The sequence below is a fragment of the Podarcis gaigeae genome (assembly GCF_964106915.1).
Source record: "Podarcis gaigeae genome assembly, chromosome: 5".
Taxonomy (NCBI): Eukaryota; Metazoa; Chordata; class Lepidosauria; order Squamata; family Lacertidae; genus Podarcis; species Podarcis gaigeae.
The window spans coordinates 10,690,818-10,834,996 of NC_139681.1; the positions used below are offsets into that span (position 1 = coordinate 10,690,818).

At 45.8% G+C, this 144,179-nt stretch overlaps 1 protein-coding gene across 4 annotated transcripts; it reads right to left on the reverse strand.

Moving 5' to 3' along the window:
- Window positions 1-3,218: 3,218 nt before the first annotated feature.
- On the reverse strand, window positions 3,219-66,701 carry FGFR3 (fibroblast growth factor receptor 3). Of its 4 annotated transcripts, none has more exons than XM_083738318.1 (18): window positions 66,582-66,701; window positions 65,995-66,259; window positions 38,947-39,210; window positions 35,338-35,400; window positions 33,812-33,981; window positions 32,104-32,227; window positions 29,280-29,470; window positions 22,879-23,023; window positions 19,989-20,176; window positions 18,567-18,715; window positions 18,332-18,453; window positions 14,546-14,656; window positions 13,472-13,662; window positions 11,462-11,584; window positions 9,703-9,773; window positions 9,161-9,298; window positions 7,997-8,102; window positions 3,219-6,029 (listed from the first exon to the last, which is right to left on the reverse strand). In XM_083738318.1, exons 2-18 carry the CDS (start codon window positions 66,182-66,184, stop codon window positions 5,868-5,870), a joined length of 2,508 nt encoding a protein of 835 aa, XP_083594444.1. In that variant the 5' UTR covers window positions 66,185-66,259; window positions 66,582-66,701; the 3' UTR covers window positions 3,219-5,867. The 4 variants fall into 4 exon arrangements, with proteins under 4 accessions (XP_083594444.1, XP_083594443.1, XP_083594442.1 ...); XM_083738317.1 differs by lacking the exon at window positions 22,879-23,023 and adding an exon at window positions 24,019-24,169 and having other exon boundaries at window positions 19,989-20,173; XM_083738316.1 differs by lacking the exon at window positions 22,879-23,023 and adding an exon at window positions 24,019-24,169 and having other exon boundaries at window positions 18,567-18,712.
- Between the last annotated feature and the right edge of the window lie 77,478 nt (window positions 66,702-144,179).

The following is a 144,179-nucleotide window of genomic DNA, read 5'->3' on the forward strand; positions in this document are numbered from 1 at the left end:
TACCACTGTATGACTGTACATGCAAAGGCATAGGAAGGGGGGTGCAGAGGGCGCGGTGTACCCTGGGTGTCACCCTGATGGGGGGTGACAAAATGGCGGGCGGCACTCATCACCACGAGGCCTGCAGTGTGCATGAGCCACGTGTCTTCGGGCCTGCAGGCTCCACTGTCTACCCGCTGCCTCACCCCCAGCTATAGGGTGTCTGAGGCCCCGCTGCATGCCCCATCTCCTCCCTATGGGCGCTATGCGCCCCGTGGCACCCATAGGGACAGCACAGGATGACACAGCACTGGGTGCGCAGTGTCCATAGGGACGGGGTGCGCCGCGGCGCCCATGGGGACAGCATTGGATGCCGAGCGCCTCGTTCCGTCCCTATGGACACAGTGCCCCACCCCTATGGGTGGTTCATCCCACCCCTGGGGCTTCCTCTGCCACTGCTGCAGTCTCATATTGTGCTGCCCTACAACTTTTATGTCAGATCCACACCATATATTTAAAACACATCCAAAGCACGTTTAAAGCACAATGGTGCTGGAGGAGACTCTTGAGAGTCCCATGGACTGCAAGAAGATCAAACCTCTCCATTCTGAAGGAAATCAGCCCTGAGTGCTCACTGGAAGGACAGACCCTGAAGCTGAGACTCCAATACTTTGGCCACCTCGTGAGAAGAGAAGACTCCCTGGAAAAGACCCTGATGCTGGGAAAGATGGAGGGCACAAGGAGAAGGGGACGACAGAGGACGAGATGGTTGGACAGTGTTCTCGAGGCTATAAACATGAGTCTGACCAAACTGCGGGGGCAGTGGAATACAGGAGTGCCTGGCGTGCTCTGGTCCATGGGGTCACGAAGAGTCGGACACGACTAAACGACTCAACAACAACAACACTTCCCCCGAAGTTTCCCCCTCACAGATTGCTAGCATTCTTAACAAACTACAATTCCCAGGACTCGGTGTGTGTGTGCGCGTGCGCGCGCGCCATGTTTTATGTGTATGGTGTGGACCTGCCTCCATTTAGCCTCACTGTCTTCTCATCCTTGCAGGGCTAGGGAGCAGAGTAGGTAAGTCAAACCAGAGCAGGGGTCAGCAACCTTTTTCAGCTGTGGGCTGGTCCACTGTCCCTCAGACCTTGTGGGGGGCCGGACTATATTCTGAAAAAATATATATGAACAAATTCTTATGCCCCACAAATAACCCAGAGGTGCATTTTAAATAAAAGGGCACATTCTACTCATGTAAAAACACACTGATTCCTGGACCGTCTGCAGGCTGGATTGAGAAGGCGATTGGGCCGGATCCAACCCCCGGGCCTTAGTTTGCCTACCCATGTATTGGAAGGTATATGCTTGAGGGTTTCCTATAGGCCACTTTGAGAACAGAACTGGCCACTGTGAGAACAGGATTCTGTTCTAGATGGGATTCAGCAGGGCTCTTCTCAGTGGTGTAGTTAGCCGCTCGGGTGCTGGGTGCGGAATGTGTGGCCTGCAGCCGGGGTTGGGGCGAGCTGCCCATGGCGGCGGGGCATGCTGCGTGGAGCCTCTCCACCACCTCCCCTCAGCTGTAGGGTGGCGGAGGGCAGGTGCAAGTCCCACGCTGCCATTTCAGGCAGCACGGAGCATGCAGGCCCCCAAGCCACCACGTCACTCCCAGGAGAGACACATGGCTCGGGCACGCTACAGGCCCCACGGTAAGTGTCGGCGCTTCAGTGTGGCGCCCAGTGCATAGCTGTCAACCGTCCCTTATTTGGCGGGAAACTCCCTTATCCCAGTGCCGTGTCCCGCTGCTGTCCCTTAGTGATGATGTCCCTTAAATTTCCTGGGTTTCATGCTCGCCCGGCTCGGGAGGGAAGCAGCGGCTCGGGGTCCCCCGCCTCGAGAGAGAGAGTGCACAAGCTGCCACATCTCCATCTCTCCCTTTTTCCCCTCAGGGGCGCGTTGTGAGGAGACGGGTGGCGGCGGGCAGGCAGGCAGCCTCTCTCTTGCGAGACTTCTGCCGCGCTGCCAGGGAAAGCCGGAGGCGGCTGAGGAGGCGGCCTGAGGGAGGAGGAAGAGGAGGGGATGGGGAGGGACGCAGAAGGGTGGTGTTTCAGCGGCCACAACCGCCTCATGCCGGGCTCGCGGGCGGCGTGGGTGAGAGTCTCTCTCCCTCTCTCTTGGGCGGGGAAGGGCCGATGGAACTCCTTGCGCCAGGACGACGGCAGCCCCGACGTGCTGATTAGCATACTCTCCAACCAGTGCAGCATCTTAATCTAGTGATTTCCCCCTCTGCATCCCTTTCATAACTCTATTTTTATAAATCATTTGTCCATCCATAGTTCAAATTTTTACTACAAGTTTTCTGTCAACCCTACCAATGTATGTAACTCTTTACAATAGCTTTTCAAATAAATTATAAACTTTCCCCATTCTTTATTAAAGAGGTCCTCTTCCTGGTTTCTAATTCTGCCTGTAAGCTTTGCCATCTGGACGTCGTTCATCAGTTTTGTCTGCCAATCTTCTTTGGTCGGAGTTGTAGACCCTTAGGATCATCTAGTCCAACCCCCTGCAAAACAGTCGCAGCCAAAGCAGCATGGCTCCATCAGTGCGGGATTTCTGCATAAGCGAAGCAAAATCCCTTATTTTGGCTGTTGATCCCTTATTTTCAAATCTGTAAGTTGACAGCTATGGCCCAGTTCCAGCCGCATTTTGTAACGTTTGTTGACTGAACTCCAAAGTTTTGTGAGCCCATTAAAAAAAAAACAACCCTCATATTTTTGTCATTTTGTTACCCCCCCTCAATGATGACACTCGGGGCGGCCCCCCCTTCCTCCGCCACTGGCTCCTCTTGTATTCTAGGTCAGCTCTTTTAAGAGTGGGGGCATATCCACACTGGTGTTTGTTTTTTGCAGTTGTACTCACACAGCACCTCAGCTGCCTGTAGCCCACATCAGCAGTAGGCTGCAAAATGGCGAAATTAAGTAAAAAAAAATCATCCACAAGAAATTCCCATCGTGAAAAAAAGATTTTAAGTGCTTATGCTCACAATGTTAAGTAAATAAACCTTGCAATTGTAAGTATCTTATTTTTCCTTCTTTTAACAATTTCAATGTGGGGGGTGACAAGAAATTTTCCCCACTGGGTACCACCTGACCTTTCCACGCCACTGGATACATGAAATACTATGCAAAAGCGAAGGTTTGCTCTTGAAAAGACTCTTTAGAGAAATAAAATGAGAGGCGAAATTACATTCAACTTTCCTTTTTTTATTTTGAGGCCAGGCAAAGCGGTGTTGGTTTGTTTCACATCTTTTAACAGCCGCAGCTGCCAAGCAAACGTAATAATACAGAAACTAGAAGATAAAGAAGCTTTTCCTCAAAATATCAAATCATGTAAACGTATAGCTTGTGAAATCAGCAGGAATAATAGCAATCATAAAAAAGATTTAAAGAAAAGTTTAAGCTTTTAAAATCCTGGCTATAAAATTGCATAAGAGCTGAATGTTAAAAGACTGGGCAAGTTTACAACAATACATCTTTGTAAAAACTCAATAAATTATATATACTTATATAGAACGCTTATATATTTATCATATCTAAATGAACTCAGGCACACATTTGTACATTGTTCTGGATTGAACAGCAACTTTTCAGATTCTTGGAATGTACAAAACTAGCATACACTGTAGGAAAATACAATAATTCTTTATTGCAAAAAGTAGTTATCTATATAAATCTATATATATATATATATATATATTTAAAAAAAAAACCTCTTTGAAACTTCACTATAAATTAGCTATTTTGATAAAATCCTTATTATAGAATGAGTACCAAACTGGAATGGGGACTATCTTGTTACTTCAGTGAAATTTACGATCTGGAGATGGAAGAGAGAAACATCTCAGGATCACTATAGACATCTTTCTCTGTGGTGGGAAGAGTTAAAAGGTCCTAGCATTTACAATTCTATTGGTCTTATTCCATTTTGTATGTCTCCTGGTTATCGAAAGTGCTTTGACAGAGTCGTCTAGCACACATAGTTTCTCAATGTACAAAACTGGGCGCTATTGCCATTTTCCCCCTTCCAAACAAAATGTTAGGCTCAAAGACTACAATCAAACTTTCCCTACTTATAATTTAAATATTATTTTATCCCCATTTCTCCAGCAGGAAAATATAAATGAGACTGGTAAGAGGGGGGGGGGAAACCCTCAAACACACACATCATTTGCAGTCAACTTTCAGCTTTGCTGCATACCTGTCATCAAGTCCACCACAAAGAACACCTTCATTCAAAAAATATAAAAAATGCACTCACTCCCACCCCCTCCCTTAATGCACAGTGGTAAAAGCGATGAAAGATTTCTTGGTTCTTACACAGAAGTAAAAATAATCTCTGCTGCCATCTGTTTGGATTTAACACTAATGTATTACAGAATGCATATATACTTACTGCAACCTAGGGAAAACTTGTTTGTTTTATTTGAAAAGAAAAATCTAGTATTAACAGTGATTTGTTATACGACTGTACAACTATACATTCTTTTAATATTTCCCACAAACTCAGAAGAAAAATATTGATTAATTTATCTTCCCATACTTTCAATAAGTTAAAACCTCAGATTTTGTGAAAAAATTAATGTATACATTAACACTAAACAATGTAAACTGAGGAACAGAATATGTTAATATCTATAAATAATTTTACAAATATACATGATGTTAAAATATATATTTTTTAAAACACAAGAAAGCAGGCGAGATAAAAAAACAAAACACCACCCTCTTAAATCAGTATGTTCTAGATAGAAAGGTTTCAGACTTGGAGAAGTTCTTTTTCCGTCTGGCTAGCGGCTGCATTAATGGTTTCAACACACACACATAAAAACAACGCTAGCGAATAGGAACTTTTTGTGATACGTTAAAAGGAGCTTTGTTTACAGGTACCCGTAATTACGTTTTCCAAGTATCTGCTGGTAGAGGAAAAGAACCTTTGGGGGAAAAGGTTGTGGGAATTCGTTGCGAGAAATTTTACGCCCCACTGTAGAATTTCTAAACACCCTGGAAAGTCGGAAAATAAATAGAGCACGTAGCAAGATTTGGGTCCAACACTGCTTACATTATATAAGCAACCCGCTGGGAAAATATAGAACAAGTTAACCACAATGCACACATACACAAAAAGTGACACCCCCCCCCCGTTTTTTCAAAATTACACCTTGCAACACCTCCAGTCAAGTTCTTTCCTGCCTGCAATATATTATTTTAATCTGTTCCTGACGTTAGTGCAAGAGACAGCTAATTCTTCACCGTGGCCAATCCAAGGCAACTTTTTAAGTGGACAAATACTTTTTAAGAGCGACGAACTCTTCAGAATGGCTTTCAAATTCCTCCAAAGCGGATGGTGAATATATATCTATATATTCCAAAAGATATTTACATAAATGTATGAATCCCTGCAGGCAAAGGGGCTTTTGAGCTCCACCCAAAAGATTAATGTGATGATTGCATTCTGAAAAGACATTCCTACATTCTTTACATGCTTTTCTCTTTAAAAGATGAGGAAAAAACCCCCACTTCCCACCCTGGTACTGTAGGCACAGAAAAATCACAGTGGAAATCTGATTGGAGGCTGCGGGTTCGGCACCCTCTAGGTGAGGCATTGTCTGCCTGGATGCTGCTAACCTGCCCAAAATTCGTTCCTTCAGACCAAACAGTGCTGGCGCTGGTTCCTTTTTTCAAATAACAAAACGGGGGGAATTTGTACGGCTTCGCGGCAAGACAAATCTTCTGCGCCACGGAGCAGAGCAATGAAATCCTCCCTCAGGTTTTTCTCCCGGGCCTTCCCCCAAAACGTACATTCACGAGTCTCTTCCTTGCGGCTGTCTGCCATCATGTCCTGACGATGCCGTTTCCTTGCTGTTTGGGAAGACAGGGCTCATCGGAGAGAAGGTCGTGTGCAAATACAGAGTCGTCTCCTGAAGAGCAGGCACTCTGGGTATCCTGGTCCGCAGGCGAATATTGCTCAAAAGGCACTGACAGGTCAATGTACTCCTGCAAGAAGAACAATGGCACGGATAATAAGAGAGGGAGAAATTGGTCACTCTTTCGTAGCGATACCTCATGCCTTAGGTTAGGTTAAGATGGCGGCTAACAGATTGAGGTTGAATCCTGACAAGACAGAAGTACTGTTTTTTGGGGACAGGAGGTGGGTAGGTTTGGAGGATTCCCTAGTCCTGAATGGGGTAACTGTGCCTCTGAAGGACCAGGTGCGCCGCATGGGAGTCGTTTTGGACTCACAGCTGTCCATGGAGGCACAGGTCAAATCTGTGTCCAGGGCAGCTGTTTACCAGCTCCATCTGGTACGCAGGCTGAGACCCTACCTGCCCGCGGACTGTCTCGTCAGAGTGGTGCATGCTCTGGTTACCTCTCGCTTGGACTACTGCAATGCGCTCTACGTGGGGCTACCTTTGAAGGTGACCCGGAAACTACAACTAATTCAGAATACGGCAGCTAGACTGGTGACTGGGAGTGGCTGCTGAGACCATATAACACCAGTCTTGAAAGATGTATATTGGCTCCCAGTACGTTTCCAAGCACAATTTAAAGTGTTGGTGATAACCTTTCAAACCCTAAACAGCCTCGGTCCAGTAGACCTGAAGGAACGTCTCCACCCCCATCATTCTCCCAGGACACTGAGGTCCAGCACCGAGGGCCTTCTGGAGGTTCCCTCACTGCGAGAAGCCAAGTTACAGGGAAGCAGGCAGAGGGCCTTCTCGGTAGTGGCACCTGCCCTGTGAGAACCCTGTGAGAAGCCAAGTTACAGGGAACCAGGCAGAGGGCCTTCTCAGTAGTGGCACCCGCCCTGTGGAACGCCCTCCCACCAGATGTCAAAGAGAACAACAACTACCAGACTTTTAGAAGACATCTGGAGGCAGCCCTGTTTAGGGAAGCTTTTAATGTTTGATGTATTACAGTATTTTAATATTTTTTCGGAAGCCGCCCAGAGTGGCTGGGGAAGCGGGGTATAAATAACAAATTATTATTATTATTATTATTATTATTATTATTATTATTATTATTATTATTATTATGTTAGAACTGGGAGTTCCACATCTTGGTTGCAAAATACCCTGGTCTCTGCCCATGAAGATCTGTGGTGAGGGCTACTGGGAGCCAGTGTGGTGTAGTGGTTAAGAGCGGTAGTCTCCTAATCTGGGGAACCGGGTTCGCGTCTCCGCTCCTCCACATGCAGCTGCTGGGTGACCTTGGGCTAGTCCCACTTCTCTGAAGTCTCTCAGCCCCACTCACCTCACAGAGTGTTTGTTGTGGGGGAGGAAGGGAAAGGAGAATGTTAGCCGCTTTGAGACTCCTGAAGGGGAGTGAAAGGCGGGATATCAAATCCAAACCCTTCTTCTTCTTCTTCTTCTTCTACTATGATCCCAAGCACTGGTAGTGATTGCATTGCTGACCTCATTTCCCACAATGCCACATGCCATTGCAGTTTACTGAGATGGGGCAGGGGCAAAGCAGAAGGGAGCAGTGTTTGCTGCCGGCAGGGCCAGATTTAGGTTTGATGAGACCCTAAGCTACTGAAGGTAATGGAGCCCTTTATAGGTCCAGCTGTCCTTTGTCAACAACAAATTGTCTCTTTTTGTGTGCTGAATATATGCTATATGGTAACATATGGACCTAATAGGTATCTAAAGCCATTTGCACATGTTGCCAAGCAACCAGTCTATGCAGAATAGGCCCCCAATATATAGAAATGAGCAAACCAGCGATATTTTAGGGAGCAGGCTAGCAGGCGGGACCCATGACTTACATAATAGGAGCCTACACTACCCAAAACACTGTTGCTGTATGTAGGTTTTATTTTATTTGTTTTTTATCTTATATTTTGGAAATGTACATCCAGGTTTTATTTCTTTAAGACTCGTGTATGTTTGAATAAAGCATCTAAACTTTGAGAGGCAGGTGCAAATTAGCCCCAGCGTGCCAGAAAGTAAGGCAATACTCACATCAGTTGAGGTCACGATCAGGACTCTATCCAGGTCTTCAACTAGCTGCTTAAAGGTTGGTCGCTGGGAAGGTACAGCATGCCAGCACTCCCTCATAATCATGTACCTGGGGAAAGGGAGAATATAGGGCAAATGTTTAGGCAGGACATGGGCTTTCGCCAGTGGCTGGGGTTGCGCTTGCTGCAGATGGGATTCCAAAATCTTACACTCAAAAAGAAATGGAAGGCCGTGAAACCGAAGCTTGAGCCAAACACTATCCTACAAAACAGCAGCGAGAGATATAAAACGGACAAAAGGACTGGAAACGGTTCCTTGTTTTTATGGATGCATGTGCACACACACGGCCAGACTTTCTAATGATTCACCAAAGAGCGGTCGGCTTAAAATGAAAGGAAATAAAAGAGTTTCAATCACTCATTGCTACTCATCACTGTGAAGCTGAAGGGAGGCACACCGTGGCCAGAGTCCAAGAGCCCCTGAGAGAGCCTTTCTCCCGGGAAGATCGACCTGTCAAGAAGGAGACCAGCCTGGTCCCTTCCACTGATTGGAGAAGGAGTAGCTGCACCAATGTTTTCTTTCCTCCTCCCTCCCCACTTTTTTCATTTCTATTGTGTGCTTTGGTTTGTTCTCACGGCTCACAAACATTTCATGTGCAAAGCAGCATTCAAAATCCAACTAAGCCTGGTGGAAAATAGGTTTGTGTTGCTCACTATGCCATGACTGAGAGTTGGGCTGGACTCAAAGTGGAATCAAGACAACCAGCCAACTATAGAAACTGCAGTTGCGAGTAAGTCTGCCTTATAGTATTTTATTGAAGGCATCAGCTGCAGTTTCTATGGTTGGTTGGATGGTTGGTTGACTTCACCCTACTTTTGAGTCTAGCCCAACTCTCAATCATGGCATAGCAATAGCCTTACGTGGCTATCAAAACATCAAGAAACCTTTACTGTGTGTGTGTGTGTGTGTGTGTGCACATGAAAGCAGGAGGAAGGTCCTTCATAGCAGGGATTGATGAACAGCGTTTGGTAGAGATGGCACCAAGACACACACACACAAAAAGAGAGAATGTGAGACTGAAGCAGTTGAATTAAAGACACCCCCTTCTCCTCAGACTCAGAAACACGTCTTACAAAAGTGGAAGTTCTTTCCAGACTGACAACTTACAAATCATGGGTGCAGTTTGCTGGCTTATCCATGCGATGGCCTTCCTTCAGGAGTTTGAAGAGTTCCTCAACTGGAATTCCTGGGTACGGGGACCCACCCAAAGTGAAGATCTCCCATAGCAGCACTCCGAAGGACCATCTGGGAACCAAAGGTTTTAGAATTCAATGAGACTTTTGGGAAAGGAGATGAAGGCGGGGGCTTCTCTTTTGTTTCTGGGCAGCCATGAACAGCTAACAAGTCATCAATAGAATGACTAATTGCCTGAGCCATTATTATTTTTTTACTAGGCACTTGCAGATCTCTGTTGAGGCAGCTCAATAGAAATCCCAGACACCTAGTCTGAAATTAAGATGAGCATTTAATCAGGTAGCTGACAGGCTGTCTATTACTCTTTGTTAAGTTTTCCACTACATCGGTGAATTCAAAATTATTCATGCACATATTGACAAGATCCCGTCTCAGCTTGGCATTACAATTGTTCCCATGACTTTTGTGTTTTGCTTTTTTTGCTTTTGCTGTTTAAAATCATGGGCAATGCTTACACATCACTCTGGTGCGTATACACACGGTCAAACAATGCTTCTGGAGCCATCCATTTCACAGGCAGTCGACCCTGTAATTTAGGGAGATGAAAAGGAAAGATCCATCAGCAATTTCACCCAGCCATTCTGGCGCCAACTGAACATTCAACTATAATCCAGTCTGAAACATTTTCCTTAGTGACCAGGCCAAACAAATAATGAACATGGGTGAACTGATCAAGCTATTTGACCCCCCCCCCCCACAGTCCACAATTACTTTCTCTTCATACTAATTGCATCCTTCAGTGCAAGGTGTTTAGTGCCCTGAAGTCATACGACATCTCTCACCTCAAGGGGTCATGGGAGAAGGCTTTAGCCACTACACTGTCTCTGCCGCCCTTCTCTCTAACCCTCCGACCACACTCTTTCCCTCCTCCCTGACACAGGCAGTGTAGAGGCAAAAGCTTCACAGCCACAAACACAACACAGTATGAGATGGTGCAATGGTACCTTGGTTTTCAAACAGAATGCGTTCCAGGAGTCCCTTTGAAAACCAAAACGCGGCTTCTGATTGGCTGCAGGAACGTCCTGCAGCCAATCGGAAGCTGCACCGGACATTCAGCTTCCGAAAATCATTCAAAAACTGGAACACTCTTCCGGGTTTCGATCGTTCGGGAGCCGATTTGTTCAGGAACCAAGGTGTTTGGCTTCCAAAATATGACTGTATTTGAGTACAGTGAAGTTAGGAACGCAGATATATAAGCTAGGCACCAAATGCCTCCTAAAACCAAGATTACAGTCTCGAAAACAGAATGCCTAGTTGTCATTTTAAGGTAAGACGCCTCTAAAGTCTTATTTTTCAAATGATGGGCTGACTGTGATTGATTCTCAATTAAATGTCCGGCTATTTCAGATTACTACCTTGAGCTAGGTTAAGAACTTCGAGAACTTGAAGAAAAGTCACTTGGTCCGGGGACAGTCCACATATATATTGACCTATTCCTACCTCTTTTTCTTAATGGTGACACAGACCATTCATAGTGTAGGAATATTCTTCACAACTGTGAGCAGGGTGGGGTAAGTGAAGACAAGCTACAAGAATCAACTATAATCTCATCCACTGCTCCTGCTCAGGCTGCACTGAAAAAAGCATTTTGGTTCCTGAAATTCATTCCAATTGTGCCACACTTTTAACATTTGAAAACAAGGTACCAGTACTGTGCAACCTTGAGTACGCCCAGAAAAAAAGACTGAGTATTTGCCCAGTACAGCTATACATATTGCCAGATGCAGCCGAGACTGCAAATATTTCTCAGTTAAAATGAATAAATCACATGGCTGAAGAAGTTTGACTTTTGAATAATTCCTTTGTTAGATCTCTTTTCTGTTTGTAGTATATATATATATTAATTCTCAGCTTTTGTCAGAAATGTTTTTCTGAAAGTTGGGATAGTTTTTAATGTTAGTTTAAGAATAAATGTGTTATTTCTAGCCTATCCTGTTCAAAACACTGAACAAAATTAGATTGGGTTTTGTATGTGGACTTGAAACTGAAAGGTGTCCAGAATGTGTGTAACAAGTTGTATTAATTTCTCTCTCAGAAACCAACTGAGTTATTGACTTACAAAACAGAAAACAGTGAACATTCAAGTAAAACCCAGGGCCTCACTTTCACCTGAATTGCTAAAAGAGAATGCAAGGCAAAGCTATTTAATGCCCACAAGATGTCCAGCTCTTTAAGTAGCCAGAATAGCTTCATGTCTGAGAGCTTTTCACTCACATTGGTTGTCTTCTTGTAATAATCAATGTTGTGAACATCTCTGGCAAGGCCAAAGTCAGCTATCTTCATCACATTGTCTTCTGTGACCAAAACATTTCTAGCTGCCAAGTCCCTATGGATACACTGAAAAAGAATGGGGGGGGGGACCCAAGAAACGTGCATTAATTAAGATGTGAGGTCACAATAACACCACATTACTGACATGTGGATTTTCCTTAGCTGTCAACTTACAGATTTGAAAATAAGGGACCAGCAACCTCGAAAATAAGGGATCAGCAGCTAAAATAAGGGAGTTTCCAAGCACAGGTAGGTTCAACTTCTGAGCCCCTCCGAGCCAAAGGCAGAAAGCCCAGCCAGCAGCCAAACAAAGCCTCAAGCGGTGGTTCCCACAGCGCAGCAACCCGGCAAAGGGGATGCAGCAAGGAAAACCACTGTCACCACTCTGCTGGGAAGCGCTGAGCAAAGGCGAGACTCCAGGCAACACGGCCGATTTGATCGGCACAAGGCATGCAAGCTCCACCCCTCAGTCGTTCTTAGATTCCTTATTGGGTGAGGAACGCAGCCAAGCAACACAGTTGGAGCCTCCCTCCTCCCTGGCTGGCAGGGAGGGAGGGAGAGGAGCTGTTTCCTTTGAAACCCGGGAAATTTAAGGGACATCATCAAAAAGGGACAGCAGTGGGAAACGCCGCTGGGATAAGGGACTTTCCCGCCAAATAAGGGACGGTTGACAGCTATGGGATTGCCCCACCCACCCATCTGTTGATGTTGACCTATGAGGAGAGAGTCAAAAGGGTTCCTGGGCTGGGTTCAGAAAGTGGTGGTGGGGGTATGAGTGTTCAGACCCCATGGCTCTCACTTGTGGGTGCCTCAGGGGTCTGCCCTCTCCCCCATGCTTTTCAACATCTACATGCAGCCGCTGGGAGAGATCATCAGGGGGTTTGGGCTGGGTGTCCATCAGTATGTGGATGATACCCAGCTCTACCTCTCTTTCAAATCAGAACAAGTGAAGGCGGTGAAGGTCCTGTGTGAGTGCCTGGAGGTGGTTGGAGGATGGATGGCGGCTAACAGATTGAGGTTGAATCCTGACAAGACAGAAGTACTGTCTTGGGGGGACAGGAGGCGGGCAGGAGTGGAGGACACCGTGGTCCTGAATGGGGTAACTGCCCCTTGCAGCTGTCCATGGAGGTGCAGGTCAATTCTGTGTCCAGGGCAGCTGTTTATCAGCTCCATCTGGTATGCAGGCTGAGACCCTACCTGCCCGTGGACTGTCTCGCCAGAGTGGTGCATGCTCTAGTTATCTCTCGCTTGGACTACTGCAATGTGCTCTATGTGGGGCTACCTTTGAAGGTGACCAGGAAACTACAACTAATCCAGAATGCGGCAGCTAGGCTGGTGACTGGGAGCAGTCGCCGAGACCACATAACACTGGTCTTGAAAGATGTACATTGGCTCCCAGTACATTTCCAAGCACAATTCAAAGTGTTGGTGGTGACCTTTAAAGCCCTAGACGACTTTGGTCCAGTATACCTGAAGGAGCGTCTCCACCCCCATCATTCTGCCCGGACACTGAGGTCCAGTGCCGAGGGGCTTCTGGCGGTTCCCTTGCTGCGAGAAGCCAAGATACAGGGAACCAGGCAGAGGGCCTTCTCAGTAGTGGGGCACCCACCCTGTGGAACGCCCTCCCACCAGATGTCAAAGAGAAAAACAACTACCAGTCTTTTAGAAGACATCTGAAGGCAGCCCTGTTCAGGGAGGCTTTTAACGTTTGATGGACAATTGTATTTTAATATTTTGTTGGAAGCCGCCCAGAGTGGCTGGGGAATAAATAATAAATTATTATTATTATTATTATTATTATTATTATTATTATTATTATTATTCCTTGCACCTGGTCCAAGGGATTCGTGTTGGGATTTTTTCCTCCACAAGGTCTAGGGAGATGGAGAGCTGGGTGGAGTTGGCAAACAGGGGGACAACCCCTAGTTTCTTATAAAGCTGCATGCTACTTACTTTCTGAGATGCCAGGTACTCCATCCCTCGTGCCACCTGGTAGGCGCAGGAGACTAAGTCTTTAAACGTTAACTGTTCCTCAGGCAGCTTGCAGGTATCGAAAGAGTAATCCATGCCAGGTGGCCGGCGGGCTCTAAGGTATTCTCTCAAGTTCCCCTTTGATGCATATTCCACCAGGACATAGAGAGGACCTGGAGTAAAAACAATATATTTTTATCCGAAATGAACTCTTTCCTACTGACAAGCTACCGTTCCGATGAGTGGCAAGAAGATATTTCTGTATGTTTCCAGGCTTGTTCCTCGCCCTCTGAGTCTAGAAGGCAGGCACTTCTTCAGAAGAGTGCTCCACCACCATCAGATGAGACAAACACACACAAAACCCAGCAACAACGGTGCCAAAGTAGAGGGTGACAGTGTGGAGGTGGTCGGAAACTCTGGGGGCCTTTCAAATATGCCAGAAGCTCTGTATAGTTTGATAGGTCCTGCCCACCTACCGAATTTGGTCCACCAAGGGATGGGGACCTGGCAGCCAGAAAAAGCCCCCTGCTCTTGGTCTACAGCAGAGGACTCAAAGCATCCATGAAACTCATTTAAACAGAAGCCCGTTTAGACTGTGGTAATCTGGCACGTCTCTTCCAGAACGAAGAAGACTTTCGGCTTCTCGCAGAGTTTGCAGCAAAGAGGCATGAGGGAGAGCTATAAGGTAAAGGTAAAGGGACCCCTGACCATTAGGTCCAGTCGTGGCCGACTCTGGGGTTGCGGTGCTCATCTCGCTTTATTGGCCGAGGGAGCCGGCGTACAGCTGGTCATGTGTCCAGCATGACGAAACACCTTCTGGCGAACCAGAGCAGCGCACGGAAACGCTGTTTACCTTCCCGCCGGAGTGGTACCTATTTATCTACTTGCACTTGGATGTGCTTTCGAACTGCTAGGTTGGCAGGAGCAGGGACCGAGCAACGGGAGCTCACCCCATCACAGGGATTCGAACCGCCGACCTTCTGATCGGCAAGTCCTAGGTATGTATAATATGACTACCTTCATCAACCGCCACAACCATGAGCCCTGGGAACATACCATCCTGTGTGCAGGCCCCCAAGAGATTAATGATGTTCTTGTGCTTCCCAATCATCTTCATCATTTCCATTTCTGAGACTAAGTCAGAAAGATCTTTGTCCGTGGCATCATCTATACAGGAAAGGGAAAAGAAGGAATCAGGAAAAACAGCGTTTTATTATGTGCCATGGATGGAATTCACTCAGTGCCATACAGCCCATGTCTACTCATACTTTGGCGCATATACCGTATTTTTCGCTCCATAGGACGCACCTTTTTCCTCCTATAAAGTAAGGGGAAATATGAGTGCATCTTATGGAGTGAATGGCGCTGCGCAGAGAGGGAGAACTGCGCAGCGCCCCTTCAGCAATGCGCCTGCCGTGGCTTCTGCCTCTTTGGGCAGGGGGAGCCTTCATCCCGCTGCCCTGAAGAGGCTTGGTGCGGTTATCCCAGAAGCCAGAACAGCCACACGGTATCCCTGTTGCTGTTCTGGCTTCTGGGATTCAAAATATTTTTTCTTGTTTTCCTCCCCCCCAAACTAGGTGTGTCTTATCATCTGGTGCATCCTAGAGAGCAAAAAATACAGTACTTCAAGAACACCCCAAGTTCTTCGTTGGCTGCTTTGCACCGGAACTGGCTGCACATATGATCAGTAACCTCTGTCCCCATGAGGTGCCTCTCATCCAAGCCAGGTACACCAACTTGGTGCAATAAAGGATGCTTCCAGATCTGGTCCTGCCAGCTAGGGATGATGGGGATTGTAGTTCAAAAACAGATGGAGTCCCAAGTTTGGGGAACTCTGGATTACACCATACAGTGGCCTCAGGTGCCTGGTAAGGCCTTCCAATAATTAAATAAAATTATTTTGATTATGCCAAATGTATATGATTTTATATAAAACGTATATCCCTTCATTTACAAAGATGGGAGTTCTGGAGAAAAATGGTGAGGGAACCTCACTTTTCAGTGACGTGCTTAAGCAGGATTAGGAGCGGGATGAACACAGCCATGTAGAGCTGCTCTTCTGCTTAAACACTGACAACGTTTCAAAACTGTCACAACAGAAATAATATTAATAATGTTAATATAAGACTTCTGGTTGAAGGATGAGGAGAGCCACCAATATGAATTAAATTACCGTATTTTTCGCCCCATAGGACGCACCGGCCCATAGGACGCACCTAGTTTTTTGGGAGGGAAATAAAGGGGAAAAAAATTTTCCCCCCAGGTGCCCTGCGCTAAGCCCGAAGCTTAGGGCGCGCTGAGCTCAGTGCGCCCCAAGCTTCTGGGTGCTGGCAAGGTCTCCGCTAGCTCTGGGAGAGCCGCGCAGCTCTCCCAAGGCTAGCGGAGCGCTGTGCTAATCCCGAAGCTTGGGGCGTGCGGAGCTCAGCGCGCCCCAAGCTTCTGGGTGCTGGCAAGGTCTCCGCTAGCCCTGGGAGAGCTGCGCGGCTCTCCCAAGGCTAGCAGAGCGCTGCGCTAATCCCGAAGCTTGGGGCGAGCGGAGCTCAGCGCACCCCAAGCTTCAGGGTGCTGGCAAGGTCTCCGCTAGCCGTGGGAGAGCTGCGCGGCTCTCCCAGGGCTAGCGGAGCGCTGCGCTAATCCCAAAGCTTGGGGTGCACGGAGCTCAGCGCGCCCCAAGCTTCTGGGTGCCGGCAAGGTCTCCGCTAGCCTTGGGAGAGCTGGGTCTCCCACGGCTAGTGGATAGCTTCCTGAAGCCTGGAGAGCGAGAACGGTCGGTGCGCACCGACCCCCCTCGCTCTCCAGGCTTCAGGGAAAGCCTGCATTCGGCCCATAGGACGCACACACATTTCCCCTTCATTTTTGGAGGGGAAAAAGTGCGTCTTATAGGGCGAAAAATACGGTATTCCTGCAGCCTATACACTCATAGCTGTCAACCATCCCTTATTTGGCAGGAAACTCCCTTATCCCAGCACCGTGTCCTGCTGCTGTCCCTTATTGATGATGTCCCTTAAATTTCCCGGGTTTCATGCTCGCCTGGCTCCGGAGGGAAGCAGCGAATCGGGGTCCCCCGCCTCGAGAGAGAGCGTGCACGAGCTGCCGCGTCTCCATCTCCTTTTTCCCCCTTGGGCGCGTCGTGAGGAGACGGGTGGCAGGGGCGGGAGGGCAGGCAGCCCCTCTCTTGCGAGACTTCCACCACGACGTGCTGCTTAGCATACCCTCCAACCAGAGCAGCATCTTAATGTAGTGATTTCCCCCTCTGCATCCCTTTCCTAACTCTATTTTTATAAATCATTTGTCCATCCATAGTTTTCTGTCAATCCTACCAATGTATGTAACTCTTTACAATAGCTTTCCAAATAAATTATAAACTTTCTCCATTCTTTATTAAAGAGGTTCTCTGCCTGGTTTCTAATTCTGCCTGTAAGCTTTGCCATCTGGACATCGTTCACCAGTTTTGTCTGCCCCTCTTCTTTGGTCGGAGTTGTAGACCCTTAGGCTCATGTAGTCCAGTGTTTCCCAACCTTGGGTCTCCAGCTGTTTTTCGACTACAACTCCCATCATCCCTTGCTAGCAAGACCAATGGTAAGGGATGATGGGAACTGTAGTCCAACAGCAGCTGGAGACCCAAGGTTGGGAAACACTGATGTAGTCCAACCCCCTGCAAAACACAGTCAGTGGCAGCCAAAGCAGCATGGCTCCATGAGTGCCGGATTTATGTATAATAATAATAATTTATTATTTATACTCCGCCCATCTGGCTGAGTTTCCCCAGCCACTCTGGGCGGTTCCCAATCAAGTGTTAAAAACAACACAGCATTAAATATTAAAAACTTCCCTAAACAGGGCTGCCTTCAGATGTCTTTTAAAAAGAAGATAGCTGCTTATCTTAAATAAACACTTATCCCTTATTTTGGCTGCTGGTCCCTTATTTTCAAATCTGTAAATTGACAGCTATGCATACACTGCTTACTATTTCCTCTCTATCTTGTTTCCTTCCTTTCAGCAGCTTGAAGATAAATACAGACATAAACAAACGGGGCAAGAAGCAGCCATAGGGGCTTCTTTTCTTTTAAGACCACTTGTGAGGTGAAACTAGAGGAAGTGTCGCATATGGTGTAGCCTGACATAAGGTTATAATGAGCTAGGACAGCTTGGCAAGGAGGGTGGACAAGCTAAGCCGGGCCCCGGAAGTCTGAGAGATGGCACAACAGGTGGGAAACATAGCTGTCAACTTACAGATTTGAAAATAAGGGAACAGCAGCCTCGAAAATAAAGGATCAATGTGGAGCCAAATAAAGGATCAGCAGCCAAAATAAGGGATTTTCTGGGCACAGGTATGTTCAACTTCTGAGCCCCTCCGAGCCAAAGGCAGAAAGCCCAGCCAGCAGCCAAATGAAGCCTCAAGCGGTGGTTCCCACAGCGCAGCAACCCGGCAAAGGGGATGCAGCAAGGAAAACCACCGTCACCTCTCCGCTGGGAAGTGCTGAGCAAAGGCGAGTCCCCAGGCAACGCGGCCGATTTGATCGGCACAAGGCATGCAAGCTACACGCAGCCAAGCAACACAGTTGGAGCCTCCCTCCTCCCTGGCCGGCAGGGAGGGAGGGAGAGGAGCTGCTTCCTTTGAAACCCGGGGAATTTAAGGGACATCATCAATAAGGGACAGCAGCGGGACACGGCTCTGGGATAAGGGACTTTCCCGCCAAATAAAGGACGGTTGACAGCTATGGGCGGGAAACCTGGGAGAAACCAATGCGGAGGAACCCAGGGGAGGGCTGAAAATCAGGAGAAATATGGAGAGCAGGGGCACGTGGGTGTCTAGTTCTTGCCATTCTCTGTTCTCAGTACCTTTCAGCATCTTGACAGCGACAGTGATAGGCTTGTTCGGTTTCTCTTTATCGATCCCCATTGCTTCTGCCATTACTACTTGACCAAAGCAGCCTTCGCCCAATGGCTTTCCTAGAGTCAGGCTGAAGCAAAACACGCAAGCATGTAACTTGAGATGCTGTATGAAAGGTGGTATATTAAAGACCTAAATAAGAGCAGCAAAGAGCTAACCAGCTCAAAACTACATTTTCCTCACCGAGATCTTGCCAGTTCCCACTTCGGGTCAGCAGGCAGCTCAAGCTCTGAGACGTTTGCCAGCATTGGTCCATCACTGGAGGAAAGGCGGGTGATCCTGACCAGAGGAGTATTAGAATTCATGGAGGAGTTGGACTCCAAAGATACCTGCTTGAATACAGCAAATGAGGTGTTATTGCCAACAGCTTCTATTAGCAAGCATATAAGGTCATAGAAAGAGAATAGCAAAAGGGCATTAGCTGAAGAGTCTTTGCTTCATTCAATAATCTGCAATGTGGACACACGGTAAAGGTAAAGGGACCCCTGACCATTAGGTCCACTCGTGACCGACTCTGGGGTTGCGGCGCTCATCTCGCTTTACTGGCTGAGGGAGCCGGTGTACAGTTGGCCAGCATGACTAAGCCCCTTCTGGCGAACCAGAGCAGCACACGGAAACGCTGTTTACCTCTCTGCCGGAGTGGTACCTATTTATCTATTTGCACTTTGACGTGCTTTCGAACTGCTAGGTTGGCAGGAGCTGGGACCAAGCAACAGGAGCTCACCCCGTTGTGGGGATTCGAACTGCCGACCTTCTGATCGGCAAGTCCTAGGCTCTGTGGTTTAACCCACAGCGCCACCCGCGTCCCTCATACTTTGTTTTAAATCAGCACAGCTCCCAAATTCCGCAACGGTGTTTAGCTATCTGACAGGGGAAATAGCTGCAACATGCAGACACGCAACATAATTTGTCTCATCTAACTGGAGTGAGTCTGCTAACTCTTGGACATTATCAGCCTGCCAGAACCTCGGTCTGCTCCTCAAGCCATCTACCTCTGCTAGATGCTTCCCATCAAAGATCTCCCCACCTGAGAAAACATTTCCAGTGTATAAGAAAAACACATAGCCCAAGAGTGAGACTCCACACTTCCGCTTCCCCAAGACTTCATTGTTAGAGAAGTCCCCACTTTTGACTCAGCTAATGCAGCAATGACTGAAACAAAGGAGAAATCTTCCCTACCAGGTGAGTCCTGCACCACCGGTACTTGACCTTCCCTGTGCCTCCAGTTTCTCTTGCTAGCACAGAACTATGCCAACATGAAAGGTCTACGCCTTTTTCTCAGCCAGTAGGTCTGTTTAACACACTATGTAAATGTCAGACCTTAGCAGAACCAGATAAAGAAAACCTGGATCTATAAACCAGAACATTTTAAATCACCACCAGATTTTCAGGCCATATTTTATACACTTGTTTTGTTTTTAAATCATGAAAACAAAGATAAAATAGGTGGATGAAACCATTTTCTGCTAACAGTGTTCAAAGATCTCACTTACAGCTTCCAGAGACATAAATCACCCAGGGCAATTTCTGATCTAGACAGAAGATTGCAAAGGGGAAGGAAAGATATAAGGAAGGAATAGGAACCTTGTATCTACTTTCTGTTACCTGTCTCTTGAGTGGGAACTTGGAGACTTTCTGAACAGTAGTGGTGCTAATCGGTTTTTTGGAGGGCCTTTTAATTCTATAGATAACCACCACCACGGCCACCAAGATGAAAAGAACAAAGCCAGTCCCATAGCTGAGGATGCCTGCATAAAGGGAACTGGAATCGTCCACGGCAACTCGCTTTTCTGCTGCAGAGTAATAGAGATATGTTAGGAATCTGAATGGGAGACAGGCAATTCAATTCAGACAATACCTAGCAAATCTGGACCACACACCCCAAAAACCCAGCAAAGTGTATGTTCTCCAGCACCATGCGTTGTGTGGTACAGTAGGTATCTTAGAGGCCACGTGCAAACACCTAATATTCTACAGAATGCCTGTGACATCCCAAAAGATAAAGAGTTGTCCTTCAAAGCTCTATATGGCCTAGGACCCTCGTACCAATGGGACCTCCTCTCCTGGTATGCCCCACGGAGGACCTTACAGTCTTCAAATAAAAACATCTTGGAGATCCCAGGCCACAGAGAGGTTAGGCTGGCCTCAACCAGAGCGAGGGCTTTTTCGGCTGTGGCTCCAATCTGGTGGAACGCTCTGTCACAAGAGACTAGGGGCCTGCGGGACTTGACATCTTTCTGCAGGGCTTGCAAGACAGAGCTGTTCCACCAGGCCTTTGGCCAGGGCACAGTCTGACTCCCTCCTTTGGTAATCCTCACAGAACTTCTAGCCCAATGGTTGCCATTAATTTGATTGGAATTAATTTTATAATGAAATGGTTTTAGAATGTTTTATCATTTTATTGTTGTTAGCCGCTCTGATCCCGGCTTTGGCTGGGGAGGGTGGGATATAAATAATTTATTATTATTATTATTATTATTCCAATCAGTTGTCACAAAACAATTGAGCGGAACTAGGTAAGTGTGGCAAAATCAAATATGTTTTTGTGCTTGAAGGAATGTTCTGAATCTAAGTGCCACAAAGGTTTGTCACGTTGTTAAGAGGGGTGAACAGATCAACCAATTAAATTTCTGTGTCAGTTTTGCAGCAATTTGTTCTATCCCCCCCCCCAGATTTTTTTTTAAAAATCATGGGGGAAAATATGTTTTACATGCATTATTTCCCTGAAATATGTATTTTTAGTTAGCCATATTGTATGCCTGAAGAATCTTGAATAGATAGTTTGGGTTTCCTAAAGGCACTGTAAGTCGTGCATTAGTATTTGGTTCGGTTGCAATAATACATAAGTAAAACAGAAGGGCTTAAAGTTGGCTGGTTGGCTGTTTTTTTCCCCAAACAAACTCCGGTTTCTTCAGTCTTGCTTGGAAATCTATAGAGTTTCTAGGTCTTAAACACCAAGCATAGGCTGATCGTGTAAGACAATTTTCATTTAGCCTTGTTCTTTGTTTCACACCGTTTGTTAATGAAAGTTTACCCCATGGAATACCTGGTTTTTGTACGTGGCCCGTAAGATATGTAACTCAGCCTGTTATATGCAGAGTGCACATTGAAATGCATCTACCTTCTCCACAACTCCCTCCCTATTAACACACAAACAAAACTTCTATTACTGATACACTTAAAACTCCCATACGCTCTGGATCATTGGACTATCCAAGTCTGTTTAAGCAAAAATAAAGGATTGTGTCCTGGGACATTGAAAAGCACTCTACTGCTCGTGGGACTGAGTTAATGTGTGGCTGTGCTGCCAGGGGCTGATGGGAACTGTAGTCCCAAACATCTGGAGGAAACCAGGTTGGGGGAATGCTGTCATGGATCCTGTTTCATTACTCAGTAATAAAATGCGTAGAATACTGAGCCTGATTCTGAGGTAATCATCACCACCAGAATTTAATAAAATTGTCTATAAAAAGTTTCTGATAAGGTTTTTGTAGAAAATGCTTTTCAAGGTAAGAGACACAAAGCATTATTTACTAATAAAAGTATTCATACAACGCCAATTCGTACAATACAATACGGCAGTGTACAGCAATATAACTTAGAACACCATGAAAATAGTAAAAAATAATAATTGAAATGACTGGCTGATTAAAAATAATAATGTAGAGTTACACAGGCCTATCTACATAGAAAGGTCTTCAAAAGATTTATTTGTGCCTGCCGAATCTCTACTGGAGAAATCATATACTGCTCCAGGCGGGGAAAATGGTACCCAATAAACTCTATGGAGCCAGCACAGATAAAGGTATTTAATGAAAATGAATTTACAGAGCACATGTTCTCAATTGTTGTCATGATGTGGCATTAATTCGTAACAGAGCTTCAACATTCCCACCCAACAGAAGCCTACAGGTATTAGAAAGACTGGTGATTGTGCAGTGGAAGCATGAGAGATTTTGTTCAGCAACAGTTAGCCTCCACCAAGAACATTATGGGAAATTAGCTGTCAATGCTATAGGCCGTACCGTGTAGGATATATGACATAGAAGGGCCTTGGTGTTCTCCAAAACTAAATATGTACCCAATCTAGCCAAAGAAGCACTTTTAATTAGATTCAACGATATTAAAAGCCACCCGATTCATAAAGTCAAGATACAGAAATGTCAAATGCTTGAGCGGCACATAGTCTGAAACAAACTGGTGGTACTATGGAGGTAAAATTGTGCATCACATCTCAGTAGATGACGGCCATTTTGAGACTGAGTCATGAGCATTGCACCTGCCCACTTAGATGCAACTTACTCTGGAGTGAGAAATCGAAGCATTGGCTGCCAACTTGGTTAACAAGTTACATATCGCAGAAAAGGTGAAGTGTGCTTCAACGCAAGCTGGCTATGAGAGTAACACTCATCTACCGCTCAAGAATTTGGCATTTCGGAAGTGGGCGCCGAGGCCCTTAAGAAAGGAAAGGGAAAAAGTGACAGAGCCGAAGTACCTGGTAATACCGTCAGCCAAGCAGTATGGTGTGTAAACCCAATAGAATTCCCAGCAAGACAAGTATATGCCCCAGCGTCCTCAAAAGTAACATTGCGTAAGTACAGAATTTCTAGCTCCTTATCTGTTTTGTTAACACCTGCTGTCTACGGAGGGAGAAAAAAAAATACACAAGATAAAGAAGGAAGGGGGGAGGGGGAAACCCAAAGCCAAATTTCCAGAGAAGGCAACATGGATGCTCAGGCAAATTTCAAAAGCAGATTTACAATATCTGAGAGGCCAGTAGCTTGTCCTCATGCCCTACCACAACCAGTTGTTTAAAAAGCAAGGAGGTCCCTTCACCAGGCTCTTACTCTGTCCCACTAATAATGCATGCAAGCAAAAGCGTAAGAATGAAAAAATTTCCTCCACATATATATGACTGTCTTTTGGTTAGTATGGCTGGGCAGGGAGACAGGGAAAGAGAGTAAGTAAGGGCGAGGAGCAAGGATAAAATGCAGTTAATGTGAGTAATGAGTTAAGCATGGGGGAAAGAGAGCTTAACTTTTAAAAATGTAAAATTGATCAGGATTTCCCCCCAGCCCACCCAAACATCAAATCTGAAACCAGCGACTTGTAACTCGTTCCCCACTTCTGGTGATTTTCATCACACTTACATGCCAAATTACTGAAAGATTCCTGATGTAAGCTGGAGAAGGAATTGTCTGCGTCTTTCTCAGTTTCCGTCAGAGATCTTTCAGTTATTGGCCTGTACATTGTTTTAACTGCAGAGAAGTTTTCTCTTCCTCCCTGATACCTGAATTTGATGTGCAGGAGATTTTTAGAGTTCAACGAACAATGAAATCGGTAAAGCCTATCTATAAATTATAATAAGGTTATGAGAGTTCAGGTCGTTAACATGCAACTCAAAGCGATAAAGATGTAATGAGCAAAGTCAGACAGTCATCAATGTGGGAATTTTTCCTTTGCAACTGATTTGTTTTTTTAAAGAAGCATTTTATTATCTTAATATATAAGTAGTGACATCATGACATACACAGGAAAGACTACAAAATATTAATTTTTAAAAGGACTAGCATCTTCAAGCGTTACAGCTCATTCTTGCAGTTGCTAAGCCTTTGGGACAGAGTCGAGGGTTTACCTGGTTTTGATTTGTCAATGTGGAGCCAAAATGATTTTTCGGCTCTGCCTACGAAATTGTTGGCTCTACATAGATATTCGCCTTCATCTTGTTCTGTCACTTTAGACAAATTTAGGTAAGCATCGGCTTCAGGGTTTGCACTGATCAGATACTGCAGAATAGACAGAAACCTCAACTTCAGTAAACCAAACAATATCTCTGCATCACACATTAGACAGACAGGACTGAATTTCTGCTTCTTGGCTCTTTTTTAAACATGTACACATAACTTGACCAAAAGGGACTCTCTGATTTTGCTAGGGAGACACATTCCGCGTCCTGTTCCCACCCCACCCCCCAAACTGGAGTTTCTTTCTTTCATTTTTTAAGCAGCTTGTGAAGCTGCTCATTTGAAAATTTTCTTCGGCTGAAGGTTCTCTTTTTTAAAAATGAGCTCCCTTCAATTTGCTGCAGTTTTCAGTTTACTTGCACCTGACAAGCCAGTAAGTGTTGCAGCTACTAACGGAGATTTCCTTTCACGTTCACCTGGGGGACCAGGGTTATAGTGGTTAAAACAGGGATAGCCAATACAGTGGTACCTCGGGTTAAGTACTTAATTCGTTCCGGAGGTCTGTTCTTAACCTGAAACTGTTCTTAACCTGAAGCACCACTTTAGCTAATGGGGCCTCCTGCTGCCGCCGCCCGATTTCTGTTCTCATCCTGAAGCAAAGTTCTTAACCTGAAGCACCACTTTAGCTAATGGGGCCTCCTGCTGCCGCCGCCCGATTTCTGTTCTCATCCTGAAGCAAAATTCTTAACCTGAAGCACTATTTCTGGGCTAGCGGAGTCTGTAACCTGAAGCGTATGTAACCTGAAGCATATGTAACCTGAGGTACCACTGTACTGATGAGTCTCCAGCTCCCATTACTGAATGTTGGCTACCCCTCCCTGAAGGATCATCTTCATGCTGATTTGCTCGTTATTTGCAAATAGCCTTAGCTGGCCAAATCTAGCCAAGACACGGGTTGTGTCAGACAGACTAAAGCGAAGAATGAAAAGGAATCCATCTTGGTCAGACTTCACGAACCTGGAGGGCCTCGAGATGGACTCCCAAAAGACCTAATTCAGCTCTGTGATGGCTGGGGCTTATGGGAGTTGTAGTCCAAAATATTTAGAGAGGTTGCCAGGTTGGTTAAGGCTGTGCTAGAAGCCCGTGGCCGTGATCGTGTTTTAGGCGGGGGGGGGGGGGGGACTCAGCAAGTGCCTGGGATTCACTGTGGGTCTGGGGAATGGTTCAATTTGCCTGTTTCACTTGCACCCAGGCTGCTGAGTGATCTGCCAAGGTCCTGATGTTCGGCTTGCTTAACAATCATGAGATCTTCACGATCTTCCAAGAGCACAGTGCTTGGATGACTCGAAGGTATGTCAGAAATGTACATTTGCTAGAGCTGGACACGAAGAGCTGAGAAAGCTAAATGCAAGCTCACAAACATAAGCAGATGGAGCTATGGCCAGCTATAAAAACTGCACCCAGTCCTCATGCATACCGTACTTTTCGCTCTATAGGACACACTTTTTCCCCTTCAAAAATGACGGGGAAATGTGTGTGCATCCTATGGAGCGAAGGCGCCATAGCCCCCAACCCTCTCCGGGCTGGAGAGGTGACGTGCGGCTATGGCAGGAGCCTCTCTGCTGCGCCTTTCCGCTGCTCCCTGACCTGCTCTTTGGGGCTGGTGGTGGGCTTCCCCCCGCCAGCCCCAAAGAGCAGGTCGAAAGGAACCTGAACCCTGGAGAGCGAGAGGGGTCGATGCGCACCGACCCCTCTAGCTCTCCAGGCTTCCAAGGTAGCCGCCTGAACGCACCTTAAAGGGCACCTTGTTTTAGAGCAGGAAAACAAGAGGGGGAAAATTCTCCCACTCTCTGAGCAGCGCCTCCTACGGCTTCGCTGAAGGGGCGCTGGGCAGAGAGGGGGAGATTTTTTTTCTTTGTTCTCCACCCTCTAAAACAAGGTGCGTCCTATTGTCCAGTGCGTCCTATGGTGCGAAAAATATGGTATTTTTGGGAGCACAGTTTCCCTGTCATTTTTAAAGAGGGGTCTCAGGATCAGTTGGCAGACTGCTGCCCCACCCCGTGGATACTTGCCTATGGGGTGTTTTAAGGATCCATATTATCTCGCCTTTTATCATTTATCTGCTGAAGTATTACCGTATTTTTCGCTCCATAAGATGCACCTGACCATAAGATGCACCTAGTCTTTAGAGGGGGAATGCAAGAAAAAAATATTCTTTAAAGGGAGTGCTGAGCAGAGCCTGCATGCATCCCAGGCTCTGCTCAGCGCTCCCTTTAAAGAGCAGCGTGGAGCGTGTATGCGGCGCTTGCAGGCTTTTCCCTGAGGAGGGTGAAGGGCGGCCCGTCACTGATGGGCTGCCTTTCTCCCTCCTCGGGGAAAAGCCCCCAAGAGCCACACACACGCTCTGCGCGGCTCTTTAAAGGGAGCGCGGCTCTTGGGGGCTTTTCCGGGAGGTGGGGGAAGGGACAGAGCACGGCTAAGCCAGAAGCTAGAACAGCGAGAGGGAGCGCTGCACAGCGTTCCCTCTCGCTGTTCTGGCTTCTGGGATAGCTGCGCAGCCTGCATTCACTCCATAAGATGCACACACATTTCGCCTTACTTTTTAGGAGGGGAAAAAGTGCGTCTTACAGAGTGAAAAATACGGTAATAGTTCGCACTTACATAGAACTATATCAAGGCCATTTATAAGATCATGGTTAGGTCTGTCTCAATACAAACATCAGTAAATGCTGGTTGGTTAAGGAAGGAGGGGGAATGATGTTCTAAAGGCCTGTGTAAACAGCACAGTTTTCGGAAGATGAAAGATGGCACTAATGATTCCTCCTAAGCCCTGCCTCATTGAAGGCTAGTAACGGCCAACATTTGTGGGGAGCCACCAAAAGTGCCCCATCAGTGATGCTTGTTAGATGAAGAAGTTTAGTTTAGAGCCCTTTCCTAGCTCCCAGTTACATAGGGACTGGTGTTCCTCTCTGTAGGTCCACAAGTCTATGCTCAGTCCACATAATTCTGGAATCCTGGACTGGATCAAGGAATGGATCTGCCATAGACATCAATTCAAAGCTGGGGATTCCAATCTGGAATCAGGTTTTGGATGGATTTGCACTCCCCCTTAAAAAGAAAATTTCCAGCTTGGGGGGTTCCACTTGACATTGGAAGGCGGGTGGTGGTTTTGGCTGGTAAGGCAGCTGCACTCTGTCCTACAGACCTGGCTTCCATCATCCATGCCCTACTCACAGCTAGATTGGATTACCATGATGTGCACTGTGAGGGGCTGTTTCTGAAGAACAGCTTCCAAACTTCAACTGGACCAAAGTATATACAATTTTAACAGCCTGTTATGAATTCTGTTATTTCTCCCTACCTTTTATGTTGAAATAGAGTGGTGCTTTTACATTCCTTCACTCTCCATACAAACATAAAGATAAAGGTACAGGGACCCCTGACCATTAGGTCCAGTCGTGACCGACTATGGGGTTGCGGCACTCATCTTGCTTTATTGGCCGAGGGAGCCAGCGTACAGCTTTCGGGTCATGTGGCCAGCATGACTAAGCCGCTTCTGGTGAACCAGAGCAGCACACGGAAACGCCGTTTACCTTCCCGCCGGAGTGGTACCTATTTATCTACTTGCACTTCGAACTGCTAGGTTGGCAGGAGCAGGGACCGAGCAACGCGGGGATTCGAACCCCTGACTTTCTGATCGGCAAGTCCTAGGCTCTGTGGTTTAATCCACAGCGCCACCCGCGTCCCTCCATACAAACATAGGTAAAGGGTAAAGGTACCCCTGCCCGTACGGGCCAGTCTTGACAGACTCTGGGGTTGGTGCGCCCATCTCACTCAAGAGGCCAGGGGCCAGCGCTGTCCGGAGACACTTCCGGGTCACGTGGCCAGCGTGACATCGCTGCTCTGGCGAGCCAGAGCCGCACACGGAAACGCCGTTTACCTTCCCGCTGGTAAGCGGTCCCTATTTATCTACTTGCACCCGGAGGTGCTTTCGAACTGCTAGGTTGGCAGGCGCTGGGACCGAGCAGCGGGAGCGCACCCCGCCGCAGGGATTCGAACCGCCGACCTTTCGATCGGCAAGTCCTAGGCGCTGAGGCTTTAACCCACAGCGCCACCTGCGTCCCTCCCCATACAAACATACCACGTCCCTAATATGACAAGCACCGTAATGCACTTTTCCTGTATATTATTTGGCAAAGGAATTAATCATGTAGGAGAGGAAATAGGGTGCGTCTCTTGTTTGCTGGATCAGATGCTAAATCTGAAATCCTGTTACCTAATAATGGTCCTTTAAAGTAATAATACTTATCCTTTTTCATTTCTACGGTGTTTTCAAGTGATTCCTACCATTGTAGGGGTTTGGACTAGATGACTGCTGGTGTCCCTCCCAAACATACAATTTTATGGTTCTATGATTCAAGCTTTCAACGTGTGTTATCCAGCTGCAATACTTACAATGACCCTGTAAGGCAAGTTAGTATAAACCTCTCTGTTGCATGACAGTGAATGCTGGGATTTGAGGCTAAGAAGGGGTGACTTGCCTAAGACCACCTAACGAGATCGTGGCAGGAGCGAGGCTCAACCAGAGATTTCCTGACTGATGCAATCCTAACCATATCTTCTCAGAAAGTTCTATTAAAGTCATTGCAGCCAACTTCTAGGTAAATGAAGAAGAAGAAGAGTTTGGATTTGATATCCCGCCTTTCACTCCCTTTAAGGAGTCTCAAAGCGGCTAACAATCTCCTTTCCCTTCCTCCCCCACAACAAACACTCTGTGAGGTGAGTGGGGCTGAGAGACTTCAGAGAAGTGTGACTGGCCCAAGGTCACCCAGCAGCTGCATGTGGAGGAGCGGGGAAGCGAACCCGGTTCCCCAGATTACGAGACTACTGCTCTTAACCACTACACCACACTGGCTCTCAAATGGGATTAGGATTGCAGCTGCAGTCTCTTAACCATTATGCTATACAAGCTTGTCACAAGTCTGGTAGTAGCCCTACCATATTTTGGATTGTGCAGAAGATATCCCCCCCAAATGTACCTGCAAATTTGGATGGAAATGAGAGTGATACATGGCTTTCTGCCTGCTTTTAATGTATGTACCTTTAGCGTCAACAATGCCCAAATCAAGAGGTTTCAGAAGTATTCACTGCCTCAAGAGGTCAAACTCAGGCATGCAATGGCCATAGAGGGGATGTGTAGTTGTGTACCAACCTTTAGGACGGTGACATATGGAGTCCCATCTGGTCCATATTTGCTTCCATTGACCTCCACGTGTTTCAGCCACTGGATGTGAGGCTGGGCATCGCTGTACACTTTGCACAGGAATTTAACATCACTCCCAATCACCACAGTCTGGTTAGCAGGCAAGCCTGCCTGGAGAATAGGACGGTGGGGTGATCTTTCTGCAGAAGAAAGGAAAGGAGGAATGAGCTGGCTCTTTTCCAGTCGTTCATCGGGAACCTGATTTCTGGAAAGCCTTTGAATGCTGCTGTGTGAATTCAATCAGAGGAAGGATTCGCTGTAAACAACTGCAGTGCAACTGATTTATGGCAAGATGATGTTGGTGCTTTGACTTGTTATTCTGTACAGTGCAGAATCTCAGATTAAGCATCAGCGGTGGAGCTGTGGGTTAAACCACAGAGCCTAGGGCTTGCCGATCAGAAGGTTGGTGGTTCGAATCCCCGCGACGGGGTGAGCTCCCGTTGCTCGGTCCCTGCTCCTGCCAACCTAGCAGTTCGAAAGCACGTCAAAGTGCAAGTAGATAAATAGGTACCGCTCCGGCAGGAATGTAAACGGCGTTTCCGTAAACTGTTCTGGTTCGCCAGAAGCGGCTTAGTCATGCTGGCCACATGACCCAGAAGCTGTAAGCCGGCTCCCTCAGCTAATAAAGCGAGATGAGCGCCATAACCCCAGAGTCGGTCACGACTGGACCTAATGGTCAGGGGTCCCTTTACTTTTACATAAATAGCTAAATATTTATTAATAAAAATAAATAAATAAATAAATAAATAAATATTATTCTTTATTAATAAATGAATAGCTAAATATTTATTAATAGATAAATAGATACCACTCTGGCAGGATGGTAAACGGCATTTCCGTGCGCTGCTCTGGTTTCACCAGAAGCGGCTTAGTCCTGCTGGCCACATGACCCAGAAAAACTGTCTGCGGACAATCGCCAGCTCCCTTGGCCTGTAAAGCGAGATGAGCGCCTCAACCCCAGAGTTGTTCGCGACTGGACTTAACTGTCAGGGGTCCTTTACCTTTACCTTTCTACGTCAGCATGGCAGCATACAGTCTTGGTCTAAGCTCCGACCATAAGACAGACAGGTATATGCTCAGCAGAATCACACAAGGAAGGTAAATTAAAATAATACTGGGCAGTGGAGGCTTTTCTCAAAGCAAAATAATTATCTCCAGGGCCAGCATCCCTGGGAGCCAGAGACAGGTGATGGCACTGAACCCAACATCTGACAGAGAAGCACTGACAGAAGGGACTGGAGTCACTTCGTTTTACACTTCTCTGATGAATTCTGGGCTAAAAGAAAAAAGTTAAGAAGGGGATGGTGGCTTAACCACCAAATGTTGCTCTGAGCACCCCGGGCCCTAACATTTGCTGCATGTTCTCTTGGCCACATCTAGCTATACCCTAATAGCCAGAAAGAGAGAAATAACAAAAGACAGGGCTCTGCAGAGGCAGCATCAACAAATACCCATTCAGCCCCAAGGGAATCCAAATTCTGCAGTCAGAGTACGTTGCATAAGCCATATGCAAGCACCAGTCCCTTTGGACGACTGTAATGCACTGTATGGAATTAAAGAACCTCTTAAGGAATTAAAGAACCTCTTAATGAGGGTGAAAGAGGAGAGCGCAAAATATGGTCTGAAGCTCAACGTCAAAAAAACTAAATGTAATGATTAAGTAAATTGGAGGGAAAAAAGAAAGAAAGGTTGAAAATTAAATGAAAATCAATGGTGAGGATTTGCTGAATTAATAATTAGAATTGGAATACAAAAAGGGGAGGTATGAGGAGGGAAGTAAGTTATAAGAAAATAAGGGAATGAAATTTTATTTGTTTTTAAATTGTTTTCAGTTTTATATTTTTCTATTTTTGTTATTTTTTCTGTTTGTGTTTTGTTTTTATTATTGTTTTTTGTATAACCCTTGAAATGTTAATAAATATCTTAAAAAAAAACACTAAGATCACGGCTACTGGTCATATCATCTCCTGGCAAATAGAAGGGGAAGAAATGGAGATTTTACTTTCTTGGGCTCCATGATCACTGCAGATGGTGACAGCAGTCACGAAATTAAAAGATGACTGCTTCTTGGGAGAAAAGCAATGACAAACCTAGACAGCATCTTAAAAAGCAGAGACATCACCTTGCCGACAAACGTCCGTATAGCGAAAGCTATGGTTTCCCCAGAAGCGCTGTATGGAAGTGAGAGCTGGACCATAAAGAAGGCTGGTCGCCAAAGAATTGATGCTTTTGAATTATGGTGCTGGAGGAGACTCTTGAGAGTCCCATGGACTGCAAGAAGATCAAACCTCTCCATTCTGAAGGAAATCAGCCCTGAGTGCTCACTGGAAGGACAGATCGTGAAGCTGAGGCTCCAGTACTTTGGCCACCTCATGAGAAGAGAAGACTCCCTGGGAAAGACCCTGATGTTGGGAAAGATGGAGGGCACAAGGAGAAGGACGAGATGCAGAGGACGAGATGGTTGGACAGTGTTCTCGAAGCTACCAGCATGAGTTTGACCAAACTGTGGGAGGCAGTGGAGGACAGGAGTGCCTGGCGTGCTCTCTGGTCCAGGGGGTCAAGAAGAGTCGGACACGACTAAACAACAACAACAACAATTCACTGTATGTGAGGCTGCCCTTGAATTCCGGAGGCTGCAGTTGTGCAGGCTCGTGACTACTAGGCCAGTAAGTGGAAAGCCCAGCGGGAAGGAACTAAATCACGTCCACCCTCAGCCCCAAGCCACTTGAGTAACACTGTCCACCTGTTGCAAACAGGCAGTAAAAACACTTACCAAGAACATCAAGCTGGTAGGTATGCCAAATGATGCCATATTTATTCCGCACCACACAGGTGTAGTTGCCTCGATCTGATGGAACCACACTTTCCATGACGAGGCTCCATTGCTGATGTCGCAACTGCAGAGGGGCAAATGAAGAATAACCACAAATCAGCCTCCTTTGCAGGATCTATCTCAGAAGAGAGTGAAGTGAAATACGGCAAAAGGAAATCAGATTGGGAACCTGGTTGTTAAAAGTACTAAAGCAACAAGGAAGCCGAGTCAATCTCAGCTCTGATCCCATTTTAAAGACTTTCTATCAAAAGTTTAATATCCTGACGGAAACCTATTCCTATGTTGTTAAATACCGTATTTTTCGCTCTATAAGACTCAATTTTTCCCTCCTCAAAATTTAGGGGAAATGTGTGTGCGTCTTATGGAGTGAATGCAGGCTGCGCAGCTATTCCAGAAGCCAGAACAGCAAGAGGGATTACTGTTTTGACTGCGCAGCGATCCCTCTTGCTGTTCTGGCTTCTGAGATTCAGAATATTTTTTTTCTTGTTTTCCTCCTCCAAAAACTAGGTGCGTCTTGTGGTCTGGTGCGTCTTATAGAGCGAAAAATATGGTATGTAGTCTGCAGCCAGTTAATGTGAGAATTAATCTCAAACAAAACTTCAGTAATTTCCTACATCAGAATGGTCAGGAAGAAGTATTTGATCACAACCAAAACAACTCTTGAAACCCCCCCCCCCCAAAAAAACCCCACTCTCCTTTTATAGGGCCCAATAAATGGGATTGTGGATTATTCACATGAACCAAGCAAACTTTTGAGGAATGAGCATTCATTTAATTCCGCAGGATGTTAATCACGGCAAATGGTTTAAAGCTAAAAGTATTACTTTGCTTTGTCGAAGTGGCAGACATGCTTCCTGGTATTTTTTGTACATACACTAGATTCAGCAACATAGGAAAATTCTCACGAAATTTGTAAATGGGCTGCAACTAGGGGTTGGGGAACATAATAATAATAATAATAATAATAATAATAATAATAATAATTAATAATAATAATAATTTATTTATACCCTGCCCATCTGGCTGGGTTTCCCCAGCCACTTTGAGCAGCTCCAACAGAATATTAAAAGCACAATAAAACATCAAACATTAAAAACTCCTCTAAACAGGGCTGCCTTCAGATGTCTTCTAAAAGTCAGATAGTTGTTTATTTCCTTGACATCTGATGGGAGGGTGTCACTACCGAGAAGGCCCTCTGCCTGGTTCTCTGTAACCTCACTTCTCGCAGTGAGGGAACCGCGAGAAGGCCCTTGGAGCTGGACCTCAGTGTCCTGGCTGAATGATTCAAGAACAACCTGAATCTAATAATTCATCCAAATACATTGGGGTGTGTGTGTGGGGAATACCTACAACGTTGTGCATGTGCTTCAACTGTCTCACCAATATATTCAATTTATGACAGTATCCACGTCACATTTTGCATTCTAAAAATTATACCCAAGGAGAGAATCTGCAAACCAGTTTGGCTATCAAGAAGCACAGACTGGAAAGGGAATAATCTATGGTGTGAAAGTGGTGGATCCCATATCCAATTGCCCTTTCAAAATTGTTCAGTGAGCAAAACTTCAGGTGCAACAATTCCAGGAGGTTTTCAGAGATGGAGGTTAAGGAATGGATGAAATCGATATTTAGACCGCTGACGTCTTACTTTGATGCCCCCAATACGGTGCTCTCCTTTGAATTCTTTGCCATTTTTCAGCCAGTGTATAGAAGGAGAGGGATTCCCAGCAGCCGGGCAGCGAAAGCGAACAGTGTTTGCAGCAGGAACAGCCAGAAGCTTTCGATCCATTATCTCGAGACGGGTCCAGTAAGGAGCAACTGTAGACACAAAGCAGAGCGACTGAAGAAGCACACCATGTCCGTTGGCGATCCTGTGATGCGATCTATTATCTGGAACAGCGGCTAAACTGCTACAGCTAGATTCATTGTTGTGATTCGAGGACCCGATCCCCTCTTGGGGAATAAAGACACGAGGACACAGTATGTAAGGTTAATGGGTAAGGAAAAGGCCACAACTTTATTGATTACAGCATGTGAGAAGGTATTGGCTTAGGCATTGGACCACGGAACTTTAGACTCCACCCACTCGTAGTGGGGTGAGCCCAAAGGGGGTTTATTCACCAGAAGGTGGAGCCTGTTGATGCTAATACAACTATAAGCTCCCCCCTGATGTCACCGAGGGTGGCCCCCCCCGCCACACAGGCATCGGACAGGATCCACGACCGCCGGATTCCTTTAGCGGAATACCCAAAATTATTGGGGTAGGCGATGGCCACACCTAGCCCCCTGAAACACCAACAACACATTCCAATGCCTAACCGCCAAATACCACGAAAGTTGTGACGGTTGCTACGAGGTAGGCGAAAAAAACCAAGAGGCTGGGCCAATTTAGCCAATTGGAAAAAACTCCTACCAGGCCCCCTGGTTAAATAGGGCGGCCAACCAGAGGTCCATAGCAAAGTCTCAGTAAAGCTAACTCTAAAAGGGAGTGGAGGGTGGGTGACTCAAAGAAAATGTGTGTGCAGTGGCGGGGATGGCTGGCGCGGCCGCATTTGAGCGGCAAGCCATGCTCCCGCCAAGCTTCCCTACTGGATGCCCAACCGGGGAGGGGCGTGGCGCGCCAGCCCTGGAATTGAGTTGAAGCAGGGGGCGAATGCCCCCTGCATGACGCGGGAATCGTCTCCCGCTCACAACCCCTCCCCTCCTGGAGGAGGAGAGGCTTTTTCATAGGTTGGGAAAGAGCAAGGTAGTTGTTATTTGAGCCTTAGAGAAGCTTGCTGATGAGACCCGATTCTTGAAAGAACTGAAACGGCTCCAAAGTGACCTCAGTGAAATGAAAAACAAACGCTATGCCAACTTAGCATCGGATTAAGGTCCTAGTGAAGAATGGATTGCTGCCCTTAGAAAACAATTGAGGAAATTGAGGTCTTTGGTGGAGTAGCATAACCACTCAAAAAGATAACAGTAAAAACATTGAAACACTGAAAAGTTTTGATTCAGTGTTAGATATTGTAAAACAAAGGTTGAAATCACTGGAGCCTACGTGCCAATCTCCCCCCCCCCCATCTGCACCAATGATTCCAACAGTTCCAACCCCAATTGATGCCAATAGTTTAGCTAGTATAAGCATTCTTGAGAATTACTTTGCCTGTGTCCCAAAGCCCAGATATTTACCTCCATCTTCAGAGTCATCTTCATCTTCATCTTCTTCTTCATCATCACCTGACGATGGAGAATCTTGAAAGAGACGCAAGGGAGGGGTGGAAATTACATTTTTGTGGAGGCAAAATTTTCAATTCCTTCCTGCAATGATTTTCCATTATCAAAACATATTAATTGGCACATCCCAATGTTATCCCAATAAAGCTGTGATCTTCTGAACTCAACTTTTACTTCTGAACTTACTAACACAAAAATCCACTCATCCACAAACACAGGGATACAGTACGGCTAAGCCCAGAATAACAATAATGATCTTCAGAACAAAGGGGATTAAAAACCGCAGGTGGTTCAGTTCTATCAATGTCCTTCTTAAAGCAGGGCATTCTGAACTAGAGGCAGTACAGTGGTACCTCGGTTGAAGAACAGCCCTGTTTACGAACTATTTGGTTTATAAACTCCGCAAAACCAGAAGTAGGTGTCCTGGTTTGTGAACTTTACCTCGATCTACAAACAGAAGCTGAACGGTGGAAGGGCACCAGCGGCGGGAGGCCTCATTAGGGGAAGCGCGCCTCAGTTTAAGAATGGATTTGGTTTAAGAATGGACTTCTGGAATGGATTAAGTTAATAAACCAAGGTACCACTGTACTCAAAATACAGCAAGACCAGTAAAGGACAGTGGAATTATTATTTCTTGCTATCTGGACACAGCTTCTGTTTATGCAGCCTAAGCCTGCAATTGCTTTTTTAGGAGTTAAATCAACTGTTGGCTCACATTTAGTCTGCGATCAGCTAAAACAGACCTCTTCACCCAACCAGTAAGAAATAGTGACGCAATTGCTGGGAAGTTGGGATAGTTGTTCCGCTCTACCTAGAGAGCGACTTCTCTTAAAAGGCGCTAATGAAAACCAACCAAAATCTCAATTCCACCATAAAAAGAACAATGTCCCCGTTTGTTTGCACTTTTCTACAAAATGAGGATGGTCAGAAAACCTTTATATATAAACAGTTTGAGCAAAGATGTGCCCAAAGAAATTGTCCCGGAGGAAATCTGGTGAAATGACAAGCACCCACATGAGGAAAAGAATGGAAAAACTGAAAGGAAGGCGTTTCATCCAGATCGCTTGGGTGGCTGCTACACATGATATAACTACAAGGCAACCTATTGACTGAGGTTTTTGTAGTCTGCTTTTAAAAACTCAAATAAAAAGAATGAAAATGTATCGTCTTTGATATTTATAAAAAAACCTATTTCATGTCAACTCTCATCCAAAATAAACAGGGGCAACGCACAGGTACCCTTTCATAAGAACTCTCTCGTTTAGTGTGGAAGCACCTACTTTGGAACCCTCAGCCTATTGAGATCAAGCATGTGCCTTTACTGTACTCTTTTCAGTACCTGTTTAAGACATACCGTATTTTTCGCTCTATAAGACACACCAGACCACAAGACGCACCTAGTTTTTGAAGGAGGAAATCAAGAAAAAAATATATTCTGAATCTCAGAAGCCAGAACAGCAAGAGGGATCACTGTGCAGCGAAAGCAGCAATCCCTCTTGCTGTTCTGGCTTCTGGGATAGCTGCGCAGCCTGCATTCGCTCCATAAGACGCACACACATTTCCCCTTACTTTTTAAGAGGGAAAAAGTGAGTCTTATAGAGCAAAAAATACGGTACTTGTATAGACAAGCCTACGCAGATGCTTAGAAAGTTGAGGTAATTTTAATCTGTTTTAGTATTTTAACTTTTGTACGCCTTAAAGCGGGGCTGTGAATTTTTCTTGATTTTACCATCTATATTTTGTAAACCAATTGGAGGTTGTTGGGTTTTTGTTTTTGTTTAACAATCATTGCTCCTCAATAAGTTCAATTGGCACATTCTAATCATTTCCGTTTTCACAGTTTTGAAAGGCTCCCAAGCTGGTTTTAAGTTGGCGGCTTGTCGATGACCAATATAAAAGTGGTTTTGCTGAGGAAATCAGCTTGACAAAATCATGTTCGTATTAGAATTCCCCACTGCCAAGAGCCCAGCACTGCTAATGAAAACAACAACAACAAGCAAGATCATGTTATTGCCCCTGTGCAGCTACACGGACTCTATATTTACAGTCTGTTGTCGTAACATGAAAATATCTCTAGGTCCTTTTTGCTCTTCCACGTTTGCTGTGAATGTTCTCTTCTGCTCTTTGGAAGTTCTTGAAATTCAAAATTTCCTTGGAAACCACAACCTGAATGTAACATTCCAGCTGAGGGTGTGGCAATAAAGATATATAACATGCAGCAATATATTGGTTTTTTCAGTACTCTTTCATTTACGTTGCATAATGTAAAACTGCCCCTGTACCAAGAGAATATGCTTCCACTGTTGTTGTTTAGTCGTTTAGTCGTGCCTGACTCTTCGTGACCCCCTGGACCAGAGCACGCCAGGCACTTCTGTCTTCCACTGCCTCCCGCAGTTTAGTTGGCACCATCCAACAGTCTTAGGGACACCACTCCTTACTGGTGTAGGGTTCACTCCTTAGCCTTCTCCTCCTCCCAAAGATATTCCACAAGGCAGTGGAGGTTTGGACCAGAGCCTTCCTTCTCCTAGATGGGCTACCTTTGGTTGACGAGCCCCATCTGCCCCTCTACAGCAGGTGTAGAAACTGGCCTCGTCTGCTCAATCCGCCAGAACCTGTCTTCACATGCAGGGGAAATCCAAGGGTTTGAGACCCAAGGGCTACCCTTGCCCAGTTTAGCTAGCCATTCAAAGCCATTCCCAAGAAGTGGCTGCTGCTGCATGCACAACTTCTAGGGGCCACAGGTGAGACCAAAGGTAGACAAACAACAATAGTGGAAAAATCATTCACATCCATGTCCAAACTCCTGGGGTCCTTCTGTTATTCCACAGAGAGCATTCCAGAACCTGAGTTAGCAGTCTTTAGCTTCTTTGTTAACCTAACACTTTTCAAGTCAGGAAGCTGCAACCTAGGCAGACTGAACAGTATCACAAACTTTGTTGGATAATGCGATGGAAACAACATTGGTCAAAAATGGAAGCAAGAAGAATTACCGACGATTGAAGAATGGAGGATGAAGTTAATGGACTATGCAGAACTAGATAAACTAACAGGAAGGATTCGAAACCGGCGGGACCAGAAATTCACGGAAGACTGGAGTAAATTTAGGGACTATTTGAAAAGTATTTGTGAAGATCAGACGACGTTTGTAGGTTTGCAGGAAGTTTTGTGAGGAGTATTTTTGGAAGTATTGCAAAAATGGAGACGGGGAAGGATGATTTGTTAAGAGATGTAAAGGCAATATAAAGTTAAGAAATGCATAAGAAGTGGTTAAAACGGTGGATCATCAGAGGTGCTGATGGAAGTCTAAAAAGGTTGTATAAGTGATATGTTTTGTGGTACATTTTATAATTTATATGTTAAAATCAATAAAAATTATATATATAAAAAAGGAAACAACATTGGTCAAACAACATTGGTCAAAGCAATTTGATTTTCATATCAGATTAGAACCAGATGCAAAACTCTTTAAAATGCATTTTTCATTTGGGGATGTAAGCATGGATCCAGGTGATCGGCAGAAAAGCAGAGAGAAAGTGGGGGGTGAGGGGACTTCACTGAACTCACCTGTCACTCGTACTGTGAAGTTCCTGAGCATTTCAGTGGAGTGCCTTGGCTTACAGCTGTACAGTCCAGAGTCATCGTAAGATACATTGATAATCCTTAACAACTTCTGGACAAGATGAGTTCGGTTAGTAGGTGAAATCCCAATGCCATCTTTATACCAGAAGACAGACATAGAAGAGACCGGAGAGTTACACAGGAGTTCGATGTTCTCGCCGCTGCCAACCACCAGTTCCTCAAGGAATGTTGTGTCGGTCCTTAAATAATCTGCAAGGAAAGAAAATGGAAAAGATGCCATACAATTCTAGTTCACTCAGAATATCTAAACACGTTCATAACCATATTCTAGGTATAAAGGTAAAGGACCCCTGGACAGTTAAGTCCAGTCAAAGGAGACTATGGGGTTGTGGTGCTCATCTCGCTTTCAGACAAAGGGAGCTGGCGTTTGTCCACAGACCACTTTCTGGGTCATGTGGCCAGCAGGATTAAATTGCTTCCGGCGCAACAGAACACCGTGATGGAAACCAGAGAGCATGGAAACGACATTTACCTTCCCGCTGCAGTGGTACCTATTTATCTACTTGCACTGGTGTGCTTTCGAACTGCTAGGTAGGCAGGAGCAGGGACAGAGCAACGGGAGCTTACCCCTTTGCAGGGATTCGAACCATGACCTTCTGATCAGCAAGCCCAAGAGGTTCAGTGGTTTAGACCTGTAGGAGAGTCTCTCTCTCGTTTATTTGTCCTTGCTTTTCACAAGTCACAAGCTTCCTCTCCTCTGGTCCTGGGTCATCCATCTCTCCTCTCCTTCCCATGCCTTCATCTACTAACTCATCTGCCCTCTGGCTCCTGCGGCCACCACCAGCCACTTCCCCTTTATCTCCTGCTTCTCCACCCTTTCACAGGCACCAGTGTTTCTTCTATGTGCTTCCTTCCGACAAGTAAGGTAAAGGTACCCCTGCCCGTACAGGCCAGTCGTGACCGACTCTGGGGTTGGGTGCTCATCTCGCTTAAGAGGCTGGGAGCCAGCGCTGTCTGAAGACACTTCCGGGTCACATGGCCAGCGTGACGAAGCTGCTCTGGCGAGGCAGCACCAGCGCACGGAAACACCGTTTACCTTCCCGCTATAAAGCGGTACCTATTTATCTACTTGCACTTAGGGGTGCCTTCGAACTGCTAGGTGGGCAGGAGCTGGGACCGAAAGACGGGAGCTCACCCCGCCGCGGGGATTCAAACCGCCGACCATGCGATCGGCAAGTCCTAGGCACTGAGGTTTTACCCAAAGCGCCACCCGCGTCCCTCTCCAACAAGTAGATTTCCTATTTTATCTGTATCTCTCACCCTCTCGTTTTCCTGCATATATTTCTTGCCTTCTCTGCCAAGAATCTTTTCCATTCCGGAGCTGATTTGTGGAATAAAAGGTAAAGGTAAAGGTACCCCTGCCCATACGGGCCAGTCGTGTCCGACTCTAGGGTTGTGCGCCCATCTCACTTAAGAGGCCGGGGGCCAGCGCTGTCCGGAGACACTTCCGGGTCACGTGGCCAGCGTGACAAGCTGCATCTGGCGAGCCAGCGCAGTACACGGAAACACCGTTTACCTTCCCGCTAGTAAGCGGTCCCTATTTATCTACTTGCACCCGGGGGTGCTTTCGAACTGCTAGGTTGGCAGGTGCTGGGACTGAACGACTGGAGCGCACCCCGCCACGGGGATTCGAACCGCCGACCATGCGATCGGCAAGTCCTAGGCACTGAGGTTTTACCCACAGCGCCACCCGTGTCCCGATTTGTGGAATACATCAATTAAATATGTTGATGCCTCTAGGCACGCAGAGACTGCTTTTCCTCTCATTTTTAGGAAACTGGAGAACTGAAGAGCACTTGGTGATAGGTTGCCTAGCTCCCAAGCAAGCTTGAGACCCAGTACCACTTTGTTTATACACACGACAGTTGCTGAACCAAAGGCAGTGAAAGACTGTTCCCTTGCTGCGTGGCTGTGAAATGAGCTTTCTTCAGGGCTGCCATATGTCCGGATTAACCTGGACGCAGCTGGGAAACAAGCTTTCAAATGGCATCCGGACAGATTTTCTCTGAATCAGTGAAAACCGCTTGTATGGCAAGTGGGGTATTTTTTAAAATTTAAAAATTCTTTTACAATTGTTGTAGCTCAATAACTTTGACAAGAAAGAAAGAAAGAAAGAAATGCTCAAGAACTTTGTCCAGATGTTCACTTTTGGGAATATGGCAACTCTACTTTCTTCATGGGAATAGAAGACTCCCTGGAAAAGACCCTGATGTTGGGAAAGATGGAGGGCACAAGGAGAAGGGGACGACAGAGGACGAGATGGTTGGGCAGTGTTCTCGAAGGTACCAGCATGAGTTTGACCAAGCTGCGGGAGGCAGTGGAAGACAGGAGTGCCTGGCGTGCTCTGGTCCATGGGGTCATGAAGAGAAGGACACAACTAAACAACAACAACAACAACTTTATTCAGAACTTGCTTCTGATGAGACCTGCTCCAACTCCTGTTGGGAATTTAGGGAAGGAAGTAGCTAGAGAAAAGAAAGTTTCCTGGAAAGTTCAACTGCCACTCAACACACACACACAACAATTGTGTAAAGTATAACTGCTGACTCTGGTAGTCACACAATCTGTGCCTGACCCACTTTCTGTCTCAGTCTACCGCTGCTGCGACAAGCATTTGGTTGCGGGCAAAAATCCCTCACTCCCCTTTCTTTTCTGGTGGCCAGGAAAGCTTCCAATATAGGGTTGGTGTTCTGGAATAGCCCGAGGAAACCTTTGAGGAAACTTATACAGTGGTACCTTGGGTTACATACGCTTCAGGTTACATACGCTTCAGGTTACAGACTCCGTGAACCCAGAAATAGTGCTTCAGGTTAAGAACTTTGCTTCAGGATAAGAACAGAAATTGTGCAGCGGCGGCGCAGTGGCAGCAGGAGGCCCCATTAGCGAAAGTGGTGCTTCAGGTTAAGAACAGTTTCAGGTTAAGTACGGACCTCCGGAACGAATTAAGTACTTAACCAGAGGTACCACTGTAGATTGCAAGAAACAGGCACCGCCTTGGACATGCTTTCTACAAGACAGAATCACAATGCCAGAATGAAGCTAGCTTTGGTTTTTCATTTCTTCCATTAAATTAAAGAACATGTCTCAGAGGTAGAGCATATGCACTCTGGGGCATCTCCAGCTGAAATGCTCTCAGGTTGCAGGGCTGGGAAAGACCAGAGACCTGGAGAACTGTTACCAGCCAGAGGAGACCATCTTAGGCTAGATGAAACCATGGTCTCAGTCAGAATAGCTACAGTTGTCCTCTTCTACCCCTCCTTCCCATGAGTAGACATGGTCAGGGTAGAGGACAATTCGCTGTCTGTGTCTGCACTAAGTGAGCTCTAGTTGGGATTGACTGATTTCAATCAAGTTTCCCATTCTGTAACCCATGTGTTTCCTGAACAAGATAATTTCCATAAAAGATAATTTATTTGAAGGGTAGGGCTCCAATCCAATACACAGCTACTTCCAAAAAATCCTATTGAACAACGCGGGACCCAAATCAGATTAAACATTCATAGGATCATGCTATAACAAGCATTCCTAGAAGCAAGGTATACATTCTCTGTGTTACGAAAAAGGAGCAATGCAGCAGCGAGCTGCAGCTGCAGCTGGCTGGAAAGCCAAATAGGATGTTGATGTTTGTGACTGTACCATGGGAAGAAAGGGGCAGTCCATTCACTGTACTGAGCACCGGATGTTAGCTCAGTGTGTCATCTGACCTGTACTGGAAGTACAGGGGTGGAGCCTATCTCTCTCTCTGCTGTTGGTGTTAAGAGAGTGCAGACATGTTTCTCTGTACTGCTGCAAAAGACAGAAATAAAGGCATGTACATACATTTCTGTCTGTCTCTTTCCCCTCCCTGGGGATGGCAGGGAGGAGAGGGAAGGAGTGGTGTGTTCTTCTCACGTTTGAGGAGGATCGCCGATAGAGACCTCGCCTGTATCCTGCCGGGAGTCGCAGACGGGGAGGTCAACAAGGAAATCAGCCGGGTGCCTGGAGAGTGGCACATTCCTCTGACAAGGCTTGATTTCGACACTCTGTTCCTCTGGATTTCCCTGCCCCTTTTTAGATTAAATTTCTCTTAGATCAAATCTTCAGTTAAGGCAGACAGCTGGCACCCAATAATACCTCAAAAGCAAAATGCTGGACCCCGGATCGCCAAATCCCAGGCTGCTCTATAACGGGAGGTGGGGGGGAGGGAGAGAACAGTTTCACGATAATTAACTGAAGGGACACAATGAACTAAATTTTGCCCAGCTGGCTAATTAAAAATGGAAGCCACCACACTCAACAGCCAATATAGGGCCAAATCACGAAAGAGGAGGGGAGAACCGGTAGAAAGAGCCAGAGTTCTTGTTCTATTCAGACACCGGCTTCCAGCAGGGATTTTGCCCACACGGCATTAATTGACATTCCAGCTACAACCGTCCTACTTTCAGAGCGAAATTCGCTTTCCAACACAGCTAGTTAAAACCAACAGTTCCAATGCCTGTATTGGCTGATTTTCCCCAACCACTAAAACTTCTTTTTTAATGTCAAAAATCTTAAAATCCAGGACCAATTTCTCCCTTCCTTAGAAAGGTGCAGAGCTTCATGCTAACGTGTGTCCATGAGATTATCAAAGGTGCATTCTGCTAAAGAGAATTACAGGCCTGTTTTGCATGCAGTCATTTCGTTTCAAGGGAAAGTGCCCTTTCTCCCTTTCCTTCACTGGCATAGTTGCAAGGCGGAGATCAGAAGCTCCACCTGTTTTAAATTAACTAGAGATTAGTATGACATCTGAACCCTAAACTGTGGCTAATTTTAACTATGGTTAGTGAAAGCAACCCAATTCCATACATTATGGTTTGAGGTTGGCTGGTTTCCCCAAACCATAGTTAAGACTGAGCAGGTCTAGATGACATGACAAGCTGCAGCCGGTCTAAATATGGACGAGAATGTTTTTGAACTCCTCCCTGCAGCCATGCCGAATGAGGAAAGGGCAATGCATGAGCCCAAAGCTTTCTGTGATTCATCCTTGCAGCATGGAGAGGTAGAGGCTCTTACCTGACCCTCTGTCATTGGAAGAAGAAGAGAGAAGAGTTTAGATTTTGATATCCCGCTTTATCACTACCCGAAGGAGTCTCAAAGCGGCTCACATTCTCCTTTCCCTTCCTCCCCCACAACAAACACTCTGTGAGGTGAGTGGGGCTGAGAGACTTCAGAGAAGTGGGACTGGCCCAAGGTCACCCAGCAGCTGCATCTGGAGGAACGGGGAAGCGAACCCGGTTCACCAGATTACGAGTCCACCGCTCTTAACCACTACACCACACTGGCTCACAGGTAACTGTTGCACCTTACATAGGTGGGGAGGGGGAATGTGATGGGGAAGTCAGTGTAGTGCAAATATACCAGTGGCACAAATCCAGCTCACCCTGCTGGTGTGTTTGCACTGTACCAAAATCCTAGTCACATCACCCAGTAAGTTGCAGAAACACCAGTGGCGGGAGGTCACAATAGCCAGCTGCTATTGTGCCATAATTTAGTGCAGCGGTCAGCAAACTTTTCCAGCAGGGGGCGAGTCCACTGTCCCTCAGACCTTGTGGGGAGCCGGACTATATTTTGAAAAAAAATTAAATAATGAATGAATTCCTATGCCCCACAAATAACCCAGAGATGCATTTTAAATAAAAACACACATCCTGCTGAGAGAGGCTGCGCGCAGCTATGGCAGAAGCCAAGACAGAGAGCGGGATGGATCGCGCTCTCTGTCTTGGCTTCTTTGCTCTTTGGGGTGGGTGGGGGGAACCAGGCTTTCCCCGGCAGCCCCAAGAAGCTCTCTGGGGCGGGGGGGGAATTATATATATATATATATATATGCTTTCGTAGATTTTCACGGGTACAGGAATGCAGGTTTTGGTGTCCTCGGGTGTCTTCCCGTGTAAAAGTTGGGGTGTCTAGGCGACGTTTCGACGAGGTCTCACTCGTCATCTTCAGGCTGGTGCTTTCGGCTTCTTGTTACTGGAACAGAGCGGGATCTCAATGTTTGAGTTCCTATAAATACTGTAGAGGGGGTGTGGTGTCTAGCCTCCAATGTTCTGGGCAGAGAGGAAGTTCCCAGGCTAGTGTGCCTTTTCTTCTTTTGTTCCTTAATTACTTGAGAGATACCTTGAGTGATTTCTTGAGTGATATCCTGAGTACCACTTAGGTGGGTCATTAGGTGTGGATTAGTTGCTAAAGTCTTTGTGTCTTGACCTCTTGAACTTTGTGAAGAGTTTTCCTGAGAAGATGGCTGTATTGCACTTAGTTGTGCTTTGGCTTGGCTTCGTGTATAGGGGCGAGCTGTGGTTTTGTGGCTTGTGTCAGCCAGATCTGTGTAGGGATTGCAGGGGGGTGCAGCATCCGGAGGTGCCACCATGGATTGGCTACTGGATGGTGTCAGTAATTCATCTGTGGAGAGGGTCTGGGTTTGGGTCTGGTGTGGTTGATTGGTGTTGGCGTTCTGTGTGCCTCTGGATCTGGTGTCAGTTTTTGTGGGGAGGGCTAATTTCCAGATGTCTGGCAAGCGGGATGTGTCGTCACGCTTGTTCATGTTGTGAGGGTGTTTCTCTATCTCGATGGCTTCCATGATTATTCTCTTGTGGTGATGTTCCGTGTTAAAGAGCAATTTGGAATCTGCAAAATTAATTTCGTGTCCTGTTTCTTTCATGTGTTGGAAAAGAGAGGAAGTTTTTTCTTCTTTTTTGACGGCATTCTTGTGTTCTGCGATACGTGCATTTATTCGTCTGTTTGTTTGTCCAATGTACGTGGCTGGGCAGACTTTGCAGGGTATTTCATAGATCCCTTGGTTTTCCAGTTGGAAAACTTCCTCTCTTTTCCAACACATGAAAGAAACAGGACACGAAATTAATTTTGCAGATTCCAAATTGCTCTTTAACACGGAACATCACCACAAGAGAATAATCATGGAAGCCATCGAGATAGAGAAACACCCTCACAACATGAACAAGCGTGACGACACATCCCGCTTGCCAGACATCTGGAAATTAGCCCTCCCCACAAAAACTGACACCAGATCCAGAGGCACACAGAACGCCAACACCAATCAACCACACCAGACCCAAACCCAGACCCTCTCCACAGATGAATTACTGACACCATCCAGTAGCCAATCCATGGTGGCACCTCCGGATGCTGCACCCCCCTGCAATCCCTACACAGATCTGGCTGACACAAGCCACAAAACCACAGCTCGCCCCTATACACGAAGCCAAGCCAAAGCACAACTAAGTGCAATACAGCCATCTTCTCAGGAAAACTCTTCACAAAGTTCAAGAGGTCAAGACACAAAGACTTTAGCAACTAATCCACACCTAATGACCCACCTAAGTGGTACTCAGGATATCACTCAAGAAATCACTCAAGGTATCTCTCAAGTAATTAAGGAACAAAAGAAGAAAAGGCACACTAGCCTGGGAACTTCCTCTCTGCCCAGAACATTGGAGGCTAGACACCACACCCCCTCTACAGTATTTATAGGAACTCAAACATTGAGATCCCGCTCTGTTCCAGTAACAAGAAGCCGAAAGCACCAGCCTGAAGATGACGAGTGAGACCTCGTCGAAACGTCGCCTAGACACCCCAACTTTTACACGGGAAGACACCCGAGGACACCAAAACCTGCATTCCTGTACCCGTGAAAATCTACGAAAGCAAATATATATATATATATATATATAGGTAAAGGTACCCCTGCCCTGCCCCTGGGGTTGTGCGCCCATCTCACTCAAGAGCCCAGGGGCCAGCGCTGTCCGGAGACACTTCCGGGTCACGTGGCCAGCGTGACATCGCTGTTCTGGCGAGCCAGAGCCGCACACGGAAACGCCGTTTACCTTCCCGCTGGTAAGCGGTCCCTATTTATCTACTTGCACCTGGAGGTGCTTTCGAACTGCTAGGTTGGCAGGCGCTGGGACCGAGCAACGGGAGCGCACCCCGCCGCAGGGATTCGAACCGCCGACCTTTCGATTGGCAAGTCCTAGGCGCTGTGGTTTTAACCCACAGCGCCACCTGCATCCCATATATATATATATCCCCCTCTAAAAACTAGGTGCGCCTTATGGTCCGGTGCGCCTTATGGAGTGAAAAATACGGTAGTACATCTAGAGCAGGCACCAAACTCAGCCCTCCAGATGTTTTGGGACTACAACTCCCACCATTCCTAGCTAACAGGACCAGTGGTCAGGGATGATGGGAGTTGCAGTCCCAAAACATCTAGAGGGCCGAGTTTGGGGATGCCTGATAGTTGTGCTGTTGGCCAACATTTGTAATACTGAGTGAAAACATTTGCTTTCCAATGTCAAGCAAGGCACTGGTTATTTTTGTATAAACAAAGAGAGAAAACTTTATTCTTAACAAAGCAATCAGAGATCCACGCTCTAATCTTTTGGTGAAGACGAGCATGCGTTATAAGAGTGTGCTGAAAGTTATTTGAACACAAAGACCCGGAACATAACCCTTGAATTATCAACGTAAAGTCTATTCACATGCTAAAAGAGAGAGTGGTGCAGAAGAAATCCATCCAAATTTGACAGTTTTTGTTTTGTTTCCAGTAAACCGATAATATCAAGTTGAGTTCAGTTCATGTCTGGATCACAGTTGCCTTTCTGCTGCCTAATCTCAGAAAAACTTGCAATTTAGTAGATTTTAGGACTGGGAAGTGCTGTAGCTATTCATAGTTTATTATGTTGGGATTTTTAAAAATATAATAATAATAATACTGCTAGAATTCTGTTTTCAACCGGTTTATTACTGTTCAGTACTGAGCAGTTTCCCATGATGGCTGAAATTCATCAGCAAATATTATAATATGTTAATATAATGTTCACCTTTCTTGTCTGTTTTTAACCCTGTTCGGTTACTGAGTGCCTTCCTCACTGAATTCACTGTGAAACAAGAATAACTGAACTGAGCAAATGTGTGTGGTCAAGCAGGCCTGGCTCAAAACATCTTGGCCCCTGAGGCAAACCACAAAATGGTGCTACCTTCTTCTGCCAGGGAAGGAAGGGTGAGTGAAGATCTACATCAGGAAGAAGTGGGAAAGAAAGATCCGAATCAGAATTTGCTCCTTCTGTGGATCCTCATCGGCTGCCTCATTTTGCCTCTTGGGTGGGCCTGAATAAAGATCTGCATCAGTATCTGCTGCTTCCGTGGATTCTGCCACCTGAGGCAGTCACCTCCCATCGCCTCATGGGTGGGCCGGCCCCATAGCCAAGAGACGGCAGAATCCAACTCCTGTTAACTACCAATCATTACTAATTCAGGGTAATAGCCTGCTACCCCTAATCCAACACACCTTTAATCACGACTTTTTTCACACATCACTTCCTCTCATCCTCAAAAACCCTGTCCTTTTGGATTGGCAGACAATACTTCACAAATGGTATTATTCAATAAAGTTTGACCATTTCCCATGCCATTGAAATATAGTTCACTTGTGACAAGATATAAGGTTTAACAGCAAAACAAGCTAAAACCTAAAAAAGAAATTGTTCAATGGAAGAGTCCAACACTATGGTCCCTGTATCTGCCAATGCTCTCGATAAAGACAGTTACATATTTAACTTTAGCAACATTGCTTTTTCTAACAATGCTAAGATACTGCCTTGGCTGCTCCCTCCCCAAATGCAACCAATGAACAACTTTGCTGTAGCCACCATATGCTGACCCCCCTTTATCTCAACCCACACTCTGCTGTATCACCAGAAAGGGACTAATATCAAAAGCCTTTTTATTGAGATTTTCCCACTTGGGCATTCGTAGGGCATCTCTGTGCAAAATGACTATTTCTACCAGGCTGGCTCAGGACAATTTAGCAAAGACAACTCTACAGCCTCCTCCCCACCATTCAAACGCTTCATTTTAATTGTGCTATCTGTTCAGTGTACTGGAAGGGACACGATTCTCCAGTCCTCCTTTCCCTTTTCCTCACTGCTTTCCCTTTCAATGCAACTAAACCCCATCAGGAAATCAGCCCTGAGTGCTCACTGGAAGGACAGATCATGAAGCTGAGGCTCCATTACTTTGGCCACTTCATGAGAAGAGAAGACGCCCTGGAAAAGATGTTGGGAAAGATGGAGGGCACAAGGAGAAGGAGACGACAGAGGACGAGATGGTTGGACAGTGTTCTCGAAGCTACCAGCATAAGTTTGACCAAACTGTGGGAGGCAGTGGAATACAGGAGTGCCTAGCGTGCTCTGGTCCAGGGGGTCACGAAGAGTCGGACACGACTAAACGACTCAACAACAACAACAAACCCCATCCACCCGGCACACCAAGATGCACAAGGCTGTGATCTAGGAGCGCACTAACTATTACAGGGTCTGTGGGAGAACAGCAAAGCTCCATTCTAATTCTCTTGAGATTCAAGTACGCAAACTAGCTACAGGGTCTTCCCAGTTGTTTGTTTCCCTCTCAACTCCCTTGCACTTTGCAAGATTAAAGTGCAAATCTGCCAAAGGCAGCAATGCCACGCTAGTAATCATTTGCCAGAAATATTGAAAACATTTAAATCAGTGTTTTTTCAAGACATATGAGGCTCAGAAATAAAACGCACAGTTGGACAGTCTGCTTAAAAACAAACTTTGCTTGAGGCAAAGACGAAAGGCGGGGGGGAGGGAGGACTCACAACAACTTTTACCTCCATCCTAATAGCTCTGCTTGCTTCCTGCAGAAGTTTTCTTGTCTGAAAGTACAGCGTGTACCAAGACATCTGCTTTGTATGTTAGCTGAGGCACAGAGTGCTAACTACATTCATCAGATTGTCACAACCTTTTATTACTATGCAAATTGAGACAGTATTTTCAAACTCCAAGTTATGGCAGTACTGTCTTCTTTTCTTCAAGAATGGAGATCGCCAATGAAGAGACTCAGCCTAGACCTGCTGAAGTGGAATAGCAACACTATCACCATTGTATTGTTCCGTCTGCAAGCTGCAGTACTAAATACTAATCCTGTGCAACATCGGCAGAACAAAATGCCTAACATGAAGAAATGGCTAATAAGACAGTGGACAACACACTGGGCAGAACCCCTTTGGAGTTGGTTTTTTTGTTTTTTAGGGGGCAAAGCTGTTGAGCTTTTTTATTTTGGCCCCAAGTTTTTGAGCTTTTTTTGGGTACAAAATTGTAAAGAAATTTGACATTTTAAAGCTGTTTCTGAGAGAAATTGGCAAAAACAACAATGCCGGCGATTTCCCCAGACATTTCACCAGTCTCCACCTGGACATTGTTTGCGGCTGCAGTACGGCAACTCTATCATGTGTCATCTACACTTAAATTAAGAGTAAGATAAGAGCAAATGACCAATCTTCTCCTTCCCCCCAATATTTTATGAGGAAATCCACTATGAAAATTTAAAATGAAAGGACAACGTTTGTCTTAGTTGTTTAACACACTTGGGGCTGTGGATTTTTCCAAAGGGTAACCAGTTACAGTACTTGCTACTGCCAGCTATTGCCGCCTCAAAAGAAACCCGTGGTTTCTGATGCCAACTGGAAATTGCGTTCTGAGCACAGCAGGACTAGGAGCCGTCGGTGAGTAAAGCTTTGAAAAGGAGGCAAATGGTATGTTTGAGAGGCTTCACATTTTCAACACTACTTGGTATTCAAAAGGAGATCGAACAGAAATCTGTTTATGGAGAGCCAGCCCGTGGCACGCTTCCTAGGAACTTGTTGATCTTAGGAAGGGTACCCAGGGGCATTGTACTCATTTCTCCATGTTTCCTCCAGTGGAGAGAACATGGCTCAAAGCGGAACTCCAGGCACTCTGTCGGGGACTTATACTAACATTTGTCAGTTGCCCCCTGTTGCCCCCTTCCTTACTTCAGAAAATAACTAACCACCAAGCTTAGAATGTCTTGCCCTGGAAGTTAAACCGAGACCACCTGGACTGCATGAATATAAGCCCAAATATCTGGATGAGGAGGAGGGGGCAGACCTCTCCTTCTATGGAAAAAAACAACCCTGTTTTCTCTGCTTTGTAATTCTCTCCCCCAGTGCTTTCTGCAAGCTAAAACAGTCCCACACTACCACCTATTACCTGATTCTCCAGGAAAGAAGTATAGGATCAGATCACTATTTGTACTTTCTATAAATTCGCTGATCTTATGCTGCAACAGCCTCTGCCCCCCAACTTTTTAGAACATTTATTTCAGGCATTTACTGAAGCTGGAGGCAGAATACTGTTGCTTTCAGTATAACGAGACTGGAAGCTTTTCATCAGTGTCAAAATGGGATTATTATTTTTAATTCATACAGCTGCCCATTTCTAGTAAAAAACCCTAAAATCATGCTATTGTTGTTGTTGTTTCAATTTATATACTGCCATTTATCAAAAGATCTCAGGGCGATGTATTTTAGAAACACATTCCAAAAAATCAATGATAAAAACATAGTAAAAAGCATAGTGACAGGCAGCCTGATAGTAAAATAATCATAATAATAACAGTCTTCTCCAATCAGCAAACATCTCCAACCAGATGCTGTCCAGATGTTTCAGACCACAACTCCCATCAGCCCCAGTCCCAACTTAATCCAGTATCCAAATTCTGCAGGTTCTTTGGTCTCCCTTCACTCAGAGGGGATGGGGAATGAAATTTAAACCCTTATCACGCACTGCCTCTGATGTTCTCAGGTGTTGTGTGGAGCAAGATTGGTGGTGTTCTTCATGAAGACCTTGGGGCCCAGCTAAATGCCCAACCTTGTCACCCACTGGAGACAACCACCAGTTCATCTTTTAAAGGTGGGGGGGGGGGAGAGGAGAGCCAGTCCTCTCTTTCTATAGGAAAGCATCTTATTGAAGATCCAATAATGTGGGAGTTCATACAACGGGGATCTTTCTTTACCTAGAAGATTATCACATATCCTCCTGGAATGTTCTGCTGCTGCTGCTCTCCAGAGATAATGTTTGCAAAGAGGGGAATATTCACTGCTCCCACTCATGCTGCCCTGTTCAGGGAAGTTTTTAATGTGTGACATCTTAGTCTATTTTTGGTCTTTGTGGAAGCAGCCCAGAGCGGCTGGGGAAACCCAGCCAGATGGGCCAGGTATAAATAAATAAATAAATAAATAAATAAAGTAATAATAATAGTAATAATAATAATAATCATGTACTGTGTTACAAACCTTCAGTTGGTTGCAGACTGGCTGGCTCAGTTTCAAATCACAAGTTTGAGCTACTGGTTTTCAGATCTACTGGTGAGACCTGGATCTGAGGTCTCTAAGATCTATGTAAGGAGGTAGTTCCTGATCGTTGTTCTATAGCCATGTCTTCACCCGCCCCACACTTGGAATGCAGGAAGTGAAAAGGATGGTGTTTGGGGAAGAAAGCCTTGTGGGTCAAATCAGGAATCCTGCCAGGCCTAATGGGACCTGCTGGCCAGAGGCTGTCCACTGCTGGGCTAGAACCTTTCCCAAGTAGTTTGTACACCTCAGCAAAGCATTGGTGATTTTAAAGAAAGATTTCTAAAGTACAATCGTACCTTGGTTTTCTTAGTTCTCAAATGTTTTGGCTCCCAAATGCCGCAAACCTGGAAATGACCGTTCCGGTTTGTGAACTAATTTGGGGGGCTTCCATGGCTTCCGATTGGCTGCAGGAGTTTCCTGCAGCCAATCAGAGACCACGCTTTGGTTTCCGAATGTTTTGGAAGCCGAACGGACTTCCGAAACGGATTCTGCTCAACTTCCCAGGTATGACTGTACTGTGAACGTAAAACTGGTGGAACTGAGGGAGCAGGGAGGGAAAGACTAGAGAACTGAGAAGAACTTTGCAGAGGAAGCCAGACGTGTGACAAGAAGAACAGGGGTAGAGTTCTCAAGCACCCGCTTTTTTGCAGGCCATCAAATGGCATCATAGGGACGCGGGTGGCGCTGTGGGTTAAACCACGGAACCTAGGACTAGCCGATCAGAAGGTCGGCGGTTCAAATCCCCGCGACGGGGTGAGCTCCCGTTGCTCGGTCCCTGCTCCTGCCAACCTAGCAGTTCAAAAGCACAAAGTGCAAGTAGATAAATAGGAAACGGTCAAGCGAGAAGCTAAACGGCATTTCCGTGTGCTGCTCTGGTTCGCCAGAAGCGGCTTAGTCATGCTGGCATCACAGAGATGGATTGGAGATATTCCTACCTGTGGACCTACTCATGAGCAATCTTCATATGAGAGCCCTCCTCAGCTAGCCAATCTGCAGCTCCAGATCAGCTGGCTCCTGAGCGCTTACCCAGCAGATCCACTGTTCCTGAGATGCCAGCTCAAACAGTGTGGAAGCATTCCTCCCTTCCCAACCCCAAACCCAGAAGTGGAGCACTAGCGGCTTCATTTGGAATTGGATGAGAATGGCACCAGACTTCCTAGGAATATATATCCCAGTAAAATATGCACACCCTTATTTTTCATATCGATGCAAATGATGTTCTTCCAAGCACCAGCACAGTTTCAAGACAAGAAGGCAGAACTAAACAGGCTTTTACTCTTGATTCTGGAGGGGGCACATTACACAACACAGCAAGACACGGTGTGTTCCCTACCCGCCCCCAAAGAAGAACGACAGGGTAAGTTTAATCGGATTACTTTTCACATTTAACTACCAAGTTTACCTAAGGCTTTGCTCTTCTCGTATCTCAGGCTCCTTGTTTGCTTTTGATATCGCAAAGCCTTCCTGCTAACTAAAGACAAAGGTTATGAGGGTAATGAATATCAAATTCGCTGTATAAAGGTTCCCTTGTCTCACCCAGCTGACAGTCTCCATAGCATCACAAACAGGAGGGTGTGTCATACACAAAGCGGGGAAATAAAGCACAACTCAAACAACATTATATTTTTAAAAGCGCTAGGTGTATACAGTCACAGATGGGTACAATAGCGGTACGGCTGTTAAAAGAGACGCAACATGCCAAAGGTCTTGACCTGCTACTCTTCCTCAAAGAGAAATCTCACAAGCAGACGACGCTGGTATTCTTTAAAGGTAAAGGTAAAGGGACCCCTGACCATTAGGTCCAGTCGTGACCGACTCTGGGGTTGCAGCGCTCACCTCGCTTTATTGGCCAAGGGAGCCGGCGTACAGCTTCCGGGTCATGTGGCCAGCATGACTAAGCCGCTTCTGGCAAACCAGAGCAGCGCACGGAAACGTCGTTTACCTTCCCGCCGAAGTGGTACCTATTTGCCCTTTGACGTGATTTCGAACTGCTAGGTTGGCAGGAGCAGGAACCGAGCAACGGGAGCTCACCCCGTCGCAGGGATTTGAACCGCTGACCTTCTGATCGACAAGTCCTAGGCTCTGTGGTTTAGCCCACAGTGCCACCCGCGTCCCACAGCACCACCCGCGTTCTTTAGCCACTAGCTATATTGGAACGGCAGAGTTTTTAATGCTGTATTCAAGGCTTGGCCACAATGAGGTCCATGTTTATACTGATCAAAGTTACGTGACCACGCAAAACTCTTCGCCCCAAAATTGCACATTCCTCTTGATTTGCATCATTTATGCTGCTGTCGTTACTCATGGGAAGGGGGCAAAGACTTTGCAGGAAAGGAAACATCACCCGGCCCACCCAAAGGAAAACTTTTCCCAGTACCCCTCTGGTTCCTCAGATACTATTGCCCCATTGTTTCAGATATAGCCTCTCAGCGATGAGGACTAGATCCTTAGTGGTTTTTAAAAATGAAAGTCAGGAAATTGAACTATGCATGCCTGTTCTACATATTTCCACCCACTGCATTTAGATTTGAAAAACAGCAAAAATGTAATAATAGCAAACACTAAGTAGCCTTGTCTATAACAAATATGGTTAGTTTTTCCATAAAATAAAACTCGTTCTTTTCTGTTTGAACATTTGTACTTCCCAGACAAATCAAAGCTCATATCTCTGAGGAGGCAGGTTTGCCTGTGGTCAGTGCGGTAGACATTTCTAGCTGTGATCTGAACTTTTTTTTGAAGGGAGATGGGGGGGGGGCATATTTTCTCTAACACCATGGTGGGCAGGAAAAAAGAGAGTCAAAAGCCACAGTCCAGTTTTGGGGGATGGGGCTTGCTCTGGGACCAGTTTCACTCTTTCTCTCTCCCTCTCTTTTTAATTGTTGCCAGTAGATTTCAGAAGAGCTTTCACCCTGATTTTCGTTTGGTTGGCTACCTCGTTTTTGATTATTATTATTGAATACAACCAGTATTTTATTTGTTATTAAGGAATTTCTATCTTGTAAATCAGATAAAACTTCTCAGAACAGGTAGCTTAACAAAATCTGCAGTAAATGACAACACACACACACACATACACACCCGACTGTATTTTTCCATGTATAAAACTAGTTTTTTTTAAACCAAAAAATTAGGTTTAAAATTGGGGCTCGTCTTATACACAGGTAGTGCTAAGGAGTATTTTCTTAATTTGGAGTCCCCCAAAATAGGGGCCGCCTTATACACGGGGGCGTCTTATAGGCGGAAAAATACGGGATAGATTATCTCATTGTAACCCACTGTGAACTATGGAAAGGGATCCAGCATGTATTTATTAGCAATATTTATATGGCACCAAATAAGAGAGATCTCTAGGCGGCTTACAATAATATAAATGTTTTAAAGCAAGCAAATAAAATAAGAGCAGCCTGGCTGAATAACCCATTGAGCATCCCCTTTCCAGCCATGGCCACCAGATGCTCCCAGGAAACCTCCTGGGAGAGAATGAGGAAAGCAACCTTCCCTTTTCTTGATTGCCCCCAGCCCCACCCTACACAATTGACACATAGCTGTCAACCGTCCCTTATTTGGCGGGAAAGTCCCTTATCCCAGAGCCGTGTCCCGCTGCTGTCCCTTATTGATGATGTCCCTTAAATTTCCCGGGTTTCAAAGGGAGCAGCTCCTCTCCCTCCCTCCCTCCCTGCCGGCCAGGGAGGAGGGAGGCTCCAACTGTGTTGCTTGGCTGCATTGCTCACCCAATAAGGAGCCTAAGAATGACTGGGGGGGGGGTGGAGCTTGCATGCCTTGTGCCAATCAAATTGGCCGCGTTGCCTGGGGACTCGCCTTTGCTCAGCGCTTCCCAGCGGAGAGGTGACGGTGGTTTTCCTTGCTGCATCCCCTTTGCCGGGTTGCTGCGCTGTGGGAACCACCGCTTGAGGCTTTGTTTGGCTGCAGGCTGGGCTTTCTGCCTTTGGCTCGGAGGGGCTCAGAAGTTGAACGTACCTGTGTTTGGAAAATCCCTTATTTTGGCTGCTGATCCCTTATTTTCCAGGCTGCTGGTCCCTTATTTTCAAATCTGTGACAGCTATGAATTGACACACGGAGGGTCCATTTAATTATTGTGTCTAATTCCTTTCCATAGGCCTGTCTTCTGGAACTGAAGGCAAGCGAGGACAAGCAAAACGAGATGGGCCCTTTTTTTATTCATTCTTACCACACAGAGACTGAACGTGCAGAGGGCAAGCGGCAGCCATGCATTCAACCAGAAATACACTTAGGATTCCTCCAAACAATCAGGAATCCCAGCCATGCAGGAATTCTCCCGATCACCTTTGCTGAACATGCAAGCACTTGCAATCCTGCTCCCTGCTTTGCATGTGGCAAAGAGAAGAAGGAAACAGATATCTGAAATATCATCTCAAACGAGAGTGGCCTTCAGTAGCTTACAATAGCAACCAACAACCTCCTGCCTTGTTCACAACATTCAGAAAACACCTCTTGTTTAGGATGGCTTTGCCAACACAGGCAGACTAAAAAGTGTAGCACCTTCACCCCTCCAAGACTAAATTTATTTATTTATATTTATTTAAGGCATGGTTGTTGTTGTTTTTCACAGAAATTGTGTCCTCCTTAAAAGAGGGAATGTGTTGCGGTGAGACCTGGAGACTGACTTCCTGGTTGTAGGTGGGTCTACTGGATAGCCACAATGCCCGATTGGTAGGTCCCTTGCTGCTGGGTGTACTCTGGCCAATGGGGTGCAGTCTAAACGGTTTGAGGGACCTATTTAACCCCTTGCATTTGACCCAGAGATTCTCTTTCGGCTCGTGCAAACAGTACACCTGCCCACTTCCCCCTATATTTAGGATATTTTGCGACTGACCTTGCTATGCCGTTGTGTGTCGTCTGTCCTTGGGACAGGGGCACAGCAGGGATTTTCCCCACTTGGCTTATTGGCTGTTGCCATTTGGGTTTCGCCTGCTGTGTAGCAAATCGTCACAACTTGTAAGGCTGCGGATAGGCTCTGGTTCAGGTGATAGGGATGGGAGAACGCTCTCGCCATCCCTATGTGAAGGCTATTCCGTTAAAGGAATCCAGGGACTCGATGGTTTGGTCAACCCCTGAGAGGGGGTTGTGCCCATGCCTGAGTCCAGGGGAGCATCTGGGGGAGTGAACAGAGTCTGTTCCCGGGCTTTTCCCCTACCTCAGGTGTTCATCTTTGTCTGACCTATGATAGAGCTCTGGGTCAGCACTACCGGCAAGTGTGTAGAGAGCTAGTTGAACCAGAGCCCGTGCAACCACTCACTTTTTCTGTAATCAATAAAGTTGTGGCCTAAATTCTGCCAAAAACCAAAACTAAAATTTGAGTCAAGTGTGTATTTATTTAGGGGGGAGGTCTCTGGGTCTGAACACACAAAAGGTTCCGAGAGTAGTTTTCCCAAGATGGTATCTGCCTGTGGGTGGGTTAGAATCTCAAAGACACAACACAGAAAGGAAAAAGTGGGATGAGGAAGAAAGAGGAAAATAAGCAAACTCAGGCACCAATTCTAAAAGTTAGAATCACTTGTAGTCATAATGACTTCACTGCAATGTATCTTACAAGTTTCCCCTAGTTTTGATGGTGGAGGCAACCGGGGGGGGGGGGAGCCCACCAAAATAAGGATGAGGCCAATACATTCACACAGAAGAAGCTAAAAATTACAGTAAAAATTAAGGCTCTGCCCATCCTCTAGCTTAAAAAAACAACACAATTTTATCAACACCGAGTTTTAAGTTTCAATCCGATAATACAGGAAGCTTACAATCAAAGAGCTGGTTTGTTCAAATGTGTATGTGAAATCCAGTGCCTAGCATAATCTCACTACCTCTTAACCACAGATGTGCTGATGAAATAATAATAATAATAATAATAATAATAATAATAATAATAATAATTTATTATTTGTACCCCGCCCATCTGGGAGGCTTCCACAGAGACAAAAAAATACACTAAAATGTCACATATTAAAAAATGAACAGGGCTGCCTTAAGATATCTTCTGAATGTCAGGTAGTTGTTTATCTCTTTGACATCTGATGGGAGGGCGTTCCACAGGGTGGGTGCCACTACCAAGAAGGCCCTCTGCCTGGTTCCCTGTAGCTTTGCTTCTCGCAATGAGGGAACCGCCAGAAGGCCCTCGGCGCTGGACCTCAGCGTCCGGGCAGAATGATGGGGGTGGAGACGCTCCTTCAGGTATACAGGACCGAGGCCGTTTAGGGCTTTAAAGGTCAACACCAACGCTTTGAATTGTGCTCGGAAACGCACTGGGAGCCAATGCCAGACAAGAATGCCAGAGTCAGCCTTCTGTGCAACCCTCTCAGGGTCTAGACTTGGCAACCCTGCACAGCCTTTATGTGCCCTGGCCCTCAGTCCCCAAGTCTTCTCAGTCTCCAGCTTATGATGCTTCTATCTGCACTTGGGTCACACACCTTGATCTAACTCTGCTACTTGCTGTGACCCTTTCCACCTAGCCTCTGGGCTCTCTGATACCTGCTGCATTCTCTTTCTCCCCACCATTCCAGTCCCTCACCTGCCCTGGCCAGATCTTCTTTCTTTTTTTAAAAAATATATATTTATTAACACTTTAAAGATTACAAAAAAAAGAATTAAACAAAACAATATGATACAATACAAAAACAAAAACACTACATAACACTAACCTTAAAACATTGAATTAACAAAACAAAACAAGAACAATTAAGAACACATCCAATAATTTTAACATCTTATCTTTCATTCACTTGTTTCAGCGACCTCCTCACGCCTCCCTTTTTGTATTCCACTTCAATTAACTGTTTCAGCAATTCCTTTCCATCTTCCTCTGTTTTCTGTCCTGTAATTTATCTTAACATATTCTAACCTTATTTTTCCCTTTAATGCATTAACAATCTATTTGTACTTAGTTCCTTATAACATTTCTGCTAAAGCCATATAACTTCATTCCAACATTTTTCTAACATTCATTGATTTTACAGTATTTCTGTAAATAATCTTTAATTTTTTTCCAGTCTTCTTCCACCGACTCTTTGCCCTGGCCAGATCTTCTGCCTACATGCCTGTATCATTTAATAGAACCATAGACTCACAGAATTGTAGAGTTGGAAGGGACCTATTTCATTAAGCTACATTTCCCAAGGCATGTGCTTCCCAGCCGGAAAACCAATCAAGGCCAAGACCTGCTTAGGCTCAGCAAGGCTGTTGCCTTGTATGTCTTTGACAGTTAGGTCCAGTCGCAAACGACTCTGGGGCTGCGGCGCTCATCTCGCTTTACTGGCCGAGGGAGCTGGCGTTTGTCCGCAGACAGTTTTTCCGGGTCATGTGGCCAGCATGACTAAGCCGCTTCTGGCGAAACCAGAGCAGCGCACGGAAACGCCGTTTACCTTCCCGCCGGAGTGGTACCTATTTATCTACTTGCACTTTGATGTGCTTTCAAACTGCTAGCTGGGAGCAGGGACCGAGCAACGGGAGCTCACCCTGTCGAAGGGATTCGAACCGCCGACCTTCTGATCGGTAAGTCCTAGGCTCAGTGGTTTAACCCACAGCGCCACCTGCATCCCCTGTATGCCTTTACACCACACCATATAAGGGATGCCTATCCCCCAAAGGCTAAGACCTATCCTTTCTAACAGAAGCCAGGCTGTGAAACCTTTGTTGCTAAAACCTTGTTCCTCAAGTAGGAATGTTCCATGCCATCACAGCAGCTCAGCCAATCAGTGTCAAGAAACTACGCCGCTACAAGCAGAATACAATATAGTCCAGTCTTCCTCAAACTCGGCCCTGCAGATGTTTTGAGACTACAATTCCCATCATCCCTGACCACTCTGGTCCTGCTAGCTAGGAATCATGGGAGTTGTAGGCCAAAAACATCTGGAGGGCTGAGTTTGAGGAAGCCTGATATAGACTGTCAGCAGATAAAAATATAATTAGATATGATTGTTGTTGTTTTTTTAAGAAAACAAAAACGGCTCCAAAAATAATAATAATAATTAAACGCGGCAAGATTACAAATCTTGTTCACACCATACAGCAGCTTGTTACGAAAGTGTCAGGTTCCAATTACGATGTCAACGATGTGATTTTGCTTGTGATTTATAGCAACTTAAAGCAAGTCCTTCTTATTAGAACCTGCGAAAACCGAACTCCGCTACAGAAATCCATGTTTTAACCTCTTTCTTTACAGAAAATCCACATAAAAACAGCAACAGACAATGTAAACTTGGCCACTGAACACAGTAGGACCAAACAGGAGCTCAGGATTCAGCCCCTGCTCAAGCTTTGCTGCATGACGGCCACGCATCACAGGTTGGCATGCCCATCCCACTTGCACAATATCCATTTGAAAGGAATAAAAGATACCCAGCAGCCCTTTTTTTGGATGACTGCATCTGCACTTGGCAGCCTGATATGCTTCTGTTTCCAGCTGTACAACTTAATCAAAGTATATTTCCTACAGGAACAGAGTGAAAGAAAAAAGGCAATTCTCCCAAGAAAGAAACATCTTACTTGCTTTAGCTGCTGCACTTTTCTTTCCCAGCAGAAAAGGTATAGGAGTCTTTCTTTCTCGGAAGAATCAGTGGGCGAGTTCAGGCATCATAATAAACCATGGTTTACCACAATGGGAACAAGCTTAAGCTAACCTCGGGCTTTGGAGCTTCTGACTCCTGGTGTAGCCACAAGTTTCAGTTTCCATTAGCGTTCTGTCTGAACCCATAACTGTGGTTCATTGTAACTACGGTTTGTTGAAACAGGACCATTTCACAACCCATGGTTTCACGCCGGCTTGTTTTAAGCAAGCTACTGCTCATAATAATCACACTGTGTTGGGTTCAGACAAAACAGCGAGCTGTGTTGAATCTAAATTGAAAATGAATGCTTCTGATCTCCTGGCTTACTGTCCAAACTAGCTCAGTGACTATGTTGGGAACACTGTACCGTCCCAACGTGTTAACCAAGAGGCATCAACTTCTCCTTGACTAATTCAGCCATTCCTATAAGGAAAATTAGCAATGTCTCTGTACTGAGCAGGAATTCTGATGTGCTCAAAGGTGACCCAAGGGGTTCCTAGGTCTTCCTAGCCACAAACTACACTTCTTCACTTCGCATGTATCAAGACCAAACCCCAGATACCTGCACTCTGCTAAACGGCCTCGGTCCAGTATACCTGAAGGAGCGTCTCCACCTCCATCGTTCTGCCTGGACACTGAGGTCCAGCGCCAAGGGCCTTCTGGCAGTTCCCTCACTGTGAGAAGCCAAGTCACAGGGAACCAGGCAGAGGGCCTTCTCGGTAGTGGCGCCTGCCCTGTGAAACGGCCTCCCACCAGATGTCAAAGAGAAAAATAACTACCAAACTTTTAGAAGACATCTGAAGGCAGCCCTGTTTAGGGAAGCTTTTAATGTTTAATATGTTATTGTATTTTAGTGTTTTGTTGGAAGCCGCCCAGTGTGGCTGGAGAAACCCAGCCAGATGGGCGGGGCATAAAAAATAAATTATTATTATTATTATTATTATTATTATTATTATTATTATTATCTCCCTCACTTGTTTTAATGTCAAAATATTCTCCAGTTTATTCCTAACAGAGGGGTTATTTTGCTTTTAAGTTTGCACTTTTAATGCAGGTATGACCCTGGTGTTTTGTTTTGTTTTGTTTTGTTTTGTTTTGTTTTAAAAAGAAGCTTTTCTGGGGTGCTCTTCTGGTTTTTTAAATAAAGAAGTTGTAATTGTCAGTGGGTTGCTTTTTCAAACTACTGTAAGCTGCTCAGAGAACCCATGGGCTGAAAACCAGTGTATAGCTATTTCAATAAAATAACTGTATGGCTCAAATAGTTTTCTCCCCAAAAGTATGGGATTGTTGTTCTGTTTGTTACTTTGTTATGTATTTTATACTGTGAACCACCCTCTGATTCTCAGATGAAGGGTGGTCTGAATGTTTAATAACAATAAAATAATAAGTATTTGTTGCTCTTTGAATATTACAGATACTTTTATCTGCCAGCTAATAAACATTCTGTCTCAAGAATATCATTAGATCCAGAACACTTAATGGGTAAGATAAGGGGAGGGGGAGTTTCGTTTGTAATGGGATTTTTTTTCTGTGGAAAAGAATTAAAATGGGTGTTGTGGAAACCACAGTACAATTGGGACAGAGCACCTCACAGACTCCTTAAAATGTGCCGCTTTTATTTTTATCTGTCTGCTGTCTAACAACACAGTAAGCACTACTTGACATTCACTGATCGTACCCAGTAATATCTTTATCTGAATAAGAATGCAAATTGCAGGAGCGCTTTTTTTTTATTATTATTCCAACGCCTATTCTGTGGCGGCTGAATAGAGTGACCACATGTTCAAGGCTGCAAACAAGTTCACTGACCTCCCTAATCATCTCTGCCATTGCGAGTGAATGACATACACGGTCAATTCTGCCTTGCCTCTCCACTTTCATTCATAAAAAAAATAAATGACATTGTTCTTGCAGCAGTCCCGAGAAAAAGGAGACGAGAGCAATGCAGCCCAAATGAGGCCCCCAGTATTTTCAGTTCGGATTCTATTCAGCAGCAGACCCACCATCTGCCTTCTTCCTGCTAACAGCAGAACACCTCCCTGTAGAGATGTCAGAATTTGCACCACCTCCACTAATAGCTAGTATTCATATTAGCAAACATACACATACCTCCAGAATGCCTCCTTTCAATGTGTGTTTTATGTAGCTGAGCAGAAGCACAAGGCAGTAGCTGTTACAACTTTCACAGCCCCGTGTGGAGAATTAGATCACTGGGGAAAAATGCTTCCAAGCCCCTTTATGGAAAATAAGGTCTTGAGCTGTGTTAAAGGCAAAAGCGGCCGAACAACAAGCCTCAGTAATGAATCAGTACCCCCACGGCCCATTTGACCAGGAGAAAGTGTTTGCTTGTGACTGTGCAATTTGCAGATTCAAAAGTAAACATCTGTGTTTTGCTTGGCTGTGAATTTCTGTCTTCTATATACAAGTGATTCAACAGAACCTTTTCTTATGGACCATTTTATATTGATAATTCATTCAAAAACAGGCAATGATCAATCAAGCATCTCTCTCTCTCTATACACATATAATGCAATATATAGTGCAACTTTGCTTGTGCTGCTAAGCACTGGGAACCATTGGAACCAATGTGCATTTTATTTAACAATCTGAAACCATTTGATGCTGTTTATTCCATTAGGATTATACCAACTTCTGCGCTCAGCAAACTGCACTCTTAGATCCCTAGTCCGAGATACAGTTCTTGGAAATAAAATGCAGTCGCACTCAGGTAATGCCATTCTTGGTAGCATATATCTGACAACAAGCCCAAGCCGATCCTGCTATATTTGTACAATACATGTTCATTGCATTTATATTTTTAAGTGCATGCTTTCAGAATGAAAATCACACACACATACAACATAATGTATGAAAAGGCCCTTAAGACTGCCTAAAGACTAAGACTGCCATCGGAGTCTATACAGCTGGGCAGTTCTACCTCTTTGAAAATGGAAAGAAGTGAAAATACTATTGCCAGAAAGCAATTTTGTAGACCCAATCTAGGGATTTCATCATTCTAAGACACCTCTGCTGGGCCCTTCCATCTTAACATTCTAAAAATATGTACACCATTCAAGTACTTATTCCTTCAGAATGGTAGTGTAGCTACGTTATTAGCAGTCATAATAGCAGTACAGCACAGTACTGTACAGTGAAGGGACTCAGTCCTAAGCTTGTTTGTTCAGAGGTCCCATTCTGAACCTTACAAAATGTGGTTACATACTCCAAAGGAATTGGGTTTAAAAGCTCAAAACAAGGAAAGAAGGAGCAAACACTGGATCAACAAACTGACTGTATACCTAGCGAGTTTCTGGACTGTTCTACAAGCCATGCAGCTTGTTCCATATACAGTACAAAACTTATCCACTTGGATCAAACTGAAGAGACGTTGCTCCATTATTCAACCAATTTAGTTGTGGGGAAATGAGCCAGGCGATCTACATGGAGACCCCAGCTTTTTAGTCAAACTTTTTTGAAAATAAAACCATGACCCTGGGTCAGGGCTCTTCCCCCCCAAGCCGGAACTTCATTTCGGCACCTCTCGGGTGGGCACCATTGGCATTCTAAGAGAAAGAGGGAGGTGTTCATGGTGAGTTCCGGCACCTCTCTTCTTTGAAAAATAGCACTGCCCTGGGTGATCTATAGCTGTACCAGGAAAACAGAAGGGAAATAATGTCCCGGTGTGAATAGCTGCCATGAAGCACATTTATTCCACCCTCATTTGTTTGCCAAGCATGTTTCATCTCTTTCCCAAACAATGGAAACCTGACACAGATAGAACTTTCTGCGCATGGTGTATACAGATGTATACCCTGACTTTTACTGTCTGCCAACAAAGGGGGAAACAATTAACTCTCTCTCCAAATGTTTAGTTTAAGCGATATTGTACAATGAGTTTCCCGCTTAAAATAAACGGAGCCAGTTAGATATTTAAAATTGAGTCATTTGGATATTTAAAAGTTTCAGCACAAATGTTCATGTCTCTCTTACTTCAATTTCTAGTTTCCCAAAGACCCCCAAACAACCCTGTTTCTCCATTCCCTTAAACGCAGCATTTGGCTGGGAGATATAACACTACAATGCACAGAACATTTCACTGAACGTGAGACTGGAAAAAAGGATTTGAAAGAAGGACTTGTTTCTTTCCAGTCCAGATTTTCAAATTTCAAAAGTACAAAGATATTTTGTGGGGGCCGAACACCCACTATTTCCAGCATGGAAATCAAGTTACGCTTTTCTGTGAAGCCACCGGCATCTAAGTGCATACACCCTAGCATTTGTCATTTGGCTAATGCTACAATAACCATTTGAGGTGCTTCTGTTTATTGGAGACTTGTAACAGTTTGGTGTTGTAATACTTCTGGTGGATCCAGCAGCAGTTTGCAAGTATGCAGGGAAAGTATCGCAAATGTGCAGAGCGGACCGTTCTGGAGGCAACAGAAACAATTCTATCCTTGCGTACTTCTCAAGAGAGCAAACTTAAGAGGCAGAGCTGTGCTTCTCTCTTGCAACAAACTACAAAGTCCTATGTAAAACTGTGCACAGGGGGGGTGGCATTGGAAAGGAAAAGTTGCCAAGCTGAAGCCAAGTCTTCTGGGACACTATCAGGCAAGTAGACATCCAAAGCGTGTTCCCATTTTAAAAGGCTTATAACCTTTTTAGCCTATATACCATGGAATACAAAAAACCAACCAAAAAACCCCAACCTTGTCTACTATATTCACGCCTTGCAGAAGAAGCTGTCCTGTGGTTCCAAAAAAGACGATTAAGCTGTTTATGTATGTCATGACAGCAGCTAGGATTCCTTATGCGCAAAAAAGGGAGGAAGGAGAAATTCCCACTGAAAAGGAATGGGTAAGTAAAATGATGGACTCTGAGGAATCAGCAAACCTAATGATGATTGTTTTGTGGAAGAATGGAAGCCTTTTGGGGGACTATTTAAAGAAATATTATAGCTTGATGGAATCGTGATCAGGATTTGAACTATGAGCAACAGAGGGAATGAGAGATCATTGTAATTATGGTTATGTTATAAGAGAGAGGAGATAGGGGTGCAGAAATAAGAAGCTACAGAAAACGGGATGGGAAGTGGATAAAAGAAAAGAAAAAAAATTCTTACGTTTTGGAATGCATCCGTGAAATGCTTAAAAATGCATTAAAGTATAACTGGGGAAAGCCCTCCTGCTTCCTTACCTAATGGTGCTCTTGTCGGCGTTTCTTCGGGGTCTGGAATAGGAATCCTGGCTGCAGGGAGGCTGTGCACACTGGCGACCAGGAAAAAGCAAGACCAGGCTCCCCACGCAGCAATCATTCCTCTCCTCTCGCTTCGGGGCAGCCCGCCGTGGGTCGTGGTGGCAGCGCTTCCTCGGCCCGCCTCAGCCATCCTCCAGATGCATGCTGCTCCGTGGGCTGGCCGGGGGTCTCCTGCTCTGGGTCCCCGAAGTGGCGGCCCCGTGCCCTGCAAGGAGTCGGGAGGAGAGGGACACTCGCGGAGGCTCCTCAGCGGAGAGGGCAGCTCCTCTTCCCCGCCAGCCCTGCCCCAGCACCGCCCGCCACCTCGGAAGGCGCGTCGAGCGCGCCTCGGAAGAACCATTTTTGCGCACCGTTTCCCCCTTCCCGGCCGGGTTTGCCCCGACAGCAGCCCGGAGCAGCCGCTTCGCCTCCCCTCGGGGCTTCCCTTCCCGCAACCCGACGCCGCTTCTAGGGTCCCGAGAGGGGCGCCGCCCTCCGATTAAGCCGGCAGTACCCGCCGGGGATGGCGCGGAGGAGCGGCCGCTTACCTGCTCCTTGGCGCCGCTGGAGCGCTTCTGGGCAGAGGCGCGGGCGGCTCTGCTCCGCTCCGCTCGCTCCCTCGCTCGCTCGCCAGCCTTGCCAGAAAGCCGGTCCGCCTGCCTGCCTGCCTGCCCCGCCTCACTGAGAGGGCTGGGCTGGGCGGCTGGGCTGGGCTAGCCGGCGGCCCCCAGCGGCGGAGAAGGGGCGGCGCGTCTTTGCGCCCAGGGCGCACGAAGCCCTCGAGAGGCGGCCCTTCGGCTGGACAGCGAGGAGGAGCGTGCGGCAGCCTACCTGAAGAACAGGGCGGGAAAGGCAGCCGGCGGGAAGCCCCCCCCACTCGGGCTTTCCCCTCTTTCGTGGCCGGGGGTGTGGGCGCCCGTCTGCCTCAAGAGACGGCGTGGCGTGTGCGGGTTTTTGGCGCTGCTGGGCGACGAACCAGGGCAGCTGCCTCCTGAGCTTTCCCACCGAGACTAAACGCTTTCCCTTCCGCAGTGACCACAGGTAAATGTAAAGGGACCCCTGACCACTAGGTCCAGTCGTGACCGACTCTGGGGTTGGGCTCTCATCTTGCTTTACTGGCCGAGGGAGCCGACGTTTGTCCGCAGACAGTTTTTCTGGGTCGTGTGGCCAGCATGACTAAGCCGCTTCTGGCGAACCAGAGCAGCGCACGGAAACGCCATTTACCTTCCCGCCAGAGTGGTACCTATTTATCTACTTGCACTTTGACGTGCTTTCAAACTGCTAGGTTGGCAGGAGCAGGGACCGAGCAACGGGAGCTCACCCCGTCGCGGGGATTCGAACCGCCAACCTTCTGATCAGCAAGTCCTAGGCACTGTGGTTTAGACCACAGCGCCACCCGCGTCCCTCAGTGACCACAGGTAGATATTAGCAAATTCCTTATCAAGTCCGCCTGTGTGCCTGCAATCAGGGCTTACCAGATTCACTGGACCATATTGTTTTGGACTGCCCTTTGCACAGCAGACTCCGCAAACCGATGCTGAGCAAGATATTGGACCTGCGACCCACGGCTCTGAGAGAAAGCCAAATGAGGTTCCTCCTAGCAGATAGGGACAAGGACTTTACTGCCCCAGTGGCAGGGCCGTCTTACCCATAGGCGGTAGGGGTGTGGGGCACTCGGGCGCCGGGCTCTCAGGGGCACCAGGCCGAGAGTCCAGGGCCCGAGAATTGAGTCCGGGGAAGAGCCCATCCATCGGTCAGAGCACCATGGCGGGCCCTTCTGCTGCGGGCAGCTCTGGCCGCAAGTTTGGGGGCGACCGAGCCAGCAAGATGCTGAGGCGGCCAGCCAGCTCCGCCCTCCTGTGCGCCTGGGACTGGGCAACCTGGGGGGGGGGGTGCCGGGCGGATCTTTGCGCCCTGGTGCCGGATATGCTTAAGACAGCCCTGCCCAGTGGCTTCCTTTTTAACCTCCATCTTACCTGAAAGGGTTCTTAATGAATCATCCCTTCAACTTCCAAGAGACTGCGATCTACTCGCACTATAAAAATAACTGGCAGTGATCTACCCATTGGATTGACCAAGGTTGTTGAACTTTTCTTAGGGAGCCAAAGTTGACGTCGTCATCAATCTGTTTGACATATAGGTAATAGACAGGGTACCTTGTGATCCTTGACAGCCTCACTCCTGTCCCTTTTAAATTTATCCTAGTGTTTTGAAATGTTTTAACTCGACATGCCAATACGGTGGTACCTACGCTTCAGGTTACATACGCTTCAGGTTACATACGCTTCAGGTTACAGGCTCCGCTAACCCAGAAATAGTGCTTCAGGTTAAGAACTTTGCTTCAGGATAAGAACAGAAATCGGGCTCTGGCGGCGCGGCAGCAGCAGGAGGCCTCATTAGCTAAAGTGGTGCTTCAGGTTAAGAACAGTTTCAGGTTAAGAACGGACCTCCAGAACAAATTAAGTACTTAACCCGAGGTACCACTGTAAAGGTATTTGTATTTGTTCCCACCAAGACCGTTTTCTCTCGGGGCGCCAGTCGAGCGGTGGACCCTCCTGCTCTGTGGCTGTGCCCCAACTCCCTGCCTGGTCTCTGCCCCACATGGGCTGCACCCATCAGGGGCACCAACTGAGCTGTCTGGTGCGGTGTGGCTGGTCTCTAAGAACTTTGCCTCCCTCAGAGCTGGCCCAACCATGAAGCAAGGTGAGGCCACTGCCTCTGGCGGCTGGAACTGCAAGGGCAGTGGACCCCGAAGTCACTCTTCATGCCCCTCAGCTTGTTCCTAATGTAGATCTTCCCTCACGCCTTCCTCCCTGGTGGGGAACCATGTTGCGGTTCGCCCAGGGGTGCCAACTTGAATAAAATATTGTGCAGGTAAGGCCCACCCTGTGCCATCAGTCACATGACGCAACATGGCAATGCCCACCAACTTTTTGGACCCCCTAAAATATTTTAGGGAGGGGGAGCAAAGGGACGTCAGCCCCTAGGAGTTGGTTCCCATGGGTTTGCCTCAGGTTCCAAAATGTCTCGGGCCAGCCCTATCTTCCTCTCTCCCCATCAAAGACTTCTCCAAACGGATTTCCGATGTTCCAGATCCTAAACTAGCTGTCAATGGGCAACATGCCCAAATGTCTACATGTCTGATATTGCTGTGTGCCCTCCCAAGTGGGTGAGATTCCAGGGGTCCTGGGTGTGGTTTCCTGGGGACAACAGAGACTGCAGAACAGTGGTCCCTTGGGTTAAGTACTTAATTCGTTCTAGAGGTCTGTTCTTAACCTGAAACTGTTCTTAACTTGAAGCACCACTTTAGCTAAGGGGGCCTCTCGCTGCCGCCGGAGCACGATTTCTGTTCTCATCCTGAAGCAAAGTTCTTAACCTGAGGTACTATTTCTGGGTTAGCGGAGTTTGCAACCTGAAGCGTATGTAACCCGAGGTACCACTGTATGTTTAAGATATGTGGGTTATTTACACATATATACCGCCTGAGCCCACGATGGAGGGGCTCGCAGCATTCACGCCCCAAGAGGGTCTTGCTTCTCCCATAGTCGCAGCCTTGGATCCCAGCAGAAATCCAGCATGGCTCTCCCTGTCTGCCTGCAGCCTGTTTCCAGCCCAGCTCTCTCTCTCACAACCCTGGCTGTTGTGCTTCTTGCTACCAGCCAGAAGAGGGAGGGGACCCACCCGTTTGCCCTCTGGCCCAGAGTCACTTCCTTTGTCAGACTTACGTGGTAACTAGGACCAGGGCCGTCTTAATAATAATAATAATAATAATAATTTTTATTTATACCCCACCCTCCCCAGCCAAGGCCGGGCTCAGGGTGGCTAACAAGCACTAATAAAAACAAGTTGAATGAATACAACTTAAAAACAAAATTAAAATGCAACATTAAAATATTGAAACATTAAAATATTAAAATGTAGCCTCATCGCAGGAGGAGAAAGGAAAAGAAAAAAGAAAGAGGGGAGGGAATCAAATTGGCTCCAAGCCAAAGGCCAGGCGGAACAACTCTGTCTTACAGGCCCTGCGGAAAGAGATCAGATTCTGCAGGGCCCTGGTCTCATGAGGCAGAGTGTTCCACCAGGACGGAGCCAGTGTTGAAAAGGCCCTGGCATTGGTTGAAGCTAATCTAACTTCCTTAGGGCCTGGGACCACTTAGGGTGTTGCTAGTTATGGACCTTGAGGCTCTCCGTGGGGCATACTGGGAGAGGCGGTCCCGTAGGTACAAGGGTCCTAGGCTGCGAAGGGCTTTAAAGGTCAAAACCAGCACCTTAAATCTGACCCTGTACTCCACTGGGAGGCAGTGCCGCTGGAAAAGCACTGGGTGAATATGCTCCCAGGCAGAGACCCTGTGAGGAGCCTCGCTGCAGCATTCTGCACCCGCTGGAGTTTCTGGGACAGCTTCAAGGGCAGCCCCGCGTAGAGCGAATTACAATAGTCAAGCCTGGAGGTGACCGTCGCATGGATCACTGTGGCCAGATCGTAAGCATATCTGGTGCTGTGGTGCAAAGATCCCTCCGGCGCTCCCTCCCCTTTCCCAGAGTTGTCAGCCTTTTTTTAGGGCTGGAGGAGGCGGGCAGCAGTTGGAGGATGGCTCTTCCGCCGGGAAAGAAGCGGAGGCTGGATGTGGCGCCTCCCGGCTCAGCTGGGTGGTTCGTGCTGCAGTGGCCACGGCAGGCAGCAAGAGGGCCTGCGCCGAGCAAGCAGAATTTGGCGCCTGCAGACTAAAAGGGAAAAAACAGAGCCAATGCTCGGCGGGAGCGGCGCACGCACCCTTGCTCACTCAGCGCACTTGTTCGGTGTTCCCTGGACTCTCGCCTGGTGCCCTCCAGAACTTGGTGCCCTGGCAACCCGCGCCACCAGCCTCTATTGGTAAGACGGACCTGACTAGGATCTTGCCTAGCTAATTCAGCAATGGAATCAGCTGTTAGATTTTAACCTTTGCGGGACCACCAGAATTAGAATGGATTCGGGCATGATACAGACTGACACATGCACGCCACAACTCACAACACTTTTTAAATTTAGAATAAGGAAAACATCAGAACCGCACTTTTCAGGCTTCAGCAGGAGGTCTGCTAAAAATAAATGTCTGCTCTTTGGAAACAGGGGTGTGTTGTCAGAGAATCCCACTTCAGTGACAAGCTAGCTATGCAAAAGCCAATTTCTCTCAGGAATGATTATATAACTGGGGCAACCTTTATTTTATTTGGGAATGAAATTAATTAGGGAAAAAAATGAGTCGTAGATGACTCAGATTATCCCACAGGGGCAAAAAGCCTCAAAAAGTGAATGATTCAGAACGGCACCTTGAATGCAGAATTGCACAAGTTAACAGTGTTTTTGTGCAGAGACTCGAGTCTGTCTGTAATGCTGTGAGTTACTGAACGTGCTGCATGAAATCAGTGGGTTATACCTCTTTGTAGAAACTTTGCTACTGAATGATGACAACATTTTCAGCAAATGCTTTCTTTCAACTTCATTATACAGTGGTACCTTGGGTTACATACCCTTCAGGTTACATACGCTTCAGGTTACACACTCCGCTAACTCAGAAATAGTGCTTCAGGTTAAGAACTTTGCTTCAGGATAAGAACAGGAATCAGGCTCTGGTGGCGCGGCAGCAGCGGGAGGCCCCATTAGCTAAAGTGGTGCTTCAGGTTAAGAACAGTTTCAGGTTAAGAACGGACCTCCGGAACTAATTAAGTACTTAACCCAAGGTACCACTGTATGTGATCTGAAATGTTACAAAGAAGCTGAGATGGAGAATCTGTCATTGTGGGCATGCTTACCTTTATGCTATATTAGACTTACGCATCATTTAAAAAGCAAATACAATTATTATTCACTACAAAATTATATTCTGCCCAGGGCTGGATTTAGATTTGATGAAGCCCTAAGCTACTGAAGGCAATAGGGCCCTTTATATGTCCAGCTGTCCATTGTCAACAAAAAATTGTCCCTGTTTTTTTGTGTTGAATATATGCTGTATGGTACCCTATATATAGAAATGAGCAAACCAGTGATATTTTAGGGAGCAGGCTAGCAGGCAGGGCCCATTAGTTATTAGTTAGTTATTAGTTACATCATAGGAGCCTACACAACACAAAACACTGTTGCTGTGTGTAGGTTTTATTTTATTTGTTTTTTATCTTATATTTTGGAAATGTACATCCAGTTTTTTCTTTTAATTTTTTTGGGGGACCCAAGGGAGTGGGGCCCTAAGCTATAGGTTGTTTAGCTTATACATAAATCTGGCACTGATTCTTCCCCAATGATGAGTGACTCACAATTCAAGGACAGTGTAATTCTGTGCGTCTTCACTCAAAAGTAAATTCCATTATTTAAGGTTCCATTGTCCAGACTAAATCAATGAAGGATGACGACTAGAAGAATGGGCCTCACTGAGATTGGGAAATTGTTTCAAATTCCTAGGTTACAGTGTCAACACCTCATGGGCAATACATTCCTTTTGGCAGCCCAGCCCCACTGCAGCCCAGCTGCTACCTCACACCTTTCTGATGGTGCTAAAAAGGTAAAGGTAAAGGGACCCCTGACCATTAGGTCCAGTCGTGACCAACTCTGGGGTTGCGGTGCTCATCTCGCTTTATTGGCCGTGGGAGCCAGCGTACAGCTTCTGGGTCATGTGGCCAGCATGACTAAGCCGCTTCTGGCAAACCAGAGCAGCGCATGGAAACGCCGTTTACCTTCCCGCCGGAGTGGTACCTATTTATCTACTTGCACTTTGAGGTTCTTTCGAACTGCTAGGTTGGCAGGAGCAGGGACCGAGCAACGGGAGCTCACCCCGTCGCGGGGATTCGAACCGTCGACCTTCTGATCAGCAAGTCCTAGGCTCTGTGGTTTAACCCACAGCGCCACCCGCGTCCCTTCTCTGATGGTGTTACCTGTACTCAATTCTTTCCCCAAATCATCACTGCCAACTTCCTTGTGGCAAGTGTGCAAGTTGTCTCTCCCCCTTCCCCAGACTTAGAAAAATTTGGAGCAGCAGAAAAATACTTTCTGCTTGGTTTCCCAGAACCAAGCAAGCAAAAATCACTAGGTAAGATCAGGATTTTTGTAAAGGACCCCTGACAGTTAAGTCCAGTTGTGAACGACTCTGGGGTTGTGGTGCTCATCTCGCTTTACTGGCTGAGGGAGCCGGCGTTTGTCCGCAGACAGTTTTTCCGGGTCATGCGTTGTACGTAGCGATGCCGCACATGCGCCCTATGCAGTGACGCCCGCCCCGGGGGTTACGATGCGTTCCTTCGCCCCTGCTCTCAGCAGCCAGAAACATCGTAAGGAAGAAGAAGAGTTTGGATTTGGATTTGATATCCCGCCTTTCACTCCCTTTCAGGAGTCTCAAAGCGGCTAACATTCTCCTTTCCCTTCCTCCCCCACAACAAACACTCTGTGAGGTGAGTGGGGCTGAGAGACTTCAAGAAGTGTGACTGGCCCAAGGTCACCCAGCAGCTGCATGTGGAGGAACGGGAATCGAACCCGGTTCCCCAGATTACGAGTCCACCGCTCTTAACCACTACACCACACTGACTCTTATCCTGCTTTATCACTACCCGAAGAAGTCTCAAAGTGGCTAACATTCTCCTTTCAAAGGAGACTTTGGGAAGACTGGTCAGGAGTGAATATAGAGCACTTGGTACCGGACTGTATGGGAAACAGCCCCATTAGAAAAGTTAACCAACAAACTTAAACTAGCAAAGGAGGACGCCTTTACGCAGGTGTGGTTCTCCTTTATCACATACACAGCACAAGAAGAAAATGACGTATCACTCCATCGACACACAGCATACAAATTAATATGACTAATCTGACTCAACAAGCTCCGCTCCACACACACGTACAAACAAACCACACTGCAACCAAGCAAGCTCTGGACCGTCCAAGCTCTTGCAATGCCAACAAAATTGAACTAATTACCTTCCCACATGTGATGCTGAGACAAAAACCCTGCACAAACACTACGCAGTAGAAAGATCAATACCCGCCCCCTCTTTCCTTTCCCCCCAACCTCATAATGCAAATGGCAACAGGGACTCATAAACACTGTAAAGAAATTGTGGAAAAGACTCTATGAGCGGAAAGTGGAGACGCTATATTTACTTTCCTTTGTTTGCTTGTTAGCTTGCTTGTTACACAAGAAAATATTGAATAAAAATAGGAAGACGCTTGCGAATAATGTACGAAATTGGAAATTATTGTGAATTGAAGTTATTATGGACATGAATGAACAAATGTAAAACAAAAGAACCAAGAAGGGGAGTGGAGGGAAGTCAAGGGATTTTTGGAAATGCCATGTATGGGATGGGAGCTGTTATGTGATTTTTTTTTTGTTATTGTAAAAATTAATAAAATAGTATTAAAAATATTAAATAAATACAAAATGTAATAATAATAATAATAATAATAATAATAATAATAATAATAATAATAATAAACCTTCTGGTAGCTGATTGCAAAGGCATGTGTCCGTTCGGCATACACTGCTCAACTCTTAAAAATATGTGAGCTTTTTGCAAGTTTATTAATCATTTTCTATTTTTACTCCCCTCACAAATTTACTACCCCCCCCCCCCAGGTTTCTTCAGGGAACATTCTGGTAGTTCATCCTGTCTGAAACCTACTTAAGCTTGTGTGCAGATTATGGCTGCCATGTATAGACGTTGTTCTCGAAGCCATTTGTGGGTTAAAAAGTACATCCCGAGAGGATAAATCATTATCTAAAGAGAGATAATATAAAGTTAATTGGCACATGCTGTAAAACTGCGTGACTCACTTAAATTCCTACCTAGTTCCATAACCACAAAAAACTCTTTGTTCTCAAATTATCTGATGATAACTATCTTTAATGAATCCAGAAATAACAAGTTCTAGGTTGGAACTGGGGTGGGTGGGTGAATAGGTCTCAGTTAAGGAAATCTAAATAGTGCCTCTGAATAGGAGCATGGAAACTCAAAGGTTCCTTTGTCAAATGAAAGAAGCATTTTAGTAATAAATGCTTTGAGACCTTCTCTAATTATTTATAGGATATTGGGGGGGGGGGGTTAAATACAAACCGAGTCTGAATTCTTTATTTACAGAGGTAACATCCTACACTGATGCAAGACAAATATTTTTTTTTTAGTGCTAGGCAGAGGTGAATTGGGCCTTGTAGGTGTTTTCAGAAGATAAAGCATGCCAGTCCAAAGTGATTGTGGATTAAAACAGTCTCTGTAGAACTTTTCAAAGGTGCAGCTCTGAAGTTTCCCTGAGGTAATTGCAAACTGTTTGACTGTGACTGAAGGTTTCTGTGCCATGCCAGCCAACATTCCATCAATTCTTCAAAGTATTTTTGGTGCTTACCAAGTATCCAAGGGGTTAACTTACGTCCTAATTATTCTTACAGTGTGCCAGAGTGAAATGTACACAGTATTAAGAATACATTTTACTGTATCATCCTTCCCTTATCTTTTAACAACTTTGCAGTGTGTGTGCGGGCGTGGAAAAGAAAAAGGCAATGAGTCAACTGTACTTTAAACATTTAGTCTGGTTCAGATGTTATTATCTCAGTCCTATACAGTGGTACCTCGCAAGACGAATGCCTCGCAAAACGAAAAACGTGCAAGACGAAAGGGTTTTTCGGTTTTTGCATCGCTTCGCTAGACGATTTTCCCTATGGGCTTTCTTCGCAAGACGAAACGTCTTGCGAGTTCTTGCGAGTTTTTTTCCTTTTTCTTAAAGCCACTAAGCCGTTAATAGCCGCTAAGCCGCTAATAGCCGTGCTTCGCAAGACGAAAAAAACGCAAGACGAAGAGACTCGCAGAACGGATTAATTTCGTCTTGCGAGGCACCACTGTAAAACATAGTCTATGGCCTCTCTCCTTTAGCCCCAGGATAAATTATATCCCGGATTGGAGGGAAACCTTAATCCATAGTTTCCCAGTTAGGCTGTCTCATGAAACTGTAGCATGTAAGAAACCAACATGGCCTCAGTGACACCAGACACCACAAGGAGACGGAAGGGGACTTGTAGATTTCATTAAGGGCTCTCCTACATTTCCCCCATAATTTGAGCACTGCGCTGCTTCCTGCTAGAGGCTCTGGAGTTGCCTGGGGAGTTCCATCAGCAGAAACCTTGCCGTTTCCCCCCTCACCTCAGATGTAACACAGCACCATGATGGGAACCTCACTAGTTGCGGGAGCTGGATGAAACCCTACAAATTCACATTGCACGGAATAGATTAGCGGCCAAAAGTTTCAGGGTTCCATTTGGGGACACATGACTATATCGCTTTTCATGCAGTCGTAGCACCCCCCTTTGTTCCTACCTCTGCGCCTTGTTTCTTAAAAGGTAAAGGGACCCCTGACCATTAGGTCCAGTCCTGACCGACTCTGGGGTTGCGGCGCTCATCTGCTTTATTGGCCGAGGGAGCTGGCGTACAGCTTCCAGGTCATGTGGCCAGCAAGGCTAAGCCACTTCTGGGGAACCAGAGCAGCGCACGGAAACGCCGTTTACCTTCCCGCTGGAGTGGTACCTATTGATCTACTTGCAGCTTGACGTGCTTTCAAACTGCTAGGTGGGCAGCAGCTGGGACCGAGCAACGGGAGTGCTGCTGGACAATTTTTTAAAAAAATTATTTTGACTGCGTCAGACCAACACGGCTACCTACCTGAATCTGCCGTCAGCGGCTGTAGAATTGGGTGGTGGTATTAAATGCAACAAACCTTTCACGTACAGAGAGCAGATCTATTAACAGGTGATATCTTTTCTTCTTCAGTGGACACAATTCACCCAGTCGTAACTACTCTTTCAAAGCACAGGTCAAAAGTTGAAGGCTTGAACAAATGAAGGAGGGTGGTGGGGAATTGTACTTATCCTTTTGGAGACATGTATGTGTTCCAGACAACATTTTCGAATGAAAGGGGGCGTTTAATAATACGTTATATTGGGAACAAAAGTTGAAAAAGCAAATAATAACTCACTGGAGCATGTTTATGCAAGTAAGCAAGCAAGCTTTCAAGCAAACATTCAACAGTGAGTTGCATTATGAAGCTATTAGGGAAGAGTAAAGTTGTAAACAACTCGCCCCAGCATTACTTCCATCGAAGCCAGTAAACAAGTTTTCCTTTGGCATATAAGCCATGCCATTGTGAGTTTATTTGCCTACAGGAGACCCACAACTCAGAGTACAACTGGAGTTAAGTGACCCTCTAGAGCTGCCGCCACATGTATTTAGCATTGTTTCTAGTACAGTGGTACCTCGGGTTACAAATGCTTCGGGTTACAAACGCTTCAAGTTACAGACTCCACTAATCCGGAAGCAGTACCTCAGGTTAAGAACTTTACCTCAGGATGAGAACAGAAATCGTGTGGCGGCAGCAGGAGGCCCCATTAGCTAAGGTTAAGAACGGTTTCAGGTTAAGAATGGACCTCTGGAACAAATTAAGTCCTTAACCAGAGGTACCACTGTATGTAGCAAAATGACAGGTCACCATATTTAGATAAGACCCTTATTGGCACTTTTAACTATGGGCAAAACACAGACCTCGCTTCTGAAGGCATTCTGCCACTTCTCTTGGCAGCGACCAAGCAAACGATAGGACATAACTGGAAATCAAATGAGGGAGGATCAATACAAGAATGGGCATTTACGGTTGGGCATGTTGCTTTACTAGAAAAACTGACGATGCAAATTGAAGCCATAAGACAAGAAAACACTACAGGTGACTTATATGGTCATTGGTATGGATTCGCTCAATGGACAAAAGATAACCGTAGCAAACTGGGAAGACTTGGACTGGATCTTGTTTTTGTTTAATCGTTTAGTCGTGTCCGACTTCGTGACCCCATGGACCAGAGAACGCCAGGCACTCCTGTCTTCCACTGCCTCCCGCAGTTTGGTCAAACTCATGCTGGTAGCTTCAAGAACACTGTCCAACCATCTCGTCCTCTGCCGTCCCCTTCTCCTTGTGCCCCCCATCTTTCCCAACATCAGGGTCTTTTCCAGGGAGTCTTCTCTTCTCATGAGGTGGCCAAAGCATTGGAGCCTCAGCTTCAGGATCTGTCCTTCCAGTGAGCACTCAGGGCTGATTTCCTTCAGAATGGAGAGGTCTGATCTTCTTGCAGTCAATGGGACTCTCAAGAGTCTCCTCCAGCACCAGAATTCAAAAGGTTCAAAAAAGCCTTTCAGGAAAACGCGTTGTAAACTTCAAAGTGGAAAATCATGTTGGCGATAGGCAGACCTCCACAGCGCCATCTGGTGTCACAGGTAAGCACAACATCTGCACATCACAGCTCTTTGTTGTTATTCCATGTTTTCTTATGGAACAAAATTTAAAATAAACACGTGTATGAAAAAGGGAGTGGTTTCATGTTTGAGCTCAAATGCACACTTGTTCCTTTGACTTGCACTCAGTTTGTGGGTTGGGATGGATCTCTTTGTTTGCATGTGGTCCAGCGCTCTGCTTTCAATAATGACCAGCTAAATTTCTCCAGGAGCCTAACAGGAAGGCAGCACCCCTCTGTTTGTTTCATCATTTGGTATAGAGAGGCATGGAGATGTTTCTGCCTGCAGTTCTAGCCAGCAAATACATAACAAAACAAAGTGTGTTCTCCTTCATGGAGAGCATGTGTAACGGTGGGGGCAGCCAGGACACTCCAAAGTTGTGGGGCAGGCTATTGACCGTTGGCCACTGATGCGATTGGGGCTTCCCTTGCCGTTGGGAAGAAGTTAATGTTGCCATTTGTTGATTGACAGCCAGAAATGCTAAAACTCCTTGCACGAGGCTAGGGCTTCCTCTTTTCGCTTGTGCATCGGATTGCCCGTCCCCCCCCTCCCTAGAATTAGGGTTGTTCGCTTGACCTTGCTATGCCTGTCATGGGGTCGTCTGCTCTTGAGGCAGGGGCCTGGTAGGAAATTTGTCCATCTGGCAGATTGGCTCGGCCAGTTGGCTTTTTGCCTACTGTGTAGCAAATCGTCACAACTTGTAAGGTTGCGGTTAGGCATTGGTTTATGGTTTGGTTGGTTGAGGGGCATGGATTGGCTGTGCCTGCCCCTCTAATGCTGCTGCTGCAAGGGATTCCGTTAAAGGAATTGGGGGCTAACTATTGCTTGTCCACTCTGTCAAGGGGGCTCGGGCCATAGCAATGAGCTCCTGGCTGCATTTGGGGAGGGCTGAGGGCAGGTTCCCTGCTCCATCGCTACCCCCAAGTGTATTCCCCTTTTCTGACTTTCGCAGGCGTGCGGAATGTCAGTCTGTCCCCCACGGTGGGGGCAGATAGTCACAACCCATGTCTAAGCAACCACTCACATGTTTGTATTTTAATAAAGTTGTGGCCAAAATTATGCCAAAAAACCTTAAACAAAAATATTGGTGTGAAGTGTGAGTTATTGGGGTGGATCTGGGGACCTCGACATGCATGTGGTACCTTAAGGCAGGGACCCTCTGTATAATCCACAGCTTAAACTGGGGAGGGAAGAGCGGTTGCTGGAATGCAGCCTTTGAGAACATAGCTGAAACAACAGAAGAAAAAACAAGCTTCCCATGAGATAATTTTATTTTAACAAAATGTGTTCTTCTAAGGGCAAGACTTCTCTCTGAATGAAGAGATTGTGAGAGCCAAAACAGACCAAAAGGATATTTTCAAACCTGCCACCTCCTGCATAAACACTGAGGGAACAGAAATAAATGCAGCTCCTCGATTGCAAATGAGTAATTTCGAGTGTATTAAAGAGCAAGGCGCTTCGGCAAACAGCTCAAATCACATCTTAATTAAGGCTGGGGGTTGGGGGTGGCTGGGAAGGTATGGTCAAGACTCCTTTTGGAGCATCTGAAATTACAACTCCAACAGCAGAGGCTACAACATGTGCTTTGATGAGCATCCAGGGGCCTGAATTCAATTGAGCTGGGGTGATCCCACTTTACAGAGGTGACAGCAGAGCCAATCACGGACCTCATTAGCATGCTTGGCAAATGGGAGTTCTCTTTTCTCAGGATTTCGACAGATGGTCTCAACCACTCAAACCACTCCTCACTCCTAATCCCCCGCCTCCTGTTTGCTCCAATGAGTGAGGATATTTGCATTTACTCCACAATAACCTATTGAAGCCAACCAGTTTGTTTCCATCCGAGGAAAGGCGGGCCGGCTGCTGCGCAGTGTGACTCTCAGCATGAAGGAGCTATCACTTATTCATAGGAAAATAACTAAACACACACACAGGTGCCCCAATATTTTTAAGTAAGTGGGTAATTAATTGCGTATGCCGGCTTACAAAGTGCTGGAAGTATTATCTTCTAATTAGCGCCAGTGGCGAAAAAGATGGGAGTTCTACCTTTCTTTTAAACAGGCTTTCGTACCAGAAAAAAATTGCGATTTGATTTTGAGAGCCAGAATATTGTATGCTCCCTTCCAAACAACTGAAAAGTGTGTACAATGAAAGTGTGTTCATACCCAGAGCTATTCCGCCTGGCCTTCAATTTGAATTAGCCTGATCGTCTAGTCCCTTTTCCCTTTCCTCTTCTAGAAAGAAACCCTTCCTGGGATCCCACATTTAAATTCTTCCCTGGTCTCCTTGCTGGCCCTAGTGGGACCAACTTGGCCAGTTAGCCCTGGTGATCATTCGATGTCTACTGACTTGAGTCCCCCCCCCCAAAAAAAATGACCCCTGAATTTTTGAATTTTATTGATATTGATGCTGCATTTTATGTTGTATTCTATGCTGTTTTATGCTGTTTTTAAGTTGCATTTTAATCAATGTTTTATATTTGCTGTTAGCCGCCCTAAGCCCGGTTTTTAAACCGGGAAGGCCGGGTATTATTATTATTATTAATAATAATAATTACAAATAATCAAAAGTTTGAAAATGGGGTTGGGTGGGCACTTCATAAAGACCACTCATCCCAGAGGTTTGTATATGAGGAATATTCCATCAGGCTGGCTATATTAGCACTGGGAGCCCATCATGTGTAGGGAAAAGGGCATCAACTTAGGGCTTGTCCAGTCTACTCCTTGACCCGCCAAGAAAACCCGTTGTTTACCACTGAATCAGAACAAATGCCAATTGGTTTTTCTGTGGATTGATAGATGCTTGTTCTGATTCAGTTGGGACAGGTGGGAATCCTCTCAGACCTGTTTTCTAGGCATGGGACAAGTGTGGGCAAGCCCTTCGAAATATAATCTTGTGTTCATACCCGTGATGGCCTGTTTAATAGCCCTGGCACCTGTGAATCAGTATTCCGCCCCAGCTCAGAAATGTTTTGTGTCATCATGAGCACCAGGTACCAGCTGTTCCTCAGCAGAGGGGGCCAGAAGTGAGGTTACAGGGAACCAGACAGAGGGCCTTTTTGGTAGTGGTGCCCACCCCGTAGAACGCCCTCTCATCAGATGTGAAGGAAATAAGCAGCTATCTTATCTTTAAAAGGCAGCCCTGTTTAGGGAAGTTTTTAATATTTAATGCTGTATTGTTTTTAACACTCGATTGGGAGCCGCCCAGAGTGGCTGGGGAAACTCAGCCAGATGGGCAGGGTATAAATAATAAATTATTATTATTATTATTATAAGGAAAGATGGGGAACATGGCGGCAGTCAGTGACAGCTTTATAACCCACAGTACAATGGCTGGAGAGAGACGATCCTATCGTAGGCTGCTCCAACACCCGTCCCTCCAGCGCAGCAGCTTTGCAGAATGAGCCGGCAGATCTGTCACAAAGGTCCTAGCCGAGAGGCCCAGATGGACATGCGCCATTGTGCTGTGCGCTACTTAGCAAAACAAAAAGGCATTTTATAATCAACTTATTGTACCTCACCAGGGACCGAAGGCGGGTTCTGTTGCCTAATGGGAAGGCGACCCCTGTGTCCTCTGGGGTTTCCATGGGGCGTAATAGAGATATTTTGTGGTTCATGTCCTAGCATGACAAGACGCACGAAGCCTTTTCTCAAGGGCAGCCTGACATCTTCATTGTCTTCGCTGGAGGTTGATGCACTCCCCAAAGCAAATTATTTCTTCTAGGATTAAAAACGAAACGAAATGTTCCAAATGCCCATTTTACTATGAACAAACACAGGTCTGTTTTGAAAGAGTGAAAGTTGGAGAAAAGAAATTCACAAGGCTGTCTATTTAAAGTGGTCTTGGTGCATTTTCAAAATGCATAGATGTCATCAAAGGGGATTTGTACAAAAGGACTTTAAGTTGTTTTAGAAAGCGTTCTGCTCTACCCTAGCTCTAAAGTGCTCAGTGTTTGCATAGCATTGATATATCACAGACTTTAGATCCTACGGTAGACTTCAGCTGATAAACCAAACCCAGCCTTTGATGCCAGAATCCATTTGAACATTCCTTGTTAACTATTTCTGCACCACAGTCTATAAAAAGAGGGTTTTCCCTTTTGTTGTGTTTTTAAGACAGTGTGTCTGCTCCTTCTGCCTTGTAAAGAGCCAGTGTGTGGGAAAGAAAAATCTTTTTGATGAAAAACAAAATAATTATCAAAATGACCCTTTAAAGTTACTGATATTGGGTTGGATCCACTTGGGCAGAGTAATCCTAAGCCCAGCCAGGGAGCAATGGGGTGAAGCAAAGCAGTGGAGTGTCTGCTGCATCCCAGAAATGTAGTATAAACAGCAACAATTGGGAAACACTGGCCTGCGAGAGCTCCAATTGGAGAACAGCCTTTACCAAAGGTGTCATGGGCTTTGAAGACACTCGAACTCAGGGCGGAAGGGAGAAACGTGCTAAGAGGAAGGCACGCTTGGCAAATCCACACAGTGATCAACTCCCGCCCGGAAACCAATGCCCCCACTGTGGAAGGACCTGTGGATTCAGAATTGGCCTCCACAGTCTCTTATGGACTCACTTTAAAAACCGTGTTTATGGAAGACAATCTTACTCGGCTGTGAGTGATCGCCGAAGAAGAAGAAGAAGAAGAAGAAGAAGAAGAAGAAGAAGAAGAAGGCATCTCCCCGACATGGGAGCCAGAACATCCTGCTCTTGAAAAATATCATACACACCGTATCCCAGCTGTAGTAAAACTATATTATACTTTCTATTTATGATAGCATATCAAAAGAAAAAGAGATGCCAATGTCTAGACTGGAATTCTGAAATATAAGTTCAACTTTAAAAAAGGTAAAGGGACCCTGACCATTAGGTCCAGTCATGACCGACTCTGGGATTGTTGCGCTCATCTTGTTTTACTGGCCAAGGGAGCCGGCATACAGCTTCCGGATCATGTGGCCAGCATGACTAAGCCGCTTCTGGCGAACCAGAGCAGCGCACGGAAACGCCGTTTACCTTCCCGCCAAAGCGGTACCGCCAAAGCCTCTGCCTCTTCCCCGCCGGAGGAGCTGCCCTCCAGCTGCTGCCCGCCTCCTCCAGCCCCTCAGCGCTGTAAAAAGGTTGGCAGTTCTGGGAAACGGGGGTGGGGGGTGGGCAGGCGCCAGAGGGATCATTGCACCATGGCGCTGGATATACTTAGGACAGCCCTGGAGAAAACACTCCACAAGGGAGAGTGTTCAAAAAAGGGTGGGAGGCTGCCAGCTGTGCAGGCAAGGGGTGACATAATTGGGCTCCTGGGTCCCACAGGGGTGCCAGAGAAAGAAGGTAGTTGGTCTTGAGCTCTTCTACTCTGATTCTCCACCGCCTTGTGTCTTGACCCCTTTCTCTTCATTTCCTTTGCTCCATTCCTGTGTCAATTCCTGTGTCATTCCTGGCTCCATCTTCCTTCCTCCTCTCAGCTTCACTCTCCTCCTCCCTCCGTCTCCAAAATCCTTTACTTGGGTGAGGATAGAAAGCAGAGACATCACCTTGCCAACAAAGGTCCGTACAGTTAAAGCTATGGTTTTCCCAGTAGTGATGTATGGAAGTGGGAGCTGGACCATCAAGAAGGCTGATTGCCGAAGAATGGATGCTTTTGAATTCTGGTGCTGGAGGAGACTCTTGAGAGTCCCCTGGGCTGCAAGAAGATCAAACCTCTCCATTCTGAAGGAAGTCAGCCCTGAGTGCTCATTGGAAGGACAGATCCTGAAGCTGAGGCTCCAAGACTTTGGCCACCTCATGAGAAGAGAAGACTCCCTGGAAAGACCCTGATGTTGGGAAAGATGGAGGGCACAAGGAGAAGGGGACCACAGAGGACGAGATGGTTGGATAGTGTTCTTGAAGCTACCAGCATGAGTTTGACCAAACTGCGAGAGGCAGTGGAAGACAGGAGTGCCTGGCTTGCTCTGGTCCAGGCGGTCATGAAGAGTCGGACGCGACTAAACGACTAAACAACAACAACAACAACAGAAAGAGACAGCAGGGAGAGTCCTGCAAGCGTCACAGCAAGGGGCTGCACTGGGGAATGGTGACTTACAGCTGTACCAGGCAAGATGTTAGCCAAAGTTAAGGTTTCAAAATGAATTTGAATTTGCCACCTGGAGCCCATGTAATATGTCAGGATGTAAATATAACAAACGAGTTTGTTTCTCTTGTATTGGTTGATTAGGAGATATTCTCATGCAATCCTGGATGTCACTTCAGTGATGCAACCCAGATGAAAAATAGGTCTTTGACAGGGATTTTAGAATAGGTGTGTTGTGGTAAAAGCGAAACATTTCTGTGATGTTATATGGTCAACCTTCATTTGATCTTGGAGTATTGCTTTTAGTCCAGTGAAACTTTTCATGAGTCTGTTAAACCCTCTGGCGTGTTCAAGAATTAAGCAGGGGAAATGGGCGTTCTCTCTCTCTTTTAAATTAAAATGGTTATACGTACTGAAGAATCTGAGGCTGATTTAACTTAATCTCACAGCTGCATGTATTTAGAATTTTAATCCAACAACAGGAAATGTGTGGAGGAAAGCTGAGGAAAGTGAAAGGAGATTCAAATTATACACGTTCCGCGCCATTTTTACTGAGTCATCATAGGCGGTGTCACCTTACAGTACTTCCCTCGAGATAATGTTTTTATCTTGGTCTTCTGGTTTTTCAGGTATACGTTCAACTATGTTTATAGTCAAGAACATTGCAGTTGCTCTGTATATTTAATACTGAAGAACAGAACAGCTACTAGTTAAACAATAGAGGAGCCTTTAAGTGCCACCCCCTGTCAAATATTGCACGCCCTGTGCCTCTAATTCACATTGCTGAATTCTTCCAAACAGTTGTGGTGTGGAAAGATGATCATATACGAAGAGCTTAGCATGAGTCCTTGCTACCTGTGGCTATGGACTTAGAGATGCACAGTTGTAGGAGAGCAGAGTTGGCTTGCAGGGAGCTCCTAGACTGGTTCCATGAAGCTGTATATTTTCACTTAGAATGCCTCCTAGAACATCCTTGCTATATATCTGTGGTCTGAACCACTGAGCCTCTCGGGCTTGCCGATCGGAAGGTCGGCGGTTCGAATCTCCGCGAAAGGGTGAGCTCCCATTGCTCTGTCCCAGCTCCTGCCAACCTAGCTGTTCAAAAGCATGCCAGTGTGAGTAGATAAATAGGTACCACTGTGGCGGGAAGGTAAATGGCATTTCCGTGGGCTCTGGTTTCTGTCATGGTTGCGGCAGAAGCGGTTTAGTCATGCTGGCCACATGACCCGGAAAGCTGTCTGTGAACAAACGCCGGCTCCCTTGGCCTGAAAGCGAGATGAGCGCCGCAACCCCATAGTCAGCTTTGACTGGACTTTACCAGTCTTTTACCTTTTACCTCTACCTATATATCTGTAGCCAGATAATCTGACTTTCTGTACTCAAGAGTTTAATCCACATGGACACATGGTTTATATACATTATATAAAAAAAGGTCAAAAGACCCATGAGCATATTGGCCAAAAGATGGTTTGGATGCAAACTGATTTTAAAAGTACTGTATGTATTTAAAGAATAGATTATCACTTGGTACATGTTTGGCTCTCCAGGTCTCTCTTCTCCCCCCCCCCCTTTGGCATACAGATGAAACAGTTAATATTACCAGCTGAGCGGTGTGGGTGTGTGTCCAGTTATAAACATGAATTTAGCTAGGCTCTGTTGACAAACCCTGTGATAAGAAATATGAATTTAGCTGGTTTCAAAATATGTAATATAGTGGTACCTTGGATTAAGAACTTAATTTGTTCTGGAGGTCCGTTCTTAACCTGAAACTGTTCTTAACCTGAGGTACCACTTTAGGTAATGGGGCCTCCTGCTGCCACCGCACCACCGCCGCGCAATTTCTGTTCTCATCTTGAAGCAAAGTTCTTGCCCCAAGGTATTATTTCTCTCTCTCTCTCTCTCTCTCTCTCTCTCTCTCTGTGTGTGTGTGTGTGTGTATTCATACATGATTTGTTGTTTTAAAATCAAAGTTTAAGTCTTTGAATTTTATCCAGTTTTATCTGACTTCTGGAGCAGATTGCTTCAACTGTGAAAGTGCGGTTCAAATACCTCCAAGATTAGGTAATCACCATCAGCATCTTCAAATTCCAAATAAACAGAAAGTAGAATTGTGCCAAAAATATATTTCCCTCTGCATTATTTCTTCTGCATTCTGTCAAGGATTATAGGGGCAGAATCAAAGTACTCCCAGAGCATCACAATGATGTATTCAGTATCCCTGTGTCTCTAAATTTCATGGCAGAGAAATGTTATTCAGACATGAATATCAGTTTGGGGCTGGAGTTCGATGGCATCAGATGATTTAACAGCCACGGCCAACCTCTCCTCAGATCGTTACCATTCATTTAACTACAAAAGGCAAACCTGATGAGAAAATGAGATGCGAAAGGCATCTTGTGTTGGCTATAAATGACCCTTTCTTTCAACCATAAATTTTGTGTGAGTAATCCCTCCCCCCATTTCTCTTTCCCCCACTGCTAGCTTGAGGACAAAGGATTGCTCCGCGAAGGATGCCTTTCTGGGGGATTAAACAGCTTTTGTTGACAAAATACAAATTACAACTCCTTTACTGGGTGTCCCGCCTTCTCAGCTGGGGCCTGGCCTCTCAGGGACAAGTGCTATTATCTCTGCCTGGGTGAAGAGTCCAGGATGGGCAGATGTAATTATTAAAACCATTCCATGGGGGGTGGGGATGTCCTTCTGAGCTATCAATTCAGCACCTCACTATTTTCTTTGTGCTAAATACTTCCTCCATTTCATCTTTGACAATGCACTTTTTATTTGAAGGACAGGGGACACGGCAGGCCGGTTCCTAGGAACCGGCCAGCAATCAAAGAAGTTTTTCCCTCGTTGTAGGATTGGGGAACCTTTCATAATGGATTTGACTCAACGTCGGTACAAGCCAGTCATATAGAAGTCAGAGGCTTCTATGCACATCTTTCCACCTTGGCAGGTGATACGGAAGGGGGGGGCATGTCTTCTTCACCTTCTTCTTCGCTACAATATATCAATTTATTTCCAATTGTCAATGTCAAAAGGGACTAAAATCTATAAAATTCATAGAAAATCAACGTGCCAGTTTGCTCAATTTCTCTAGGACTCCATCACACCTCCCCTGTCCAGCATAATCCCTCAAGCAAGGTGTTAAGACCCTAATCCTGTCAAATCGCTCTGATCAGCCTCTCCTCCAGGCAATGTCAGGTGGCAGACTATGCATATTTGAGACCATTGTTTTCTCATCCCCAGGAATTGTTTATTTGTGCATATCTCCAGCTCTGCATATTCCCCCCTCCTTCCTCCATATGTTAATCTGTGTAACCCAACCTCCCTTTAATATATTCATGATGTAATCTGTGTAACCAAACCTCTCTTTAATGTATTCATGACGTGTTTTGCACTGTATTCTGGGACATGGAGGGAGTTTCAAAAACTCATGTCACCCCTTTCTCACTGTTCAATCTCACCTTGAACCTGTTGCGCAATAAACTTGGATCTTCTGCAGTTTGCTCCTGTCTACGGCTGAGCTCATTTTCCTCCGCAGGGACCCACGGACTTAGTCCGATGAGCTGGGTGGCAGAGCAGCCTCGTACCCAGATTTTAGCCGTAACACAGGCAAAAGGCATATCATAGCTCAAGGACATAGTCCAGTCATGGATGGTGCGATGCAAGCAATAAAATAGTGCTGTGAGATTGTGAGCCTGGGCTGGACTGGAGCCGCATGGGCTGCTTAAAGCATCTTTAACAGTCAGTGGCAAAGCAAACCAGGCACATTTTCCCTTAGGAACATCCACTAAGGATCTTCCTCACAAGATTTGATCCAAAGTGGTTCCCGACAGATCACGTAAAAAGGTAAAGGGACCCCTGACCATTGGGTCCAGTCGTGGCCGACTCTGGGGTTGCGGCGCACATCTTGCTTTATTGGACAAGGGAGCCGGCGTACAGCTTCTGGGTCATGTGGGCAGCATGACTAAGCCGCTTCTGGCGAACCAGAGCAGCGCACGGAAAAGCCGTTTACCTTCCCGCCGGAGCGGTACCTATTTATCTACTTGTACTTTGAGGTGCTTTCGAACTGCTAGGTTGGCAGGAGCAGGGACCGAGCAACGGGAGCTCACCCCGTCGCGGGGATTCAAACTGCCGGCCTTCAGCAAGTCCTAGGCTCTGTGGTTTAACCCACAGTGCCACCCACGTCCCTAACAGATCACGTAAACACCAATAAATCTAAAAATTCAAAAACCACAACAGGGATCAATTATAAATAACCAGTGTCAATTAACCAAAGCATAGTACAGATATCACAGAACCCCAGAATTCTAGAGTTGGAAGGGACCATGGCAAAAGGTAAGGTAAAGGATCCCTGGACCAGTAAAGTCCAGTCTAAGGTGACTTCGGGGTTGCGGCGCTCATCTCACTTTCAGGCTGATGGAGCTGCTGTTTGTCCACAGACAGCTTTCCGGGTCATGTGGCCAGCAGGACTAAACCACTTCTGGAGCAATGGAACATCATGGTGGAAATCAGAGCACACAGAAACGCCATTTACCTTCCCGCCTATTTATCTACTTGCACTGGCGTGCTTTCGAACTGCAAGGTTGGCAGAAGCTGGGACCGAGCAACGGGAGCTCACCCCGTCACGGGGATTCGAACCGCCGACCTTCCGATCGGCAAGCCCAAGAGCTCTGTGGTCTAAACCACTGAGCCAGCCATATCCCCTAGAAAGGGACCATGAGGATAATCTACTCCAACCCCCTGCAAGGCAAGAATCTTTCATCCAAATTGGGGCTCACAATCCCAACGATTTAAAATTAAGTAAGGGAGGACCCTTTCATGTTGGTGTCTCCTTGAAAAACAGACAGACAGGCAATTCAAGAGTCAACACCTAGTGTGGAAACACCCCTTGATTTTCAGCAGTGCTTGTGGAGAAGCAGAGAAACAGCAGTGACAGCCTGCCCTTTTATTCTGCTCCTAACAGCCTGGAAATGATGCCTTATGAGGAACGGCTAAGGGAGCTGGGCATGTTTAGCCTGGAGAAGAGGAGGTTAAGGGGTGATATGATAGCCATGTTCAAATATATAAAAGGATGTCACATAGAGGAGGGAGAAAGGTTGTTTTCTGCTGCTCCAGAGAAGCGGACACGAAGCAATGGATCCAAACTACAAGAAAGAAGATTCCACCTAAACATTAGGAAGAACTTCCTGACAGTAAGAGCTGTTCGACAGTGGAATTTGCTGCCAAGGAGTGTGGTGGAGTCTCCTTCTTTGGAGGTCTTTAAGCAGAGGCTTGACAACCATATGTCAGGAGTGCTCTGATGGTGTTTCCTGCTTGGCAGGGGGTTGGACTCGATGGCCCTTGTGGTCTCTTCCAACTCTATGATTCTATGATAACTCAATCCTGGCTTTCTTGAGATGTAATGAAGGGAAGAGTTAAAACTTGACCATTTCCTTTTCCTGCATTTTATTCTCTCGTTGCCTTCTTCTTGTGGCTCCTGTCCCTTTAAAATTCGCCCAGCGTGAAAGATTCAAAGTGATCTTGTTTGACTTGAATAACCCGTTATGACATACACTAGTTAAACTTTAAACCTTTTTTTTTTTCTGTGGTATGTCGGCCTGATGTTATCATTTCATATTTTACTCTGACTAAAATATTCGAATGTTCAGTCTTGCCCAGCCGGGCTATGCACAGGTTGAACATTTTTGCAGAATTTCATTTCTGATGTGTGCTCAGAGCATTTACGTAATATTTCAGACTGCGGCCCTGACTTTAGGTGTTGTGGTGTCTCAGTCTCATCACTATTTAGCACAGAGCTGCTTGCTGGGTGGCCAGAGTTAGGCAATGTCACAGAAACCTCTTTCTGTCATTCTGTTTAATTCTTATTTCAACAAACCAACCTGAATTCTGTGGCAGGAAGAATAACACTCTAAACATGAGAGGCCTGTGTTACAGATCTGTCTGAACAATGAGCTACAATCTTTGCATACTACTTCCATGATGAAACCACTGTTGAAATCAGCGGCAGACACAAACTTCACATAGATAACCTTTTCCTACATAGGCTGCTTATTTTTCTGATATAATTAGGGGTGTGCAAATTGCACTGGACGGCTGTAATCATGAAACAGTGGCTATCAAAGACTGCTTTGCCACTGCACTTTCTTCAGACTGGTTTGGACAATTCAGTTGTATGAACGGAGCCAAAGTGCTAGCCTCGCTATAAATAAGTCATAAATTAAATTGTTATAACAAAAGGGGGAAAAAACCCCAGGTAAAACTGCATAGAAAATTTTGTGCTCTACAGCGCCATCTGGTGTTGCAAGCTTATAACACATTTAAAACACTGGGTTTTTTTTGACTAATATACCTGAGTCCCATGTCTTTGACATGATCATACCTCTTAAGCCAACCCTGTCTCTCATATCATACATGAATGTGCTGCTAGTGGGATCCAACTGCATAACCCAGGCATGGCTGGCTAGATCAAAACTTTAAACTAGTGTGCAAAGCACAGTTAAAACTTTGATATATCACTGCTGAATTACAAGGGAGCCAGGATTGGCATGTTCATAAATAATGCTATTTATTCATCACATTTGCCCCATCCTTCAAAGAGCTCAGACTGTGGGACTAGCTCGTTTTATCTTCGAAACAGCTCTACACAGGGGTGGGGGTTAAACTCTGTGACTGGCCCAAGGCAATCTAGTGTTTTTCATGGCTGACTCTCAATCTGAATTTGGGCTTCTCTCGTCTAAATTCAGCACTCTAAACCTCTTCTCAGTGCTTTTTTTTCCTGGAAAAAAAATGGTGGGGAACTCACCACAAAGTTTGTTTGTTGCAGGCCCAGTCATAGTGCCACACCCTGCCCCCAGGCAGTGGCTAAATGTAAAATGTGATTAATAAACTCAAGCAGACAATGATCTGGATTAGAAATGACCACAACTTGTAGGTCACAACATTATGATGGAAGATTGGGTTAAATTATGGAAAACTGACTTAAAATTTACAGATTGTTCCCTATTGAAGGAGAATTACATGAAGATGAGGTACAGATGGTACACAACACCAGTGCAGTTAGGGAAAATGTACAAAACTAGTTCAAATATATGTTGGAAGTGTAAGGAAAAGGAGGGGACATTTTATCATATGTGGTGGGAGTGTAAGGTAATTAAAAAATTTTGGGAAATGATATACAACGAATTGAAGAAAATGTTCCATTTAACATTTGTTAAAAAACCTGAGGCATTTTTGCTGGGGATTGTAGGGAAAGACCTGCCAAAAAAGTTGAAAAACATCTTCATGTATGCGACAACGGCCGCGAGAGTTCTGGTAGCACAAGGATGGAAGACTGAAGAAACCCCAACTAAAGAATCATGGCAAGGAAAATTGATGGACTATGCAGAACTGGCAAAACTGACATATAAACTACGGGACTAGGATAACTGTGACTTTAAGGATGAATGGGAACCCTTTACAAAGTATCTGAAGACACAACAAAGTGACCTGGATTCCTTGGCAGGTTTTGAATAAACATTCACAAACTTTTTATTGATAATAATCAGCTAAATAGTTTGAGGTACTATACAACTTTGTAACATGCAGAAAACAGCATTCTTAGAGAAACCAAAGACTGGAACTGAGGGAAGTCGGGGGGTGGGGTGGGGGTGGGTGGGTTTTGTGTGGGAGGGAGGAAAAATGGGAAAAACAAGGATGATATACTTTTGGATAATATGTCTTGTTATAATTTTGAATAAAAGAAAAAAAAGAAGAAAAAGAAATGACCACAACTTTATTGATTACAGATACAGGTGGATTTTTGGCTCAACAAAATTATTAATTTTGGCAACAAAATTATTAATTTTTCAAAAGGTAAGGAAACTCAGTTCCCCTGAGTTCCTGCTCAACCCCCCCCCCCGTGCCTTTTCTTCAAAACAAAACAAAACAAAAGCACACAGAATACGCATAAAGTGTATATCTTGGATATTTGCAACAAACAGCAGAAAGGACAACTATGAAAGCAAGATTAAGATTTCATAAACAGGGTACTGAGTTTCACACAACCTAGAAAACGTTCCTTTGTAAAGTGTAGTTCAATGTGGGGCAAGGTTCAGCTCAGAAGAGTGCCTGAAAGTTCCCCCCTTCTTTTGCCTCCTAGGCTCAGTGTAACAGCTCAAAGATTGTGCCTCCAAGAGTTAAGGTCAGAAGAATTAAAAAATTATTTTCGAACATTCCAAGCGATGACAAATTGATTTAAGAAAGAGCATGTCTTGACAGTGGCTCTCTGCACAAGCTGCCTGTTTCGAAAGTCCATTTAATCTCCCAACTTGACTGCAAATTGAAACATCACTTGGGGAGTGGGGAGTGGGTGGGGACGGCTGTTTTCTTATTACAGGAATGTGCACTCTTTGGATTGCAGAGGTGAAATGCCCAACGTCTGTCATCAGTAGGAGGGCCAGTTCCCAAGGCAGTTTTGCCCACGAAGAATGCTGAATGGCAGACGGCAGCATTGAAAAACAGAGCTAGAGAACTTCAAGCAGAACAGGACGCACATTTTGCCAGGTGATAACTCTCCGGCCCAACATGCTCAGAGGCATAACTGAATACCTCTTTAAAGAACCCAAACAGAAATGTATAATAGTTGGCACTGTTTTTCACCTCCGCCAAGCTAAGCAGTTGGCTCCTTACCTCTCTCGCCCTGACCTAGCCACTGTGATCCACACAATGGTCACCACCAGACTGGATTATTGTAACCCGCTCTACGTGGGGCTGCCCTTGAGACTGACCCAGAAACTCCAGCGGGTGCAGAATGCCACGGCGAGACTCCTTACGGGGTCTTCGCTGCGAGATCACATTCATCCGGTGCTATACCAGCTGCACTGGCTCCCGGTGGAGTACAGGATCAGATTTAAGGTACTGGTTTTAACCTTTAAAGCCCTATACGGCCTAGGACCCTCGTACATACGGGACCGCCTCTCCTGGTATGTCCCATGGAGGACCTTACGGTCTTCAAGCAAAAACATCTTGGAGATCCCGGGCCACAGAGAGGTTAGGCTGGCCTCAACCAGAACTAGGGCTTTTTCGGCTGTGGCCCCGATCTGGTAGAATGCTCTGTCACAAGAGACTAGGGCCCTGCGGGACTTGACATCTTTCCGCAGGGCCTGCAAGACAGAGCTGTCCCACCAGGCCTTTGGCCAGGGCACAGCCTGACTCCCTCCTCTGGCAATCCTCACAGAACTCTAGCCCAATGGTTGCCATCAATTTGATTTGAATAATTTTATAATGAAATGATTTTAGAATGTTGTATTATTTTATTGTTGTTAGCCGCTCTGAGCCCGGCTTCGGCTGGGGAGGGCGGGATATAAATAAAATTTATTATTTATTTATTATTTATTTATTAGTAATGGAGGAATTCGAGGGCTCCCTTGGGCAAAAGCCAAAGACACCAACCAGGACAATTTGCAGGAAAACAGCAGCCTGTAGGCTTGGCCTTTATTGGAAACTGTCACGACGGGACTCCCACCCACAACAAGATGAAGCAAAATGGAAGCCCCGAACAGAAGAAAACCCCAACCTTTATTAGCTACTAATCCCCCAAGCTACACCCTTAGAACTACATCACAACTACATCACAACTACATCATTGACACATCACAAAAAGGAGGGGTTGTGGAAGTAACCTGAGTATCTTGTCACCTGGCTGGTTCCTCCTTTCCCCCTCCCCATGAGTCATTTCCAGAGGACAAAGGGGAGTTGGCAGTTTCCTGCCCCCAGAGGGAAGATCTGATCATTGTCCTTTGTTCTAGTCCATGTTGAATCCACTCCCATATGAAAGTCCGTTGTGTCCTCAATGGTCTTCTGTCTGGGACCATCAAGGTTGCCATGCCAACTGGGCAGGACTCCTGAGTACGTCTTGGTCCTGTTAAGGGATTATGGCCGTCCTGTATCAAACCATCCCCCTTTGATAGTCCTTCCTTCATGGAGCAAAATAAAAGTGGACCGGTGTAAATCCGATGTATGGTTGATTTACTATGGATTTATAACAGAAACGTCACGTATGTCGCGTGTGAGTGTGTCGTGTTTGTACAAACTGAATGATGGGGGGGGGGGGTTTCCTGCAACAGCTCACAGCATACTGGATGCTCACAGTGCCTCTGAAATGTCTGGTCCATTTTTAAATACACAAAGAGAGCACAGCGATAAGGGATGAAGATCAGATGCAAAAACCAGATTAAGTTGGTCGGGGGCCCTGGGGCAATTCTCCAAATAGGGTTGCCCTCCCGCTCAAAAGGAAGGCATGAAATTAGATGCCAGAAAAAAAGGACCAACACGTTTATAGTGGCAAAAAGTCTTGTGGACCAGAACCGCACTCTACCCCTGAGCACAAAGCTTCAAAACTCTTGGCAAGCTGCAAACTCTTTTTTTTTTTTGCAAGTAGATAAATAGGTACTGCTCTGGCGGGAAGGTAAACAGCGTTTCCGTGCGCTGCTCTGGTTCGCCAGAAGTGGCTTAGTCCTTCTGGCCACATGACCTGGAAGCTGTACGCCGACTCCCTTGGCCAGTAAAGCGAGATAAGCGCCGCAACCCCAGAGTCGGCCACGACTGGACCTAATGGTCAGGGGTCCCTTTACCTTTACCTTTAATCTTGATTTTAAAAAAGGAAAATATTCTGAGCACATGCACTTACAATTCCTTTTGCTCACTTCCTGCCTTGACCAGCCACCCACCCTTAGTCTCACTTCGCATATTTGTTGTTGTTTAGTCGTTTAGTTGTGTCCGACTCTTCGTGACCCCCTGGAACAGAGCACGCCAGGCCCTCCTGTCTTCCACTGCCTCTCGCAGTTTGGTCAAACTCATGCTGGTAGCTTCAAGAACACTATCCAACCATCTCGTCCTCTGTCGTCCCCTTCTCCTTGTGCCCTCCATCTTTCCCAACATCAGGGTCTTTTCCAGGGAGTCTTCTCTTCTCGTGAGGTGGCCAAAGTATTGGAGCCTCAGCTTCAGGATCTGTCCTTCCAGTGAGCACTCAGGGCTGATTTCCTTCAGAATGGATAGGTTTGATCTTCTTGCAGTCCATGGGACTCTCAAGAGTCTCCTCCAGCACCAGAATTCAAAAGCATCAATTCTTCGGCGATCAGCCTTCTTTATGGTCCAGCTCTTACTTCCATGCATCACTACTGGGAAAACCGTAGCTTTTACTATACGGACCTTTGTTGGCAAGGTGATGTCTCTGCTTTTTAAGATGCTGTCTAGGTTTGTCATTGCTTTTCTCCCAAGAAGCAGGCGTCTTTTAATTTCACTTCGCATATAGGAGGTATAAAATGCTTGGACAGGGGGCATGGGTAGATCTAATTTTGTGTCTAACCAAAGGAGTGCAACTGCTCTATAAAGGGACACGTTTGCTTTCTGTCTGCCCTACCAGCAATGTAGACGTCCGAGGCTTCAACCAATCTTAATATGCTGAGCAGATTGGTAAACACAAGGGACCTTCTCGCCATGAACCCTTCCCATTAAATGCAAAGATACTTTTCTTACTAGACATGTATACCATTTGCATTTTCCTTTTTCTTTTTAACTGGTTGGGGGAGGATTATTTAACACCCACTCAAGAAACACTGTGTAGTAGAATCTGCAGGAAATAATTTATAAGGTATACCTGATCTCATACAGAGATTGCAAGGAAACAGAAGCCAGAAGGTTAAATGGTGTGTGTGTGTGTGTGTGTGTGTGTGTGTGTGTGTGTGTGTGAGAGAGAGAGAGAGAGAGAGAGAGAGAGAGAAGCTTTTTAGGACCCCAGGCATTCCTGGTGTCCTAATTCTTGCTTGCCAATCTGACTTTCCTCATTGGCTAAAAGCACTGAAAGGCAGGAGCAGCCAATCTGGTTTATCCCACGAAATCTCTTAAAACATTAAGCCTTGCCTGCATGTTTTGCTTAGTGTATAACTAAGAGGTTGACTTATTTTTTTTTAAAATGAAACTTAAGGATCTTTGGCCCCTGCTGGTTTGGTGCCTGGCACATGAACACCCCCTGGACCCCCCCGGTAGTGCCTCTTGCCACAGAAATAAAATCTCCATCCTCAGGAGAGAGAATTCAGAGCTGTAGCTCCTGCACCATGGAACACACTTCCTAGTGGAGATGAAGCAGACACTTAAACTGTATAGATTTTGGGGTTTAATGAAGACATTATTTTAGCAATATTTTAGGAATAATAATTTTGACCTGGCTGCAGGCTGTCAACTTACAGATTTGAAAATAATGGATCAGCAGCCTCGAAAATAAGGGATCAGCAACCAAAATAAGGGATTTTCCGGGCACAGGTAGGTTCAACTTCTGAGCCCCTCCGAGCCAAAGGCAGAAAGCCCAGCCAGCAGCCAAACGAAGCCTCAAGCGGTGATTCCCACAGTGCAGCAACCCGGCAAAGGGGATGCAGCAAGGGAAACCACCGTCACCTCTCCGCTGGGAAGCGCTGAGCAAAGGCGAGTCCCCAGGCAACGTGGCCGATTTGATCAGCACAAGGCATGCAAGCTCCACCTCCCAGTCGTTCTTAGACACCTTATTGGGTGAGCAATGCAGCCAAGCAACACAGTTGGAGTCTCCCTCCTCCCTGGCCGGCAGAGAGGGAGGGAGAAGAGCTGCTTACTTTGAAACCCGGGAAATTTAAGGGACATCATCAATAAGGGACAGCAGCTGGACACGGTCGCTGGGATAAGGGAGTTTCCTGCCAAATAAGGGACGGTTGATAGTTATGCCTGGCTGCTCTTTGTTGTATCCTGTGATCTGTGTGATTACAGATTATTTACAGATTCTCATAACTATTTCAAATAAACAAATGTTTGTTTTAGTTCAGGAGAAAAAGTAATGCACAGTCTTCGATCATTGGAAAAAAAAACTGAAGCCAGAATGCCAATATCTCACATTCTTAATGCTTTATCTCTACTTAGAACAAAATATATCCAAGCAACTGCTAGAAAATGTGTGGTTTTTTTAATCTGCCAAAAGAGGAGGAGAAAGCTCCTTTTGTGGTACGTGTAAGTGGCTTTCAACATCTTCATTCTAAGTGCTCTCTTTTATTCATTCCTTCCCCCTGCCCCCAAAAAACCTTACTTGCTATAAAACTAGCAATCCTTTCCCCACAGAAGGAAGAATGCTTGAATCGTGGAATAATTTTAGGCAGCTGATCTAAGGTCTATATCTTATCAGATGGTGTTCAACAGAGTCTCTCATGGGCATTAACTATGCAAAATAAGTACCGTATTTTTCGCACCATAAGGCGCACCGGACCATAAGACGCACCTAGTTTTTAGCTGGGGAAATCAAGAAAAAAAATCTTATGCGTGTAGCCTGTCCACTTCTCCCAGAGCTTCTGGGGCTGCTGGGGGAAGCCCGCGTTCCCACCCCAGCCCCAGAGAGCAAAGAAGCCAAGACAGCGAGTGGGATCCATCCCGCTCGCTGTCTTGGCTTCTGCCATAGCCACACGCAGCCTCTCCCGGCTGGAGAGGTTGTGCGCGGCTAAAGAAGCCATACCCCTCCCGGCCGGAGGGGCTGCGTGCGGCTATGGCAATACCCCCACCTCCTGCAAAAGCCCCCAGGAACCGCGCACCCTTTAAGGAGCGCGCTGCTCCTGCGGGCTTTTCTATGAGGAGGGAGAAGGGACTGACTGGCCGCGTCAGTCCCTTCTCCCTCCTGGGGAAAAGCTCCTAAGAGCCGCACGGAGCTTGTGTGCGGCTCTTGGGGGCTTTTCCCGCCTGCCTCCCCCCTGGATTCGCTCCATAAGACGCACACACGTTTCTCCTTACTTTTTAGGAGGGGAAAAGTGCATCTTATGGAGCGAAAAATACGGTAGCTTGGCCATCAATCGCCAGTTACCAGCAGACGCCGCCACACATTTCCCCCAGTAGATCTGCTCCAGAATTGTGCTTTGTGTGCATTTTAATTAAAAGTCACTCTGGAGCCAATCTTGGTTGAGAAACTGAGTAGGCTGGCAATCATTTTATTTGTTTAGCTATAAGCAAAAACAAAACAGGAAGCAAAAGAAGCGAAAAGCAAAACAACATTCAGAGTTGACCCACACACATTTCGTTCTTCATTTCCTGGCTGCCGGCGCAAATAAACACATACACACAAAACGGTTTTTATTATCAGACAGCAAAAAGCATGCAACTCCATTAGGTGTGACAAATTTCTTCCTGCAGCTAAATGGCAACAAATATTTTCCATGGGGATCTTTATATAAAGTGTATACTGAGCAATACAGCAGACAATGTTCTCTGTAAGAGTTTCGCAAGGAACACAAAGGTGCTGTTCTAAGGGTAATTTCTTATAATGCCCAGAAAAGTAGAGGGCATGACATTAAATATTAGGGTGGCATTGCGGGAGGGCATCTGGGCTTCCTGGTGACCCGGCTGTGGGCAGAGGGATGTCGCCTGCATCACTGGGACTGCCTGCTGCGTCACATACCCCGGCTGACCAATCGGGATGGCTGGGGGGCGTGACCACCTGCTGTTTAAACCAGGCAACCTAAGGCCCGGGGGCCGGATACGGCCCAATCGCCTTCTAAATCCGGCCTGCGGACGGTCCAGGAATCAGCATGTATTTACATGAGTAGAATGTGTCCTTTGATTTAAAATGCATCTCTGGGATATTTGTGGGGTCTGTCTGATGTTTTTACATGAGTAGAATGTGTGCTTTTATTTAAAATGCACCTCTGGGTTATTTGTGGGGCATAGGAAGTCATTCAGATTTCCCCCCAAAATATAGTCCGGCCCACCACATGGTCTGTGGGACGGTGGACCGGCCCACAGCTGAAAAAGGTTGCTGACCCCTGGTTTAAATGGTGGCATGGCGGGAGGGGGGGCGGCCTCCTTTCACCTCCTCGCCGGCACCAGCCATTTGGTTTGTGCCTACCTTGTAGCGATCGTCACAACTTTGTAAGGTTAGGCATTGGGTAAGCCAACCTAGCAGTTTGAAAGCACGTCAAAGTGCAAGTAGATAAATAGGTACCACTCCGGCGGGAAGGTAAACGGCTTTTCCGTGCGCTGCTCTGGTTTTTGCCAGAAGCGGCTTAGTCATGCTGGCCACATGACCTGGAAAAACTGTCTGCGGATAATCGCCGGCTCCCTCGGCCAGTAAAGCAAGATGAGCACCGCAACCCCGGAGTCATTCGCAACTGGACTTAACTGTCAGGGGTCCTTTACCTTTACCTTTAAGCCTTGTTTATGGGAGGGGAAATGGTTTCCTCCACCTGCCGCTCTTCATTAAGGGTATCCCGTTAAAGGGATTGGGGGGGACGTGGTTCCTGTCCAAAGCCTGGGTGTAGGCAAGGGCACTGGCACAACCCCATCAGGGACCCTGGGGGTGCCCCGATTTGATGTATATCACAGGACTCCCCTTATCCGTGGTTTACCCATATGAGACTCCCTACAGATGGGCAGGAGTCAGGATATACAGTGATACCGCGGGTTAAGTACTTAATTCGTTCCGGAGGTCCGTACTTAACCTGAAACTGTTCTTCACCTGAAGCAACACTTTAGCTAATGGGGCCTCCCGCTGCCACCGTGCTGCTGGAGCCCGATTTCTGTTCTCATCCTGAAGCAAAGTTCTTAACCTGAAGCACTATTTCTGGGTTAGCGGAGTCTGTAACCTGAAGCATATGTAATCTGAAGCATATGTAACCTGAGGTACCACTGTAGTCTGGTTTCACCCAATGCCTAAGCCAGACCGCTCACATCTGTAACCAATAAATTTGTGACCTATTTTATCCGATTAACCTAAACATTTGTGTCAGTGTGTTTATTATCTAAGGAACCATGGGGCCCAGGGCCTCACCACGCAATGGAACTTAATACAAGGATACAGTCTAGAGAGAATCTGGAGGCATACCAGTCTTTCTCATATGCAAGAAAAGCCAACCATGGTTTCAACATAGACTGGATCTCGGACCATTTGCTATCAAGATCTCTGGAAGGTGTCTATAGAGTGGCTATTCACTTTTGGAATTTTATGGGAGAGCCATAAACTGTAAAAACTGTAAATGTGCAGGTGGCAGAGTCAACTTTCTGTTGTGGAAATTTAATAGCCAAACTTGTATTCTAGCCCGAAGTGCTTAAATACAAAGGAACAAATGTGTATAATTGCCGTAATCTCTAGCATAGTTTGTAACATCTAGCATAGTGAGTACAAATATCCTAATTTGGAATTTTGTGATCAAAGAGAGCAAGGCGCTTTTGTTGAATTACATAACATCTCCATACATGTAACCCCCAAAATTGTCTAGCAGCCAGTAGCAGCCGCTTGCAGTCCCACTGCCTCTCCTCCCAGTGTCCGCATCCCTAGCACGTGTTGCTACTGCTGCCAGTTCTTGGGGTTGGGTAGGAGGGGGTTAAGTGGGGCAGGTAGGACAGGATACATAAGTAGCAGTCAAGTACAACATTCCTTGTTTTCCTAGAGTGGACATGCAGGGGAATGTTTGGTCCAGCCATCCAAAACTTCCTTGTTCCTCCTGGGCTGGGGCATACTTCCTTTGCATGTGATAATAATAATAATAATAATAATAATAATAATAATAATAATAATAATAATAATTTATTTATACCCCGCCCATCTGGCTGGGCTTCCCCAGCCACTCTGGGCGGCTTCCAGAAAAATATTAAAATACTGTACTACATCAAAAATTAAAAGCTTCCCTAAACAGGGCTGCCTTCAGATCATAGAATCATAGAGTTGGAAGAGACCACAAGGGCCATCGAGTCCAACCCCCTGCCAAGCAGGAAACACCATCAGAGCACTCCTGACATATGGTTGTCAAGCCTCTGCTTAAAGACCTCCAAAGAAGGAGACTCCACCACACTCCTTGGCAGCAAATTCCACTGTCGAACAGCTCTTACTGTCAGGAAGTTCTTCCTAATGTTTAGGTGGAATCTTCTTTCTTGTAATTTGGATCCATTGCTCCGTGTCCGCTTCTCTGGAGCAGCAGAAAACAACCTTTCTCCCTCCTCTATGTGACATCCTTTTATATATTTGAACATGGCTATCATATCACCCCTTAACCTCCTCTTCTCCAGGCTAAACATGCCCAGCTCCCTTAGCCGTTCCTCATAAGGCATCTTTTCCAGGCCTTTGACCATTTTGGTCGCGCTCCTCTGGACACGTTCCAGTTTGTCAGTGTCCTTCTTGAACTGTGGTGCCCAGAACTGGAAACAGTACTCCAGGTGAGGTCTGACCAGAGCAGAATACAGTGGCACTATTACTTCCCTTGATCTAGATGCTATACTCCTATTGATGCAGCCCAGAATTGCATTGGCTTTTTCAGCTGCCGCGTCACACTGTTGGCTCATGTCAAGTTTGTGGTCAACCAAGACTCCTAGATCCCTTTCACATGTACTGTTCTCAATGTCTTCTAAATGTCTGGTAGTTGTTGTTCTCTTTGACATTGGATGGGAGGGCGTCCCACAGCCACAACCGAGAAGGCCCTCTGCCTGATTCCCTGTAGCTTTGCTTCTCGCAATGAGGGAACCACCAGAAGGCCCTCAGTGCTGGACATCAATGTCTGGGTAGAACGATGGGGGTGGAGACGCTCCTTCAAGTATACTGGGCTGAGGCCTGGACTAGTGGTGGGTGTGACCTTAACTGTCCAGGCAACAAAAGGACAAGGCATGCTGGCACTCTCTCTCTCTTTTTGACTTCCACCGTCGTTGGAGCAGCTTTTAGCTAGAAATACTTTCAGCCAACAGAGGATATGGGATAGCTCCACACGTACAGGGTGAGTCCTTTAAAAGAGGTCCTGTAGATACAGAGTACACATGTTCCACGGGGCCTCTTTTAAAAGACTCGCCCTGTATATACTTTGTAACTAAGTCTGCCTTCAGGGATCCAACTGTGAACTGATGATGTGAGTAAACTTCTTTTATATACTTTAAACAAGATTGTGGCGTGTTTTTCTTTTAGGAGGGATATAAGTGAACTTACCAGGAACCTAATAGTGAGAGGCTTCTACGAGCTTGCAACCAGCTATCTGCTGTGCGTTTAAAAGGGGAATGTAAAACTCTGCTAAATAAAGGAACGTACTAGCGCAAGTTAGGAAGGATATTAATAAACAATATATCCTCTCCTGCCTCCCTGAACATTCCCACATAGGATCCTACCTCACCTCCCTCTCTCTGGCTGCAGCAGCATTTCATCTGTTAACAGAGAAATGAACCAGGACGTCCCTTCTACAGGCTATGTGCATGTTCCTCTTTGTTTATCTTTTTTTTAAAATTAAATTTTTATTGATTTTAACATATAAATTATAAAATGTACCACAAAACCTATCACTTATACAATCTTTTTAGACTTCCATCAGCACCTCTGATGATCCACCATGTTAACCGCTTCTTATGCATTTCTTAACTTTATATTGCCTTTACATCTCTTAACAAATCATCCTTCCCCGTCTCCATTTTTGCAATACTTCCAATAATACTCCTCACAAAACTTCTTGCAAACCTACAAACATCGTCTGTTCTTCACAATTACTTTTCAAATAGTCCGTAAAATTACTCCAGTCTTCCGTGAATTTCTGGTCCCGCCGCTTTCGAATCCTTCCTGTTAGTTTATCTAGTTCTGCATAGTCCATTAACTTCATCCTCCATTCTTCAATCGTCGGTAATTCTTCTTGCTTCCATTTTTGGGCCAGTAATATTCTTGCTGCTGTTATTGCATATAAAAAGAGCTTACATTCCTTTCTATTTATATCACTCCCCACAATGCCCAGTAAAAATGTTTCTGGTTTCTTTATGAATGTATATTTCAACATTTTTTTCATCTCATTATATATCATCTCCCGGAAGCATTTCACCTTTTTACATTCCCGCCACATGTGATAAAATGTTCCCTCTTTTTCTTTACATTTCCAACATTTATTACTGACTTTATGCATTTTTGCTAACTTGACAGGTGTAATATACCATCTATACATCATTTTCATCACATTTTCTTTTAGGGCATTGCATGCAGTTCCTCTTTGTTTATCATTTGCAGGGTTTGCACTTACTTGCCAATCCTAGTTTTCCCCCCAGCTCATTGGCCAAGAGCTCCAAGCGGGTGGTGTCACAGGTTTGTTTCTCCAGTGCATGCTGGACTCCCTCCTCCCCCTTCCCAAGGGGTCTCTTCTTCTGTCAGGTGAGCATCCACCTGTCTGCCTCCTTCCCTTTTCTCATCTGGTGGCTACACTCTGCCCTCTGCCCTTTCTCAGAGGCTTCTCTCACAACCACTCACAACCTCTGCCCTGATCTCCTTGTGCAAATCTGAATAAAAAAGGAAGCTCCAGGGGCCACGGAGAAGCAGATGATGGATAGGAGGCAACTAAGATTGGCTGCCAAGAATTAAGGGGGGGGGGAGGGAGAGAAATCCCATTTTCTTGATGTTTTCATCCCCCAAAGAGTTTTTGATTGAGTTTCCACTGAAATGAGGCTGCATTTACATGTTTTAACGTTGTATTTTAATCTTGTTTTTTAAGCTATATATCAATCGTTTTTATATTTGGTGTTAGCCGCCCTGAGCCCGGTCTTGGCTGGGGAGGGCGGGGTAAAAATAAAATAATAATAATAATAATAATAATAATAATAATAATAATAATATTTATTATTATTCTTTTATTTATTATTATTATTTGAAATTCTCAAATGCTTTCTGAACATCAATAAACATGATAGCATATGCCTGTTTTGAACTGTAAATTAAATGAATTATGTTGATTACTTCCATATATTTATTTTATTTTTTTATACATTTTTTATTAAATTTTTCCTTTACAAATAAGTGCATACAACCATGTTTACAAATTTCCAGTTTTTGAACTTCCACCAGCACCTGCATCAATCATCCATTTTTCCTATCTTCACGCATTTTCTATATATAATATTGCCAATTTAATATTATCCTTCCATCTCTGTTTCTTTTTTACAATATACCTTGTACTATCACAAAACCTCCTTAAAACCCACTAGCGTTGTCTGTTCATCACATATAATTTTCAGATAATCCGTGAACTTTCCCCAGTCCTCGATGAATTTGTGATCTTTCTGATATCTGATTTTTCCAGTCATTTTATCCAGTTCTGCGTAGTCCATAAGTTTCATTCTCCACTCATTAAATATACTTCCATAAATTTAATGTGTGATTACAGGTGTTTCATTTTTAATAATTCCTGCCTGGCCATCGTTAATCTATTTACCAATATCAGCTTTTGTGCCAATGCAGACATCCAGATCTTGAGATCCTGGTTTAATAAAGCAATAGGCTGTAAGATTTCTCCTTAGTGCAGTCTTTATAATTTCTTTTTGTGTTACTACCAGTTTGGCTTGTTCCTGTGGGAGATTAGTAGCCAAACCCAACAGTTGCATAGTCTTGCTAGTTAGCATGACAAGGGGTTAAGTCCACAGAGATGTGTTGCTGAAAGGCAGATTCGTAGACCATAGAAATACAATTGGTAGAGAGGGCTCTGTGTGATGTCATTTCCCTTCCTCTCCTGGCGATGGTGCCCACCTGAGAGGTGCTGGAACTGAGTTCCAGCAGGTTCCAGCTGAAAAAAGCCCTGATTATAGCTATATTCCAGAGTAAGCAGTAGCAAGCATTGAGCATAAAATTTGGGGCTGTTTTCCATCCAGTTGCAATTGCTATTCCTGCTGCCAATATTATATATAAGACCAATTCTTTTGATAATATATTGACATTGGTATCATTAAAAAAATTCAGTAACATTAATTTGGGACACCAAACCATATTTTCTCTAGTAATATTTATCACTTCTGTCGAAATTAAATCCCTAAAATCTTGCACCAACTGACATTTGCACTATAAAATGAGAATATGCACCTAGTTTATTGCAACCCCTCCGACAATTCGGTGATCTAGAATAAAACATTTTTGACATTTGCAAAGGAGTGTGGACAGAAAATGCCTTCCGCCTGTTTTCTCATTGAAACGCCATCTCCTCTAGAAGCAATGACTAGCATCTTTCATATGTAATTGCTTCCAAAATGCAGAGCATCGGTTCTGTGATTGAGGAGCCAAGTACAGCAGCACCTTTATACCTGGGTTCCATGAGGCTTTGTTGTGTCACCAGGAGAGCTCAACAACCTCTCCCTGTTGAGGAAAGTGATTAATACCCCCTTTCCAGCTTTCAATTAATCCTTTCAATGCTAGTGGAAAATGCGTGTGTCACAATCACCATTTTAATTTCATTCACCTAACCACATCTGCATATCTTCTTTCATAAAAACTCCCATCTAACAACTGAGCTATGTTATGTGGCTCAATAGTAAGCAGCAGAAAATAAGAATTGAAGCACTGTGGGCATAAAAGTGCATTACTCGTAGTTATTAATGGCAACAAAGGTCCGTATAGTAAAAGCTGTGGTTTTCCCAGTAGTGATGTATGGAAGTGAGAGCTGGACCATAAAGAAGGCTGATCGCTGAAGAATTGATGCTTTTGAATTATGGTGCTGGAGGAGACTCTTGAGAGTCCCATGGACTGCAAGAAGATCAAACCTCTCCATTCTTAAGGAAATCAGTCCTGAGTGCTCACTGGAAGGACAGATCCTGAAGCTGAGGCTCCAATACTTTGGCCACCTCACGAGAAGAGAAGACTCCCTGGAAAAGACCCTGATGTTGGGAAAGATGGAGGGCACAAGGAGAAGGGGACGACAGAGGACGAGATGGCTGGACAGTGTTGTAGAAGCCACCAGCATGAGTTTGACCAAACTGCGGGAGGCCGTGGAAGACAGGAGGGCCTGGCGTGCTCTGGTCCAGGGGGTCACGAAGAGTCGGACACGACTAAACGACTAAACAACAACAACATTAATGGCAAAGGCATTTTCACATGCATATTTATTTGTGGGCCGCAGGGCTTTGTTTTACGCATGGTGCTTCCTACCACAGATGCATGTTTCAAACATGTTCCCCTCATTGTTATGGAGGCAGCATGCCACTTTCTGGAAATAATCTGAATCGTGAGCTTTGGAGAAGTATGCCTATTTTAAGACTGAGCCAAAAACGCCTCTTGCGCTTTGGAAATGGTGTTCCTAATCATGCACTCAGAGTGTTCTGAGACACAGCCGAGAAATGCACAAAGCCTCTTTTGAGTTCCTTGCCACTGCTTCTTACATCCCCTTCAACACACCTTCAACAGACCCTTTTATTTCACTTACCACACCTAATGCTCAGAAGGCAGTTTTCTGGCACCGGCAGATGCGAGCGTACAATTCCGCCATTTATTAAAACTTGTATGCCTCCAGCCACCACCTAAACATAATGCTATTATGATAGAGGAAAATGTGAATGACTTGTTGTCTTCTTCAGGACTCCCCACCCCCCCAAGAACATAATGACAACTCTTTCTTGTTGGAGTTCTCAGTCTCTGAGGGTTTCTCAGCCTCTGACATGATAGCAGCGAGAGAGATTTAATGAATACACTTTGCTTGATAACGGTACGGCGAGGCTTCCTTGTGTAGGAGTCCAGAGGATACTAAACCCACAGGCGTGTAGAACTCTCTAACAGCAACAATGCAACAAGAAGTTATTACAGAACAGTAGACCCTCTTCAGTAATATGTCTATATTTGTAGCTGTATTCCCCCCCCCCCAATTTTTTTATTAGTTTTCACAATATTATAAACAAACAGACAGACAGACAGACAGACAGACAGACAGACACACACACACACACACACACACACACACACGACAAACAAACATAAATCATAGCCTTATTGAGAATTACACTTAATAACTTTGTTAAAGTTTGTTAAATGAAATCAGCCCTGAGTGCTCACTGGAAGGACAGATCGTGAAGCTGAGGCTCCAATACTTTGGCCACCTCATGAGAAGAGAAGATTCCCTGGAAAAGACCCTGATGTTGGGAAAGATGGAGGGCACAAGGAGAAGGGGGCGACAGAGGACGAGATGGTTGGACAGTGTTCTTGAAGCTACCAGCATGAGTTTGACCAAACTGCGGGAGGCAGTGGAAGACAGGAGTGCCTGGCGTGCTCTGGTCCATGGGGTCACGAAGAGTTGGACATGACTAAACGATTAAACAACAACAACTTTGTTAAGTGACTTCCTCGCTTCCCCTTGGTTGAATTTCATTGCATGTCCTTTTAACGGTTTTCCAAATCCCAATTCTTATGAAATTTAACTTAAACATTAACATCCTTAAATCTTCACCTTATGGAATTAAACATATTAATTCATCACTTAACATAAATAAAATCCTAAGCCAATTAAGTATCTGCAAGCTGTTTTCAGTTAATTTAACTTAACAAATTTAACTAGATAATCATTAAATTTATTCCACTCTTCCTGATACTCCTCCTCCTTCTGGTTGCGGACTCTTCCGCATCTTCATCTGCCATTCTTCTATCGTTGGTAATTCTTGGGTTTTCCACTTTTTAGCTAACATTTCTTTATAAATGCATATTTAAACATCTTTTTCAATTCATTATAAATCTTTTCTCAGAAGTCTTTCACCTTGGGTCAGGTCCACCACATTATATCTGTAACTGTAAAAGGTAAAGGTAAAGGGACCCCTGACCATTAGGTCCAGTCATGACTGACTCTGGGGTTGCGGCGCTCATCTCGCTTTATTGGCCGGGTCATGTGGCCAGCATGACTAAGCCGCTTCTGGCGAACCAGAGCAGCGCATGGAAATGCCGTTTACCTTCCTGCCAGAGTGGTACCTATTTATCTACTTGCACTTTGACGTGCTTTTGAACTGCTAAGTTGGCAGGAGCAGGGACTGAGCAACAGGAGCTCGCCCCATCGCGGGGATTCGAACCACCGACCTTCTGATCGGCAAGTCCTAGGCTCTGTGGTTTAGACCACAGCGCCACCTGCGTCCCTATCTGTAACTGTAGTTTGAAGTATTAAATGGCTGGTATAACAAGGGTTCCACTAGGGAACAAGATGCCAATCATGACAGTGGGAGGGGACTGTGGCTCAGTAATGGAGGTGGTGCTTTGCTTGATGAGATCCTGGCATCTTCATTTAAGGATCTATGATAGCAAGTGATGGGGGAAGACCTCCCTCCGAGACTTGGGGGGACTGGGCTGGATGGATCAGTAGCAGTAACTTTGCATTTCTACTCTTCTACTTATATTCCTATACAGTGGTACCTCGGGTTAAGTACTTAATTCGTTCCGGAGGTCCATACTTAACCTGAAACTGTTCTTAACCGGAAGCACCACTTTAGTTAATGGGGACTCTGCTGCTGCCACGCCGCTGGAGCCCGATTTCTGTTCTCAAAGTTCTTAACCTGAAGCACTATTTCTGGGTTAGCGGAGTCTGTAAACTGAAGCGTATGTAACCTGAGGTACCACTGTACAGGCGCGTCTTAACTATAGATACTAGTGACGCGGGGCACCAGGGTGTCAAGTTCTGGAGGGTGCCAGGCGAGAGTCCGGGAACACTGAATGAGCGCGCTGAGTGAGCGAGGGTGAGCTCCCGCTGAGCTTCGGCTTGGTTTTTTCCCTTTTAGCCTGCAGGCGCCAAATTCTGTGGGGCGACGAAGAAGAAGAAACTCCAGCGGGTGCAGAATGCTGCAGTGAGGCTCCTCACGGGGTCTCTGCCATGGAGCATATTCACCCAGTGCTTTTCCAGCTGCACTGGCTCCCGGTGGAGTACAGGGTCAGATTTAAGATGCTGCTTTTGACCTTTAAAGCCCTTCACGGCCTAGGACCCTCGTACCTACGGGACCCCCTCTCCTGGTATGCCCCATGGAGGACCTTAAGGTGCATATATAGCAACACCCTAGAGGTCCCAGGCCCTAAGGAAGTTAGATTAGCCTCAACCAGAGCCAGGGCCTTCTCAACACTGGCTCCGGCATGGTGGTATGCTCTGCCTCATGAGACCAGGGCCCTGCGGGATCTGATCTCTTTCTGCAGGGCCTGTAAGACAGAGTTATTCCACCTGGCCTTTGGCTTAGAATCAGTTTGATTCCCTCCCCCTCTTTCTTTTTCCTTTCTCCTCCTATGAAGAGATTGCACCCTAATGTTTTAATGTGGCATCTTAATCTTTTAAATTGTATTTTAATCAACTTGTTTTTATTATTGGTTGTTAGCCGCCCTGAGCCCGGTCTTGGCTGGGGTGGGCGGGGTATAAATTGTTGTTGTTGTTTAGTCGTTTAGTCATGTCCGACTCTTCGTGACCCCATGGACCAGAGCATGCCAGGCACTCCTGTCTTCCACTGCCTCCCGCAGTTTGGTCAGACTCATGCTGGTAGCTTCGAGAACACTGTCCAACCATCTCGTCCTCTGTCGTCCCCTTCTCCTTGTGCCCTCCATCTTTCCCAACACCAGGGTCTTTTCCAGGGAGTCTTCTCTTCTCATGAGGTGGCCAAAGTATTGGAGCCTCAGCTTCAGGATTTGTCCTTCCAATGAGCACTCAGGGCTGATTTCCTTCAGAATGGATACGTTTGATCTTCTTGCAGTCCATGGGACTCTCAAGAGTCTCCTCCAGCACCATAATACAAAAGCATCAATTCTTCGGGTATAAATAAAAAATTATTATTATTATTATTAAAAGGGAAAAAACCGAGTTGACGCTCAGCGGGAGCGGCGCATGCGCTCTTGCTCGCTTGGCGTAGGCCCGCTCGCTCGGTGTGCTGCCTGCTGTGGCCACTGTGACACGAAGCGGCTAGCTGAGCAGGGAGTCCAGCCTTTGCCTCTTCCGCACTGGAGGAGCCACCCTCCAGCCACTGCCCGCCTCCTCCAGCCCTAAAAAAAGGTCGACAACTCTTTGGAGGGGGGGCACCAGAGGCATCTTTGCACCACGGTGCTGGATATGCTTAAGACAGCCCTGTTCCTATATCTCCATCTTAACCAAAGGGACCTTCCCATCTCCGCAAACAGATGCCCTCCTCCCACCCCATTTAGTAAGTAAACTGAAATATACTCGGAGTCGAGAGTGGATTTCATGCTCTTTATTCAGCTCATAGTGGTGAGGAGGAATGGAAGTTCCCCCACAATATCTGCTTTATATACATTATTTACGCAATGGGCTACACGTGATTGGCTAATTCCGGGATTCTTCTGTAGGCCAATCAGGTTGTGATTCACTTCCACCTGGAGCTGGATTGGGTGGCTCCTGCGGACCAATCATACTGCTGCATTGTTCTAGGACCAATCAGACTGCTGCATTTTGGATCCTATTGTTCTAGGACCAATCAGACTGCAGCATTTTGGATCCTGTTCAACTCAGTACATAACACAAACACTCAAATGAAAGTGTCATGATTTTCTTAACGTATTGTTCTAAGACTGGAGTTTTGACAGAGGTAAGGTTTTGGGGTCAGAATAACTGCAAATGTTCTGCGATAGTCCCCGGGAAAATTGCCAATAAGCACCATTGTCATTGATACTGCAGACCTCAGCGTGACTTTGTATCTCCAGTTCCACAGTGCTCTGACAGGGGAGGCACAAAAACGCCCACAGGCACTCTAGGACAGTGTTTCCCAACCTTGTGCCTCCAGATGTTTTTGGCCTACAACTCCCATCATCCCTAGCTAGCAAGACCAGTGGTCAGGGATGATGGGAGTTGTAGGCCAAAAACATCTGGAGGCACAAGGTTGGGAAACACTGCTCTAGGAGAATGTGAGAAACTGTTAAACTTTAATCCCTGCACAATCTTAGATGGCAAGAGGTTGTGACCATTTCAAAAAAAAACACACCAATCAGGTCCTCAAAGGCTCTGGCACTCAGCTTTTCAGGCCCTACCAAACTTTTAATCAGTCCATATGACTTTTTGTCACAAACACCCAGGAAAATGGCGCACTTCTTGGGAGTGTTTCTCTGTATGTTGGGCCCAGTCCTCCTGATCACCATTAAACTCCTTCATAATCACATAAGCAGCCATTTCCCGGTTATTCACTGTTGCTTACCAGGTGTGACAAACCAGGGACACTGGTGTATCCAGTTTGCCTCCTCTGTGCGCCAGTAAAATAAAAGAATAATCGATTTGATTTCTTGGTTGGTTTATTTTTAAATAATTTTTATTGATTTTCCAATAAAAAACATCCAATTAATATATCCAATCATAATACTTCAATTAAAATAAAAGCTGCTGCACCATCAAAGATAACAGATTTGGACAACATCCCGAATTGGAATGGAAGCTGAGGTGATAAAAAGACAGTTGGAAAAAATATATATTAACAAAGCTGTATTCAATGGATGAAAGTACATGATATTTGACATTAATGAGAATCGTGGACCCAGGGATAAAGAATTATGAAGCGTTAAAATTGAGATGTGGAAAATATGGAAACAACGAGGAGAAGAAGGAATATGCTTCAGAGATCCAGACCGTGGGGAGCTCCAAAAAATAATAAATACAATTTGGACTATAATTTGATCTTTTGTATTTTGATTTCTTGGTTTATTTTTAAACAGTTCTCAGTCTGTCATCATACAAACCCTCTTGACCAGCACCAGATTGGTAACACCAACTTATAAAATCTATATTTAGTTTAGAAAGTATAACGAAGAGTGTCTTAGATGGTATTTGAAGTGTAAAGGCACACATTTAGTACAACAAATTATTATTATTATTAGCCAAGCTACAGGGAACCAGGCAGAGGGCCTTTTTGGTAGTGGCACCCACCCTGTGGAATGCCCTCCCACCAAATGTCAAAGAGAACAACAACTACCAAACTTTTAGAAGACATCTGAAGGCAGCCCTGTTTAGGGAAGCTTTTAATGTTTGTGTATTACAGTATTTTAATATTTTGTTATGGGACGCGGGCGGCGCTGTGGGTAAAACCTCAGTGCCTAGGACTTGCTGATCGTAAGGTCGGCGGTTCGAATCCCCACGGCGGGGTGAGCTCCCGCCGTTCGGTCCCAGCTCCTGTCCACCTAGCAGTTCGAAAGCACCCCTAAGTGCAAGTAGATAAATAATAATATAATTATTATTATATAATTATTATTATAACAGCTCAGCCAAAGGGGCAAAAGAAGAACGCAATTCTCTCGGCAAACCTTTCTGAAATGTCTTTGAGACCGTATACAGCGCCACAACCCCAGAGTCGTCCGTGACTGGACTTAACGGTTAGGGGTCCCTTTACCTTTACCTTTTACAGTTACTCTGCATCTAGTGTGCTCCCTGTGCTGGTTTGCAAAGCTGTGTACACAATACAATCTGCAATCCATATCTATCCAGTATCAATTCTGTCATTTCTTAGGAAAGACTGTGTTTTGATAATGATTAATAATAATAATAATAATAATAATAATAATAATAATTTATTTGTACCCCGCCCATCTGGCTGGGTTTCCCCAGCCACTCTGGGCAGCTTCCACAAAGACCAAAAATACACTAATATGTCATACATTAAAAACTTCCCTGAACAGGGCTGCCTTAAGATGTCTTCTGAATGTCAGGTAGTTGTTTATCTCTTTGAGATCTGATGGGAGGGCGTTCCACAGGGCGGGCGCCACTACCGAGAAGGCCCTCTGCCTGATTCCCTGTAGCTTTGCTTTGCTTCTCGCAATGAGAGAACTGCCAGAAGGCCTTCGGCGCTGGACCTCAGCGTCTGGGCAGAACGATGGGAGTGGAGACGCTCCTTCAGGTATACTGGGCTGAGGCTGTTTAGGGCTTTAATGGTCAGCACCAACACTTTGAATTGTGCTCGGAAACGTACTGGGAGCCAATGTAGGTCTTTCAAGACCGGTGTTACATGGTCTCGGCAGCCGCCCCCAGTCACCAGTCTAGCTGCCGCATTCTGGATTAGTTGTAGTTTCCGAGTCACCTTCAAAGGTAGCCCCACGTAGAGCGCATTGCAGTAGTCCAAGTGGGAGATTACTAGAGCATGCACCACTCTGGCAGGACAGTCCGCGGGCAGGTAGGGTCTCAGCCTGCGTACCAGATGGAGATGGTAGACAGCTGCCCTGGACACAGAATTGACCTGCGCCTCCATGGACAGCTGTGAGTCCGAAATGATGTGCTTCCCCCAGAACCAGCTTCAATATGAAGTCAGAAAAGGAACGACCTAGCTGTGTTTTAAGCTGGTCATGTGTACACAGCCTTTGACACAAATGTTTCCAGAATCTAATATTTCAAGCAGTACGTTGTTAACTGGAGCAGCCTTGTTTGAGCAGAGATTTTACCTTCCTACCTAACTGGAGGCTTGCCTTACCCTCTTTGCCGAGGCTGTCTGCTGTCAGACACACTGACTCCACTTAATAAACTCACTTAAAGCAGAGCTTTCTTAAGTAACAGAGTAAGTACATCAATTAGTTGCTTCAGCATAAAGACAAACATACATCTCCTCCATCACTTTCTCTGGCTCACCTAGTCAACAACAAGGAAGCCAAGTCAGTAATTAGTTGGGAAACAGAGAGTCCATTGCTGACCTTGTCTTAAGGCCAGAAACATTGAGGCTCACGGAGCTGTGGCTCCAAATGACTGCACTGAGCGCAAGTATGCTCTTCACAAGTAATAACAGTCATAAACAGCTACTTATGAACAATTTGGAGCATTATATGAGGAGACTTCCTTTTCGCATTTGCACCCAGGCCTAAGAGGACCCGTGCTCACTTCACTCGTCGTTCTTGAGCAGGGGTCAGCAACCTAAGGCCCATGGGCCACATGCAGCCCACGGGGGCCGTTTAATTGGCCCACGAGTTGCCCCTGAACTGAGTTGCCCACTCGCACGCCGCGCTAATCCGGCACAGCACAGCGCGGGGACTGGAAATTGTGTCTGCGCAGACGCTGGAAATCGCAGGTGCTTGCGCGCGCAATCCAGCCCACAGAGGGATCTCTGCTGGAGTGAAAAGGCCCAGGTGAGGTAAACCTTGCCGACCCCTGTTCTTGAGAATGCAGAAGGACACGTCACGCACACCTCTTCAAGTGTGAATGAAGTGGAATTAGACACATGGCTTTTTCAAAAACTGAGAAGCATGTAGACGTGTGCTTCATAGGTAGGCAAAAGAACTACATGAGTAAAATGCCTGGATTTTGGTCAGTATCATCCACGATGTCAGTGGCAGCAGAGCAAAGTTCCCCTTTTATTAAACTGAATGTACTTGTTGTTGTTTAGTCATGTCCAACTCTTTGTGACCCCATGGACCAGAGCACGCCAGGCACCCCTGTCTTCCACTGCCTCCCTCAGTTTGGTCAAACTCATGCTGGTAGCTTCGAGAACACTGTCCAACCACCTCGTACTCTGTCATCCCCTTCTCCTTGTGCCCTCCATCTTTCCCAACATCAGGGTCTTTCCCAGGGAGTCTGCTCTTCTCATGAGGTGGCCAAAGTCTTGGAGCCTCAGCTTCAGGATCTGTCCTTCTAGAGAGCACTCTGGGCTGATTTTCTTAAGAATGGAGAGGTTTGATCTTCTTGCAGTCCATGGGATATGATAGCCATCTTCAAATATCTGAAGGCTGTCAAATGGAAGATGTGGCCAGCTCGCTTCTGCTGCTCCAAAGGGTAGGAACCTGAACCCATGGGTTCAAATTATAAGCAAGGAGATTCTGATTAAACCTTAGGAAGAACTTTCTGACAGAAACAGCTCAACGGTGGAATGGACTCTTTCAGAAGATGGCGGACCTTCTGTCAGGGATTCTCTAGCTGTGATTTCTCCATTGCAGGATGTTGGCTTGGACAACTCCATGAGACCTTTCCAACTTCACAATTCTATGATTCTATGATTTCAGGCAGTCCAAACCATGCAAGTCAGGTATGGACCAGTGAGGGGTCCTCGTCTGGGGAGAGTCCCGAAGGCCAGACAGGGAGGTCTGGAGGCTCCCAAGTCCCCTCAATAGCAGCCAGAGTCGCAAGCCTGGGAGGAGGGGGTATCCTTGAGATATCATTCAAACCAGTCCCCTCTCTCATTACAGTATATGGGTGTTATGTACTGAGTTGAATAGGATCCAAAAAGCAGCAGTCTGATTGGTCCTAGAACAATAGGGTTCAGAATGCAGCAGTCTGATTGGTCCTAGAACAATGCAGCAGTATGATTGGTCCGCAGGAGCCACCCAATCCAGCTCCAGGTGGAAGTAAATCCGCAACCTGATTGGCCTACAGGAGAATCCCAGAACTAGCCAATCACGTGCGACCCATTGTGTAAATAATGTATATAAAGCAGATATTTGGAGGGAACTTTCATTCCTCACTACTATGAGCTGAATAAAGAGCATGAAATCCACACTCGATTCCGAGTATATTTCAATGGAGGTGGCTGTTATTTTGTCTGCTGGGTGGGTGGGGGGAATGCATTCGTTTTAAAACTGAGGACTAGACTAATGCCTTCACCCCATTTTGCACACATGGCTTTTATTATCTCTGGAATTGCAAATATGGTTTTTCTTTTATTAGCGGAGGTGGATCTCTCCCCCCCTGAACCCTGCTGGTAAAGTGAATCATCCTAATCCATGGCCTTGGCAAGCATATTAGTTGCATGTAGCTTCTTTTCAGGGTGGAACAGTTGCTCCGTGTACCTGCTTGGGCTTGTATTTTGGTTTCAGATATTGTGAAATCGCCTTAAACCCTGAGAGGGCCTGACTAGGCACTCTCCCAAACCAGCATGATAAATAAGTGAGGGGCGAATCCTTTTGCATGACACACCTCTCTTTTTGCATGCTTTTCCAAACAAGAGGATCCACTCACCCAACCTTCCTCTTTGAAGAATGCCTAGTGCCCCGGAAAATACTCTAGTCAAGATGTAAAAGTATTTTTGTATGCCACAACTGCAGCACAGATTTTAATAGCCCCAAAATGGAAAACACAAGAACTACCAACGGTAGAAGAATGGCAGGTGAAGATGATGGATTTTATGGAGCTGGCTGATCTCACTGGGAGAATCTGCGACCAGAAAGAAGAGGAATATCAAGAAGAGTGGAAGAAATTTAAAGGCTATTTGAATAAATATTCTAATATTAAAGATTTGTAATTACTTGAAAGAACCAATTAGGCCTAGGATTATATTAGGATTAAATAAATAAACGAGAAATAGAATGATAAGAAAAGTTAGGAAATTTGTCATTGAATATTGTCTTTTTTAAAGGGAATAATGATATTGGAAACTGCTATATCCAATTACAAGGAAATTCAGATGGAAGAAATTTGAAGAAGTCAAGTAATATGTTTATGAAGTTGGAGTTTAACTGATTAATTAAGTTTTAAGGTTTGTAATATGTGATCTCTTTTTCTTTTCTTTTATTATTGTTTTTTTAATTTTTTGTGTTTGTATGAAATTCAATAAATATTATTGGGGGGGGGGAGAAAATACTCTAGTCAAGAGTTTCAACAAGAGCAGTTTCATAGTTCAAGCATCACTCTCAATGACAAATACGGGGGGGGGGGGGAGCGGGAGGTTCGAGTCCTGCGTCCTTCCTACCCTTCCCTTCCCCTTTAAAAACTTATTTTTTCTTCTTTATTTGTGGGTCGGCTGGATGCACTGCAAAGTGAGGTTCTGCAGACCCTCTAAGTGTCCTTATTTTCCAGGAACAGGTCCAGATTTACAGAAGCCATCCCAGTTTCTGATTTGATCCTGAAATGTCTCACTGCAAACCAAGAGGTCTCCCAGACTCTAAAACAGGGGCCAGCAAACTTTTTCAGCAGGGGGCCTGTCCACTGTCCTTCAGACCTTGTGGGGGGACGGACTATATTTTGGGGAAAAAGAAAAGAACGAATTCCTATGCCCCACAAATAGCCCAGAGATGCATTTTAAATAAAAGGACACATAAGGTAAAGGTAAAGGGACCCCGGACCATTAGGTCCAGTCATGACCGACTCTGGGGTTGCGGTGCTCATCTCGTTCTATAGGCCGATGGAGCTGGCGTACAGCTTCAGAGTCATGTGGGCAGCATGACTAAGCCGCTTCTGGTGAACCAGAGCAGCGCACGGAAACGCCGTTTACCTTCCCGCCAGAGTGGTACCTATTTATCTACTTGCACTTTGACGTGCTTTTGAACTGCTAGGTTGGCAGGAGCAGGGACTGAGCAATGGAGCTCACCCCGTCGCAGGGATTCGAACTGCTGACCTTCTGATCGGCAAGTCCTAGCTCTGTGGTTTAACTCACAGCGCCACCCGCGTCCCTCACTTTCCCTTAAGAAGTCCCTATTTTCATTGGAGAAATGTTGGCAGGTATAACAACAACAACAACAACACATTATTTATACCCCACCCTTCCCAGCCAAGACCAGGCTCAGGGTGGCTAACACCAGGTATAAAAACAATTGATTAAAATACAACTTAAAAACAAGATTCAAATGCAGCGTCATTTCAGTAGAAACTCAAATCAAAAACTTTTTGGAGATGAAAATGTCAAATCTTCACCTATGCCAACTATCCAGACTGGTCCTACGTGGGCCAGAAACAAGCCAGGGAAGTCCCCAAATAGGAGTTCCATCACAGGAGAAAGGAAAAAGGAAAGAGAGGAAGGGAGGGGATCAAGTTGATTCCAAGCCAAAGGCCAGGTGGAACAACTCTGTCTTACAGGACCTGTAATATAGAGTTATGCATATGTGGTGGACCTGTCCCAAGGTGAAAGACTTTTGGGAAAAGATTTATAATGAATTGGAAAAAATGTTGAAATATACATTTATCAAGAAACCAGAGGGCTTTCTTCTTGGAATAACAGGTTTGGAATTGCCCAAGAAAGATGTTAAATTATTTTTGTATGCCACAGCTGCTGCTCGTATTTTGTTAGCAAAAAAGTGGAAAACCCAAGAATTACCAACAATAGAAGAATGGCAGATGAAGATGATGGGTTTTTTGGAGCTAGCCGACCTAACCAGAAAAGTCCACGACCAGAAGGAGGAGGAGTATCAGGAAGAGTGGAATAAATTTAATGATTATTTAGTTAAATTTGTTAAGTTAAGTTAACTGAAAGCAGCTTGCAGATACTTAACTGGCTTAGGATTTTATTTATGTTAAGTGATGAATTAATATGTTTAATTTCATAATGTGAAGATTTAAGCATGTTAATGTCTAAGTTAAAATTTATAAGAATTGTGATTTGGAAAACCGTTAAAAGGACATGCAATGAAATTCAACCAAGGGGAAGCGAGGAAGTCACTTAACAAAGTTAAGAAGTGTAATTTTCAATAAGGCTATAATTTATGTTTGTTTGTCTTATGTGTTTCTTTGTTTATAATATTGTGAAAACCAATAAAAATTTTGTTGGGGGAAAAAAGTAATATAGAGTTATGCAACCCCTGGGTCAAAGAGATAAGTAACTATTCAACTTTTAGAAGACATCTGAAGGCAGCCCTGTGTAGCGAAGGTTTTTTATGCTTCATATTATATTATGTTTTTGTATATGTTGGAAGCCACCCAGAGTATCTGGGGCATCCCAGTTGGATGGGCAGGGTGCAAATAATAAAACTATTGTTATTGTTATTGTTACTACTACTGCTATTAATATTATGGAACAAAACTTTTCATTAGAGAAATGTTGGAGGGTATGGGTTCTGGTGAAACTCTAACCACCCACCATCTTAATTTGCCATATAAATTAGTATGTGCACATTTTATGCAAATTTGTGTCGTGAGGCTATACCCTGAACCTGCAGCATTGATGCAACCAATTGTATGTTTAAATATGCAATATTACTGCCTCTCCTGATATGCCCCGCAGAGGACCTTAAGGTCCATGAATAATCATAGTTTAGAGGTCCCGCGCCCTAAGGAAGTCAGACTACCCTCCACCAGGGCCAGGGCCTTTTCAGTGATGGCTCCGACCTGGTGGAATGCTCCGTCCCATGAGACCAGGGCCCTGCGGGATTTAACTTCCTTCCTGTAAGACAGAGCTATTCCGCCTTCAATTTGAACTTAGCCTGATCTTTTATTCCCCTTCCTTCCCCCCTCCCCTTTTTATGAAGATTACCTGCTCTGGGATCTCACAGCTAATTCTCCCCTGGTCTCCTCGCTGGCCCAAATAGGACTAATTTAGCCAGCTAGCCCTGGTGATCATCTAATGTTTATTGGATGGATTTCCCCCCTAAATTGATTTTTGATTTTTCAATTTATTGTCATTCACATGTTATACTGTATTTTATGCTGTTTTTGTTGCATCAATTAAGTGTTCTAAATTTAAAATTTAAAAACCGCCCTGAGCCAGGTTTTCTGAACCTGGAAGGGCGGTGTATAAATTTTATTATTATTATTATTATTATTGTTATTGTTATTGTTATTGTTATTGTTATTGTTATTGTTATTAATTCAGCATCTGGATTACCCTGTTAGAGATTTTACCACCCAAAAATGTGTTATTTCTTAAGGTGCCACAAGACTCTTTGGGGTTTTTTTTGGGTGAGGTGGGGGGATAGCTACTCCTCTGAAGCTTGTTAAAACAGTTTTTGTAACTTTAGGGAAGATGACAATGGTCAGTAGGAATTGGAAAAACCTGGAGGCTTCTCTTCTCTGCCTGCAATTTTTAATCCCCCCCATTTCTTTTCCTTTTTCATTGGCTAATTTTGAGCTTCATATGATCACTGCAGATGGTGACAGCAGCCACGAAATTAAAAGACGCCTGCTTCTTGGGAGAAAAGCAATGACAAACCTAGACAGCATGTTAAAAAGCAGAGACATCACCTTGACGACAAAGGTCCGTATAGTTAAAGCTATGGTTTTCCCAGTAGTGATGTATGGAAGTGAGAGCTGGGCCATAAAGAAGGCTGATTGCCGAAGAATTGATGCTTTTGAATTATGGTGCTGGAGGAGACTCTTGAGAGTCCCATGGACTGCAAGAAGATCAAACCTCTCCATTCTGAAGGAAATCAGCCCTGAGTGCTCACTGGAAGGACAGATCCTGAAGCTGAGGCTCCAATGCTTTGGCCACCTCATGAGAAGAGAAGACTCCCTGGAAAAGACCCTGATGTTGGGAAAGATGGAGGGTGCAAGGAGAAGGGGACGTCAGAGGACAAGATGGTTGGACAGTGTTCTCGAAGCTGCTAGCATGAGTTTGACCAAACTGTGGGAGGCAGTGGAAGACAGGAGTGTCTGGCGTCCTCTGGTCCATGGGGTCACGAAGAATCGGACACGATTAAATGACTAAACAACAACAACAACATGTTGGGACAAACTCAACAAGGCTTACTTTCCCCATTCAGTTCTTTGGATTGAACTGGGCTGAAAACATGGATGAACAACTCAGACTCCCCCTGTTGTCGCCGTGCCCCCCCCTCCGGCACTCTATGCCGCAAAAAGTTGAATGTTCATTTACAGTGGATGCTCTGCTCAGTCTTAATTTGCTTTTAAGCAGCTTCTTCAAATAGCACGGTCATTATTCTCTTAGGTGCTTTACAAAAACACAATCAATTAGCTGGGCTCCCCTGTGGATTTTCTCAGGGTTTTTTTTTTAATTAAAAAAAACAAACTAAAAAAACACTCAGCCTTTTAGGGAGGCTTTGACATCTGCAAGAGCTGGATGCTTCGGAGAGAGGAAAAAACAAAATATGGAGCACTGGAAATCAAATCATTTTCCTGTCAGGACAGCCAGGCCCATTGTCAGTATGGGTGGGCTCTTAGCACCTGCAAGCGAAACTGGCAGCCCTGCCCAGATGAAGGACCATTCAGAAGACTGACGTTATGTTCCTCTCGGACAAAACTAGGTTTGTTTGAAAACCTGCCATCAGACACAGAGTTTGTCTCCTTGATTATACTTTTCAAACGGGATGCAGTCATTGGTTCATTGTGTGCACCAAATTTGCTTGCCGCTCCATAAAGAAGCTACAGATTTGCCAGGCTGCTCTTTTCTTCCCAAATGGCCCATGGCCAGTACAGTGGTACCTCGGGTTACATACGCTTCAGGTTACAGACTCTGCTAACCCAGAAATAGTACCTCAGGTTAAGAACTTTCCTTCAGGATGAGAACAGAAATTGTGCTTCGGTGGTGCGGCGGCAGCAGAAGGCCCCCTTAGCTAAAGTGGTGCTTCAGGTTAAGACCAGTTTCAGGTTAACAATGGACCTCCAGAACGAATTAAGTTCTTAACCCAAGGTACCATTGTATTACTCTTGAGGTTTCATAAACAGAAGAGGGAAAGGCCGGCACAGATCCTCACATGTGTGTTTCAGGGGTTGAGCAATAGCCACAATAATCGTCAGTGTTCAACAGGAGCTAAGGAGTGATGGTATTAACGGCTTGGAAAAAGTCGGGATCTCTCGTGTCTACAATCTGCCCAGCACTGCAAACCAAGAGGTCTCCCAGACTCTAAAACAGGGGCCAGCAAACTTTTTCAGCAGGGGGCCTGTCCACTGTCCTTCAGACCTTGTGGGGGGACGGACTATATTTTGGGGGAAAAGAAAAGAACGAATTCCTATGCCCCACAAATAGCCCAGAGATGCATTTTAAATAAAAGGACACATAAGGTAAAGGTAAAGGGACCCCTGACCATTAGGTCCAATCATGACCAACTCTGGGGTTGCGGCGCTCATCTCGCTTTACTGACCGAGGGAGCCGGCATACAACTTCTGGGTCATGTGGCCAGCATGACTAAGCCGCTTCTGGCGAACCAGAGCAGCGCATGGAAACGCCGTTTACCTTCCCGCCGGAGCAGTACCTATTTATCTACTTGTACTTTGACGTGCTTTTGAACTGCTAGGTTGGCAGGAGCAGGGACCGAGCAACGGGAGCTCACCCCGTCGCAGGGATTCGAACCGCCGACCTTCTGATCGGCAAGTCGTAGGCTCTGTGGTTTAACCCACAGCGCCACCCGCGTCCCTTAAAAGGACACATACTACTCATGTAAAAACATGCTGATTCCCGGACCATCCACGGGCCAGATTGAGAAGATGATTGGGCTGGATCTGGCCCCCAGGCCTTAGTTTGCCTACCCATGCTCTAAAACCTCACTGTCTCAGAGCAAAATTGTTGTCATTCACTACTGTTCTGTTTCCAGGCACAATTCAAAGTGCTGGTTATGACCGATAAAGCCCCATTCAGCTAAAGTCCAAGCTATCTGAAAGGCCACCTTCTTTCATATGAACCTTCCTGGGTGGTGAGATCTTTGAGCGAGGCCCTTCTCTTGGTCATGACACCTTGGTGAGGGCTTTCTCAGTGGTGGCTGCTTCCGGACAACTTTAGAACTCCCTCCCTGGAGAATTTAAGCTAGCTCCCTCCTTGAGTATCTGCGTGCTGGTCCCAGGGGGTTACCATGCAGTGCAGTCCGAGTCCAGCCTGAGGTTGAGGGTGTGGTATGGAGGCTGTCCGTCAAGGCAAGAAGTCAGGTTTGGTTAGGAACTCTGGCAGAAGAGCAGGACAGGGTGCAGGCAGGAACACAGGCTATCAACAATGTTGATCCCGCAACCTGGGACTGGGGCTGGCTGGCTTTTATCTGCCCCGAGGCATAGGGTGGCCCCGGTCCACAGGTGACTCGCCTCTCCTGGCCTGGAGGCGAGCACTCCTCCTGCGATAACTTAGTTCCCTCCACCTCTCTGCCCTGAGCCTCTGCAGCTCAGGAGAGGCTGGAGGGTTACCGGACCCAGAGGCAACCTCAGCTTCCCCTGACGAGGCTGAGAGTGGAGCATCTGCAGGCAATGGGTCCTCCATCACCTCAGGAGCCAGAGCAGATTCAGCTGGTGTCTGCTCCTGAGAATCCGGCACAGGTGAGGACCCTTCAGGTTCAAGCCCCAGCCCTGGCTCAGCTGGTCCTGGAGGCAGGGATTCCTCAGGTTCAGCCTCTGAATCCGATTCCCAGGCCATCACAATCTGTCAGGGGAAAAGGCATGATATAAATTAACAATAATAAAAATAGTGCCGGCATATTGTGCCCACCTAAACATCCTGGGCACAGTATTGCTGGTACTGTTTCTTCTAGGAAATGAAATGGTGTGCTTGTTTTAATTCTGGGATGAGATACCTCATATTTGGCCAATGTGAGCTCAGGCAAACGAGGGCATTCAGAGAATTCAGGAGCAGGTGTATTTGTGCCTGAGTAGACTTCCTCACCTGCAGAGGAGGGGCTGGATCTCAAACAGAATTGTCCTTATTCTATTTTGGAGAAGCAATTGTGAAGCTGCTCCAATCACATAAACTTGGGCTCTTTTACCTCTATTCATTTCTTTTGAGGTTCTTAGCAGTAAGAAAATGGGGTGAGATACTAATCGAAATGTATTTTACATGCAAAATTTCTCACGAACTGCGTAACAGCGTGTTGGTGTAACTTAAGTAATGTCAATGTGTTAGCATGTGTGTCATTTAAACCTCTTTTTAAGACCACCATATGTAAGAGTACACCAAATCCAAACTCTCTTCAACAGCCGGGCCACTGCTCTGCCTAAGCCAGGTCCCCCTCTCTTGTTCTGCCAATGCCACACCCAAAGAACACCCTCTTTCGAATTCCTTATCTAACTCATGGGATGGGAGAATATCTACTCCATTCTTTCAATATTTTCAAATTAAAGTTGGGGTGGTGCTGTGGTCTAAACCACTGAGCCTCTTGTGCTTGCCGATCGGAAGGTCGGTGGTTCGAATTCCTGCAATGGAGTAAGCACCTGTTGCTCTATCCCAGCTCCTGCTGGTGTTCCGTTGTGCCAGAAGCGATTTAGTCATGCTGGCCACATGACCCGGGAAACTGTCTGTGGACAAACGCCGGCTCCTTCGGCCTGAAAGCGAGATGAGCGCCGCAACCTCATAGTTGCCTTTGACTGGACTTAACCGTCTAGAGGTCCTTTACCTTATTACCTTTGTGACCTCTTCTCTGATACGAAATCTGGGGAAGTCAGGAAACAGAACAGATAAAGGCATAACTGCAATAGTAAGATTCCATAAATAGTAAGATTTGGGATGCGGGTGGCGCTGTGGGTTAAACCATAGAGCCTAGGACTTGCTGATCAGAAAGTCAGTGGTTCGAATCCCCACGATGGAGTGAGCTCCCGTTGCTTGGTCCCTGCTCCTGCCAACCTAGCAGTTCGAAAGCACATCAACGTGCAAGTAGATAAATAGGTACCGCTCTGGCGGGAAAGTAAACGGCATTTCCGTGCGCTGCTCTGGTTTGCCAGAAGAGGCTTAGTCATGCTGGCCACATGACCTGGAAGCTGTACTCTCGCTCCCTTGGCCAGTAAAGCGAGATGAGCGCCGCAACCCCAGAGTCGGCCACGACTGGACCTAATGGTCAGGGGTCCCTTTACCTTTACCTTTAGGATTCCATGACCTTTGGTTAAATTTGGGTCAGAATCAAGGATACATATATGAGAAAATGGGTGCAAGATTTGGATCAGAGGAGAACCAGGAAACTGGGGGGGGGGGGCGACGACTTGTAATGGTGTTTCTTCTAAATGAAAGACTTATGGTGGTTTTTAACATGTTTAAAAGGTTGGCAGATAGATATGTTTGTGTACAGACTGAGATAAAATCTGACTATTACCCTATTGCTGGATATAAATAAATAAATGCATTGGAACTTCACAAAGAAATGCACTTTGTACAATAAATTCAGCGTATGCGCATGTATGCATAACTACCTTTACTGTGTGTGTCAGGTGTCAATTTTGCCCCAGTTTATTTTGCTGATTGAACGGCTGGCCTTTGTGGAACAAATCTGATGTGTGCAGAACAATGAGCGTTAACGAAAAGTTGCAAAAACAACAACAACCCAAAACCATAATGAATTAATGAATGCTGCGAAGAAGGGGAAGGGTGAAGCACATGGTCAGAGAAAGGGTTGAAACATATTTTTTTTTTACAGCATGAGCTTTCAAGGTCTACAAAGCATGTATTTCCACTACTATGTCACTGCAATAACACTCTCCCTTCGTGAGGTTTCCAGCAATGACCGCTCCCCGTTTAAAATGGGGGGCGCCCTTTGCGTGGACGCGTGCAGCCCCTATATCTGGAGCGGCTCCAAGAGCATAGGCTTGGTTTTGCCTTCCCTCAGGTGGGATACCTGGAGGTCTCCGCCTACCTCAGTCAGTTGTCCAATCCCACCTGGGGGAAGCGTTGCCAAGGAGACCAGGCCAGGTAGGGGAGGGATTACCTGCCCACACAATAGAGGGAGGATCTTACCTGGGAATCCTCACTTGGCTCCAGAGCTTCTCCCACCCTACCCACCCTCAGTTAATGTCTTATTTTGCAGGTTAACTTTTCTTCACAGGTTTTGCAGGTTAACTTTTCTTCACAGGTATGCGGGCGCTGCTACGTTAAGGTCACTGTTAAAGGGCCGGAAAGGAATTTCCCTGCATCGGCAGGTTTCGCCTTTCCCGTAGCAAAACGTCACAACTTTGGCGGTATCAGGCCTTGGGCGGAATCCTTTTGTCCATCTTCCTCTTTGCGGCGGCGATACCAGGGTTCCCCATTAAAAGGGTTTTCTGAAGGGAGGCTTTGACCGTACGCTGAAAGGTCGTCATTGCTCTCCCCTGCGGCGGCTGCGTTACGGGGGCGGCTATCTCTGCTTGAACATATGTTCTCCAGAGCCGGCCCATCCCCCCTCCACACTGGATAACCCTGATGCTCCCTAGGTCCCCGGCTGGGGACTGGGGAGGGAGAACGCCCAATGCCTGAGCCAATGTCTACCCACATTTGAAATTTAATAAAGTTGTGGCCAATTTAATCCCATAGCACGTTGTCTTGAGTCGTTATTCCACATGACGGGGGGACCATGCGGGATCTGGGGACTCCGCCTGTCCACGCAAATGGTATTCAGAAACATACTGCCCCCAACAGTAGAGGCAGAGGAAAGTGATCATAGCTTGTAATCACTGAAAGCCTTATCCTCCGTGAATTTATCCAAAGTTAGTGGTCATCCTTGCTCCCTGTGGGAACAAACACCGGGGTTTCATCATCATCATCATCATCATTTATTTATACCCCGCTCATCTGGCTGAGCTTCCCCAGCCACTCTGGGTGGTTTCTAATCAAGTGTTAAAAACAATACAGCATTAAATATTAAAAACTTCCCTAAACAGGTCAGCCTTCAGATGTCTTTTAAAGAGAAGATAGCTGCTTATTTCCTTCACATCTGAAAGGAGGGCGTTCCACAGGGCGGGCGCCACCACCAAGAAGGCCCTCTGCCTGGTTCCCTGTAACCTCACTTCTCTCAGGAATGGAACCACCAGAAGGCCCTTGGTGCTGGACCTCAGTGTCCGGGCTGAACGATGGGGGTGGAGACGCTCCTTCAGGTATACTGGACCAAGGCCGTTTAGGGCTTTAAAGGTCAGCACCAACACTTTTAATTGTGCTCGGAAACGTACTGGGAGCCAATGTAGGTCTTTCAAGACCAGGGTTATGTGGTCTCGGCAGCCGCTCCCAGTCACCAGTCTAGCTGCCGCATTCTGGATTAGTTCTAGTTTCCGGGTCACCTTCAAAGGTAGCCCCACATAAAGCACATTGCAGTAGTCCAAGCGGGAGATAACTAGAGCATGCACCACTGTGACAAAACAGTCTGCGGGCAGGTAGGGTCTTAGCCTGCGTACAAGGTGGAGCTGGTAAACAGCTGCCCTGGACACAGAATTGACCTGCGCCTCCATGGACAGCTGTGAGTCCAAAATGACTCCCAGGCTGCGCACCTGGTCCTTCAGGGACTATGTGCTTTGTGAAGAAGTGCATTCTTTTATCTGTCCCGAATCTTCAAAAATTCAGCTTCACTGGATGCCCTCTACTGTTAGGAACAAGTCTCCCTATTTTTCAGAGAAAGTCGTGAATTTACAGAAGGTGTCACAGTTTCTGATTTGATCCTGGAATGTCCTACTCTTCCTTAGGACGTCCCTATTTTCATGTTGGATGGTATGGAGTAATGCGACCCTCCCCGTCCAAAGCCAAGGTGATAAGTAACTTTATAACGTTTAGAAGACATCTGAAGGCAGCCCTATCTAGGGAAGATTTCTATTGTTTTAATTAAGCTTTTATATATTTTAGAAGCCGCCCAGAATGGCTGGAGCAACCCAGTCAGATGGGTGGGTTGTTGTTGTTGAATAAAGGTAAAGGGACCCCTGACCATTAGGTCCAGTCGTGACCGACTCCGGGGTTGCGGCGCTCATCTCGCTTTATTGGCCGAGGGAGCCGGCGTACAGCTTCCGGGTCATGTGGCCAGCATGACCAAGCCGCTTCTGGCGAACCAGAGCAGCGCACGGAAACGCCGTTTACCTTCCCACTGGAGCAGTACCTATTTATCTACTTGCACTTTGACGTGCTTTTGAACTGTTGGCAGGAGCTGGGACTGAGCAACGGGAGCCCACCCCGTCGTGGGGATTCGAACCGCCGACCTTCTGATCAGCAAATCCTAGGCTCTGTAGTTTAACCCACAGCGCCACCCGCATCCCATTTACCTAGTACTTTAAGATAAAAAGAATTCAGTAGCTTTCCATAGAATCATAGAATTGTAGAGTTGGAAGGGCCACAAGGATCATCTACCCCAACCTCTTTTTGTCCGATGTAGGACTCAAACCCACCACCCTGAAATTAAGAGTCTCATGCTCCAGCTCTGGATGCTCAAGTTTTTAAAATACTTTATTCCCTAAGCATTATCTTTCAAATACAAATGTGGGCAACCTTGCCTAACCCTCTCACTATTATATATATATTAATTGTGTGTGTTTAATATTTTGATTTGTTTTTTCTGGCAAACACTTCTTTTGCATGAACGATGAGCTTGTATTTTGAAGCTGCCTAGTCTGTTCGCCACCGTCTCCTTTGCATCAAAGCCAACGCAAATAAAAGACAAATGGTTCAGGGAACAAAACGGTTAGCTAGAATATTCCGTTTCCACTCCTGGAGATTTTTCAGTCCCACGGCAGAATTGCTGCACCTCGACAAGAGCTAAACAGAATGAAGCAATGTCAAAAGCTGTTTGATAAACCAGTTTGGCTGTGCCTCTCCGGTCAATGTCTCCACCTTGCCTGCCTGCTCTTGTTTTGTTGAGATTAGAAGAGGTGAGTTTGTGGGGAGTAACCAGAAAACGAAGCTCTGCTGTTGACTTCTCCCCGCCCAGGACTCCTGTTACTGGCTGCAAAGAGGGAGTATTCCAAAGCTGCATTTCATAGCTGTGAGGTCAGTCGGTTTTGTTGGTAGAGCAAAGACTGAACCTTGAAACAAAAACAGAAGCCGCAAAACTGCTACATAAGCAAACAGTGAGGAATGAGCGAGTCAGCATTCCATCGCAGGGGGATAACCTGAAGCCATTAAGCAAACAAATAAAACAACAGAGAGCAGAAAAGCAGCGTGCTAACCTTGGTTTATATCTTTGCAGTCACTCTCTCCGTTTGCGTGTCAAGGTCCCCAGGGTCACTCCAATAACTCACACACCACACAGAATTTTTTGTTTCAGGTTTTTGGCATAATTTTGGCCACAACTTTATTAAAATACAAACATGTGAGTGGTTGCTTAGGCATGGGTTGTGACTATCTGCCCCCACCGTGGGGGACAGACTGACATTCCGCACGCCTGCAAAAGTCAGAAAAGGGGAATACACTTGGGGCTAGCTATGGAGCAGGGAACCTGCCCTCAGCCCTCCCCAAATGCAGCCAGGAGCTCATTGCTATGGCCCAAGCCCCCTTGACAGAGTGGACAAGCAATAGTTAGCCCCCGATTCCTTTAACGGAATCCCTTGCAGCAGCAGCATTAGAGGGGCAGGCACAGCCAATCCATGCCCCTCAACCAACCAAACCATAAACCGTGAACCTTACAAGTTGTGATGATTTGCTACACAGTAGGCAAAAACCAAATGGCCCCAGCCAATCAGCCAAATGGACAAAAATCCTACCGGGCCCCTGCCCCAAGAGCAGACGACCCCATGACAGGCATAGCAAGGTCAAAGCGAACAACCCTAAATCTAGGGAGGGAGGGACGGGCAATCCGCTGCACGGGCGAAAAGAGGAAGCCCTAGCCTCGTGCAAGGAGTTTTAGCATTTCTGACTGTCAATCAATAAATGGCAACATTAACTTCTTCCCAACAACAAGGGAAGCCCCAATTGCATCAGTGGCCAACGATCAATTAGCCAGCTCCCAACTGTGGAGTGTCCTGGCAGCCCCCACCACAACACGTGCTCTCCATGAAGGAAAACACACTTTGTTGAACTGCTGATGCAACTGGAGATGCCTATCATCTTTGTCAGGCTAAACATATCCAGCTCCTTCAACCATTCCTCATACGGCTTGCTTTCAAGACCCTTGATCATCTTGGTTGCTCTCCTTTTCAAGAGACTGGTGTCATTGGGATAGGGATGTTTGGGTACAATGGCTTTTCAGGTTGGCTGAAATCTGTTGGGGTGCCCAGAACGGAACACAGTATTCCAGGCATGGTCAGACCAAGGCAGAATAGAGCAGTACTATGACTTCCCTTAGGGACGCGGGTGGTGCTGTGGATTAAACCACAGAGCCTAGAAGTTGCCGATCAGAAGGTCAGCGGTTCAAATCCCCGTGACGGGGTGAGCTCCCGTTGCTCAGTCCCAGTTCCTGCCAACCTAGCAGTTTGAAAGAGTGCCAAAAGGTGCAAGTAGATAAATAGGTACCACTCTGGCGGGAAGGTACATAGCATTTCTGTCCGCTGTTCCGGTTCGCCAGAAGCAGCTTAGTCATGCTGGCCACATGACCAGTAAAGTCATGACCAGTACGCTGGCTCCCACAGCTAGTAAAGCGAGATGAGCGCCACAACCCCAGAGTCGTCCGTGACTGGACCTAATGGTCAGGGGTCCCTTTACCTTTACGACGTCTCTTTATAACGGGACACTAGACTTCTGTTGATGCAGCCTAGAATAGCTTGTGGTCTACTAAGATCCCTAGGTCTTTTTCACATGTACTACTGGTAAGCTCTCCTGCCAACCTAGCAGTTCGAAAGCATGTTAAAGTGCAAGTAGATAAATAGGTACTGCTCCGGCGGGAAGGTAAACAGCGTTTCCGTGCGCTGCTCTGGTTTGCCAGAAGCGGCTTAGTCATGCTGGCCACATGACCCGGAAGCTGTACACTCGCTCCCTCGGCCAATAAAGCGAGATGAGTCGGCCACGACTGGACCTAATGGTCAGGGGTCCCTTTACCTTTTACTGGTAAGCTAGGTGTCCCCCCATCTGATATTTCTGCCGCTGGTTCTTGCCTAAGTGCAGAACCTTACATTTGTCCGTATTGAATTTTTGCTAGTTTGGGCCCAGTTCTCCAATCTGCTAAGGTCATCTTGAATCCTGATTCTGTCTTCTGCAGCATTTGCTACCATTCCCAGTTTGGTGTCACCTGCCAATTGGATCCCTTCAATTCCTTCATCCATATCATTTATAAAGACGTTGAACAACAAAACGTGTTCTCCTTTTCATCGAATTTGCTGTTGCTGGGGAGATTTAAATGTTGCCATTTCGTGATTGACAGCCATGGCCTTTAAATACCCTGCGCACAGAGTTGAGCTTCCTCTTTTCGCTGTGCGCATGGGATCACCCGCCCTCCCTCCCTATTTTCAGGTTGCTCGCTTGACCTTGCTATGCCTGTCATGGGGTCGTCTGCTTTGGGGCAGGGGCCCGGTAGGAATTTTGTCCATCTGGCTGATTGGCTGGTGTCATTTGGTTTTTGCCTACTGCGTAGCAAATCGTCACAACTTGTGAGGTTGCGGTTAGGCATTGGTTTGGGAATTGGTTGGTGGAGGGGTATGGATTTGGCTGTGCCTGCCCCTCCAAAATGCTGCTGCTGCAAGGGTTTTCCATTAAAGGAACCCAGGGGCTCGCCATGCTTTTGTCCGAATCCCCTGGCAAGGGGCTAGGGCCACGCAAGAGCCCCTGGGAGCATTCTGGGGAGAGGTGAGGCATGGTCCCCAGTCCCCTCTCTCTCCCCAAATGTTTTCCCTTTACTGACTTTGCAAGCGGGCAAATGTCAGTCTGTCCCCATGCGGGGTCAGATAGTCGCAACCAATGCCTAAGCAACCACTCACATCGCTTGTAATTTTAATAAAGTTGTGGCAAAACTTATGCCAAAAACCTTAAAACTAAAATCTTGTGTCAACTGTGTTTTATTGGGGGTGTCTTGGGGGTGTCTTGGGGACCTCGACACGCAACAGGTCTAGGACAGAACCCCAGAGAACCTCACTTGTCACTTTTTTCCAGGATGACGGGGAAGCATAGCTGTCAAGTGTCCCTTATTTGAAGGGACAGTCCCTTATTCCGGCGCCATGTCCCGCTGCTGTCCCTTATTGATGGATGTCCCTTAAATGATGTCCCTTAAATTTCAAAGGAAGCAACTCCTCTCCCCCCCCTCCCTGCCCACCAGGGAGGAGGGAGGCTCCAACTGTGTTGCTTGGCTGTGTTGCTCACCCAATAAGAAGTCTAAGAACGACTGGGGGGTGGAGCTTGCATGCCTTGTGTTTGGCTAGTTAATGCAAGCTGAGGGGTTTTTTGAATGCTGGACGCCATTTTGTTGCACGTGCTGCTGCAAACTTTGCAGTGCAAAGCTAGGCCAGGGAGCCATCTTAAGTTGAGGCTGCATAGGCCTTGTGGTGCATGTGATTCAGATTCTATTCAGTTGAACCTCTGGTTACAAAGTTGGTTGGACAGTGTTCTCGAAGCTACCCAGCATGAGTTTGACCAGACTGCAGGAGGACAGGAAGACTGGAGTGCCTGGAACAGGTGAGGCTGCAGGTCCCTTATTTTGGCTGCTGGTCCCTTATTTTCAAATCTGTAAGTTGACAGCTATGCGGGGAACTGTTAGGAATGGGAGTCATACATGGCCTAGAGGAATGACTGCTGAAAATCGCGAATAGTTAAGAAACATAATCGTAGGTTTATTATGATTAATGAGTTATTGATGGACTCCCCACCCCCAGAAAACAAACTAATGCAGCATAGAATGGGTAGCAGAATAGCACTTTTAAATTAAGGAGGAACCGGGGGGAGGGGAGGGTTTGAGGAACTTTCCAGAGTGTTTTCAAATCCTGCCAGTACAAAGAGGGATCTGTGATTCTAGTTCAGCTAAGGAGACTGAAACACATTATGTCTCTACACAAATTACAGCATTTTAGCTGTGGTTGGTAAGATTTGACTTCGGATTCTGTACAAAAGCCATGACCTAAAACCCACCCCGTAAACACAGTGGTCAGCAGAAGACTGTGTCAAGGTTTGCTTGCGTGACCACAGATGCAATTTATGGAAACCCTATGGAAGGAGCTAAATTTAGTGTTTTGAAGGGAGCTCAGTCTTTCGCAGTCTACCGAACACACAGTCTTCTTGATGACTGTATTGGTGCTCCCCTGGCTAAATTATTAGAGGCGATTCACCGCAGCCCAAAGCAGGTCCACATGATTCATCCCACCTGTCCCCAGGGATAATTCACACTCGCCTTTTGCCTCACTTTTTCTTTCTTCTTTTTAATAAATTGTATTAAGAAAAATGGACGTGGGTGGCGCTGTGGTTTAAACCACAGAGCCTAGGACTTGCCAATCAGAAGGTTGGCGGTTCGAATCCCCGCAACGGGGTGAGCTCCCGTTGCTCGGTCCCAGCTCCTGCCAACCTAGCAGTTTGAAAGCACGTCAAAATGCAAGTAGATAAATAGGTACCACTCCGGCGGAAAGGTAAACGGCATTTCCGTGTGCTGCTCTGGTTCACCAGAAGCGGCTTAGTCATGCTGGCCACATGACCCGGAATCTGTACGCCGGCTCCCTCAGCCAGTAAAGAGAGATGAGCACCGCAACCCCAGAGTCGGACACGACCGGACCTAATGGTCAGGGGTCCCTTTACCTTTACCTATTAAGAAAAATACAAAAGTTATGGAAAACACAAGAACTACCAACGGTAGAAGAATGGCAGATGAATATGATGGAGTTTTATGGAGCTGGCTGATCTCACTGGTAGAATCCGCGACCAGAAAGAAGAAGAACACCAAGAAGACTGGAAGAAATTTAAAGACTATTTGAATAAATATTGTAATATTAAAGATATGTAATCACTTGAAAGAATCAATTAGGCCTAGGATTAAATGGGGATTAAATAAATAAATAAGAAAATGTACGATAAGAAAAGTTAGGAAATACGATTATGACTGTGATATGGTTTTATGAAATAATGATATTGGAAACTGCTATATATAATTACTAAGAAATTCAGATGGAAGAGACTAGAGGAAGTCAAGTAATACGTTTATGCAGATGGATTTTAATTAATTAATTAAGTTTCAGTTTATGTGGTGATTTGATGTATTTTATGTTTTATACTCTTTTCTTTTTGTTTTATTCTTTTTCTTTCACTATTTTAAATTCTTTTTTTGTTATGTTTATGTATGAAAAAATAATAAATATTATTGTGGGGGGGAAAAAGAAAAATACAAAAGTTGTTCAATAATTTTGCAAGATCATCTGTCCCCTTGGTGGCGATACTAGAAAGCACGAGTTTGATCTTGAAGGACATTTCTGCAAAATTCAGGCAAGCACTAATGTTTGCAAAAGTAAGGCTTGCCATCGTCAAACGTTTTGAGGTGCCTTTCTATTTGAACTTTCTTTCTTGCTTCAGAGAACACTCCTGCCAGCATCCCTCCTCCTCTTCCTCCTCCTCCGCTGCAGAGAGTACCTGGATCTTTAACCTCCTTGTCATCAGCCAGACTAAGATCAACAGAAGTGTAAGACTCTGATGAGACTATTTGCTCATGTAGTTCAAACAAACAGGGATGATGTAAAAGCAAGAGAAAACCAGGCACCCCGCAGATCTTTTTCTGGAAATTGAAAACAAACTACCAGACACATGATGTAGCCAAGAGAGGGTGCAGCTTTAGTACTACCAAAAAGAAAACGGAGAAAAACACCAGCAGAGACCAAGCAATTTGCATTGCTGAATGTGAAAATGTTGCAGTTGGCGGATCACCTACCGTATTTTTTTGCTCTATAAGACTCACCTTTTCCCTCCTATAAAGTAAGGGGAAATGTGTGTGCGTCTTATGGAGCGAATGCAGGCTGCGCAGCTATCCCAGAAACCAGAACAGCAAGAGGGATTGCTGCTTTCACTGCGCAGCGATCCCTCTAGCTCTTCTGGCTTCTGAGATTCAGAATATTTTTTCTTGTTTTCCTCCTCCAAAAACTAGGTGCATCTTATGGTCTGGTGCATCTTATAGAGCGAAAAATACGATATGTTATTTTCTTTCTTTACACTTCTACACCACTTAAAAAATAGAAAAGCATCTCCAAGCAGCATACAGAAAACTAAAGCAACTGCAGGCAACTCAAACGACAAGTATTACAAAAATACAAACAAAATTGTCACATGCATAAAGGTAAAGTAAAGGGACCCCTGACCATCAGGTCCAGTCATGACCGACTCTGGGGTTGCCAGCATACAGCTTCCGGGTCATGTGGCCAGCATGACTAAGCCACTTTTGGCGAACCAGAGCAGTGCACGGAAACGCCGTTTACCTTCCCGCCGGAGCGGTACCTATTTATCTACTTGCACTTTGACGTGCTTTTGAACTGCTAGGTTGGCAGGAGCAGGGACCGAGCAACAGGAGCTCATCCCATCACGGGGATTCGAACCGCTGACCTTCTGATCGGCAAGTCCTAGGCTCTGTGGTTTAACACACAGCGCCACCCGCGTCCCAATAAATAAATATAAACCAGTATCAATTCATTTTCCTTCTGACACAGGTTGTGCCTTATCCCTTATATTTCCAGTACATCACTGCGGTATGGGGGAGAGCTTCTCCTGAAAACTGCAAAGATCGCAGAAGCCCTCTCTGTAGAAACTTGGAGCAAAGGTTTCAGTGTGGCTCCCCCAGTTTGGCAGGATAGCATTCCAGTTGAGATGCAGCAGTTGAGATGCCCACTAGCTGCCAGATTAATCCTGCCCGTTACATGTCAGCTCAGCAAACGTTTTACTGTGACCTAAATACTATTTCAAAGTAGACAATGACAAGCCTCATGTCTACTGCTACAAGAAAATCTATTTCAAATATCTGAGTTGCATTCAACTAACTTTTACTCAGCGTACACCCACTGAAATTAATTATGACGTCGAAGTTGGCAGGGGATATTAAAACAACATTTCAAGATGTTTGACAACAAAAACAGAACAATAATAAATCCATTACGAAAGCAGCAAGAGTAGACAAGTGGAAAGTCCTTCTAAATAAGAAGTCATAATTCTCTGGTGGGAAGTTTTTGTGACTAATGGGTTTCCCAAGCAGACCATTCCATTGCAGAAAGCCATAAGACAAAAGACCTTTCAGCTGACTGCCTTTAATTCAAAGGAAGGACACAGAGGTGTCCTAACATCTACCTGTAAACAATATAATTTCAGTGTTGGTGGGGGAATGTGTGCGAGGCCAATTACAGCAGTGAAACTCACTTCTTTTTGCATAAACCCACCTCTTATGCTCAAACTAACACTTGTCTGAGAAGGGTGGGTCTGTAACTTTCGAGGCCTTTCTCTCACGGTCTCCCTTCTTTTTCAATAAAGATCTGGAAAACCATTCCATTTTATATATAAGCAGCCAGCCTCTGAAAAAAGACAAATCAGCCCCGTCCGTGTGAATTCCAATAGCTTTCTGATGGTTCAAATCCAAATTTCACAGCTATTCAAGAGTTCTTTTGTGTAGCCAGTCCTTGTCTCGGTGTTTAGCACAACTCAATCCATTTTCCCTGGCTCCCTCCCTCCATCGTCTTCATTTACATTTCTAGGGAGATGAGAAAGAGGGGAAAAAAGCTTGCTGCTTCTCTTCCTGGGGGGCCTTGAACTGGTGTGCTCTAGCCAAGGCTCCCATTGTCCTTGTTGCTCTAACTGCAGGCTCCCTCTACTATAGGACTACTCAATTGGAATTTAAATACTCCAGGACTGTTGTCTCAGAGAATAGGGAAGCGCTGCATTAAAGAGTAAATTACAGCAGAGAAGTAACCAGCTTACACAAAACGGACAGGCAGACAAGCACATTATAAGATTTCCAAAGATTCTTCCAGGTTTGGAATGATACCACAAAAAATAATAATAACCCTGACTACATTGATTCTGTTCAGCACCCACAGTTTTGATCTAATAAAGAACAGAAAAAGTAACTTGTTGGGAGAAGAAGGTCAAACAAGAGAGAACAGTTTGTGATATCGATTTCTTTTTGTGTAGCATCCCTGCAGCTAACAAAACAAAGTTGTCGCAAGTTCTTCAGAATGTCCCATTGACAGTATTTCCTTCTACCGATATTTCCCAATAATGTGCTCTTTTTGAGACTGAAGCAACTTCGGTATCAGTGCGTACATGTGGTTTTCGATCTGCATTTGTGGGAGCAGCCTTATTTAAAATGGAGCCCGACAACGCCTTGCAGGCCTGGGTGAATACAAGGCTCTGAAACATCAGTCCTTACTTTGAATTCCATTACTTGGCCTGGCTTGTCTCACAACCTTTTAACATGCATTGAAAGTAGCTTATTGTCGAGAAAGAAAAAGAGCTTCGCTCTTCAGAAACTGCCTTCAGAAACTGAGACACAGTCAATTCCTGGAAGGGAAATTTTTCAAATACATTTAAAAACAGTCAAGCAAATCCAGGCTATACTTCGGCCTCTTTATAAGAACAAAATGTGCCAGTTTTGATTTCCTGCAGCTCAGTTTGCCCACAGTGAAGAAGAATGGCTCCAGCACTGGCACCACACGCTATTATTCAGAATCTTGCGGAATGGAGGGCTTTTCTTCCAAAGTCCCGCTGCCTTGATTTTATTAACACACAAGTATCTCTACCATGAAAATTATTCTCCATTATTAGAATAAATAATTGCCCTCATTAGGTTTTATTCCTGCTGCAAAATGCAGATAACCTGTGGGCATCCCAGACAGATTTGTTTTGGCTTGTATTTTTTACATCTTGTTTTCCACAAAACAAGGCTTGTGTATTCTGAATGCTGCAAGCCTCAACAGTACCTTGTGGCGGTGTTCTACATACTTCTTCCAAAAACAGTCGTTTGCTTCACTTGCCATTATTTAGGGACTGGATTTTTTTAATAAAAATACTGTACTCTTAAATAAATTTGGGAGGGAAAGGCTGCCACTCAAGCCGTTTGCCCTACTGACGGTAGGGCCCCAAGAACATTGGCAGCTGAAATCTTCTGTTGGGAGGGGGGAGAGTGACACTGGCCTTTGGCCTTCAGATTTGGGGGCCAGCAGGGGTCTTCTCAATGCATCAGAATCAAAACTTAGGGAAGAAAACTTAGGGGAAATGATGTACCGGTGGTACATTACCTTGGTTAAATTGGCAAAAATGTACAGATTGAGCAATAAAGCCTGCTGGAAGTGCAAATTAAAGGACGGTGAATTCTATCACATGTGGTGGACATGCGAAAAGATGAAAAAGTTTTGGGATTTGATATATAACGAGTTGAAAAAACTTTTCAAATACACATCCCCAAAGAAACCGGAGGCTTTTTTTATTAGGGATAATAGGAGATGAAGTGAGAAAAGAAGATCGTAAACTATTTCTGTATGCCACAACTGCTGCTAGGTTTCTCGTGACCCAAAAGTGGAAATCCCAGGAGATCCCAACCTTAGTAGCAGACAAAATTATTTGAGTATGTAGAATTGGCGAAAATGACCTATAAAATTCGAGACCAAAAAGTGACAAAGTTTGAAGAGGAGTGGAGTACATTTGTTGCGTACATACGAATTAACTGCAGAAGTTTAAAAACTGTAGCAGGGCTAACATAAATCCTGTGATGTGAATAGAGGGTAAACAAGAATCTGTAAGAGAAGATGTAAATGAGGAAAACCAAAGCAGGGAAGGAGGGAAGCCCAGGCGCAAAACTGCACAGGGTAAATAAGATGACACAAAATGTTGAATGTAAAAGTTTAAGTTTTATTTACGTTTGTGAAAATCAATAAAAAGCATTTGGGGGAAAAAAAGAGAATCAAAACAACCGGTGCCGTGCATCGCCTCTCTGCAGTGGCGTAGCGTGGGTTGTCAGCACCCGGGGCAAGGCATGTAATTTGCGCCCCCTAACCCGTGGATTTGTGCCCCCTAACCCGTGGATTTGCGCCCCCTAACCCTAACCCCCAGATGTTGCGCCCGGTGCGGCCGGCCCCCCCTGCACCCCCCACGCTACGCCACTGCCTCTCTGCCACAGTGCACATTCTGTTCGCTTTCTGCTATCCCAGTAGGAAGAGAATCTTAGATAGTAGGAAAACTAAAGGGCAAAATAAACATGATGGCAGCAGATACATCACAGCGAAAGAGGAGAGTGCAGGTGTCAGATCTTACTAGGAAGAGGCAGGCAAGGAGCACTCCCAATACTTACTGGCGGAGGAAGAGGGGGGTGGGGAGAGCGCACCGCCCCTGGAACCACGATCCTGGTGGGGAGGCATCATGGCTGCCCCCCCCTGCGCTGGGCGCCACGCCCCTGTGGGCGGCACACCACGCCCCCGCAGGTGGCACACCATGCCCCTGTGGGTGGCACGCCACCCCCCCGGCACGCACACCAGCCACACCACGCCTGCTCTTACTACTACTACTACCAATTAATTAATTAATTAAACCCCGCCCATCTGGCTGGGTTTCCCTTGCCACTCTCGGTGGCTCCCAACAGAATATTAAAAACACGATAAAACATCAAACATTAGAAAATTCCCTAGACAGGGCTGCCTTCAGATGTCTTCTAAAAGTCAGATAGTTGTTTATTTCCTTGACATCTGGTGGGAGGGTGTTCCACAGGGCGGGCACCACTACCAAGAAGGCCCTCCGCCTGGTTCCCTGTAACTCGGCTACTCGCAGTGAGGGAACCGCCAGAAGGCCCTCGGAGCTGAACGATGGGGGTGGAGATGCTCTTTCAGGTATACTGGGCTGAGGCCGTTTAGGGCTTCAAAGGTCCTAAACACACACACACACACACACACACACACACACACACACACTTGAAGTCTTCAAATGATTGTTTTGACCCTTCACCAGCTTTTCTGCCTGTCTTCTTACAATTTTCAGACTTGCAGACGTTCATGGATCAATCTAGAAGAATGTGATCCATTCCCTAAACTTAAGTCAGGACAGACAAAGAACTTGGGAGTGATTAAAGAAAGCATGTTCTTTACCATTTCATATGGACAAGACAATTAGCTCATTCTCTGCCGCTTACTTAGAGAGAAGTCTTGATTATTAAGATGACTTTTCTTTTCTCGCTAGAATGCCAAAGTCTATTTTCCTAGAGCAAAAGCATTATTAACCACAAAAATAATTTTGTGTTGCATAATGAGCACAGGGAAGCAATTTTACCTAAGATAATGAATACCTGAGATAAGGAAGCAATTCTCTGACAGGCGGCAGTTGACATAAGTCTATATTTCAGTCAACTTTATGTTAGGCTTTAGATGTGCCTGGAATTTAAATGTAATGTTTTGGTAAACATTTCATAGAATTGTAGAGCTGGAAGCAGGGCTAAATTTCTAGAAAAAGAGGTGTCGGAACTCACCATGAACGTCTCCCCTTTTCTCTTATAATGGAAATGGTGGCCAACTGAGAGGAGCCAGAACTGAGTTCTAGCAAGTTTCAGCTGGAAAAAAGGCCTTTTTGGCCCACTGAGGGCCATCTGGTCCAACCATCTGCAATGGAGGAATCTCAACAACCAGTTTATGCCTTTGTAGCAACATTCTCTCCGATTCAGCAAGGGAGGTTTGCATGTAGAAACTGTGTGCTGGTCCCGGGGGGTTACCGTGTGGCGTGGTCCGAGGCTGAGGCGGGGTCCAAGGTAGGGAGTCAGGCATGGTCAGGAACTCTGGCAGAAAGCAGGACAGGGTGCTAGCAGGAACAGGTAACCAATGATGTTGCTCCGGCAACCTGGGACTGGGCTGACTGGCCTTTATCTCCTCTGAGGCCTAGGGCGGTCCTGGCCCACAGGTGACTCACCTCTCCTGGCCTGGAGGCGAGCACTCCTCCTGCGGGAACTTAGTTCCCTCCGCCTCTCTGCCCTGAGCCTCTGCAGCTCAAGAGAGGCTGGAGGGTTACTGGACCCAGATGCAACCTCACCTTCCCCTGACAGGGCTGGGAGGCTGCAGGCAATGTGTCCTTGATCATCTCTGGAGCCAGAGCGGATTCAGCTGGTATCTGCTCCTGAGGATCCAGCTCAGATCTGATGGTCAGGCCATTCATGGAGGTATACACTGGTCCCCAAGTGAGCAGGGGGCAATGGACTCTCAGCTTTTATTTTAAAAAGGCGAGTCAACTGGACATCTATGAAGAAAGTTAGAAAACCAAATTTGTAGGCAGTGTGTTTTAGGGCAGAAACGAGAAGCTGCTGTTCCTAAGGATACTTAATCACTTAATCAGTTTTGCTAAGCAATCAGAGCCTTCTTTATGGTCTGATCGCCGAAGAATTGATGCTTTTGAATTATGGTGGTGGAGGAGACTCTTGAGAGTCCCATGGACTGCAAGAAGATCAAACATGTCCATTCTTAAGGAAATCAGCCCTGAGTGCTCACTGGAAGGAGAGATCCTGAAGCTGAGGCTCCAATACTTTGGCCCCCTCATGAGAAGAGAAGACTCCCTGGAAAAGACCCTGATGTTGGGAAAGATGGAGGGCACAAGGAGAAGGGGACGACAGAGGATGAGATGGTGGGACAGTGTTCTCAAAGCTACCAGCATAAGTTTGACCAAACTGCGGGAGGCAGTGGAAGACAGAAGTGCCTGGCGTGCTCTGGTCCATGGGGTCACAAACAGTTGGACACGACTAAATGACTAAACAACAACAAAGCAATCAGAGAAAGAAATGCTGATCACCCTACCTAGAACTCAGGAGTGGCAGCAGAAAAAAACACGCAGGAGTAGCTCATTGTTTGTCTTATTCCCAGACACTGTCATCTGAGCCATGCTAACTATACTCCATATGTTGTCATTATTACCCTTCTTTGATAGAAGCAGATTCAATTTCATAAGCATGGACATATTTTTGATATTTTTGGAGAAGTATTTTTCCTTGCTGTCCAAGTATGGAAGTCTGAAAGCCATCTGAGCCCCAGTGACTTTCCCATTGATACCATAATCATGTTGAGGTTTAGAATATCTGTGGTAAATGTTTCTGGCTGTACTACTGGTGCTGTAATAAGATCCTAGCTTTGGAATAGGGCAGCCTTTAGTGAAGCAGCTTTGGCAGAAATATCCTGAGGAATTTCAGTGGCTCAAAACTGGTAGAAAACATGGCTAAGGTGAACCAATAATATCCAGGAAAAACAACCATAAATTATGACAGGGGATGGGATGGGTTGGTTTTCCTTCCTTCATTTGAAAGAACTGCAACGAGAGAAAAAATATCCTGCTGTTTCGGAGAACAAATAAGATTATACTGGCTGTTCGCATTGATACAATTCTTCCATCAGATTAAGTATTTCTGCTAGTCCGATAGCATGATCTCTGCTCATCCCCATGCAGTGTTCTGGGGCTTCTATGCTCAAGCAAATTTGTGTGGCACCCAGGGAAGGAGTGGAGCACCGTATTTTTCGCTCTATAGGACGCACCTTTTCCCTCCTAAAAAGCAAGGCAATTCCCCCACCTCCTAGAAAAGCCAGCAGAAGCCACGCAGCACCTTTAAAGAGTGCACGGCTTCTGTGGGAGGTGGGCGAATTCCCCCACCTCGTAGAAAGGCCCGCAGGAGCCGTGCACCTTTAAAGAGTGCGCTGCTCTTGGGGGCTTTTCCCTGAGGAGGGACAAGGGACTGACTGGCCGCGTCAGTCCTTTCTCCCTCCTCGTAGAAAAGCCCGCAGGAGCCATGCGCTCCTTAAAGGGTGCGTGGCTCCTGTGGCCTTTTGTGGGAGATGGGGGAATTCCCCCACCTCCCGCAAAAGCAGGGAGAAGGTCTGGGAGAAGCGCACAGGCTGCCTGCAGCCTGTCTGCTGCTCCCAGAGCTGGAGGGGCGGGAATCATATTTTTTTTCCTTGATTCCCCCCTCTGAAAACTAGGTTCGCCCTATGGTCAGGTGCGCCCTATGGAGCGAAAAATACAGTAATGCTACTGGGACTCATTGCACTGGCTTCTGCTAGCACAGCTGTTTCATTGAATCCAGCCCTACCTCACAAGCATTACCTGCCTCACAGAGTATCAGGCTGCACACAGACATTCTGATGTGCTAAGGAAAGGGAAATGGACAAAACACCAACATTCTTTCGAGAACACAAAGAGAGGTTTAAACCCAAATCCAATTGCCAGAAATTAAGGACATGGATGTGTTGACATATTGAGGTTGTTACACTCTCACTTTTTAGGACTGGAAGAGATCTTCTGCCCAAAACCCTGGGGAGTTACTGTTGATCAGTGCAGACAGGACTGAGGTGGATAATGTTACTAGGCATAGGGCACCTTCCTGTGTTATGATGGCTATTTGCTGTGCTTTTTTCTGGGGGGGTGACACAGGGGTATGCATACTCCTAAACATTTTGGGAATCTTTGTACTTTTGTCCATTTACTGTATTTATTTCCCCCGATTTGAACTACAAAATGGTGATTTTCTCGAGTCAAAATGAGAGTACAGTGGTACCTTGAGTTACATACGCTTCAGGTTACCGACTTTGCTAACCCAGAAATATTATCTTGGGTTAAGAACTTTGCTTCAGGATGAGAATAGAAATTGTGCTCCAGCGGCGCGGCAGCAGCAGGAGGCCCCATTAGCTAAAGTGGTGCTTCAGGTTAAGAACAGTTTCAGGTTAAGAATGGACCTCTGGAACGAATTAAGTACTTAACCTGAGGTACCACTGTACCCCAAACATCCCCCCCCCAAAAAAGCACTGGCTATTTGTGTCTGGAGACATGAGGCAGAATACAGTGGTACCTCGGGTTAAGAACTTAATTCGTTCTGGAGGTCCGTTCTTAACCTGAAACTGTTCTTAACTTGAGGTACCACTCTAGCTAATGGGGCCTCCTGCCGCCACTGTGCGATTTCTGTTCTCATTCTGAAGCAAAGTTCTTAACCCGAGGTACTATTTATGGGTTAGCGGAGTCTGTAACCTGAAGCATCTGTAACCTGAGGTGCCACTGTACTTAGAAGGCAACCTTCCGCAACCTGCTTTGGATTATAAGTCCCATCAGACCCAGGAAGTATGGCCAATGGTACAAAATTATGGGACTTTTAGTCCAACAACATCATTAGGGCACTAGGTTAGGAAGGCTGCTATAAGGTTTCTGAAAAGCAAGCGATGGTAATCCTCTCTTCCAATATTGGTTCTGAAGCCAGTCTGTTTGTGCCACCTGTTTTTTTTTGTTTTGTTTTTTACCACAATTACCACCACCACATTTGTTCTTTGTGTACTCAGCATTCCCTAGACCTGGAGGCCGGTGTGATTCTATCGTAGATATGTGTTCTTTGTCTGGAGTTTAACAATATATTTGGCAGTGCTGGCAGAGAATAATTTTTTATTTGTTAAGGTCAATATTTGATGAACTTCACGTGTAAGAAATGTTAGAGCAGAAGTTTTTGATTCGGTTTTCTGATAACCAACCAGCCATAAGTTACACACACACACACACCCCAACACCCTCTAATTCATAGACAACACACCATCTTCTAATTGCAATGATCTCCACAAAACTATAGATGGGATCAACAGTAATTCTCAGGAAGTTTCACTGCCGGATGGCTTGCATCCCAGTGGAAAATACGAGGCCGCAGATTTGCAGGGTTAATCCCTATTCCGGTTCCAATTGGAGTTCAAATAGCTGAACAGAAGAAGCTAAAAGTCAGAGAATAATCGTGATGACAGGCACATCCATTCTTTCATGACAGGAAAAGAGAGCTTAGGGCTTCATATATTCTCTCTAGCTATTGTAGTCTTGTCATATCCTGCCGGAGCATTTTAATAATGGTGGTCAGCAGTTTCATTGCTATCCGTTGCCATGTGACAAGGCTCAAAAAAATCCTACAATCAACAAAGGCCAGCATCAGCTTTGCAGGGGTCCAACATGGGCTCCCTCAATGTACCTGAGTCTACTCCCTCTCCCCATTGTGTGGGATTGTTGGGCACAGTAACAGTAGAGGAGTGCT

What these genes read in the sequence shown, in the direction of transcription:
- FGFR3 (XM_083738315.1), bottom strand. Translation starts at nt 66,184, where the DNA reads ATGGCTGAGGCGGGCCGAGGAAGCGCTGCCACCACGACCCACGGCGGG. An exon ending in CTTCACAGTACGAGTGACAG is followed by an intron (nt 35,401 to 38,946) that starts GTGAGTTCAGTG and finishes GTCTCTTTCAAG; the next exon opens with ATTCTCCATCGTCAGGTGAT. An exon ending in GGGGGCCTGCACACAGGATG is followed by an intron (nt 13,663 to 14,545) that starts GTATGTTCCCAG and finishes TTTTTACTCCAG; the next exon opens with GTCCTCTCTATGTCCTGGTG.